Consider the following 144,179-nt stretch of genomic DNA (forward strand, 5'->3'; position numbering starts at 1 on the left):
GTCCTTTCCCCATTGTGTAGTTTTGGTACCCTTGTGTACAATCAGTTGACCATATTTGCATAGGTTTATTTCTGGGCTCTTGATTTCCGTTCCATTTGCTTGTATGTCTGTTTTTATGCCAGTACCAAAGTGTTCTGATTACTATGGCTTAATAATGTATTTTGAAATCAAATCAGAAAGTGTGAAGCCTTAAGCTTGGCTCATCTTGCTTAAGATGCCTTTGGCTATCCAGGTTCTTTTGTGTTTCCATACAAATTTTAGGATTCTTTCTCCATTTCTGTAAAAAAAAAAAAATGTCATAGGGGTTTTGATAGGGATTGCACTGAATCTGTAGATTGTTCTGGATAGTAAGAACATTTTAACAATATTAAATCTACCAATCCATGAACATGAAATGTGTTTCCATTTATTTGTGTCTTTTTAATTTTTTTCCATCAATGCTTTGTAGTTTTCAGTATACAAGTCTTTTACTTCCTTAGTTAACACCTAAATATTTTATTAGTTTTGATGGTATTTTACATGAGATTGTTTTCTTAATTTTCTTAACTGTTTTTTTTCAGAAAGTTTCTTTGTAGAATAAGGAAATGCAACTGAGATTTAAATGTTGATTTTGTATCCTGCAATTACTAAATTCATTTTTTAGTTCTAACAGTCTTTTTGTGGAGTCTAGTACTTTTCACATATAAGACTGTCATCTGCAAAAGAGATAATTTTACTTCTTCCTTTCCAGATTTATGGGTTTTTTTTTCCTGCCTAATTATGTAGAATTGCCATGGCAAGAGTGGGCATCCTTGCCTTGATATGATTTCAGTCTTCTTAAATTTTCTGAAACTTGCTTTGTGATTTAACATGTGATCTGCTGATGAATGTTTCACGTGTGCTTGAAAAGAATGCATATTTTGCTGCTATTGCATGCAACGTTCTGTAAATGTCAGGTAGGTTAAATATTTCTCTGTGGTTACCGTGGGCTTACATAAAACATCATATAATGTTAAGTCTATTTTAAGCTGACAACAACTTAACTTCAACTGCATGCAAAACCTTTACACTTTGCTTTCCCTCCCCCACTTTATGTTATTGTTTTCACAATTTACATCTATTCAAATTGGGTATTTTTAGCACGTTTTAGTTACTTTTCATACTTTTTGACACTAGAATGAAAAGTGATTTACCCACTACCCTTACAGTACCACAGTATTCTGTATTTGTTTATATATTTACTTTTACCAACAAGTATTATACTTTCATGTGCTTTCATGTAGCTGTTTAGCATTCTTTACTTTCAACCTGAAGAACTCCCTTTAGCATTTTTTGTAAGGCAGGTCTGGTAGTAATGCACTTACTCAGGTTTTGTTTGTCTTAGAAAGTCTTTATGTCTCCTTTACTTTTGAAAAACAGCTTTGACAGTTATAGTGTTCTTGGTTGGCATGTTTTTTTGTTTTGTTTCATTTTGGTTTTTTCCAGCACTTTAAATGTATCATCCCCCTCACTTCTTACCTGCAAAGTATCTGCTAAGAAATCTGCTGATAGTCTAATGGAGGTTCCCTTGTATTTGATGAGTCACCTTTCTCCTGCTGCTTTCAAAATTCTCTCTTTTTCCTTAAATTTTGACAGTCTGGTTCTAGTGTTTCCTGCTACAGACTTTATACGTAGATTCATCATATTCAGAATTTTGGTCTTTATGGTCAGACCTTCCCCAGATTTGGGAAGTTTTCAGCCATTATATCTTTAAGTAAGTTTTCGGCCCCTTTGTTTCTGTCTTTTCTTTCTGACACTCTCACAATGTTTATATTTATTCTCTTGGTTTGTCCCATAAGTCCCTTAGGCTTTCTTTATTCTTTCTCATTCTTTTTTTGTTTTGTTCCTCTGACAGAATACTTTCAAATGGCTTCTTTTTAAGTTCACAGATTCTTTCTTCTGCTTGCTCAAATCTGCTGCTGAATCCCTCTAATTTTTTAGTTCACTTATTGTGTTCTTCAGTTCCAGGATTTGTTTGGTTCTTTCGATCTCTTTGTTGATATTCTCAGCTTTTTTTCATGTATCGTGTTCTTGATTTCATTTAGTTGTCTGTGTTCTCCTGTAACTCACTGAGCACCTTTAAGGCAATTATCATGAGTTATTTGTCAAACAATTTATAGACAGTCATTTCCTCAGGGTCAGTTATCGGAGATCTACTTTATTCTTTGGATTGTATTTTCATGATTTCATGATTTTCATGATCCTTTATTTTCCTTGTAGCTTTGCAATGACGTGTGTGCCTTTGAAGAAAAAGCATCTTCTCCCACTCTTTACAGGCTGCCTTTGATTAGGAAAGACCTTCAGCAGTGAGCCTGGTTAAGGGATCTGGGCCTTTGTTCCTACCAGCTCAACACACCCAGGCTTTTTTGTTGCTGTTTTTGTTTTTAGTTTGCTGTTACTGTTTTTCTCCAGTAGCTCATAACCTCTTGCTCCCTCTGGTGACTATGTCAGTTCTGTCATCGCCCCACATGAGACGAGATAGAAACCAGCCCCCCTGTGGTGCACAGGAAGACCACAGACATTGGGGGCATGCTTTACTCTTCCTCGCCCCCCATTAGGAAGCAACCTCAGTTATGCACCTTCTTCCATATCCCAAAGCCATGCTGGCGACCACTGTCCCGCTCACCTGGAGGATGCTGGATTCCTCAGCCCTCTATGTGAGACAGAGCAAACACCAGCACCGCAGGGAGTCCACTGCACTGCCGGGGGCGTTGCACTCACACTCCACTCCTCCCTCTCTCCTGCAGGAAAGGCCTCAGTTCTGCACGTCTTCCAAGCCTCACAGAGCAGCGTAGGCCACAGGAATGTGCTCATCCCTCAGCAGCCCCAGGCATCCAGACTATTCCAATTCTTTCAGCACTCAGTGTAAGTCGAGGCAGAAAGCCACCCCTTCAGAGATCCCACTGAAAGGCCAGGGACAGAGGATACTGGCTCACACTCTTCCTCCGGCACCAGGGAGGGGACATGATCTCTCAGTGCTGTGCTGTGCCGGCTTGGGGGAGGGGCTGATGCAGTGAAAGTGAAATTGCTCTCCTCACCCATTTCAGTGTGGCTGATCTCAATTTGGTGCCTGCCTGAGGTACTGAAAATTCCTAACTGGGTTCTGGTCCTCTCATAAAGGGATTGTGCTACTAAAATCATTATCAAGTCTGTGTTTTCATGGGGGAGTGAGGGCTAGGACTTCTTATCCCAGCATCTTGCTGCTGTCCCTCTCTTTACTGATCTATTTATAATAAGAATCTATTTATGTATTGCTTGGGGACTTAGTTTTAAAAATAAGAACATGTCTTACTGATTTTCTAAAGATAATGTAAATCTCTCCTTCACTTGCTGGATTCAAATATATATTTTATATAAGTATTTTTTTTCATGTATGTGATGCATTTGGTACATCTTAATATCCTGAGACTAGGTTAAATATAATCAATCTATCCATGAAGGATAATTTATTTCTACTTTCAGAGAAGACTTCCTTTGAATACTGAACATTCTATTAATTAAATGAATTAATTCTCTGAGGTCTGGAGTAAAGCCAGAGATAGAAAGAGATGATTATATTAATCTTATGTTTGGAACGATTCAAAAGACAAACCATGAATACAAAGTGTATAATCTTTATGCGTCTCAAACTACTCTTAATAGAGAAAAGCAAGGACATAGATAGATAATTCAAAAAGATTAGATGTTTTCCAGGAAAAAAAGTCATGGACTTAAAATAACTTTTGATGAATATACTGGCATATTTGATGAATTGATTCTTTGTCAAATTTCAGAACTACTGAAGTCAATGTCACATGCATGAAAGGGTTGAGCTGACACCTGGCTTCACATTCCTGTCCATCCATCTCCTCTAATCCACCTGAATCACTGCCTCCACCAGAAGTTCAGTCATGTTTTAGGCTGAAATCACTCCATCTTTTAATCTCCAATCCATTTATCTCATGTTATATCCCAAACTCCTGTCCTTCTATCTTGAATCATGATTGCTGTCTTGAGGGCATCCCCTTGACTTCTCTATTTGTCTTCATCCCTTCATCTTCTGCTGGATACATTTTAGTTCCTAATCATTTTAGAATCATTGGGTCATAGCCTCAATTTATCTTTTGCCAAAACTTTGGAAACGCAGCTTGAACCAGCTCTGGACAAGTCTGACACTTCATCTTATCAGTGCTCGCATTTTGGTTGCTGAGTCAAGGGGAGAAAATGACTCAAAAGGGCAGAATGGTTAACCCTTAAATCTCAGTTACTAGTGTTCACTGGTCTCAATGCTCAGCCTTGAAATTTACTGTTTCTTAAATCAACCCAATAGCCACATCCTGAAGCAACTATTTCAAACATTCTTGACTTATCTTGCAACTTTGAGTAGCTCACATTCCACGCTTCTACCTCTGTCTTGTATGTTACAGAGATGATAGAAACCATCAAACCAAACTACTTCAATTTTTAAAAAACACAAGTTAGAGTCCCTACACTTGCATTCATCCCTTTCTCTATCCCTCCATTTTACATACAAGAGCCCTCTTTCTTAATGAGCATCCCTGGTACTTGTGCCCGTTATGCTCTGGAAACAACTCTCTCTCACCTTCTCAAGAAACTTACTCCAAACCTTGACTCTCGTCTTGTCTTCTGGATCTTCACTCTCAACATTCAAATATTCTAGATTTTCTTTTCTCACAGAATTATGTTCCCCCTTCCAGAAGTCCCACTGTTGCTCTGAGCTATCAGTCTCCCTCCTGGTACCTTCCTTTCTCTCTCTACTCCTTAGCACCAAACATATTTTTTAAAAAAAGAGTTAGCTGCCCTTGTCTTGATTTAGTTACCTCTAAACCTAGTCATTCATCTAAATCTACTTCGATAGGAACTCTGCTCCCAACAGTCTAATTGGAGATTCTTCGTCTTTTAAGGTCATCAAGAACTCTATGCCACTACTGGATATGTTGCCCTTATCCTACCTGATCACCCAGCAGGATTTGACACAGCTTTTTACTCCCTTTTTCTATAACTTATTCTTCTCTGGGTTTCATTAATACAGGCAAACCTCGGAGATACTGAGGGTTTGGTTCCAGACCACCACAATAAAGTAAATATCTCAATAAAGCAAGGCATATGAATTTTGTTTTCCCAGTGCATATAAAGGTTATATTTACTCTATACTTTAGTCTATTTAGTGTGCAATAGCATTGTGTCTAAAAAAATCAGCAAACATATCTTAATTGAAGGCACTTTATTGCTAAAAAATGCTAAGCACCATCTGAGCCTTCAGAGAGCTGTAATCTTTTGGCTGGTGGAGGGCCTTGCCTCAGTGTTGGTGGCTGCTGACTGATCAGGGTGGTGGTTGCTGAAGGTTGGGATGGCTGTGGAAATTTCTCAAAATAAGACCACAATAAATTTTGCCACATCCATGGACTCTTCCTTTCACTAATGATTTCTCTGTAACATGCAATGTTGTTTGAAACATTTTACCCAGAGTAGAGCTTCTTGCAAAATTGAAGTCAATTCTCTCAAACCTTGTGGCTGCTTTATCAAGCAAGCTTATAGTAATAGTCTAAATCCTCTGTTGCCATTTCAACAATCTTTACAGCATCTTCACCAAGAGTAGATTCCATCTCAAGGAACCACTCTCTTGGTTCATCCATAAGAAGCAACTCCTCTGCCATGAACTTTTTACTATGAGGTTGAAGCAATTTGGTCACACCTTCAGGCTCCACTTCTAATTCTAGTTCTCTTGCTATTTCCACCACATCCGCAATGACTTCCTCAGCTGAAGTCTTGAACCCAACCCCTCCAAAAGTCATCCCTGAGGATTAGGGATGGCTATTTCTAAACTCCTGTTAATGTTGGTATTTTGACCTCTTCCCATTAACCACAAATGTTCTTAATGGCACCTAAAATGGTGAATCCTTTCCAGAAAATTTTCAACTGATTTTGCCCAGAACCATTAAAGGAATCACTGCCTATCTATGACAGCTGCAGCCTTACAAACTGTATTTCTAAATAATAAGACTTGACAGTGGTAATTATCTTTCACCTGTGGGCTTCAGAGTGGATGCTGGGTGAGCATGAAAACAATAATCTCGTTGTCCATCTCCATCAGAGCTCTTGGGTGACCAGGTGCATTGTCAATAAATAGTAATATAGTGAAATAAATACTTTTTTCTCTGAGCAGTAGGTGTCAACAGTGGGCTTAAAATATTCAATAAACCATGTTGTAAACAGAAGTGGCGTCATGTAGCAATTTTCCACTTCTGTTTTTTCATTTATAAAATGAAAAAGAGCACAGGCTGTCAATTTAGCATAATTCTGAAGGGCCCTAGAATTTTCGGAATGGTAAATGAGCATTGGTTTCAACCTAAAGTCTCCAGCTGCATTAGCTCGTAACAAGAGAGTCAGCCTGTCCTTTGAAGCTTTGAAGCCAGGCATTGACTTCTCCTCTCTAACTATGAAAGTCCTGGATGGCACCTTCTTCCAACAGAAGGCTGTTTCATCTATATTGAAACACTGTTGTTCAGCATAGCCACCTTCATTAATTATCTTAGCTAGACCTTCTGGGTAACCTGCTGCAGCTGTAAATCAGCATTTGATGCTTTCCTTGCACTTTTTTTTTGGCTGCACTGGGTCTTTGTTGCTGCATGTAGGCTTTCTGCAGTTGCGGTGAGCAGGGGCTACTCTTTGTTGTGGTGCGCGGGCTTCTCATTGCGGTGGCTTCTCTTGTTGCAGAGCACGGGCTGTAGGTGCACGGGCTCAGTAGTTGTGGCTCACGGGCTCTAGAGCTCACGTTCAGTAACTGTGGCACACATGGGCTTATTTGCTTCGTGGCATGTGGTTCTTCCCAGACAAGGGATCGAACCCGTGTCCCCTGCATTGGCAGGCAGATTCTTAACCACTGCACCACCAGGGAAGTCCGTTCCTTGCACTTTTATGTCATGGAGACAGCTTCTTTCCTTACACCTCATGAACCAACCTCTGCTAGCTTCAAACCTTTTTTCTGCAGCTTCCTCACCTATCTCAGCCTTCATAGAATTGAATTGAGTTAGGGCCTTGCTTTGGATCAGGCTTTGGCTTAAGGAAATGTTGTGGCTGGTTTGATCTTCTATCTAGACAGTTAAAACTTTCTCCATATCAGCAATAAGGCTACCTTGCTTTCTTATCATTCAAGTATTCACTGGACTAGCACTTTTCATTTCTTTCAAGAAGTTTTCCTTTGCGTTCACATATTGGCTAACTGGCACAAGAGGCTGAGCTTTCAGTCTGTCTTGGCTTTTGACATGCGCTCCTCACTAAGCTTAATCATTTCTAGTTTTTGATTTAAGAGAGAAATGTGCGACTCTTCCTTTCACTTGAATGCTTAGAGGCCACTGTAGGTTTATTACTTGGCTTAATTTCCATACTGGTGCGTCTCAGGGAATCAGGAGGCCCAAGAAGAGAGAGAGAGAGGGGAACACCTGGTCTGCAGAGCAGTCACAACACACACACCACTCTTCAATTAAGTTCCCCGTCTGACAAGGGCACTGTTCATGGCGCTCCCGAACAATTACAATTCTAACATCACTGATCACAGATCACTATAGCAAATATAACAATAATTATAGTTTGAAATATTACGACAGTTACCAAGTATGACACAGAGACAGGAAGTGAGCAAATGCTGTTGGAAAAAATGGTGCCAATAGACTTGTTAGACACAGGGTCGCCACAAACCTTCTGTTTGTAAAACACACAGTATCTGTGAAGCACAGCAAGGCATGTCTGTATTCTCTCTCTCTCTTTTTTTTTTTTTTTTTTAACCATTTAAACTTTTTATTTTATATTGAAGTAAAGCCGATTAACAACGTTGTGACAGTTCCAGGTGCACAGCAAAGCGACTCAGCCATACATAAACATATATTCATTCCCCCCAAACTCCCCTCCCATCCAGGCTGCCACATAACATTGAGCAGAGCTCCCTGTGCTGTACAGTAGACGCTGGAGAGGGTGTGCAGAGAAGGGAACCCTCCTCCACTGTTGGTGGGAATGTAAACTGGTGCAGCCACTATGAAGAACAGTATGGAGGTTACTTTAAAAACTAAACATAGAGCTACCATATGACCCTGCAATCCCACTCATGGGCATATATCTGGAGAAAAACGTGGTCTGAAAGGATACATGCACCCCAATATTCATTACAGCACTATTTCCAATAGCCAAGACATTAAAGCAACTTAAATGTCCATCGACAGAGGAATGGATAAAGAAGATGTGGTAAATATATACAATGGGATATTACTCAGCCATAAAAAAAGAATGAGATAATGCCATTTGCAGCAACATGGATGGACCTAGAGATTGTCATACTGAGTGTATTCTCTTTTATCCTCTTTTTCTCCTTCTTATCTGGTCATCCCACCACTGTATTATTTGCAGTACAATTCTAGATAACCAATTCCAGATTACTATTCATGGCCTTTCAAGGACTTTTTCTCAGTCCTGTCATTTCTTTTCCCGCCTCATTTTCATACAAGGCTCTCATCCACGAGGTAGATAGATAGCTAGGCAGATAGACGTACACATATATATTCCTCCTTAATTCATGTGTCCTCTCCTCTGAGTTTCAAACCCATATATCTAAGTTTTTCTCTAACAGTCCCCCTTAGAAGCTGCACATTCTGAAACTCAACTTATAAATTTATCTACTCAGATTCCCCCAATGTCCTTTACCTCAGCAAATGGCATCAACATTTAGTATAACGCTATAGTCAGAGAAGCAGGGCTATATCTCTCTAAGCCTGGTTCCAGAGAGACCCCCATATTTTGGATCCCTTTCTTTAAATTTTTCGAAGTCTCTCACCAGTGCCTGGGACTGTCTCTGGTCAGCGGTGTCATTTGGGCAGGATGCCCCAAGCCTGAACCTTGTCCCGGTGGACCTCATCACACATGGATCCTGGTGGTTTAAAGTTCCTACGTCAAATTCTTCAAAGTGCTCCGTTGGTGCCAAGTTCTGGTTCCCATTTCTCCTTTTTGAGATGCTCTCCAATCTTTCCACCTCCCACACTTGACCAGACCAAAGAGATCATGTTCTAAGAATGCAGTGACGCCAGAACACAGAGTTCAAGAGAAGATACGTTTGGAACACATGTTATTTCTTGTTTATGCTACCAAATTCTTTATGGTAAGTTTAAAAGGTCAGATAGCTACTTATTGTTTACACTGTCTTATTCTGGGTAAAACTTCCGTGTGTGGCCCTTACCAAAGAAGAACAGTAAGAACCTTTGAGAGAGTCCCTGGAAGTGGTTATTCATAGGCAGCAGGAAGAATGACGCAGTGTAGTGAGTAGTAATGTGATTAGCGTTAAATAAATGGTATGAGAGAACCACAGAGAAGCTGTTCTGTGGAGTTTCAGGTTCCAGAAGCCATGAGAAGTAACAACATGTAATAACGGTGTTGCTGCCTTTTCTCTATAATAGGGGAATAAAATGAGCCAGGTGTGGCACATTTGGCAACAAAGAAGGCAAAGGAAGGAAGTCCTAGCCACAGCAATCAGAGAAGAAAAAGAAATGACTCATGGCAAGGAACCACTGGAGATGACTGTGGACAGCAGAGAGTCTTCCTGTGCAGACTGGACGGGAAACAAAGGCAGAGGTACCTCTTCTCTGCACATCACTCTCAACCCATTGTGCACACGGGCCTGTGAATTTAGTATTCAATTTTTACATCACATTGTTTACATAAACAGGGTACCCATAAAATTCACTTTCCTGGGGTTTGCCATCCTTCACTTAGCTTTAAAGTCAGAAGTACATGGATTATTCTTGGTATTGCTCTTTCTCACACTCCCCACCTCATTTCAGTATATTCACCATTATCTATTTTCTAAATAGTTCTCAAATTCAGGCACTCTCTCCTAAGTTTCCATTACCTTTATCCCAGGCTATAATATTAACCAACTACCTGTTCATCCTCTGACACTGTTTGCCCATAGTCTATACTGTAGAGAGTAAAGTTGACCTCCTCACGGCACTGCTGAAAATCTTTTCATTGTTTCAATTGTCTTGAAGAAAAAAGCCAACATTTTTAACGAGGTCAACTAGGACCTGTGTGACCTGGTCCTGGCCACCTCTCTGGCTTCACATCGTATAACTGCCTACCGTCGCTGCCCTTGTTTTCCTTTCTTCATCTAAATAATATCAAATAGAACCTGGTATATGCTGCATGCTGTACTAAATACTGGAAATATGGGAGTGAATAAAAATAGACCCTGTTCTTACCATTATGGAGACTGGGATACAGTGAGGAAAAGAGTTTTAATCATAATCAACATACAAAGTAAAACTGTAGCTGTGATAAGTTTTGCAAATGAGAAATACTTTGAGATAATACTGTGTAAAAATTTTTGTAATAGATGACAAAAATAAATGGATATTAATTATTAGATGAAAGGGAGGGAAGAGCTTTGTTTGAGCATGCCCTGCTTTTCCTTGAATCCTGGTTTGCACAAGCTACTCCCAATATGTGGAGTGGTCTTTCCTCTTTTTGACCTGAGCATCTTCTATACTAAGTTTAAATATAATTTCAGGGCAAAGTTTAAATATAATTTCCAAACCAAGCACGTTGCCTATGATTTGCTCACATGGTACCTCCCTGAGCTTCTCCTTTTTACAGACCACTCCTTAATATTTATCCAATGTCATCCTTAACGAGCAGATCATTACCTGATGGTTACATGATTCACAAGAATATATAATGTCTGTCGTATTCACAGCTGTACTTCTGATGTGCAACACAGAGCAGGATACTTAAGTATTAAAAACTTATCTTGAATAAATGAGTAAGAAGTCCAGCAACTTTCTCATATGCTCTTGGCCTGAAATAATTTATTCTATTGAAAGTGGTGCTTGATAAGATCAAACAGAAAATGTCAAAGAGGCCGTGATTTCTGGGCTGTGTTCTAGAAATCAAATCCGTAGTTCCTGAGGTTTCTCAGCAGAGGCCAATTTTTCAATCAACTGTGCCAGGGGTTGTTGGTAAGAGATTCCTAAATTGGAGGACCTGAATAAATAAAATGATCTCTAAATTTCCTTTCAATGTTTATTACTAGTGTATATATCAAATTAATGTTTTCACTAATTTTTGTGATTAAGCAAAATTGAAGTGAGTCAACCCAATTTATACATTTTAGGTTTCGCTTACTTACTTTGGGACAATTAGAGAAAACATATGTTCTAAGATATGCAGTAACAGATTAAGAAAATAATTAGTTTCATCTTTAACAATATATTTCACATGTTTTTTAAAATATCAAAATCAATATTATTTTCAACTGTAAATTATAATATTATCATGTATATTTACATAAGATTTTAAAATGACTCAGCTTTACACACAAAAGGTAGTGGGTTTGAATGACAGACATTATTGGTCAGGAGCCATGGAAACATGAAATTTTATTTTCTCTGAAAATGTTGATATTTGGTGCTTAGGGCAGCTTTGGAAAAACATCAGCATAGTCTTTTCCTAATAATACCTTAATGTTAATATAAGGAATACATTTTATTTCTTTTCTCTAGTCCATACCAGCATTTTGTAGCATTTATAAAACTGAGCTATAACAGTATATGTTATACAATATATGTGTGTATGTATGTGTGTATACATATGAAATGCATTTTAACAAACAAGGACAATATAATTTCTTCATTCCCCTCACATATTTAACTATGGACAATAATTTTATACTGCAGGTTCTAAACTAGATAACTTGGCATATTGAGAAGTTAAAAAAGTTAAGAAAACTGCTGTAAGAACAGAACTATTGAGCCTGTCAGTAATAATACTACACTAGGTTCAAATCTTTAATGATAAACCACTGTTTAAGCTCAGTGTGGGAAATATAGAATAGAAATAGAAAGCATATTTGAAAATGATCTTTTATATACACACATAGATTTTATGTCAAAATGTGATGTGTGTTCTAAATGAGACACTACATCTTCTAAACAAATTTTTATAGTGTAATTTTCAGAATTTATGATATTTTGGAAAACATATATAGACATTGATCTTTGCTATCAAACATCCACCATGTTTACATTTATTTTTCTTTATACAAAAATGGTCGCAGTTATTTGAAAATAAAAATGTAAGCCCAAACTGCATGGGAGTCTAGCTCACATAGCTAGCTTAGGAGCTATAAGGGATAATGCTCACAATTGATTTTTAGATGTGTTCTTGTGGATTTTACTGAAATTGGGGCATATGCAGAGGCTTTTGGAGTACTTAAAAATATCCCTACGTGAGAGAGAGAGACCTTCAAGATGGCAGAGGAGTAAGACGTGGAGATCACCTTCCTCCCCACAAATACATCAGAAATACATCTACATGTGGAACAACTCCTACAGAACACCTACTAAACGCTGGCAGAAGACCTCAGACCTCCCAAAAGGCAAGAAACTCCCCCAAGTACCTGGGTAGGGCAAAAGAAAAAAGAAACAACAGAGAGAAAAGAACAGGGATGGGACCTGCACCAGTGGGAGGGAGCTGTGAAGGAGGAAAGGTTTCCACACACTAGGAAGCCCCTTCGCGGGCAGAGACTGCAGGTGGCAGAGGGGGCAGCATCGGAGCCGCGGAGGAGAGCGCAGCCACAGGGGTGCGGAGGTCAAAGCAGAGAGATTCCCGCACGGAGGATCGGTGCCGACCAGCACTCACCAGCCCGAGAGGCTTGTCTGCTCACCCGCCGGGGTGGGCGGGGCTGGGAGCTGAGGCTCGGGCTTCGGTCGGATCGCAGGGAGAGGACTGGGGTTGGTGGCGTGAACACAGCCTGAAGGGGCTAGTGCGCCACAGCTAGCCGGGAGGGAGTCTGGGAAAAAGTCTGGAGCTGCCAAAGAGGCAAGAGACCATTGTTTCGTGGTGCGCAGGGAGAGGGGATTCAGAGCACCACCTAAACGAGCTCCAGAGATGGGCGCGAGCCACGGCGATCAGCGCGGGCCCCAGAGACAGGCATGAGATGCTAGGGGTGCTGCTGCCACCACCAAGAAGCCTGTGTGCGAGCACAGGTCACTCTCCACACCGCCCCTCCCGGGAGCCGGTGCAGCCCGCCACGGCCAGGGTCCCGTGATCCAGGGACAACTTCCCCGGGAGAACGCACGGCACACCTCAGGCTGGTGCAACATCATGCCGGCCTCTGCCGCTGCAGGCTCACCCGACATCCGCACCCCTCCCTCCCCCCGGCCTGAGTGAGCCAGAGCCCCCGAAGCAGCTGCTCCTTTAACCCCATCCTGTCTGAGCGAAGAACAGACACCCTCAGACGACCTAAATGCAGAGATGGGTCCAGATCCAAAGATGAACCCTGGGAGCTGTGCAAACAAAGATGAAAAAGGGAAATTTCACCCAGCAGCCTCAGGAGCAGCGGATTAAATCTCCACAGTCATCTTGATGTACCTGCATCTGTGAAAAACCTGAATAGACAATGAATCATCCCAAAATTGAGGCGGTGGAACAACGATATATATATTGTTTTCCTTTTCTCTGTTTGTGAGTGTGTATGTGTATGCTTCTTTGTGTGATTCTGTCTGTATAGCTTTGCTTTTACCATTTGTCCTAGGGTTCTCTCTGTCCATTTTTTGCTTTTTCGTGGTATAGTTTTTAGTGCTTGTTATCATTGGTGGATTTGTTTTTTTGGTTTGGTTGCTGTCTTCTTTCTTTCTTTCTTTTTTTTTAAATTACTTTATATTTTTTGTTATTTTTATAATTATTTTTTATTTTAATAAATTTATTTTATTTTTTCTTTCTTTTTTCTCCCTTTTCTTCTGAGCCATGTGGCTGACAGGGTCTTGGTGCTCTGGGCGGGTGTAAGGCCTGTGCCTCTGGGGTGGGAGAGCCGAGTTCAGGACATGGTCCACCAGAGACCTCCGGGCTCCATGTAATATCAAATGGCGAAAGCTCTCCCAGAGATCTCCATCTCAATGCTAAGACCCAGCACCACTCAATGACCAGCAACCTACAGTGCTGAACACCCTTTGCCAAACAACTAGCAAAACAGGAACACAACCCCACCCGTTAGCAGAGAGGCTGCCTAAAATCATAATAAGGCCACAGAAACCCCAAAACACACCATCAGACGTGGTCCTGCCGACCATAAAGACAAGATCCAGCCTCATCCACCAGAACACAGGCACTAGTCCCCTCCACCAGGAAGCCTACACAACCCACTGGACCAACCTTAGCCAGTGGGAGCAGACACCAAAAACAACGGGAACTATGAACCTGCAGCCTGCAAAAAGGAGACCCCAAACACAGTAAGTTAAGCAAAATGAGAAGACAGTGAAACACACAGCAGATGAAGGAGCAAGGTAAAAACCCACCAGACCTAACAAATGAAGAGGAAATAGGCAGTATACCTGAAAAATAATTCAGAATAATGATAGTAAAGATGATCTAAAATCTTGGAAATAGAATGGAGAAAATACAAGAAACATTTAACAAGGACCTAGAAGAACTAAACAGCAAACAAACAGTGATGAACAACACAATACATGAAATTTAAAATTCTCTAGAAGGGATCAATTGCAGAATAACTGAGGCAGAAGAACGGATAAGTGACCTGGAAGATAAAATAGTCGAAATAACTACTGCAGAGCAGAATAAAGAAAAAAGAATGAAAACAATTGAGGACAGTCTCAGAGACCTGTGGGACAACATTAAACATACCAACATTTGAATTAGAGGGTTCCCAGAAGAAGAAGAGAAAAAGAAAGGGACTAAGAAAATATTTGAAGAGATTATAGTTGAAAATTTCCTTAATATGGGAAAGGAAATAGTTAATCAAGTCCAGGAGGCACAGAGAGTCCCATACAGGATAAATTCAAGGACAAACACGTCAAGACACATATTAATCAAACTATCAAAAATTAAATACAAAGAAAAAATATTAAAAATAGGAAGGGAAAAACAACAAAGAACATACAAGGTAATCCCCATAAGGTTAACAGCTGATCTTTCAGCAGAAACTCTGCAAGCCAGAAGGGAGTGGCAGGACATATTTAAAGTGATGAAAGGGAAAAACCTACAACCAAGATTACTCTACCCAGCAAGGATCTCATTCAGTTTTGACAGAGAAATTAAAACCTTTACAGACAAGCAAAAGTTAAGACAATTCAGCACCACCAAACCAGCTTTATAACAAATGTTAAAGGAACTTCTCTAGGCAGGAAACACAAGAGTAGGAAAAGATCTACAATAATAAACCCCAAACAATTAAGAAAATGCCAATAGGAACATACATATCGATAATTGCCTTAAATGTAAATGGATTAAATGCTCCAACCAAAAGACATAGACTGGCTGAATGGATACAAAAACAAGACCCATATATATGCTGTCTACAAGAGACCCACTTCAGACCTAGGGACACATACAGACTGAAAGTGAGGGGATGGAAAAAGATATTCCATGCAAATGGAAAGCAAAAGAAAGCTGGAGTAGCATTTCTCATATCAGACAAAATAGACTTTGAAACAAAGACTATTAAAAGAGACAAAGAAGGACACTACATAATCATCAAGGGATCAATCCAAGAAGAAGATATAACAATTGTAAATATTTATGCATCCAACATAGGAGCACCTCAATACATAAGGCAAATACTAACAGCCATAAAAGGGGAAACCGACAGTAACACAATCATAGTAGGGGACTTTAACACTCCACTTTCACCAACGGACAGATCATCGAAAATGAAAATAAATAAGGAAACACAAACTTTAAATGCTATAGTAAACAAGATGGACTTAATTGATATTTATAGGACATTTCATCCAAAAAAAACAGAATACACTTTCTTCTCAAGTGCGCATGGAACATTCTCCAGAATAGATCCTATCTTGGGTCACAAATGAAGCCTTGGTAAATTTAAGAAAATTGAAATCATATCAAGTATCTTTTCCTACCACAATGTTATGAGACTAAATATCAATTACAGGAAAAAATCTGTAAATAAATACAAACGCATGGAGGCTAAACAATACACTATTTAATAACCAAGAGATCATTGAAGAAATCAAAGAGGAAATCAAAAAATACCTAGAAACAAATGACAATGTAAACACGACGACCCAAAACCTATGGGATGCAGCAAAAGCAGTTCTAAGAGGCAAGATTATAGCCATACAATCTTACCTCCAGAAACAACTCAAATAAACAACCTAACCTTACACCTAAAGCAATTAGAGAAAGTACAAAAAAAACCCATAGTTAGCAGAAGGAAAGAAATCATAAATATAAGATCAGAAATAAATGAAAAAGAAATGAAGGAAAGAATAGCAAAGACCAATAAAACTAAAAGCTGGTTCTTTGAGAAGATAAACAAAATTGATAAACCATTAGCCAGACTCTTCACGAAAAAAAGGGAGAAGACTCAAATCAATAGAATTAGAAACGAAAAAGGAGAAGTAAAAACTGACACTGCAGAAATACAAAGGAACATGAGAGATTACTACAAGCAACTATATGCCAATAAAATGGACAACCTGGAAGAAATGGACAAATTCTTAGAAATGCACAACCTTCCGGGACTGAACCAGGAAGAAATAGAAAATATGAACAGACCAATCACAAGCACTGAAATTGAAATTGTGATTAAAAATCTTCCAACAAACAAAAGCCCAGGACCAGATGGCTTCACAGGCGAATTCTATCAAACGTCTAGAGAAGAGCTAACACCTATCCTTCTCAAACTCCTTCAAAATATAGCGGAAGGAGGAACACTCCCAAACTCATTCTATGAGGCCACCCTCACCCTGATCCCAAAACCAGACAAAGATGTCACAAAGAAATAAAACTATAGGCCAATATCACTAATGAACACAGATGCAAAAATCCTCAACAAAATACTAGCAAACAGAATCCGACAGCACATTAAAAGGATCATACACCATGATCAAGTGGGGTTTATCCCAGCAATGCAAGGATTCTGCAATATACGCAAATCAATCGATGTGATAAACCATATTAACAAATTGAAGGAGAAAAACCATATGATGATCTCAGTAGATGCAGAGAAAGCTTTCAACAAAATTCAGCACCCATTTATGATGAAAACCCTCCAGAAAGTAGGCATAAAGGGAACCTACCTCAACATAATAAAGGCCATATATGACAAACCCACAGCAAACATTCTTTCTTTAGAAAGAAAAACAGAGCTGAAGGAATCAGGCTCCTGGTCTTCAGACTATACCACAAAGCTACAATAATCAAGACAGTATGGAACTGGCACAAAAACAGAAATATAGATCAATGGAACAGGATAGAAAGCCCAGAGATAAACCATGCACATATGGTCATGTTATTTTTGATAAAGGAGGCAAGAATATACAATGGAGAAAAGACAGCCTCTTCAATAAGTGGTGCTGGGAAAACTGGACAGCTACATGTAAAAGAATGAAATTAGAATGCTCCTTAACAACGTACACAAAAATAAACTCAAAATGGATTGAAGACCTAAATGTAAGGCCAGACGCTATAAAACTCTTGGTGGAAAACATAGGCAGAACACTCTTTGACACACATCACAGCAAGATCCTTTTTGACTCACCTCCTAGAGAAATGGAAATAAAAACAAAAATAAACAAATGGGACCTAATGAAACTTAAAGCTTTTGCACAGCAAAGGAAACCATAAACAAGACCAACAGGCAACACTCAGAATGTGAGAAAATATTTGCAAATGAAGCAACTGACAAGGGATTAGTCTCCAAAATTTAGAAGCAGCCCATGCAGCTCAATATGAAAAAAACAAACAACCCAGTCCAAAAATGGGCAGAAGACCTAAATAGACATTTCTCCAAAAAGATATACAGATTGCCAACAAACACATGAAAGGATGCTCAACATCACTAATCATTAGAGAAATGCAAATCAAAACTACAATGAGGTGTCACCTCACACCGGTCAGAATGGCCATCATAAAAAAATCTACAAACAATAAATGCTGCAGAGGGTGTGAAGAAAAGGGAACCCTCTTGCACTGTTTGTGGGAATGTAAAGTGATACAGCCACTATGGAGAACAGTATGTAGGTTCCTTAAAAAACTAAAAATAATACTAACATACGACCCAGGAACCCCACTACTGGGCATATACCCTGAGAAAAACATAATTCAAAAAGACTCATGTACCACAATGTTCATTGCAGCTCTATTTACAATAGCCAGGACATGGAAGCAACCTAAGTGTCCATGGACAGATGAATGGATAAAGAAGATGTGGCACAGATATACAATGGAGTATTACTCAGCCATAAAAAGAAAGAAAATTGAGTTATTTGTAGTGAGGTGGATGGACCTAGAGACTGTCATACAGAGTTAAGTAAGAAAGAGAAAAACAAATACCGTATGCTAACACATACACATGGAATCTAATAAAAAAAAAATGGTTCTGAAGAACCTAGGGGCAGGAGAGGGATAGACGCAGATATAGAGAATGGACGTGAGGACACAGGAAGGGTTAAGGGTAAGCTGGGACGATGTGAGAGAGTGGCATGGACATATATACACTACCAAATGTAAAATAGATAGCTAGTGGGAAGCAGCCGCATAGCACAGGGAGATCAGCTCGGTGCTTTGTGACCACCCAGATGCGTGGGATAGGGAGGGTGGGAGGGAGATGCAAGAGGGAGGGGATATGGGAATATATGTATACGTATAGCTGATTCACTTTGTTATACAGCAGCAACTAACACAACAATGTAAAGCAATTATAATCCAATAAAGATGTTAAAAAAATATCCCTATGTGCATATTTGGACAGTCTGGAGGAAGTAATTTCTTCTATAGAAGGATACCAAAAATCAACCAATCTATTCTTTGTTTGTATGCATGTATGTATGTATCTATCTATCCATCCATCCTAAATATTTATGCTCACCTTGGGGAGGACAATACAATGCTAGCCACTTGCTTGGAGGGGAGGTGAAGCTGAGAATGTGCTGTGCAGTGACAGAATACCCACTTCCCTAAAATAAATCAAATGATTCAAATTGATTTATAGCCTTTGACAGCATCTTAGTTACCACTCCAGACCCAATGGCCTTTCCTATTATCTGTCTTCTAGAAGCAGAACAGATAACGCAACACTGAGCTCTCCATCCACTAAATTAATCCAGGATTTAATTGTGAAAGGGAGGAATAGGGACGACCCTATAGAAACATCACCAGGAAAAAATACACATCTGTGGTGAGTCTGCTGTCATGTGGAGGACAGGATGTCTTACCTTTTACTATAATAATTCTTCGCTGAAGTGTAAGAACGATTGTCTAAAAGGAAAAACTCATGGCATATTGAGCCAGCTCGAGAGACTTTACATTTCACTTCAATATCCGCATGTTAACACGGGAACAGGGTAATGTTTTCTATTCTTTCTGCCGATTCTTCTACAAGATTCATGGTGGTTCCTCACAGCTGCCCCCACCTCAGCCCATCCTTACTTGCAGGGACCTTCACGTTCCTTGATGGCTCCTGCTTTTGTTCCTGGTTCCGAGCACAGCGGCTCCTATTAGCAGCTTCTCTATGAAACACAGGATCATGAAAGGGCATCGAGCTTGGGATCATTTACCCACAATGTGATTTTTCCATTCAACATGTTTATTGAGAGCCTGTAATATGGAAGCAATATCATGTTTTAGCTAAAGTGATGAAAAAATAGTAGTCTATACCCATACCTTTATGGAGTTCTTAACTCAAGTGAAAGGATAGAGAGAAATAATAAAGAAACACATACAAATAGGGTTTTCCTGATATGGTACATGAGCGCGAGAGACAAAGAGAGGGAGACAGAGAGACAGAGAGAGATAGAGACAGAGAGAGATATATCAAGAATGGTCTTAGCATTTAGTCTGCACTAATGTGTAACTTGTGGTATCATTTACTACATGGAGAATTCTAGGAAAGAAGTGGGGTCGGAGTGTAGGGAATTAATCAATTTAGGTGCCTGTTTTTATCCAGTGGGGGCAATTAATGTGCAGGAATTGTGGGGAGAAACTCCTGGAGGGAAGACAGGTATCTAAGAATGATCTGCAGATAAATGATGTAAAAGCCATAGTACATGATGAAGGTACTTAAAAAGTAACGCAGTTATCAAGCAAGGGTCTGAGGAATGAAACTGAGTCACTCAGGACAGCAATGTTGGGAATAAGAGGCCGAGGGTCCTGCACTCCCAGCTTCCTATTTGCACAGACATCTGACCCGTGTCCTGCTTCAGTCCCTCCTCTGTAAAAGGGTGAGAGTCAGTTTCATACAGATATTCTAGAGGCTGATCACAAACGACCAAGTGCCCTGTGTGCTTCACGTGGATGGTCCTTCGCTGCACAGTGGACACCAAATCGATTCCTGGTAGCATTTTCTGCACTTGGTTGCAGCAGCTTTCAGTGATGTCCTCAATAATTACTTTTAAATTTCCCCTAATTAGCCTCATGTCTCTTGATACTACAAGCATTCTTAGGTCATTAATTCAGTAAGTGCCCCTTCTTTGTCTTAAGATGGGAGCTCGCTAGATTGACCCCCATTGAGCTCTCCAAGACCAGCTGCTGGGTGAGCCACTCTTTGAAGGGTCTTGTCCTAGGACTGCATCAGGGAAGGAGAAAAATCTCTAACACTGCACCAGGTTACCTATTAGAATCCTCTCACATCCTCACTCATGCTCCTGTGATCTGCTTTATGGTGAATTTCCAAATCCATTTAAGATAGCATCCCTTTAACCTTAGCAATATTCAAATTAGGCAAAACCATCCATTTATCTGTGAAAGCTTTTATTTCCCAAAAGTAGAGTAATGCCTATGCAAATTAAGTCCCAAAGAAGGCCCTAGACTTTCCTTATTTAGACAACTTAGGTTTGCAAACTAAATATAAGTGTTTACCTTGAATGATGTGTCCTACTTTACTGATATTTTAATTGTAACACAGTATTTGAGACATAAAAGACATAATGAATAATAAGAGAAAGCATGCCATGTATTCATCAAGTAAATTTTAAAATAACATGTTGCCAACACAGTTAAACCCCCTTTTGGTATGTTTCCTCCTAAGATCAAGAAAAAGCTAGGATGTACATTTTCTCCATTTATAATTAATGGTGCCCTGGAGTTCCTAAATAGGGCAGTAAGGCATGGAAAGAAATAAAATATGTAAAAATTGGGAAAAAAGAGGTAATTGTGTCTATAATTATATGCACAGACAATTCTAATAAATTTACACAAACGCCACCAAAAGTTGGAAGCAAATCCAACAAGGACATGATACAAACTCATTATACAAAGTCATTCCTCAAAAAAATTGGAAGATGAAATTAAAAAAGAAAAATGTGTATAGTGGCATCAAAAAATAAAATACTTAAAGATAAATTTAAAAAAAACATATCCACCATATCTATGTATTTAAAAAAGACTTTGTTGAGAGAAATTAAAGAAGACCTAAAAACTGGAGAGAGATCAGCTGCGTTCATGGATTAGAAGACTCAATATAGTTAAGATGTCAGTTTTCCCCTCTTGATCTACAGATTCAATGCAAGCTGAATTAAAATCCCAACAGAAGGTTTTTGGAGAAATAAACAAGCTGATTTAAAAATATCTATAATTACTCAAGGGAACTGGAAGAGCATAAACAACTTTGAAAAAGAAAGAAGTTGGAGGAATTGCATTATTTCAAGATATGCTATAAATGAACAGTAATAAATATAGTTTGGAATTGATAAAAGGATAGACATATAGACATACATAACAGAACAGAGTCCAGAAATAAACCCACACATGTATGGATATTTGACTTTTAAAAGTGTGCCAAGATAATTTAATAGTCCATGATAATATTTCAACAAATAGTACTAGAACATCTGTATATCATATAAAAAATGAACCTCTCCCCTTCTCTGAAGCCATTTATTGATACAAGATTGTCATGAAGTGGACCATGGACTCAACATAGAGACAAAATTTTTAAATTTCTAGAAGAAATCATAGGAGAAAGTCTTTGAAATATGAGCTAGCAAAATTTTCTCAGATAGGCTAGGCAATTATATCATATAACAAACTATACAATTAAAATTATTTTGGGGGGATTTATCACAGTTATAAACTTCTCTTTAAAAAAACATTATTAGAAAACCTGACCAAGGAGGTGAAAGGCTTACATGCTGAGAACTATAAAACATTGCTAAAGGAAATGGAAGATGATTTAAAGAAATGGAAAATGTCCCATGCTCTTGGATTGGAAGAATTAATATTGTTAAAATGGCCATAGTACCCAAAGCAATCTACAGATTTAATGTGATCCCTGTCAAAGTACTCATGACATTTTTCACAGAGCTAGAACATTTATATGGAAGCATAAAAGACCCAGAACTGCAAAAGCAATCCTGAGGAAAAAGAACAAAGCGGGAGGCATAACCCTCCCAGACTTCAGACAATCCTACAAAGCTACAGTAATCAAAACACATGGTATTGGCACAAAAACAGACATATGGATCAAGGGAACAGAATAGAGAGCCCAGAAATAAACCCACAAAAAGAGGCAAGAATTACAGTGGAGAAAAGACAGTCTCTCCAGCATGTGGTGTTGGGAAAGTTGGACAGTTGCATGTGTATCAATGAAGTTAGAACACACCCTCACAGCATACACAAAAATAACCTCAAAATGGCTTAAAGACTTAAATATAAGACACGACACCATAAAACTCCTAGAAGAGAACATAGGCAAAACATTCTCTGAGATAAATCCTACCAATGTTTTCTTAGGTCAGTTTACCAAGGCAATAGAAATAGAGCAAAAACAAACAAATGGAACCAATTCAAACTTACAAGCTTTTTTTTTTTTTTCACAGCAAAGGAAACCATAAACAAAATGAAAAGACAACCTATGGACTGGGAGAAAATATTTGCAAATGATGTGACTGACAAGGGCTTAATATCCAAAATATACAAACAGCTCATACAACTCAGTAACAAAAAGTTAAACTACTCAATTAAAAAATGGGCAGAAGACCTAAATAGACATTTCTCCAAACAAGACACACAGATGGACAATAGGCACATGAAAAGATGTTCAACATCGCTAATTATTAGAGAAATGCAAATCAAAACTACAGTGAGGCATCACCTCACATGGGTCAGAATGGCCATCATCAAAAAGTCTACAAATAATAAGTGCTGGAGAGGGTGTGAAGAAAAGGGAACCCTCTTTACACTGTTGGTGGGAATGTTAATTGGTGCAGCCACTATGGAGAAAAGTATGGAGGTTCCTTAAAAAACTAAAAATAGAGTTACCATATGATCCAGCAATCCCACTCCTGGGCATATTTCCAGACAAAACTCTAATTCAAAAAGATACATGCACTCCTATGTTCATAGCAGCACTATTTATGATAGCCAAGACATGGAAACAACGTAAATTTCCACTGCCAGATGAATGGATAAAGAAGATGTGATATATATATATATATATATATTTATATACACATACACACACACACACACACACACACACACACACACATACACGATGGAATACTACTCAGCCAAAAAAAAAAAAAGAACAAATAATGGCATCATTTGCAGCTACATGGATGGCCCTAGAGATTATCGAAGGAAGTCTGAAAGAGAAAGACAAATATCGTACGATATCACTTACATGTGGAAACTACAGTATGACACAAATGAACTTATCTACAAAACAGAAACAGATTCACAGACACAGAGAACACACCTGTGGTTGCCAAGGGGGAGGGGGGAGGGAGTGGGTTGTATTGGGAGTTTGTGGTTAGCAGATGCAAACTATTATGTATAGAACGGATAAACAGAAAGGTCCTACTGTATAGCACAGGGAACAATGTACAATATTCTGTGATAAACCATAATGAAAAAGAATATTTAAAAGAATGTATATATATGTATAACCAAATCACCTTGCTGCACAGTGGAAATTAACACATTTTAAGTCAACTATATTTCAATTAAAAAATTAAAAAATAAAAGACATTATTAGAAAAATTAGAAGGCAATCCAGAGATTAGAAAAAATATTCACCATTCATATGTCTAAGAACTTGTATCAAAAAAATACCAAAGAACCCTTACAATTCAATACTAACAAGGAAAAGAAAAATATTTAAAAAGACACTTTACAAAAAAGGTGTACAAATGGCCAATAAGCATATGCAAACTCTATATCATCAGGGAAATGCAAGCAAAAATGCGGTACTACTATATACCCATTACAATGGCTAAAATTAAAAAGACTGGCAATAACTAGTATTGGCAAAACTGTAAGGTAGCTGGAACTTTCATGTACTTTTATCAGGAGTGTATTATTGTATAAACAATTTGACAGTTTCTTATAAAGTTAAACATAAATTGAGCATATAACCCAGCAATCCTACTGCTAGGTATCTACCCAAGGAAACATCATAACATACACGTATACAGAGACTTGTAAATGATACTCCTTTGCAACTTTATTGATGAAACTAGTAAAAATGACAATAGCTCAAACGTCCAACCTCAGATGAATGAATAAACAAATTTTCGTACAGCTGTATACCGGAAAACCACTCAGCAATGTAAGAAGTGTGATGCACACAATAACAAGAATTAATATCAAAATTAATATGCTGAGTGAAAATAGCTAGATTAAAAACAAGAGTATACAATCTATAGTTCCTTTATATGAAATTCCAGAAAAGGCAAAATAAATCTACATTTATGGAAAGTAAATAAGTGGTTGTCTAAGACTGATGGTGAGGGAGGTAACAGAGAGCTTTTGTGGGGGGGTGATGGAATTGTTTCATAGTTGACTGTGGTGATGGAAACATTTCTAGAAACTCACTGGTCCATACAACTAAACTGGATATATTTTATTGTATGTAAATTACACTGCCATAAAGCTGATTAAAAACAAAGACAAAAAATAGAGAGCTAAAAATATATGTCATTTGAAGAATTATTTGCTTTATTTTAAAAAAGAACATGATCTCACGGTGATGTATTTCAAGGATCAGTTGTTGTGGTTCTAGTACCAAATATCCAATTAACTTGGGTTGTGACCTGTGCAAAATCACTTAACTGCTCTGTTTCTGATTTCTTCCTTTCAATAATAGAAAATCACTTTGGTCTTAAAAATAGACTGATACTTTTGTAGCAACTGAAGTCACAATGTGCATTGTAATGTTACCTTATTCGCCACTGCACCCCAAATATATCTGGGAAATAGACTTAATACAATGCTTTACCCCATATGGATTTAAGGGACCAAGAACGTATGTATAATGAAAGTGTAAATTAGCACAAGGGGCTTAAAAGAGAGATTTTGTCCTCCTCACGCTTTTCTTTTTTTCCTTTAAACTATGTTTCCAATTATGATGCCCTCTTGATAGTGTTTCTTCCGCAGATAAAACGATTTAGTTAAAACATACACATACAACACCCTTAAATGCATTGCTCTGCATACTTCAATTGGGTAAATTCAATATGCACAATTTCCTTGTCATGGAAGTTACAGTAAGCCAAGAACCTTGGATAATTCATTGGCATTTGGAAGACAAGGTAGAAACTAGACATATAGTTTTAATCTTCTCCCCTGAAAAGGTAGCAAGTTCCTAAGTTTTCTATATTATGAAAATACCCAGATTCAATCAACTCAATGTATGGCATTTTAAAACTTTAATATCTGAAGTTCCATTTAGAGGTAGTCACTGCGTCTTCCGATTAATCACGTGAAATCACGTTTCGTGCATCCCCCCCCCCCCCCACCTCCCTGGCTGCTCTCACATATACAGTCCCTCCCCTTCCCATCTGGACCGTCATGATCCCTCCCTCACTTCACATCACACACCTGTGTCCCTCCTTACACATCACTTCCCAGGCAGTAGCAAGAGAGATCATTTTAACAAGCAAACCAGATCATGATAAAATATGGATTTTAATGGCTTGGCAGAATGCTTAGACTATAATCCAAACCTATTATTTTATTTGATTTATTTTTTTGTATTTTTATCTTTTTAAGTTTTCTTAATAGATCTTTATTGGAGTATAATTGCTTCACAATACTGTGTTAGTTTCTGCTGTACAACAAAGTGAATCAGCTATACGTATACATACATCCCCATATCCCCCCCCTCTTGTGTCTCCCTCCCACCCTCCCTATCCCACCCCTCTAGGTGATCACAAAGCACCGAGCTGATCTCCCTGTGCTATGCAGCTGCTTCCCACTAGCTATCTATTTTACATTTGGTAGTGTATATATGTCCATGCTACTCTCACTTTGCCCCAGACTCCCCTTCCCCCTCCCCTTGTCCTCATGTCCATTCTCTACATCTGCACCTTTATTCCTGTCTTGCCCCTAGGTTCTTCAGAACCACTTTTTTTTTTTTTTTGGTTCCATATATATGCGTTAGCATTTGGTATTTGTTTTTCTCTTTCTGACTTACTTCACTCTGTATGACAGACTCTAGGTCCATCCACTTCACTGCAAATAACTCAATTGCATTTCTTTTTATGGCTGAGAAATATTCCATTGTATATATGTGCCACATCTTCTTTATCCATTCCTCTGTCAATGGACACTTAGATTGCTTCCATGTCCTGGCTATTGTAAATTGTGCTGCAGCGAACATTGTGGTACATGTATCTTTTTGAATTATGTTTTTCTCAGGGTATATGCCCAGTAGTGGGATTGCTGGGTTATATGGTAGTTCTATTTTTAGTTTTTTAAGGAACCTCCATACCACGCACATACTGTCAACTAATTTACGACAAAAGAGGCAAGAACATACAGTGGAGAAAAGACAGCCTCTTTAATAAGTGGTGCTGGGAAAACTGGACAGCTACATGTAAAAGAATGAAATCAGAACACTCCCTAACACCATACACAAAAACAAACTCCAAATGGATTAAAGACCTAAATGAAAGACCAGACACTATAAAACTCTTAGAGGAAAACATAGGAAAAACACTCTTTGACATAAACCACAGCAAGATCTTTTTTGACCCACATCCTAGAGTAATGAAAATAAAAACAAAAATAAACAAATGGGACCTAATTAAACTTAAAAACTTTTGCACAGCAAAGGAAACCATAAACAAGACAAAAAGACAACCCTCAGAATGGGAGAAAATACTTGCAAATGAAACAATGAAGGATTAATCTCCAAAATATACAAACAGTTCATGGAGCTCAATATCAAAAAAAAAAAAAATCCAATTAAAAAATGGGCAGAAGACCTAAATAGACATTTCACCAAAGAAGACATACAGTGGCCAAGAGGCACATGAAAAGCCGCTCAACATCACTAATTATTAGAGAAATGCAAATCAAAACCACAATGAGGTATCACCTCACACTGGTCAGGATGGCCATTATCAAAAAATCTAGAAACAATAAATGCTTGAAAGGGTGTGGTGAAAAGGGAACCCTCCTGCACTGTTGGTGGGAATGTAAATTGATACAGCCACTATGGAGAACAAACCTATTATTTTAGAGTGAACGATCTGCTCCCCGCGTGCGTTTTGGAATTTATCCGGGACTTGCGTCCTCCTGGTTTACTGTCCAAACCGCATTTGCCTGTTGCAGTCTCAGAACCTGTGCACGTACTATCCTACCTGGAAAACTCCCCAAATATTATCTGCTCATTTGTTTATTATCATTCAGCTCCCAGCTTACGGGTCTGCTCCACCCAAGATACACTTTTATCTTTCGTATGCAATTTACCACCCAAAATTACATTTTTCACTTATTTATTGTCTGTGGCATGTAAACTTTATCAGAACAAAGTCTATGTCACCTTCATTCCTGCTGCCTCCTTGGCTGAATTCCTCTTTTTTTTTTTACTTCTTTTTCCTCATCTTTACAAAATATATTTTTTTAATTATATAGTTTTATTATTGTCTAAATAAGTTTACATGCTTTTTTTGAATTTGACTAATATAAATGTAAACAACAATTTTTAGAGTATTTACAATTATTTAGGGAGATGTAATATAAATTTGCAAGATAATTCAGAAAGTTTAAACTTCATATAAAACTGAAAAGTTCCATATAGAGCACATACAAAACTTTCATTGTGATTCAACGCATTAGATACCCAATTCAGAACTTGATTCTGCATTTTTAACATAGTATTTTTGGCACAATTTGAAACATTTAGATGACCAGCTTCATAATTCTTGATGGAGGTATCATCTGAATTTAAATTTTCGTTAGCCATCAGCATGATCTTACTGTGTAGAACGTCTCACCAAGAACAAACAGCTGCTGGCCCAAAATGGAAACTAAAAAATTAAAATTATGAGATAATTCAACCATATATTCCACTTGTTTAATTTAATTCAATTTGCTCTTATAGCACATTCTAGTTTGTTGCTTCAAGAAGAGAAAACCAAGTAGATGCATTTTATATTACAATTTCAATCACAGTATATGTTATAACTAAAAATGTAAAAATGTAATTTTGTTTAAGAACTTAGTGCCAAGGGGATTCAATAAATACTGCCTCAGTAAAATGTTTAATTAAATAAAAATTTAAAATTACTATATCGTTTACTTAATTGCAGGGAGATTCACTAGGCATACTGAAATCCACAGGTAATCCATGGGCTAATCTATACAAATATTTTTTGAACTATGTTGTCACTTGTCATCAAGCCGTTTAAGATTTATAGCAGTAAATTCTGGCCCTGCATTTTGGATAATTCCAGGAATGTGGAAAATAAAAATGAGGAAAAAATATCAGAGGCTTTTCAATGTTCACCCTCTACTAAAATATATAAAATACTTTATATCACTTTATTTTCATAAATATTTCTCAGAAAATTGTATTCATGGAATATGTTCAAGTAGTTAGCAGAATTCCTGGGACTGTGTGAAACGGAGAAATATTCTTTCAGCATAGTATATTTTGTTATTATAAAAAGTGAACTATAAAATGTACTAAATAAACTAAATGGTAATTTATAGGCTGTATGCGAATACTGAGCGTTCTCAGTGGTGTCATGTGCTTGAAATGTCCACTCACTTCGCTCACAGCTGTCTCTGGAGGAGGCTCCATGTACTGATGGTCTGTGCCCAGCCTTGGGGTCCCTTGGCCTCCCAGCTACCTCAGAACTGCACTCAATGTGCAGAATTCTCCGCTCCCCCAGACCCACTAAGCCCTTTCCTAATGCACATCACTCATTCTCCCAAGACCCACCAACCATTGGTGGCAGGTAGGAAAAGCTGCCCCATTAAATTATTTATCACATTTTGTTGCCACCACCCCTGCCCCCATCCTCTTGTGCAGTGTCTGTTCCCCAGGAATGCACAGAACACAAGGCCAAATCTAGCTGTTCATTCTCCACTCAGCTAGAAGCTGATCAACGGGACAATTCTTGAAGATTTTTCTAGAATAAATAAAAGGTGATTTATTTTGCGACTGCTAAGTCATTTTCTTCCTTTCAACAACAAATACTTCAGTTACTTCAACTTTTTTAAAGCTATTATTTTTTTCTTCTAAGATAATTAGAGATTCACAGGCAGGTGTAAGAAACAATGCAGAGACCCTGTGCCCACATTATCTAGCTTCTACCAATGGAAACACCTTGCAAAACTATAAAACAATATCAACATCAGGATTGATTTTGATACATTCAAGATACAGACCATTTCCATCACCACAAGAATGCTTCTTGGTCCCTTTTTCTTGGCCACATCTACTTCCACCATGCTTTCAACCCTTCTTAACCCCTGGTACCTACTAATTTCTACTTCATTACTATAATTTTGTCATTATAGTAAGTTTTATAGAATATATATATATTATACTCTGTATATAAGTATATTCTAAGTATTACCATATTCTATAGTAAGAAAGAGAGACTGTGAATGCTGAAGAACATCAATATTTGAGAGAGAACTAGAGAAGGATCCAGTAATACTCAGCTATCTCTCCACCTCTTGCCCCAGTCCTCAGAGAAGACTATTTTCAAACAACTCTAAAAGCCTTACTTCCCCTAACAATCCTCAGATTTCTTCTCGAAGACGTCTCAAACAGGACAAGCCCGTATATTTTCTTTTACGGATATTATTGCGCTCACAGTTAATGTGACGTAGAACAGTCACTTAAAATTTAAACTCATGATCTTCTATGCTATCACAAACTCTCTTTTAATACCATTTATCACTTAAATCATTTTACTTCAGGGTTTATCCCTAACAGATTATCAATTCCTTTATATTAGTAAACATATTTTAGATGCTTTATGTTTCCTCAGAACCTAGTTAAGTGCTCTGTATGCAAACATATTGATACGTATTTTAGTGCACGATTTAGAAAATAATAAGTAATTTTGGTAACTCCATATATTAATCAATTTTGTTTGGTAATAATTTATCAGGGTACAGCTCACTCAGACTAGCACAGCAATATATTTACTTAAACACATAGATCTTCTCTAACACACGTTTTAAATTCATAGACTACTTTTTTTTTTAACATCTTTATTGGAGTATAATTGCTTTACAATGGTGTGTTAGTTTCTGCTGTATAACAAAGTGAATCAGCTATACGTATACATCTATCCCCATATCTCCTCCCTCTTGCGTCTCCCTCCCATCCTCCCTATCCCACCCCTCTAGGTGGTCACAAAGCACCGAGCTGATCTCCCTGTGCTATGGGGCTGCATAGACTACTTTTAAAAGCAATTTTAGTTTTACAGAAAAATTGAGCAGAAAGTACAGAGTCCCATATACCCAACTCCCTCCAGACACGTGGTTTATTATCAACATCTTGCATTGGTGTGGTTCATTTGTTTCAATTGATAAATGAATAATGACACATTATGATTAACTAAAGTCCATAGTTTGTATACTTTAAGTCTTTGTGTTATACATTCTTGACTTTTGATGAATGTATAATATAATATATTCACCATTACAGTATCATTTAAAATAGTTTTACTGCCCTAAAAATTCTTCCTCCCCCTGAATCCTTAGCAACCAATCATCTTTTTACTGACTCTATAATCTGGCCTTTTCCAGAATGTCATGTAACTGGAATCATACAGTTTCAGACTGGCTTCTTGCACTTAGCAATGTGCCTTTAAGCTTCCTGCATGTCCTCTAGTGGCCTGTTACCTCATTAGGTTTTGTTGCTGATTACTTTTCCATTGTATAAATGGACCACAGTTTGTTGATCCGTTCACCTATTGAAGGACACCTTGGTTTCTTCCAGGTTTATACAATCATGAAGCTGCTATAAACACTCCTAGGCAGATGTTTGTGTGGGTTCCAACTTTTTTAGCTATTTGGGTAAATCTTAAGGAACATGATCACTGGACTGTATGGTAAAGTGATGTTTACCTTTATAAGAACCGCAAAACTCTCTTCCAAGGTGACTGTGCCACTTGGCACTCCCACCACTAACGAATGACAGTTCCTCTTGCTCCACATCCCTGTTAGCAGTTGATGTTTTCAGTGTTTTGGACTTTCACCATTCTAATAGGTGGGTAGTGGTATCTCACTGTGTTTTAATTAGCAATTCTTTAATGACTTATGATGTTGAGCATATTTTATATGTTTATTTGCCATCTGTATATCGTGTTGATTAGATGTCCAGGTCCTGTGTTCGTTTTTAAAGTTTGTTTCTTAATTTGAATTTTGGATATAATATTATCACATATGGTTTTGCAAATACTGCCTTCCACCTGCAGCTTATAATTTGATATTGTTCATAGTGTCTTTCACAGAACCGTTTTTCACTTTTAATGAAGTACACTTGTCTTTTTCTTTCATGGATTATTCTTTTTTGATTGTGTCTTAAGACATCACCAAACCCAAGGTCACCGGAGATTTTCTCCCATGTTATCTTGTAAGGAGTTTTACAGTTTTACATTTTATATTTAAGTCTATGATCAATGGGATGAAAAATTTATGTGTGAACTTGACCAGTCCAGACTGTGCCCAGATATTTGATCAACATCATTCTGGGTGCTTCTTTGAGGGTGTTTTTGAATGAGATTAACATTTAAATTATTAGACCAAGTAAAGAAATTTGTGGGAGGGTCTCATTCAATCCACCCGGCTCATCTGGGGACTTCTAGCCTCCAGAACTGGAGACGTATGAGATGAGCCTCCTCTACAGAATATGGACATGCAAAGGGAGATGAGAGACTACACAGGATTTGGGTTTGGTGAAATGAGGAAGAAAGGGAAGAGCCTGTGTTGGGTGGCAACATTTGCCTTCTTTATCCTATGTGCCAACTTTACAAATTAGTCCTTTGTAGAGTAAAAGTACAGCAGTTTCTTTTTGCTTTTATTGTCCTGTAGAGCCTCGTAGTGGTGCAGTGGTGAAACCACTGATAATGAGATGAGCTTTTATTCTCTCAAACAAGGATTCCAGCCATGATGGGAATGAGTGGTGAACTGTATATAGGATTGACAGATTTGTTTCACTTATTAATAAGAATGGATTCAAAGTAACCTAAATTATACCATCACTGTTTTCTTTTTAACTGTGGAAGCATGGTTAGTAGACTGTATCCATAGTCCAATCCAATCTTACTTACGATGAACGTCTGCTACGTCAATCATTGCCGAAAACACACATAGCTGTAGAATTTGTGAATTGTTTATGAGATAATCTGCTATAATTCCATCACTTAGTTTTATAAAAAATATGGTTGCTCCTATGAAAAGATGCTCTAAAAGTCTGACAGACTCCGTCCTGTACGAGGTAGAAGACAGAGGAGCACAGCTCGAGAGGAAGAGCCGTGGCTGCAGTCAGGGGCTGGCACTGAACTCAGCTCCTCCGTGAAACTTCTCAGTTTTCTCATTGCTCTGTTTTCTTAATTCTGATTCACATTTTACTAAGTCCAGGGAATTTTATAAACTTCTAGAAAAACACTGTGTCATCTTGAATTTGAGTTGCTATAAAACTTTAATCATTCTGACCCTTTTATTTCTCCTCTCAAAAAATAAAGCAAAACAAAACAAACAAAAAAAATGGTGCAATGAAATGACACTTTACTTAGCATACATTTATATCTCATTTAATTTTACAGCAATTTTTTAAACCCTCTAAAGTTTATAGAGCAATTAAGCTATGTTCTCAGTCACGAAAAACACACGCACACATAAAAGGGTAATAAGCCAAGTAGTAATTTCCAGATACCAGGCTCGTTTTTATTACTGCTTATTCAAGTTCAATGAGTATTTGTTATGTAAAATAAGTACTTCCTGATGCAAATGAATGTTTACTTTTGTTTCTCAAAGACATGTTAATATTTTTGTTGTAACAGAGAATCAAAATGTAGCCTTATCAGATCAATTAAAAATTAATTGCAAATTTAAATGATCCTTTTCTATTGCTTCTTATTTGAATTGCTGCACAGAACACTGAATTAGATTGAATAAAATACACGGATATTAACAGGATCTTTTAATGATAATGCAGCCTTACCTAAGGAACCTAATCAAATATTAAACCTGTGGAAATTGATTTTGTTTTGATAAGTACTTGAGAACTTCTTCAGAGATTACTAAGTGGGGAGAAGTACTTGAAAATTGTTCCACTCTACCAGTTAAACATAAAAGTATACACTTTATAAAAATAAGTATAGACATTTATATGAAATCTACACAAACATTTTCAGTGACTTTTATTAAAAACTCAGCAAAACAGCATAAATTAGAAATAAAAATATATTTGCTTTTGTTTGTAGAAATAGATAAACCAAGGTTAAAATTACAACCTACATAAAAATTGAAATCTCCTTGAAAGTCAATGAGAGTTATATCATTATGAATATTCCTTGGAAACATATTTTCAAAATGTGTGTGCTGTAATTTTATACACAAAGTATGATGCGCAGGGTATAAAGATTTTTGATGATCAAAAGCCAATACTGTAGCTACTTATAATCACGTTGATGCAACTACAGATAACGCATGATAAGGGTTAAGTGTACCCTCTCTTAAACAACTTGCACTGGAAAAAATACCTAAATAAGTTTTCTTGGGGGCTTCCTTGGTGGTGCAGTGGTTAAGAATCCGCCTGCCAATGCAGGGGACATGGGTTTGAGCCCTGGTCCGGGAAGATCCCACATGCCGCGAAGCAACTAAGCCCGTGCACCACAACTACTGAGCCTGCGCTCTAGAGCCCACGAGCCACAACTATTGAAGCCCGTATGCCACAACTACTGAAGCCCGCGTGCCACAACTACTGAAGCCTGTGCGCCTAGAGCCCGTGTTCCGCAACAAGAGAAGCCACCACAATGAGAAGCCCGTGCACCTCAACAAAGAGTAGCCCCCGCTTGCTGCAGCTAGAGAAAGTCCGTGCACAGCAACGAAGACCCAATGCAGCCAAAAATAAATAAATAAAATAAATAAATTTTTAAAAAAAGTTATCTTCAAAGATATTTGTCTATTTTCCTGGCAGACAGAAGGAAGAATTATTGTGCAATACTCTAGTGAAATATCTAATCTTATTTTAAAAGACATTTCTAATATTATTATTGTAATTAAATAAAACATCAAAAATTTTATAAGTATCAAATTTACAAATAAAATATATTTTTCTGTGAAAACCTCACTTGCAACTACCAGCCACACTCTCAGAGCTATCTATACCTGAAAATTTCCATTTATGTTCCCATGGGTTATTGACTCTATAATTATAAATAATATATTATATATATCCTTTGGCTCATCAACTTAATTGAATATTTTTTTCTCTGCTATAGAACATTGATGAATATTTCAGTGTTTTCAGTTCTGAAATACTATGAATAATGCTGTTATGAACATTTTTCTATAACACTTTATGTAGACACATGTTTTCATTTCTTTGGATGAATGCCTAGGAGTGAAATCACCATGTGAGCATACATCTTTGGGTTTCATAATTGGTATTGCATCATATATTTCTTTCTGCTGCTTAATTTTTGTTCGTTGGGCACAAAGTCTGTAAGACATATGTTGCTGTGTGTACTTCTGGTCTAATGCTTGGAATTCTTCCATCGTCCTCCATGATGTATATCCACCAGATATTATCTAGACACTCCACATGATGAAAATTTTCTCCATCTCTTACAACCCTATCTTTTGTCCAGACCTACAAGCTTGTAACTAGTTCATTTTTATATTCTGTAGTGTCCCATTTGTACTAAAAGAAGATGTAAGTGTTTTCACTCTGTTCTAAGATTTATGTCTACTTTAAGGAAAGAGAATAGGCCTTCTATTAAAAACAATCTGTGCATTCAACTGTCCCAAATGACTGATCAGCTAGCGCTATGTGAAAATGTAAGTTATCCATTCATTCTTGAGAAAAAACATATTGTAGAAAAAGTAGAACCTCAAGTAATATTGTAAGGTAACTTATGGGACAATCGGAAACATAGGAAAGAGCTTTTTATATCCTGTCACATTAAAATTTGTTGATCTATTTTGCACTTTGAGTAGTTTTATTACTCGTGCATAATTGTGTAACGTCATGGATTGGTTACCAAAAAAATGTCAGTTCACTGCAAATGTAAAGTTTCCGAATCCTGATACGTTTCATCACATGATGTTGTTGGGAGACGTCTGCTACAGACCTTGCATGTGTCTACATGGTGCTGAGTGTGCAGAGATGTCAAGTCTGTGACCTCCAGTTCGCTCAGGTGACCACTTCTTAAGACGGTTTGTGGAGGTGAGGGCTGTATTACACAGCATCGCATGCTATTTGGAGGATTATCACAGTGGGTTCCTTCAGCGCAGGATCCTCTCCTATGGTGGACTCAATGCACATGTGGGCTCCCCCTTCATCATCCTGTGGGATTCGGAGCCCAAGGAACAAGTGGGATTATACTGACATTCCTACTACTTTCCTTCTGTGAGTAAAGAGTCTGTTGTGGCTGAACCAGTAGTCTAACATCTTCTGTCAACATCCATGGAGTGTGTAGGCTAACTTACTAGTTAATATGGTTACTCTGGTAGGAGATCTGCTTCTAGCTCTCCTTTGCATTGTCAAACTGACTAACCTAGGGTAAATTCCCCAGAATTCCGGCAATGAGGATAGTACGCTGGCCCACAAGATCTCTGGCAGGGGCAGGAGTAGGGTACTGCAGGCTGATGGGGAAACCCCTGAGAATCAGGAGCAGATGTGTAGACCAAACTCTGTAATCAGTTGGACAATAAATGGTCCTCCATCGCTTTGCCCATTACTGAGGAGGAGCTGGGGACATGGCTGTAAGATGAATATCAGGATGTCGGCTCAAAGACATCTACCCTGGCTTGGATTACTAAAACAGAAAATATTCCAGATTATTTTCTATAAATTTTCTCAATTATTGTGCACCTTAACCTGGGATCAGTGGACTCAGAGGTAATTTATGGATGAACTTCATGGGCTGTGAACCCCTGAAATTACATATAAAATTTCTTCACGTTCCTTTTTTAATGTAATAAAATACATTAATTTTACGAGATTAGTGAAAGGATCCATCACCCCAAGAAGATTCGATACACCAGTTGACTCTTTATATGAAATCCAAAATAATTTGTAGCACTTTTATGGATATACTTCAAATTTGCTTAACCTCGTTGAAGATTGTTGGCTTTACATGTAAAACATAGAGATGCGCGCGCACACACACACACACACACACACACACTCTTCCTCTATCTACTTCAATTTTATTCTCATAAATCAATAATGTGGTAACACAGTTCCTGTTCTTAGTCTAGTTATTTTAGTGAGTGGTGGACACCAAAAAGATTAGTTTGTTTATATCTGATTTTGCTATGAGTGCACCGACATCACTAAAAGATTATTGCTTTCAATTTTTTTTTTTAAGTAGACTTCTAAATGATCAGTAACTTAAAAATGGGTGAATCTAGGGCTTCCCTGGTGGCGCAGTGGTTGAGAATCTGCCTGCCAATGCAGGGGACACGGGTTCGAGCCCTGGTCTGGGAAGATCCCACATGCCGCGGAGCAACTGGGCCCGTGAGCCACAACTACTGAGCCTGCGCGTCTGGAGCCTGTGCTCCGCAACAAGAGAGGCCGCGACAGTGAGAGGCCCGTGCACCGCGATGAGGAGTGGCCCCCGCTCGCCGCAACTAGAGGAAACCCTCACACAGAAACGAAGACCCAACACAGCACCCCCCAAAAAATTAAATAAATAATAATTAAAAAAAAAAAAAGGGTGAATCTAGAGTGAGGGTCCCATGGTCCATGAGAGCGTCTATGAGAGCTTGGGGAAACCCCTCTAGGACATTGACATGTTTGTTTCCGAAACAATTTGAAAACCTTTGCATAATGACCATACAAAAGCAAGATGAAGTAATTGTAAAACTTGCAAGCAGGAAAGAAACGCTGTCATGTTGAAGAATCCGAGACCCTACAATCCTTGCAGTAGCCATTATTTCCTCTCTCTGTATATTCATCCTTCTAAATCTCTCATTTTTACTAAATTTATTATCTAATATTCCATGTTTTTGTCCTAATGTCACCTGATTAAGGCCCACTGCTACTAACCCAACACTGGGCTTCATTTTGATGAATAATGGGTAGTCAAATAATTGGGTGTATCTCTAGCCTGTAAAAGGGACTCAAACAATGAATATAAAAAGGGCTAAAAATCAAAACTACAATGAGGTATCACCTCACACCAGTCAGAATGGCCATCACCAAAAAGTCTACAAATAATAAATGTTGGAGAGGGTGTGGAGAAAAGGGAACCCTCCTATAGTCTCCGTGGGAATGTAAATTGGTGCAGCCACTATAGAGAACAGTACAGAGGTTCCTCAAAAAGCTAAAAATAGAGCTACCATATGATCCTGCAGTCCCACTCCTGGGCATATATTTGGAGAAAACCACAATTCGAAAATATACACGCACCCCAATGTTCATTGTAGCACTGTTTACAATAGCCAAGACGTGGAAATAACCTAATTGTCCATGGACAGATGAATGGATAAAGAAGATCTGGTATATATATACAATAGCATATTACTCGGCCATAAAAAAGAATGAAATAATGCCATTTGCAGCTACATGGATGGACCTAGAGAGTATCATACTAAGTGAAGTAAGTCAGAAAGAGGAGGACAAATATCATATGATATCACTCATATGTGGAATCTAAAATATGACACAAATGAACGTATCTATGAAACAGAAACAGACTCAGACATAGAGAACAGACTTATGGTTGCCAAGGGGGAGGGGGAGTGGGGGAAGAATGGAGTGGGAGTTTGGGATTAGCAGATGCAAACTATTATACGGAAAAACAATGAGGTCCTACCGTATGGCACAGGGAACTATATTCAATATCCTTTTATAAACCAGAATGGAAAAGAATATGAAAAAGAATGTATATATATATATGTATAACTGAATCACTTTTCTGTATAGCAGAAATTAACACAGCATTGTAAATCAACTATACTTCAATAAAAAATTTAAAATAAAGTAAAAGGGCTGAGAACAATGGAATATTATTCAGCCTTTAAAAAGAAGGAAATCTTGGCATTAGCCATAACATGGATGAACTTGGAAGACATTATGCTAAGTGAAATAAGCCAGATACAGACAGACAAATATTGTATGATTTCAACTATATGTGGGATCTAAAAATGATGAATTCATAGTAACAGAGAAAAGAATGGTGCTTAGCAGGGGCTTTGAAGTGGGGAAAAAGGGAGGTATTGATCAGAGTGTACAAACTTTCAGTTATAAGTTCTGGAGACCAAATGTCCATCATGGTGACTATAGGTAATAATAAAGTATTATATACCTGAAATTTGCTAAGAGAGTAAGTCTCAAGTGTTCTTACACACACACAGATTATTATGTGAGGTGACGGGATGGATATGTTAATTAACTTGATTGTGGTGATCATTTCACAATGTATACGTATATCAATTCATCATGTCATACACTTAAATTATACAATTTTTACTTGTCAATCATCCCTCAAGAACACTGAAAAATTAAATACTAGCTTTTTCTCTTATAAAAAATTAAAATTATAAGGGCCGAGAGAAATTATACTCCATGGTAAAGAGTAGGAAGAGGAAGTACGTGTTCAGCTTCAAGTATGTTTACATTAATCTACATAAACATAAGCTTAAACGGAAAATCATTTGAAATGTCTATGTAGATTTTTTCAGATAAAAATACTGCATACTTTTTCCTATGCTTCAAATGAAACTTCTCTGTGTTTGTGGATATCTGAATATTGTGAGGAAAACATTCCAAGGACATTTTCATTGAGATTGCCAAGTGTCAATTTCGGTTACTTCCCCTGCAGTTTAAGGCTGAGCTCTGCAGAGGGTGTTGGGATTCAGTCTGACTGTGTCTGTGGATCCAGGAGGCTGACCATCCACTCTCCAGATGTACTGCGCTAATGCAACTGAACAAAGAATTAGCCCTTGTGCAAGGCCGAGGCCTAGCCAGTAGCTTTTAAGTAAGACATGAGCAGCCCTGTGGAATTTTGCAAAGAGAACAATTAAGTGCCTCTGCCCTCTGTGCCGTCATGACAGCCTCTCACCCAAGGCACGCTTGCTATTTTGAGAAGCAGGAATTTCCCCTGGGGGAATTGTAACCTCCCACCAAGCCTGTGAGAGAGGGCTTTCATTTTAATCCATGTGTTCTATAATTTCCGTGCTGAAGTATTTTGGTTTTGTTTTGATTTTACTTTCTCAAGTGCGATTTTAAACATTTTAGAGTAATTCAAAAAATGCTGGTTGCCATGTTCTACCACCAGAACCTCTATCATTATTATCCTTCAAACCGGTGGACTCTGGTTTTTTCTATATCTTAAGGAAATTTCCCCCAACATATGAATAAAATATCTAACATATTACTATTAAAGACCAAAACTGCCTTTGCATGCATAATACATTTATCCATCAAAATAAGCTGGCATGGGTATTCATCTAACGGAATATGTTATTTTGGCCCAAATCAAAAGAGTTCAATGTTAAATTCGAGTTGTGCACGTTGAAAAATGTCGTGTTCTTCGCAGCTTCTCCAGACCCACCCACTAACATACCTCTACAGATGTCACGTGTTCAAATTTCACAATGATGTACAAAACTAAGATTTAGGAAAAAAAACACTAGTACCAAAATTGCGAGGAACTTTCATTAATTTAAAGTGGATGAACTAGAATTAGGAAGGACAATCTGGAAGCTGCCATGCCCTGGCCATTCCTGGAACATGATAAGCCCGGCTTCCTGAAAGTGAGAAGGAAGGTCCAGGTGAATCAGTAAGAGACTCAGGGCAAGGCAGGATGCCACCCTCCACCCACTGCCCCTGTCCTATCCCAATTGGTGATTTAAAAAATGTTTCTCTAACCATTTTGAAAATTAAACTCTTGTTCATCACTTGACAAATGGTTGCCTTCTAAGCGCTAGACACTATGGGGATAAATTATGTTCAGGAGGAAAAGCCTTTTTGCAATGCATTTGGGAGCATGTAGCAACTACATATAACCTGACCAGGGTAGTATTGAAATAATACAAGTCCTGCTTGCAATGCAGGATATGGATTAGAGATTTTCATGTACATCTACGCTGAGTAAAAGAAAGAACAATGGTTAAAATGATCCTATTTCAGGACTATGGATTAAACTAGATGATAGACTGTTTTTTTCACTGGACTTGGCTAGGAGCTGGGAATTTCTACCGGTATTTGAGATGAAAACCTGAGAGGTAATTATATCAGCCTCTAAGCTGAGAGGTGGGAAAACTGAGTTGGTAAGAACTGACATGATACATCTACCCTCAACCGAGAATGAATATAGGAAAATAAAACCATGCACATTTACAAATAAATTTAGCAAAATACTAAGATTTCAAAGGAAAGTAGATTTTTAAAAGGGTATGTATTTGTAAATTAAAACATAATAAACGTCATCATACTGCTAAATCTAATTATTCTGGTTACTATAATTTCATTTGATTTAAAAATCCTTCGTCATAGTTATCTGCATTTATTTGTGTTTTTGACACTTTATAAATAAGTTAATCTTAGTTGAATTCTAGCTCCCTTACGTCTTAGCTGTGTGATCTTAAAAGCATTTATTTTATTTAATAGACATTTAATGAAGCTAGCTATATGTCCGGCTTTAGCTATATTTAGAAATATTAATTTAACCTTCAGAACAACCATTTGAAGTATTTTTCTCTTTACCTATGAAGGAACTGAGGCACAGAGATTTGGAGACCTTGCCCAAGGGCACACAGCTGGTGCACAGTTGAGCCTGGCTCCAAATCTCAGGCTCTTGGCCTCAGTGCTGCCCTGCCTCTGACATCAGTTATCCTGACCTGCCTCACAGAGGCCACGTGGGGACTGAGAGACAAAAGGTCACAACTTTTTAGGAATAAATCTTGTAAACTATAAGGCTGCGGTAGATATTAGCTTTAATAATGAGCATATGTAAAAATAATAGTGAATATAATGAAGTCAGTGTAATATTACACAAGTCATAGGGTAAAATTTATAAAAGCACATCTCCAGCAAAAATCATTGAATGAGATATACTACAATATGAGTCTTAGGATTTTAGGGGATATATGTGGATAGGCATGTGTATATGTGTGTAATTTGTTTTCCTTCTAGATCTGTAACAAGTTTAACAGTGAGATCTGGATTATTAAATAAATGTGGCAGTGAACAATGCACTTAACACCCAACCTCTGTATATATTTTTCGGTGAACAGATAATTGAGGTGCCATCCTAGGAATTTAGAATATGTAAAACTCAAAGGAGTTGAAACTCCTGCTCTGTTCTCTGTTTGATTTATTGATAATAAATCAGACCTGAGGATCTTTGTTGAACAGTGCAAGAAATAGAAAAAATAGGTTGATGGGTGGATGAGTGGATACATGGAAAGCTGGATGGATGGATGGGTACACTGACTTGCCCTATACATTATGAAGTTCTGTGCCATGTCCTAAGGTACCTCTAAATAAACTGAAAGACTTGCAGAAACCAATTGTTTTGCTAAAAATTGTATTTCTAAAAATATAAACTTCTTTCTTAAGAGTAATGCTAGAAGGAGGGGGTTTTAATTTGGAAAGAGAAGTTTCCTGAAGGGTCTGATAACTTTTTAAAAATATTTAGGAATATTTGTGGACTGTTCATATAACAGAATGATTCTCAGAATGCCTTCCCTCCCACACACCAAAATCAATCAGATGTAAACCCCGAGCAGTGAGATTCTACTTATTATTGAGAAGATATTTCAGTTCCGCATCATGAGGGATTTTGGCATTTACTGAATGAATGACTTCTGGTGAGGAATATGGCAGAGGAGATTTAAAAACACCTGCCTGACCGATACTTGTACCAAATTCAGTCTGTGAATATTTTGTTGAGAATTTTTGCATCTATATTTGTGAGGGATATTGAATCCCTCTTTTCTAGTAGTGTCCTTATCTGACTTTGGTATTAGGGCAATGCTGGCCTTGTAAAAGTTTGGAGTGTTTCCTTCTCTTTGATTTTCTGGAAGAATCTGAGAAAGATTGGTGTTAATTCTTCTTTAAATATTTGGTAAAATTCACCAGTGAGGTCATCTGGTTCTAGGCTTTTCTTTTTTGGGAGATTTTTGATTACAGATTCAATCTCCTTTCTAGTCATTGGTCTATTCATATTTTTTTATTTCTTTCTGATTCAGTCTTGGTAAATTGTATGTTTCTAATAATTTTCCATTTCTTCTAGGTTGTCCAGTTTGTTGGTATAAAGTTGTTCATGGTAGCCTCTTATGATCCCTTGTATTTCTGTGGTATCAGTTATATCTCCTTCTTCACTTATAACTTTGTTGATTTGAGTTCTTTCTCTTTATTCCTTGGCTTGGCTAGCTAACAATTTGTCCATGTTTTCTTATCTTTTCACAGAAACAACGCTTAGTTTGGTTAACATTTTCTATTGCTTTTCTGTTCTCTATTTCATTTATTTCTGCTCTAATTTTTATTATTTCCTTCCTTCTACTAACTTTGAGCTCATCTTGTTCTTCTTTCTCTAGTTCCTTAAGGCATAGAGGTTGCTTATTTAGGATCTTTTTTGCTTCTTTTTGTAGGTATCCATTGCTGTGCTGTCCCTCTAAAAACTGCTTTTGTTGCATCCCATAAATTCTGGTTTTCACTTTCATTTGCCTCAATAAACTTCTTAAATTTCTCCTTTAATTTCTTCTTTGATCCATTGGTTGTTCAGGAGAATGTTGTTTAATTTTCATGTATTTGTGAGTTTTCCAGTGTTCCTCTTGCTATTGACTTCTAGTTTCCTATCATTGTTGTCAGATAAGATACTTGGTATAATTTCAGTCTTTCTGTTTTCTAAGACTTGTTTTGTGCTCTGATATATGCTCTATCCTAGAAAATGTTTTATGGGCATTTGAGAAGAAGGTGTGTTCTGCTGTTGTTGGATAGAATATTCTGTATACGTCTGTTAGGTTCATGAGGTTTACAGTGTTCAAAGCTGCTGCTTCCTTATAGATTCTCTACCTGGATGGTTTACCCATTGTTGAGAGTGAGGCCTTAAAGTCTCCAACTATTATTGTAATACAGTTTATTTGTCCTTTTTAGCTCTGTTACCTTTTGCTTTATATATTTATGTGCTCTAATGTTGGTCAAATCAATATTTACAATTGTTATATCTTCTTGATGGATAGACCCCTTTACCATTATATAATGACATTCTTTATCTCTTTTTACCATTTTTAGTTTAAAGTATATTTTGTTTTTTATTTTGTTTGTTATGAGCATAGTTACCCCTGCTTTTTTTTTTTCATTACCATTTGCTTGAAATGTCTTTTTCCATCCCTTCACTCTCGGTGTATATGTATGTTCAAGGCAGAATGAGTTCATAATTGTAGTCCCCAAGTAGTGACCCTAATCGGTGGCTTTGCTCACCTGCAGAACGTTGGTGGCACACTTTGACGACGGAACTCGCTGGGGTGCAGATCTGCCAAGACCCCTGTGCTGGTTGCTGCAAGCCCCTCCCCCTCTTCCATCAGTCAGATTCCCAGTGGTTGAGCCCCACAGATTCCCCTGCAGTCCCCATGGAGTGAGGCCAGAGTAGGGGCTCCCTCAAAGAGAAACACAGTGCTGGGGGGCTGGTTGTTCCCCCTGGGCTCTCTTTTCCCACTGGAGGAACCAGAGGCTCAGGGGAGACCTGTCCGCCTTGTGCTGCCCTGGCCTGGGGGCGGGGCAATGCGGTCAGTGTATAGCCACTCATCTTACCTTTGTAACACAGTCTGTCTTGATTTCTGTGGTGCAGGGGGTGCTTCAGCCTCACACCTGTGTTCTAGGTTCTCTCAGTGCTGTCTTGTCAGGCATAGTTGTTAGTTGTTCTTTTAGTCAGGGGGAAGGAAGTCAGGAACAATTTATATCACCATCTTGGTGACATCATTCCCACTGTTTTCTTAAAGCAAACAGCTATTGGTTTCCTGGATGCCATACAAAGAATCCTGTTTAGCTGCAGTAAACTGTTCAAGCAGGAACCTATTGATTCTCTATGACTGTGCTTGGACAAATATGTCTTAACTAATTGATTTAATAAAAGCTGATGCATTCTATGTAGCAGGTAGTGTTCTAGGTGTTAGATGCACCACTGTACAATATATATGCCTTTATTCCAGTTTCATAAGATATGTGGAATTGAACATAGCTATTTCATGTACTTACACCTATTCTTTCCATAAGATCAATAAAAACTCTGTTACAAGCTGTACTCCCAGGTGGAAAGAGAATGAGCCAGCAACTGACATCTTATATTGGATAGTCACTAACAAGCTCAAGACAGCTAATATTTTTCCTTTCTGAAAGAATTATACTACTAATATTAAAAAAAGGTCAGGGTCCCAGAGTAAACTGAAAAGAACTGAAATTAAGAGTTCCTTTTCATTGTAATATAATAATCTAAATGCCACTGTGCATACCCAGAGGTTATTTTTAACACTTTTTCTTTCTGGGGTAAAGACATAGAGCTCTAACATTTTTTTTTTTCCTTTGAAAGTAAGGACAATGCATTTTGATGAAGTAAAATCTACTTCATATCTTGTGTATTTCAATAACAATGCATTCCATGAATAGGGAGAGGCATTAGACATAAGCAAAAACATTAAACCCTAGAAGCTCTAAAATGGCCAGAATATCTCTTTTCAAGGTGAATTAATGCAGCATAATACTGAGGAAAGCAATATGGCTAAGTTACCCTGAGCTGGAAAAAGCATATTGATTATTTCTTCCCTATATTAACATCCCTCTCTGCAAGATGCCAGAATTTCATTACCTTCTAGTTTCTATTACTACAGACAAAAGGGCAGCTGGTGGATTTTGAGGTTTGTGTCTATGTGTGGGATTTCCATGTGGCTGGGTTCCTGTTTTCACCTAGTTTCTCATGGATAAAACTGCATGTAAGCGATCATGAAATTCATATTAATGCTCAAATTGTTTCCTAAGATATCAGTTGTGCTGTAACAAATTGTATATAAAACAAGCTTGATAGAATAACTGACCATATATGATATTGTTTTGTAGATACTTTTGATACATAAATGGTATTCTACGTGTGCAAGAAGAAAAAAGACAAAAAATATCAATGTGGGGCTTCCCTGGTGGCGCAGTGGTTGAGAATCTGCCTGCCAATGCAGGGGACACGGGTTCGAGCCCTGGTCCGGGAAGATCCCACATGCCGCAGAGCAGCTGGGCCCGTGAGCCACAATTATTGAGCCTGCGCGTCTGGAGCCTGTGCTCCACAACAAGAGAGGCCGCGATAGTGAGAGGCCTGCGCACCGCGATGAAGAGTGGCCTCCGCTTGCCACAACTAGAGAAAGCCCTCGCACAGAAACGAAGACCCAACACAGCCATAAATAAATTAATCTAAAAAAAAAAAAATCAATGCCCCAAATGAATGACTATATTAATAACTCTCTCTTCAAAACTCCAGAACATCATTACCATCTAGATTCTATTATTACAGACAAAAGGGTTTTGTTTCTCTCATAAAAGATATATTTATCTCTTAACAGACAGCTAGACAGATAGATAGATAGATAGACTATAAGCATAAGCATATTGTTAATAGGCAAATATTCATATGGATGTGATCATCCTAGAAAAATAGTACGGAGGGAAGAGAGTAGATTGAAAACCCAATGAATGAAATATATGAAAAAAAATATGTATATACACAGACACACACACACACAGAACAATAAATTAGTCCCACAGATTGTTTTAATCCAACCTCTTGCCTCTTGGCCTATACACACCCTTTGACACGTACCACAGTGAGGTTCCTCTCCTCCTATCCCCTATCCATCACTTGGGTAAGGATTTGCTAGAGGATCCTGGGGAACCTTCTCATATCCCCCAACCAAGCCCACAAGTGGCCTTTGTCCATCTCTTCCCAAAAGCTTGTGTCAAACAGCAGCCCATCCTTGTTTCCAAATCTGTCAAGAACTATATGGGTGTGAGATTGTACTTTGTTCACAACCTGTTCCATGAGGCTGCTGGCTGAACACTCAAGGTTCCTGGGTCAGAGAGAAGGGACTTTATTACCCGTGACATAGATGCAGCAGGAGCTTCATGTTCACGTTGGTTCCCCTTGTCCTCAAGTCCCAGGAGGATGAGACATAAGACATCCCAGGGGTTGCTGCACGCAGTGAGGGGGCATCACAGTGAGGAGCCCCACGCTCAGGACGCCCTGCTCTTCTGTAAGGGGGCGGCACAGAGAACTGCCCACTGCTTGGAGGCATTGTAGTTATTACACTGGATGACAGATCTGACCTCCGCTCAGCAAAAGACACTATGCCTACCTTCCAAGCCTGTTTACTATGCACACATCCTTGAAACGGCAGTATGGAATAAAGACATTACTTTCCCAACAAACTTTTAAAATTTAATTTAATTTAATTTTTAAAAATTCTGTCAAACTGCCACAATACCTCCTGCGTCATTATGATCTTAAGGGTCTCATCTTTGTTGCACCTGTCAGTTATATTTTTTTTTTCAACACCTTTATTGGAGTATAATTGCTTTACAATGGTGTGTTAGTTTCTGCTTTATAACAAAGTGAATCAGTTATACATATACATATGCCCCCATATCTCTTCCCTCTTGCGTCTCCCTCCCACCCTCCCTATCCCTCCCCTCTAGGTGGTCACAAAGCACCGAGCTGATCTCCCTGTGCTATGCGGCTGCTTCCCACTAGCTATCTGTTTTACGTTTGGTAGTATATATATGTCCATGCCACTCTCTCACTTTGTCCCAGCGTACCCTTCCCCCTCCCCGTATCCTCAAGTCCATTCTCTAGTAGGTCTGTGTCTTTATTCCCGTCTTGCCCCTAGGTTCTTCATGACTTTTTTTTTTTTTTTTTTTTAGATTCCATATATATGTGTTAGCATACAGTATTTGTTTTACTCTTTCTGACTTACTTCACTCTGTATGACAGACTCTAGGTTCATCCACCTCACTACAAATAATTCAATTTCCTTTCTTTTTATGGCTGAGTAATATTCCATTGTTTATATGTGCCACATCTTCTTTATCCATTCATCTGTCGATGGACACTTAGGTTGCTTCCATGCCCTGGCTATTGTAAATAGAGCTGCAATGAACATTGTGGTACGTGACTCTTTTTGAATGATGGTTTTCTCAGGGTATATGCCCAGTAGTGGGATTGCTGGGTTGTATGGTAGTTCTATTTTTAGTTTTTTAAGGAACCTCCATACTATTCCAGTTATACTTTTAAAATATAAATCAGATCATGGGATTGTATTTTGAGAACAGAAATCTTGTTTCTTTAGTATCCCAGGCCCACAGATGGAGAGGAATTGGGCTCCAGAACGGATTACTTCCAGACCCTCATCCCCCACTGATTTAGATGATTTAGGTGGTGAGATTTCAGCCTTTTGGACCGGTGATTTTAAATGATATTTTGGACTTTGAATTGATTTTATAATGGGATGAGACCTCTGGGGACCTTGGAATAGAGTCAATGTACTTTGTGTTCAGAAGGTTCATGAATCTCTGGGCCTCCCAAAGATGTCCACACTCTAAACTCTGGAATCTGTGAGTACATTACTTTATATGGCAAAAGGATTCTGCATATATAATTAAGGGCACAGAGGTTATATAGGGACATCAGCCTGGACTGTATGAGTAGACCAAAGCTTATCAGGTGAGTTCTTAAATGCACAGCATTTTCTGCAGTTAGAGAAGAAGATATGCACCATGAGTGGAGGTCAGAGAGATGTGAAGTGTGAGAAGGTTGTGAAGAGGCATTGCTGGTTTGAAGATGGAGGGGGCAATGTGGTGAGGAATGCAGGACAGTCAGCAAGGAAACCAAGCTAGATCTGAGGCCTAGAGCTGCAAGGGTGCGAATTCTGCCAATGGAATGAATGGGCTTAGAAGTGGATTCTCCCCCAGAACCTCTGTGTAAGAACCCATGCCAGCCAACACCTTGATTTTGGCCTTGTAAGACCCAGAATGGAAGAATCAGCAGATCTCACCCGAACTCTGACCTACAAAACTGTAAGATACTAAATACGTGTTGTTTAAAGCCACCGAGTTTGTGTTTATTTCATATGGCACCAATACTAAACATATACACTTCCAGCTTTGAATTGGAAAAGGGAATACAGCTTTAAATTGGCCAGATAGCCAAGGAGGAAAGAGGGGGGGATAAATTGGGAGATTGGGATTGATATATACACACTACTACATATAAAATAGATAACTAATAAGGACCTAATGTATAGCACAGGGAACTCTACTCAATACTCTGTAATGATCTATATGGGAAAAGAATCTAAAAAAGAGTGGATATCTGTATATGTATAACTGATCTGTATATGTATAACTGACTCACTTTGCTGTACATCTGAAACTAACATTGTAAATCAACTATACACCAATAAAAATTAATTTAAAAAAAATTGGCCAGATGTGTTTAAAGTCAACAGAAGATTATGGAATCTGCTGAACAATTCATGAAGAACTGGAAAACAGAGAGTTTGATCTATGACAATTGAGAGCAATTGAAATTTAGAGAAATTGTAAAGAAACCTCCATAATTACACCTCAATACATGGAGACTCTTTAACAAATTGATAGTTTATGACAGGGAAAAAACTGAAAACATAGAAATGCCCACTGTGAACATGAATATATATAATGGAGAATATTCACAAAATATTTACTATAGCAGTTAAAAACATATGAGTTACTCTACAAATCAATATTAATGATTCTTAAAAATATAAGTTTACAAAAAGAAGAAAATTTCAGAGGTAGTAAGTGAAATATGATGTAACTTAGCCTTGCACACCAAGGCAAAGCCTTTACATTTTAGAAGAGAAACAGAAATTTGTTAAAGTTTTTTGAGCACAGGATGGCATGATCTGACTTATGTTTTAAAAGTGTCCTATCAGTGCTGAGAATTCACGGTAGGACAACAAGGGAGAGTAATTAGTAAACTACACAGTGATCCAGGCGAGGGATGAGAGTGGTTTGTTCCAGGCTGGTAGCAGTGGAGGTGAAGAGATATGCTTACATTCTGAGTAGACAGACAGTCAGGGTGGAGCTGACACCATCTGTTCCTGCCTGGAGGGTGAGAATGGGAGAATGAGCAGAATCTGTGAAGCTCCGACATGATCTGAACAAAGGAAACACTGAACTGTCGTCAGGTGTGACTGGGAACACCACAGGAGCAGTAGGTGGGAAAATCCATTACCTCAAACTCCCTGAGGTTCTGTATCTTTGATCCACCCCTGATGGAACCTTGACAGGTAGCAGTCATCAGGGTATAGATGATATTTAAAGCAAAGGTTGAATGAGATCAGCGAGGGTGGAAGTATATGTAGAGAAGAGTCCAAGTACGGAGCCCAGGACAGGCATTCTAACACTTGTTACTAACTGAGGTGAGAAGAAAATGGCAAAGAAAGCTGAGAAGTAGGAGCCGGTATGGGAAGAGTAAAGCCAGGACACAGGGGTGCATGGAGAGTCAAGTCCAGAAGGTGTTTCCAGAAGAATAGACTGATCGAGGCTGTCAAATATTTCAGAGAGGTCAAGGAAGATTGAATTTAGCAAATTGGATTCCGGTGATGAGCTCATCCCGGTGCGTTGGCTCTGACACAGCCTCATTTTGAATATGTTAATGAGATAAAATAGAAAATAAATTGAGACAAGTATAAGAAAATTATTTTAAATGGATTGGTTGTTAAGGATGAGCTGGAGGGGAATAATGAGTAAAGGGATTTAAAAAATAAATGAAATATGTGAATTATGGTAAAAACAATCCGGAAGAGAGGAAGAAACTGGTAAGATAGGAGAGAATTCCGAACTCTGGAAGCAGCGCAACTGAGGCCATGGATATGGATGGGACCTAGTTCATGGGGAGAGGGAGGCTGCCGTTGGCAGAATTCTCACCCTTGCAGCTCTAAGCCTTAGATCTAGCTTGGTTTCCTTGCTGACTGTCCTGCATTCAATGACAGACAGAAAGACAAGGCAGACAGGCTCAGATGGAAGCAGGTGGGTCTATCTAAGCACTGCTCAGAGTATTTCAAAGTTCTCTTCTCTTTTCTCAACAAAACAAGAAAATAGATCATCAGATGAGAGTGAGGGAGGGCGATGGGGTGTTGGGTGCTCCAGTAAGAACAAGACATGAAAAGGCACCTAGGGAAGTGGGGAAGGAAAGGAACTAAGGGCACAATGTAGGGCCACTGGGCAGTACTAAAAGCCCAGTTAAGGTAAGTGATCATGAAGTTGATATGAGGACACTCTGTTTCATGGGTTTTTTTCTTCCACTACATTCAGCAATTCAGGTTAGTTATAGAGTAGATAGAAAGCTGGATCTCCCCAAGGTGGGGTGTTTGTCAGCTAATCTTTAAAAGGGTGAGGGAAGCAAGGGAGTTGGGTGTATAAGCAAAGGGATGATGCAAATGGACTGTGGAAACTAAACTGCAGGAAAAAAGAAAATGAGGGCATGCACAAAAAAAGAGACAAAGGGATTCTGTAGGATTGGTTTTACTGTAGGATCTAAAAGATGGAAGCAAGTTGGAGTTGTACTCAGAAGATACAAGTGGAAGACAGAGCAGGCTGCTTGAAACTTAAGTTGGGGGTAGTTTTGGGAATGACACGATGCTAAGGTGAATGGGAAAGCGGGGTAAAGAGTTAGCAAGTTAGGGAGAAGGAAAAGAGAGTGAAGGAAAGGAGGTCGGGAAGAAGCTCAAAGGCTAGGATTGAGGAAGGATTATCAAAATTTCATTGTTGCTCTGACAAAATGCTCTGGGGTCATTTACAACTTGACTTTAAATGATACGGATTCTTACCTCCAAGACTGATATTTTCAGCTCACAGGGACGATTCTTTCGAATTATATTATCCTAGATATTAAGGTGACCTCCAAAAGTCACTTTAAGAAGAACTTTCCTCCAACATCACAAGGAGAGATCTGGCTTGCCTTTTTAACAAAAATTCCTGAGCAGGTGACCCAATATTATGCAGTTATAATAAACATATTTCACACTCTTTTTATTCTTTCAGCCATAATTTACTCCCTAAATCGTATGTACTTTTAGTCACTATAATCTGTAAAGGAGATAAAATATTTTTTTGCATCTTAAGAAGTGATTTTTCTCTGTTCAATGATACTGAAGCCTGATAAGACTGTGCCAAAAATAAAACTAAAGACCAATTTCACTCATGAATGTCTTTGCGATAAAATTAAATAAATTAGGAAACAGAATACAATAGCACATTTAAAAACAATGCATCATACCCAGTGGAATTTATTTAAGAAGTGCCAGAATGCTTCAATATTAGGACATATTTCAACATAATTTATTATATTAATTGTTTCATTTTAATGAAATTTATTATTAATTCTATAGATGCTGAAAAAGCAATTGGCATAATTCAGTACACACTCATAGCAAAAACACTCAAAAATATGGATAATGGATAATTTCATCATGTGATTAACTTGTGGGTGTGTATCAATATAAGACCTAAAATTTTACTGAGTAAGGTATTCCTGCTAAAAATAGTAAACTACAATGTTCTCTGCTACAACCGTTCATTATTTAAGACTGTTTGGAAAATATTAGCTATTGAGTCTGAGATTTCATTTTACAAGCTTACAAGGCTGTAAAGTACAAGTTTATAAATTAGCTTGTTACTTCATATACGCTGCAAAAGACACAACTTCTGCATCAGAGACACAGGATTTTATTTCTGTAGCACCACAAGCTGCATAATATCATGTTTGCACCCATGCCCTTGCCCGGGCTGTGGGGGGAGGTGTGTAGGTGGCCCATATAGATGCTGCACACATCCTGGGTATACTTAGGGCACCTACTGCTTTCTAGTGAATGAGAAGGAAACCTACTCTGCGTCCTAGAGAAAGACAGTATTACCTCAAATGTCAAAGTTTCTTGCTGCAATAACCCTGAGGCAAAGCCCAGTAAGGAGCAGTCAGGGCTCAGAGCTTGTGATGTAACCAGGAAGATGTGTAGGAGCTCACGAGAGAGAACCTTGGACCAGCATTTCCCAACATTAGTCCATAGAATTAGATACGAGAAAGCAATGACTTGTGTAGGAGTTTGAGAGGTGAAAATAGCACAATCTATTTATAAATGATATAATTTGTGTAAAAATACACAAGGTCAAGAAAAAGAGAAAAAAAAAAAAAGACCCTGCTGAAATAGAGAAGGTATTTAACAGAAACATACAAATGTAATACTCAAACATTAAAGGCCTCCAGACATGGACAGTGTAACTAGTTATAAGATGTATTGGAGGGGAAACCTCATTTATAAGATCGCAAGCCTTCAGGTAATGGGATATTTCTAAAATGTACATGAAGAAATAATTAAAACTCTCAAAAGACACAAAAGTGAACTTAAAAAAAAATGGAAAGACCATGTTCGGCTCTATGAAGGCTCAACAATATAAAGATGGCAACACTCTGTAAGTTAACTTACAAATCTAACAGTATTTCAGTAAGAACACCAGCAAGTGTTTCCTAGCGCTATAGACCACTTGACTCTAAAGGGACACACTAGGGAGGCCAGGTCCTAAAATATTAAATCATTTGAGAGTCTTTATCACTAAAACACAGTGAGGCATTGGTTCATGAATATATACTTAGACTAATACAACAACATAGAAAATAAAGAAGATCCAAGTGTATATTAAACTATCAGTTATGATAAAAGCAACATCGCAAGTCAGTAGAAAAAAGTGAACTTGTAATAAATTGTACTGGGGAAAACTGGACATCCATTTTCAAATAAAAATAAAATCATATTCATTTCATATATATATATATATACATATATATATATGTATATATATATATGCACACACACATATATTCTTTTTCAGATTCTCTTCCCTTATAGATTATTACAAAATATTGAGTACAGTTCCCTGTGCTTCACAGTAGGTCCGTCTTGGTTACCTACTTTATATACAGTAGTGTGTATCTGTTAATCCCAAACAAGGAGACCGAATATTAAAAGTTAGGTTAAAATTCAATATAATACTAAACATTCCTAGTGAAACATTAGTAGACAATTTTCTTTCACACATGCCGGGATGTATCTTTGTCATATGTATATGAACACTACATTTCCATTTTCCTTTTTACCTTTAACATTTTGGTTTTAGTGTCTCATAAGACAAACTGAGGTTAGTAAGATTAATAAATATATACACGAGGTTCACCAAACTTGTGGCCCAAATGTAATACATGTGCTGGAGTGAGCTACAGTGACTTATATAACATCATCTACTGGGACAGCAGATACCTTGTTACATGTTGTGTTGTCATGACCCATAATTGTATGTGTTCCACTAAGTATTGGATAATGTGTGACTGATGCAGAAATTACTTAAAAAATAATAAAATAGAGGCTGGCGGGGGCAGATATTTTTCACCTTTTTCTATCTAGCTTTTCTCTATTGAATTGCCTCCTCTTAAAGTATATATATATTTAAGAAATAAATTTAAATTTACAGAAAAAAGTGCAAGTAAATTAAAAATAACTTTTTTTTAAAAAACATCTTTATTGGAGTATAACTGCTTTACAATGGTGTGTCAGTTTCTGTTTTATAACAAAGTGAATCAGTTATACATATACATATGTCCCCATATCTCTTCCCTCTTGCGTCTCCCTCCCTCCCACCCTCCCTATCCCACCCCTCTAGGTGGTCACAAAGCACCCAGCTGATCTCCCTGTGCTATGCGGCTGCTTCCCACTAGCTATCTGTTTTACGTTTGGTAGTGTATATATGTCCATGCCACTCTCTCACTTTGTCCCAGCTCACCCTTCCCCCTCCCCGTATCCTCAAGTCCATTCTCTAGTAGGTCTGTGTCTTTATTCCCGTCTTGTCCCTAGGTTCTTCGTGACCATATATTTTTTTTAAGATTCCATATATATGTGTTAGCATATGGTATTTGTTTTTCTTTCTGACTTACTTCACTCTGTATGACAGACTCTAGGTCCATCCACCTCACTACAAATAACTCAATTTCGTTTCTTTTTATAGCTGAGTAATATTCCATTGTATATATGTGCCACATCTTCTTTATCCATTCACCTGTCGATGGACATTTAGGTTGCTTCCATGTCCTGGCTATTGTAAATAGAGCTGCAATGAAAACCATAATTCAAAAAGAGTCATGTACCAAAAATAACTTTTTTAAAGCATTTCAGAGTCTGTCGCTGACTTGCTGCTCCATTATCCTCAGATACTTTAGTGTGTATGTCCTATAAATGAAGTCTTCTAAATAACCACAATGCAACCATCAAAATCAGGAAACTAAACATTGATAAATTACTACCATCTAATTCTCAGCCCCTCTGAAATTTCATCAAATGTCCCAATAATGTCCTCTAATAACAAAAAAGTCCAGTTCACAATCATGTGTTAGTTTGTTAGTCATGTTGCTTTAGGTACTTTCCTTCTGGAACAGTTTCTTATTCTTTGTTTGACCTTTGTGACCTTGATGTTTTAGAAATTACAGGCCAGTTATTTTGCAGAATATGTATCATTTGGATGTGTTATACTTCCTCATAAATAGATTCAAGTTGTTCATCATCATCATAAATATCATAGAAGTGCTATTCTTTTCTCTCCATCTTACCAGGTGATACGTGATTTTGATTTGTCCTATTATTGGCAATGGTAACTTTGATCACTTGATTAAGGTGATGTTCACCAGAATTTTCATTTGTGAATTTACTTTTTGAAACAGTGCCAGTATTTGTTCCTCACAAAACTTTCAGTTTATTTATTTATTAACCATGAGTATGGATTCATTGATTTCCATCCTATTCAGAAATTAAAATATATTATTCTTATCCTTTATTTTGAAATGCAAATTATCCCAGATTTCTCCAATTCTTTCAAACTGACTCCTATTTCCTTTTGACATTTCCCCATGGTGCTGTGAGCACATTTTTGCTTTCTGGTTCAACATGTTGTTTGAGGTTTATCTTGCCTTTATGAGGAAAGCATTTTTCTTGTAGATAACTTAGAGTTTTTGTTTTGTTTTGTTTTGTTTTTTGATCTTCTCTGATGATCTCTGTATTTTAATTGGTGTGTTTAGACCATTAATGTTCAAAGTAATTATTGAAGTAGTGGATTAGTATCTACCAGTTTTGTTACTGTTTTCTACCTGTTGCACCTGTTCCTCAGTTTTATTTTTGTCTTCTACTTTTCTCTCCTTTGTGTTTTTAATTGAACATTTTATATGATTCTATTTTCTCTCCCCTTTCTTAATGTATCAGTTATACTTCTTTTAAACCTTTTTTCAGCAGTTTCCTAGAGGTTTCAATATTCTTTTACAACTTATTGTCCAGTTTCAAATAACACTACACTACTTTACAGGAGTGCAAGTACCTTATAATAGAATTATTCTAATTCCTCCCTTCTGTCCGTTGTATCATTACTGTCTTTCATTTTACTTATACATAAACATGCCTAAGCTTAAAAATATACATAAGCCTACGTAGTCAAATACATTTTTTCTATTACTATTTTGAGCAAACTGTTATCTGTTACATCAATTAAGAATAAAAAAAATAATAGTTTTATGTTACCATTTTTCCCTTTTCTAATGCTCTTCCTTTATGGACATCTGAATTTCTGACCTATGTTATTTTCATTCTCTCTAAAGTACTTCTTTTAACATTTCTTGCAAGCTGGGTCTACTGTCAGGATTTTATTTGTATATTTGATTTTCTGTAGTTTAAAAATAATATGCTTAGGTACAGTTCTTTTCACATTTATCTGCTTTGTGTTCTCTAAGCCTCCTGGATCTGTGGTTTGGTGTCTGACATTAATTTGAGAAATTCTCAGGCATTTACAGTTTCAAATATTTATCTGGTAAAATGGAAAATTATAAAGCTCCTAAAGATAACACAGAAGAAACCCTAGATGACCTTAGATATTGTGATGCCTTATTAGAGACAATACAAAAGACAATCCATGAGAGAAATAACTGGTAAACTAGACTTCAGTAAAATTAAAACAAAAAAATCTTCTGCTCTGTGAAATATAATGTCAAGAGAACGAGAAGACAAGTCACAGACTGGGAGAAAATATTTGCAAAAGTCACAATTGATAAAGGACCGTAATCCAAAATATACAACAAACTCTTAAAATTCAAAAATAAGAAAATAAACAACTGATTAAAAAGTGGGCCAAAGACATTAACAGACACCTTGCCAAAAAATATATATGAAGATGGCAAATAAGCAATGAAAAGGTGACATACATCCTATGTCATTAGGGAAATGCAAATTAAAACAACAGTGAGGTACCACTATACTCCTATTAGAATGGCCAGAATCCACAACACTGACAACATCAAATCCTGGAGAGGATGTGGAGAAGAAGGAACTCTCACTCAGTGCTCGTAGGAAAGTGAGATAGTGCAGCCACTTTGGAAAACAGTTTGGTGATTTCTTACAAAACTAAACATTCTCTTCCTACACAATCCAGTAATCATGCTCTTGATATTCACTCAAAGAAGTTGGAAATGTATGTTCATACAAACCTGCACATGGATGTTTACAGCAGATTTATTCATAATTTCCAAAATTTGGAAGCAACTAAAATATCCTTTAATAGATCAATGTATATCTTAAGAACAACAACAAAAAGATCTTAAAAATAGATGAATAAACTGTGGTTCATCCATCTAATGCAACATTATTCAGTACTAAAAGAAAATGAGCTGCCAATCTATGAAAAGACATAGAGGACCCTTAAATGCATGTTACTAAGTGAAAAAAGCCAACCTGAAAAGGTAGACACTGTATGATTAACTGAGCATGAAGTAATTTAGAAAGGGAACTAGTATAAATTAACCTCTAGTAATTTGTTGGTAGGGTTTCAGGGGAAGGGGAGCGCTGTATATTCTTATGATTAGATCTGGATTTCTCAGTGTCCTTGTGCCTCTCAACTTGAACTTCCATAGCACTGATCATCACAGTCCCCTTGTGTGAGAGAGGGTGGCTCGTGTGGGTTGAAGTTGGGTATTCCCCTTCTCTTCAAGTGGAAGGGTACAGGGTGATGCAGTTGGGTATTTTCCATCTTCCAAGTCAGTTAGGCTCTGATAAAACTCCAGCAGGTTAGGCTCTGCTGAACTAGTTTCATCTGAGGGCAGACCTTATTAAGAGCAGAGTACTCCAGAGTATTTCATAATGGTTCCTTTCCCCCGCCCGTGATGGGAGCATGAGGGGATCTTTATCTGATATTTCCTATTGGAACCTGGCAAACTCCAGGAGGTAAAACTCACAGAAGTGTGGTCCCAGCCCTCCAAATACTGGGTCCCACTGGAGTTTGATCTCTCAGACTTGCCCACATGGAGCCTCCAGCAATCTGTCAATTATAATCCAAGTTTCCCTACAAGGTTTGAGTTACTGAATTTCTGCCCCCTTAAGTTGTGATTTTCTGTATTTGCTTGTCAATCTCTTCCATTTTGGGGGGCAGCAGCTTGCCTTGTGACCTCACTCACCTTGGAGAACTAAGGAGGGTTTTTGATTTCTCAGTTTGTTTATTGCTCTGCTTGTCAGGATAAGTGGTGACTTCCAGTTTCGTATAGAAGCACCCAAACCATGATGTTTTCTTGCGAAAAGACAAAAACTTCAGTGATGGACTCTTCTACCCTTCCATCCACTTTTTTCTTATTTTCCTTCTTCTTCTCCTTATCTTTCTTCTTCTCTTTCTTCTCAAAATCCTTTTGCTCCTCCCTCAGAAATTCTAAATATATATATATTTAGAATTATATATATATATATATATATATATATATATATAATATATATATAATCTCAAAAAATGTTTTCCTTGGGCTAAGAAGAAGGAAGAGACATCTTCATAATTGCAAAAGGCTTTAGAAAGGACCTAGAACAGAGGCAGATTAACCTATAGGCTCATTTCCACAAGATAACAATCATTTCAGAAATAAGATTAAATAGTTCCTGAATAACTGAGCTATTGGAGAACATGTGGAAGATATGCAGAAGCCCAAAACAAAAGCAGAAAGGTGTTTAAATATAACTTAAATTAGCTCACATAGAAATTTTGTTTGGAACTCTTCTTCTAGGAAAGGTAGGAATTGTCCTGGATAATCCTGAAGTTCTCTTCCCACTTTGGAATCCTGTAATTATGTGATCACAAACACAATGGAATTTTCATTACTTCTTAGTGATAAAGACAGTAAATTCAGTTCTGAAGCAGAAAATCAATGTCATTATTACAAGTAAGATGGCTATAATTAAAAAGAAATTATCATCTTTCTTTCCCTTTGTAAAAAAATTATAGATTGGGTGATGAAAAAATAAAAGATTAACTTTTAAGAAGTCTTGATACTGATCTACACTGCTAATTTCAAATTAGTTTTTGAATAATTTTGAATGAGTACATTTGAAAGTAGGCATTTTAAAAGAAAATACTCTTGTCATAATTAATTATAAAGTTAAACATTATTCCATTTTCCATCATACTGAGGTGATTAAAATCATAGGGCAAAGGCATTAAGTGTAGATTTGCTTTGATTATTTTGGATTTGAAAATTACTAATTGAAAACTCAAAGGGAATATTGAAACTTTATTTCTCATTTGAATCTAATTTTATGTTTGTCTTTTATATTCAAATAGCGCTTGATGTTTTAGCTAAGCAATTGTATGTGGGAAATAAATGCTTGAAGCCGAGATGGAGAAAGCAAGGAAAAAAATTTTAATTCATTTATTTAGTTAGTTATTAAATAATCTATTTCCTAGAGCAGTTTTAGGTTCACAGCAAAATTAAGAGGAAGCTACAGAAACAAATTTTCTGTACACGTCTCCCCTATACATGCATAACATCCTCAACATCCCCCACCAGAGTGGTACCTTTATTACAATTAATGAACCTACATTGAAATATCATTATCACCAAAGCCCAGAGTTTACATTACAGTTCATTCTTGGTGGGTACATTCTATGGGTTTGGTTAAATGTATAATGACAGGTATACATCCTTATAGTATCATACAGAGTAGATTTACTGTCCTAAAGATCCTCTGTTCTCCCCCTAATCGTATCTCCCCAACCCTCCAAATGCTGACAACCACTAATCTTTTTACTGTTTCCATAGTTTTGCCTTTTCCAAAATGTTATATAGTAGGAATCATACAAATTATAACATACAACAGTGATAATTATATTAACCATGTTGAGCATTAGATCCCTTGTACTTATTTTATAATTGAAAGTTTGTACTTCTGGACCATCTTCATCCATTTCCCCCTACTCTCATCCCTGCCTCTGGTAAACACAAATCTCACTGCTTTTTCTATAAGTTTGTTTGTTTAAGTATAAATGACCTATAACACTATACTAGTTCTTGGTGCATAACATAGCTTCAGTACTTCAATATATCAATATTACAAAATGATCACCACGTTAAGTCTAGTTACCATTTGTCATCATACAAAGATATTACATACTTATTGACTATACTTCTGATGTTGTATAATTCATCCCCATGACAACACCATTAATTGAAGACGCTGTCTTTTCCTCATTTTATATTCTGGTATTAATTGTCCTAGAATAATTGACCATATAAGTGTGGGCTTATTTCTGGGTTCTTCATTCTGTTCCATTCATTTAATTGCTGGTTTTGTGCCATTATCATACTCTTGATTACTTTGGCTTTGTAATATACTTTGAAATCGACTAGTGTGGTACCTCCAACTTTGTTCTTTGTCAAGGTTGTTTTGGCTATTCTTGGTCTTGTGTGTTTCCATACTATTTTAAAATTACTTCCTCTAGCTCTGTGAAAAATGAAATTAGTATTTTGATAGGGATTACACTGACTTTGTAGATTGCCTCAGCTAGTATGGTCATTTTAACAATGTTAATTCTTCCAGTACCTGAGCATGGCATATCTTTCTGTTTGTTTGTTTCATCCTTCAATTTATTTCATCAATATCTTACAGTTTTTTGAGTACAGGTCTTTCACCTCCTTAGTTAGTTTTTTATATATTTTATTATTTTTGATGCAACTGTAAATTGAATTGTTTTCTTAATATCTCTTTCTGATAGTTTGTTATTGGTGTATAGGAAGACAACAAATTTCTGCATATTAATTTGGTGTTGGCAACTTCACTGAATACCTTTATTAATTTTAATAATTTTTTGGTGTTGTCTTCAAGATTATATAGATATATATATACACACACACATATATATAAAATAATGTCATCCTCAAACAGTGACATATTTACTCCTTCCTTTCCAATTTGAGTTCCTTTTATTTCTCTTTCTTGTCTGATTGCTGTGGTTAGGACTTCACTACTATGTTAAATAAAAGTGGAGAGCGTGGGTATCCCTTTGTTGCTACTGAACTTACGGGAAATCCTTTCGGCTTTTCAACATTGAGTATGATGTTGGCTGTAGTTTTGTCATATATGGCCTTTATCATGTTGAGGTATGTTATAATAAATGGATGTTGAATTTTTCCAAAAGCTTTTTTTAACATCTATCGAGATGATCATATGATTTTTAATCTTCATTTTTTTGATGCAGTGTATCACATTGACTGATGTGTGGGTATTGAATCTTGCATTCTTGCATCCCTAGGATAAGTCCCTCTTGATCATGGTGTATGATCCTCTTAATGTGTTGTTGGATTTGGTTTGCTAATATTTTGTTCAGGATGTTTGCATATATGTTCATCTGGCTAAAAGAAAACGAGCCTGAAATTTTCTTTGTTTGTAGTATCTTTGTCTAGTTTTGATATTAGAGTGATGCTGGCAGTTTTTTTTTTTTTTCAATGTTGAGTTTTAAGAGATTCTTCTATATTTTGGATAGCAGTTTTTATCAGATGTGTCTTTTGTAAACATTTTCTCCCATTTTGTGGTTTGTCTTCTAATTCTCTTGACACTGTCTTTCACAAAGCAGAAGTTTTTAATTTTAATGAAGTCCAGTGTATCAATTATTTCTTTCATGGATCATGCCTTTAGTGCTGTATGAAAAATTCATCACTCTATCCAAGGTCTTCTAGGATTTCTCCTATGTTATCATCCAAGTATTATATAATTTGAGAGTTTTGGGTCTCACATTTTGGTCTTTGATCCATTTTGAGTTAGTTTTTGTAAAGGATATAAGGTCTGTGTGTGGATTCCTTTTTTTTTTTCTATGTGGATGTCCAGCTATTCCAGAACCATTTGTTGGAAAGACTCTTTTTGTTCCATTGTGTTGCCCTTGCTCCTTTGTCAAAAATAAATTGACTATATTTATGTGAGTCTGTTTCTAGACCTCATATTCTGCTCCATTAATCATTAGTCTATTCTTTCACCCATACCATACTGTCTTGATTATCGTAGCTTTATAGTAAGTCTTAAAATTGGGTACTGTCACTCCTCTGACTTTGTCCTTTTTAATATCGTGTTTATAATTCTGAGTCTTCTGCCTGATAATTGGTTTTTAAAAAGTATTTTCTTACATAAATTCCTGATTTACTGCTTGTTATTTTGTAATTAATATCAAAATTCTTTGAGAGTTTATAATAGTTTTATCAATTAACATAGTCAATATAAATTCATGCAGATATAGGTAAGATTGTTATTTTGTCAAAGTTTTAAAATATATGCGAAAATGAAGGTTTCTTACTTTTCCTGTTACTCTTTTAATCATTAATTTTGACTTGTCTCATCTGTGTAATGTACAAGATGTAGACAATCTCATATATAAGGTAAATAATCCCTTCGTGATAGTTTCCTCCAAATTTCAATTTAGTGTGTATGCAGATTTTATAGTGAGATTGAACGTCCAGTGCATTTCTTTAAAATAAAGACTATTTCTGCTACATTTACTAGAAAAGAAAATATATTTATGTGAATTATTGAGGAGGATAATAACTAAGCCTTTGTTTGTCATAATACAATTTTATTACAATTAAGAGCTAAGAAAAGCCACCATATCCTACTTCTTCCTGCCCACTTCCCATGCCCTTTGAAGAGGATATTATGGGCTGGAATTTTATAGTGTATTTTCTAATATTAGACGTTAGCATACAAAACACAATGAAGAAATAACTGGACTTTACTTGAGCAGCTGGGATGACTTGAGATGATTGATAATTTTTAATACTGTGTCACTCTGGAGTCTTGAGACTACGTGGCTGAAAATTATAAACCATGGGGCAGTGTGCATCTAGACTTTTTTTTTTTTTTTTGGCCATGCCACATGGCTTGCAGGATCTTAGTTCCCTGACCAGGGATTGAACCTGGACCCCAGCAGTGAAAGCGCCAAGTCCTGACCACTGGACCACCAGGGAATTCCCTAGACTCTTAACTTTATACTTTCTTGTACCATTCTGTTAAGGAGTTTTCGTTTATTTCAAATCTGGACAACTCAAAAGAGCAATGTGCATGCATCACATTTATCTCTCTGAATAGATGATTAGACTTGGACTTGTATTCTCAAAACAATCCTGGTCTGAACACCCTCAGGTCCCTATTGTTCAGCATGGAGTGGACCTCAATGAAATTAATGCACTGTTTACCACAATAATTTTTATTGCAGAGGTTCAGAGATTTAAAATTTTTGCTTCCATAGATGAATCTTATTTTTCACAAATTTAAAATTTTAAATGCTTTTGTGAATATCTCTGATTCCTTTTTCACCTTTCTTAAAATAAAAAGGCCATTCCTAATTTGAAACAAATTAATGCAATGGACAGACTGGAATGATGTGTCAACAGTTTACATTTGTAAACCTCCTGAAGCTTTATTTCAGTAATCTTTTAAAAATTCCAAATTCTTTTGGACTTTCATGAAGATATTGTATATTGATTACTGGTGATTTCAAATGATTTTTTTTTCCCTTAGAGGGTTTTATAATTCGATTTTATTTCTGCTAGAATAAATTTATTTATAAATATAGTATGAAACATAAAATCAATTTCATCATTATAATTCTTGAAATTAATTATTGCTGTTTTAAACTTGGCAAACAACCCTTTACAAAAACCTTTAGAATCCTTCAAATGACACTCCATGTCCTTGGATGTTCAAATACAGAGCCTGAGCGAACTTTGTTGGGTCTGAAATTGTGTGTAGATTTTATGCGGTTGTCTCTTTTGTGCTCTTCCTACCTCATTGATGTTGTTTGCTTTTCTAATGTGGAAAACATCTTTATTGGACATGCTTCTTTGGTTTCTGAGTCAGACAATGATGTGGTCTTATATCCTAGGGTATTTCCCAGAACTAACTAAAATATTAAATGTGTTTCAGTTAAAAGTAAGCATTTGATGTGTTCCTAAGAGTCTATTCTAATATCACATGTACTAAAACTAAAGTAATTTATCATCACCCATTACATTTCCTAAAACCCATATATTTTCTCTGTGTTCAATGAAGTAATTTTACCTAATACATAGGTGAACCCATTTAATTTTAATAACTGTATATTTATTTGAATAGTTATATAATAATTTTATGTGTCCTTGAAACTAATCATTAAATTGATCCTAATGTTTAGGACAAATTGAAAAAGAAACAGTGTTTTGATTTAAGAATGCTTTAAATGAAAACATTAAGTAAACTAGTGGTACCCATTCAAATTGTATATTAAAAAAGTTTTTGAAAGTAATAGGCAAATGCCTGAAACTTGAATACCACTGAATAAAATAGAGAGGAACCTGGAAAATAAGACTAATATTCTGATGCATGCAATACTGGCCTCACCAGGTTACTGATAAGCTTTCAAACATTTGGTCTTAGATGAAGCTGACTTAAAGATAAAAGTTAATGATTGTATTCTATAATTTAGAAAATCAAATCCACCTGGACAGGCTTTTATACATAGACATATAAATTATGCATATATGTAAATTATCTCAGTGCATGTATGTCAAGAAGTAGTGTTGGGATGAAGAATTTTACACATATTAAAATTGTTCTACTTTCATAATTTTAATAAAATCCCACTTTCTTCACCAGATGAAGATGTTATTTTAGAAGACCTGGATTTAGCAATGACTCATACAATGTATGAAGGACACATTTTATTTTTCCATCTTTCCAATGCAGTTATCAAAAGTCATAAAGAAAATGAGCTTACTCAGATTGAACAAGAGCATTTCCTAACATACACACTATTAAAACCTAGTTTCCCGTATTTTTATTTTGCTAGTACAATTAATTAGAAGAGAACTATAGTACACTGAAATAGATTTCATTATTTGCAGTAAAGCTACATAAACATATATGATCAAACATACTTGCAAATGACTTCGTTGGTAGAGACAAAATGTAACCAAGCAGTCACTCAAAAATATACAGAACACAAGACAGATATGAAGTTGAAAGTTGTAAATAAACTAAACCCTTGCAGCTACACAGTGAATCCTTCGAAGGACACAGAACCCTATTCAGGTGGGCGATATGTCTCAGCCGAGAAAGCATTGCTTAGCATCACATCTGCTTCTCCCAATTAGAGGAGCACATCCTCATACAATTCCAGTGTGAGAAAGTAAATGCCATTTTGACCAGAGAGACAAGTGGTTGTGGACTCTGCTCTGGGAGACAAATTGCAGTAGAATTTCAGAGTGTTTTGAGAAGATGACAATTAATGAACTCACATCGCTTTACATGTATGAGCAGTGCCTACAAAGGATGTCCCAGGGTCTTGTGAATTTGTGTTGGTGATTACTATGGACATGGATTAACTTGGACACTGGTGCCTTTTCCTTCCACTTTTGTGAACCAGCATAAGTAAACAAGTGTTCACAAACGTACCACCTCATCTATTCTATTTGTGATAATCAATTCATAGGAGGAACACTGGATAAAAAGATCAAAGCAAAGCTCAATCTCTGGAGAGCTTCATTATAATTTCAACCACCTGTGATTCATCCTCAAATATCTACCATAAATGTTCCCCTTGTTGCTTGAAGCTGCAAAGTCAAGTCCAGCTTTCCCAGTGGATGCAGAAGGTAGTTAGGGAAGTGATGGGGGTAGGGGATGGGGGGGGGTCATTCAACACATAGTATACATGATCCTGGTAGTAATTATGGACTTTTCTTCCCTACTTCTTTTGTTCTGTTTGTCTCCTATGTTATAAAAGACTGTTCAGTGGTCAAACTTTACAAATCATTAGCCATATTCTGAAAGGCTTTGAATGATTTCATACGAGGAAACCGCAATGGTTACTGCAGCCATAAAATTTTTGTGTCTTTGATGGGGAAGAAAAAGGATTTTGAGCAGCTCTGCCCATTCCAGGACTTTCTGTTTATCAAGGAAATAACAATAGCTTCCCAAACATTGTAGGAGTGCAGTAGATAGTCTTTTCCTGTTACTGATAAATTTATCTTTCCTTTGAAAGCCTACAATCTTCCATTTTCATTAGCTCTGCCACTAACTACATACATAAATTTGGAATTTTTTAATGATCAGTTTATTCATCCTCAAAATAGGGAAGAAATTTGTAGACATTGTAAAAATCAAATGGATAGGCAATGTAAAACACAGAGCTCAGAGCTTGGTAGATGGTAAATGCCCAATAAATGTTAGACGTTATCAGAAATAACAGTGATACTTATTATAAAAGACTAGATTAGATACAGATTAGATTAATAGAACATACGGAACTCCCCAAATCTTTCAGTGTGGTTTCTCAAAGCTGTCTCTAAGAAATCTGACAGCTGGCATTCAAAGAGAAATCACTTTTGCTTGTCCTAGATTTGGAAGCCTAATATTCACAGGTCAGGTACTTAAACCTCATACTAAGGAAACTAGATAAATGAGCCGGAATATTCTAACTCTAATTCCAAACTTCCCAGAGAAGGAGTTTCTAAGCCCAGACTTGGTCAGGGGTTTACCTCTGTTCTAATCAACTGTGTTTGAGGATGGAGTGATGCTTTAGAGTCATGACATTTGGAAGCTAGCTATGTAACCTACAAGATCCTGGTAAGCCTAACATCTGCATTGTCATGGTTAAGGATTTCAAGTCAGCAGTTTCCAAATACTGATACATAAGTACACATGATTTATAAAGACACAGACACATTCTACTGATGCAGACAAACTAAGGGATTATCAGAACTTGGGCAATATGTTATGCAGCATGAGATAACTGAAGATAGCCAGCATTCCTGATTCATATTAATAACTGTTCTCGATTTTAATCTTATCTCCTTCATACTATCATTTTTTCATTTTTAATTTGCATTTCAACCATAATTCTTGGGCAAAGTTGGTCACTGAACATGTAATACATGAAAATTTTAAAATTAAAAATTACATGGATGGACCTAGAGATTGTCATACTAAGTGAAGTAAAGACAAAGACAAATATCATATGATACCAGTTATATGTGGAATCTAAAAAGCATGATACAAATGAACTTATTTACAAAACAAAAATAGACTCACAGACATAGAAAACAAACTTATGGTTACTAAAGTGGAAGGGATGGGGAGGGATAAATTAGGCGTTTGGGATAAACCTGTACACACTACTATATATAAAACAGATAAACAACAAGGACCTACTGTATAGCACAGGGAACTATATTCAATATGTTATAATAACCTACAATGGAAGAGAATATAAAAAAAGAATATATGTATATACAAATATATATACGTATTCATGTATAACTGAATCACTTTGCTGTACAGCAGAAACTCACACACCATTGTAAATCAACTATATGTCAATAAAAATCTTAAAAAATAGGCAGGACAGAGATAAGGTTTGTTGAAGGCCAAATAAGTTCTTTAGTAACAAACTAAATTTGCTGGGATAACATTGGGCAGAGATTTTCAAAAACTGTTCAGGTTTTATCAAAATATGTCTTTCCACTGCCACTGTCACACTCAAGAGTTACTGTCTTCTAGGGGAGTTTGTCCTGAAGTTGACATTGGCTGTCCTGTTGAAACAAACGTACCATCACTCTTGCTGATGGGGGCACATTACATGCTTCAAATGTGTCGGGGTTTAAAAAAAAAAAAAAAAAAAACACAAGAATTTGTGAACTTTGGAGCTAGGAATGCTAGGGACCACCACAGTTTATTCTTGCTGCTGTGATATACTTTTTAAACTTAACTGAAAAAAGAATTAGTAACCATGGTTGTTCATGCATACAAAGATATATGCACACAACTAAGGTAGCTCTTGATTAGAAAAAACATATGCACACACAAAACAGGAAATCAGTCATTTTAAGGAGGATTTTATAAGATCATAACTTTACCTGATTTTATAATGGCTCCAAAAGGGGATAAATTATGGATTACTACCATCTGTAAAAAGAAATATTGGGCAAGAAGAATAAAGTCCACTCATATGAATGTTGGGGAATATTCATGAATTTCAATGACTGATTATCCTAGTAATCAATGTATCTCATGGTAAAATAAAAATATTTAAAGCTATAACAAGCACTGTGCTAAAAGGCATTACTTGTCTTTGCTCCTTACTGGAAGAGATCCAGCAATTAAATACATAGATTAAACAGGTTTGACATATAAGAGTATTAAGCTAAGTGATACTAAATGGCAGAAAGGAGTGAGAAGTGGCCAGAAAATAAAATTGGGTAAAGTCCCATTTCCTGAGGAAAGCAAAATCCAGGTGTGCAGACACCCAGAGTGATAAGCTTTTATATTCATTTGAGAAGGAAATTCAGGATATTTATTTTTCTACTTCACTCCTTACATAGTTCATGCCAATGTTGGACCAGAGTGCCTCAGTAGCATATTTAGTATTTAGTCCTGCCTTAAGCACCTAGAAATAACAATTGCATAGGAAAGCTAGTTTTCCTAACACTTGTATTTCTTACCTGCTAATGTCATAAAGAGAAAGCTCCATTTGAGACAGATGAAAGGTAAAACCCTCAGTCCCTTTCCTCATTAGAGAAACAAATTATCTTTAGTAGATAACATCCAGGCAGGGAGTCTGCACTATTTGAGTTTTGTTATTCTTTCTTTGAGTGTTTTTAAGTGATGTATTCAAAGGAAATAACTGCCTCAATTTGCCATCTATATTATAAATTATAGTTCTGTTGTTGGAAAAATATTTTATGTTTCCTTTCAGGAATGTAATATTTTCTACAATTCACCATTAATAAATGTTTTTCAATATCCTATTCTGAAATGTTCATGTAAAACTGTTCAAAATTAAAATAGGTTCTCTGGTAAAGGAGTTTATAATATTCAATGGCATTGCATTATTAATCACACTATTTTAGTATTCCAGTAGGAAGATTTCAGAATATAAATAATAGAACAAATAGCCATTAACTTTGCTTTATTCCTGAACAACATTTAATATCAGGATCCTTCAAAATTAATAGTGAATTAATGAATGATTTATAAAATGATCCTTAAGAAGAAGCAAATAAAAAATTGTGTGACAGGTACTGGCCTGATATAGTTCAATCTATAAGCTTATATCTTACACACACAAATACACACATGCATACAGAGACAGAGTCAGACCGAGAGAGAAATGAGCATCTCCAGTACAATAATGAAGGACGAACAAAAGGGGAAAATTTGGTAAGGATCCTACTACACACAAAAAAATGTGAGCACTTATTTGTCAAAAATCACAGAATTGTCAATAAAAGAAATAATAGAGAGTCTGTTTTGAATTTTAGGTTTGGTAAATTGTTTCAAAATGTATGACTTAACAAATGAATTCAATGTGATCTGGATTTATGCACTGTAATAAATTAAGAAAATTGGTTAAAGGGATATAAACAATTCATAATTATAAATGAAGCACATAAGATAGGATGAGGACATTTCAGGGAATCACAAGTAATCTCTCTTGGGTCTCTCTCTCTCTTTTTAACATGTATTTTAGTTTCGCATGAGTTTTAAACAAGTAAATGTCTCAAACAGAAGCAACAACGTTTTCTTCACTCCCTAAGTGCTGATAGAAATCATGACTTCTCAGAAGGGAAACTAAATTTTCTGCCTCAGCTCAGCTCAATTGGGAATTGAGAATAACATTGTCCGTCATTGCTTATTACCACTGGCCCTGCCTTTCTAGATTGTTGGCTCATGGAAAATGGGGAGCCAGTCCACAGCAGCGGCAAATGAAGTAAATGTGTCAAGTGATAAGCTTTGTTCTCATTTTCTATTTTGTAACTTCTAATTCCAGCATGGAAGGGGACATTGTAAGATACGTTTTACAGAGGGAAATCCTTGGTTTACTTTAAGGTTATTCAGTGGGTAAAAAAAAAATAAGTGCTTTGCTTTGCAAAAGCAGAAATAGAGAAATGGCTTCAGGGTTTATAAGGTTTTAGAGTTTATGCTGATTCTATGTACTGCCGACTGTTGATAAAATTGATGTGGGTTTCATGGGTAGAATTTATATTACCTTTTACATTAGTGCTAGTAAAATACAAAGGCTCAAAGAGTTCTGTGGTTTTTGCTGAAGTTCATTGCCATTAACTACTCATGACAGAAGGACCAGCAGTTCTTCCTCATGCTAATAATTTCGAATCATTTTAATAACTTTAGATGTTCAAAGAGGAGATATACTTTTAAAGTGAGACACTAGGAGTCATTAAATAATGGGTATTGATGGTTTACATAATGGAAGTTGCCCTCAGCACAGAAAATGGTCCTCTAGCCCCAGGCCTCTCTGTGGATGGATTTAGCACAAGACTAACTTTCTGACTTACTCCATGTGACCCATGTCTACTTCATTTCTCTCCACAGAGAAAAAAATAATGCATCATCTAATTGGTGGGTGATGTTCGCTTGTCCCCATTTTTTTTTTACTGGGGAGGAAAAAAAACCTGTAAAATCTTTAGTCACTGGGGCTTCATTTCTTTCTCTCCACTTGCTCTCTGGACACTCTAAGGAAGACAAAGTTAATTCACGTGTCTGTTGACAAGAACCACATCTTTCCTTAGGCAGGCTGCACCAACCTCAGCACGGGGGGCTTAGGACAGCACGTCAGCGCCATTGGCTACAGATTTACATCTGCATTCTCCAGCTGGCGTCAGTGAATATATCTGATATTTTGAGCCTGAGTTATTCTTCTGTATCTTAATCATCAATTGGTCCCAATTTTTCAAAAGAAATTAATGAATGTTATTTATGAGACCCCGATATCCCAAAGTATAAACGAGAGTTCTCAAAATTCACATTGTTGTTTTTGGTTGTAAAAGGGGAAAAAAAGGTATGACTGTAGGAGTCTTCATATATTCAGCAATTTTGTTGGTCAGAAAATTCCTCATGGGCTCTTCCAATGTTAAACTATTTACTATGCAAAATATAATAAAACGTGTCATGTGACTACCATCCTAGTATTTTAAGAATAATACAAGTTTAATTAATTCCATGGTATGGAAGACCGGAATTAATTATGTAAAGAGTGGGTGTGCACACACCAAGCACTGAACAAGATAGTCTGTATAGTTAAGGAAGGAAATGAACCTCCACTTACTTTTATCTTAAAGGTAAAGTGATTACAATTTATTAATATATGAATTCACCCTGTTAGTCTCAGTTATTCCATTTGTCAGATGTCCTTGATTTGCATATGCAAGGAAGGGTGAAAGATTCAAAAATTGGGGGGATTGCAGAGATGTCTTCTGTGAAATAAAACTCGTATTTTATGGCAAGACAAGAAAAATTTCAACATAAAATTTTTTTCTCTGCCCTTTGGCCTCCTCTCTCCCCCACTATGCATTGTGTATCTACCTTATGTATCGACCAAACCTCCCCAATGGCAGAAATACCTGCTCAACCATAAAGAGCGTCATTCTCCCAACATCAACAAGACGACTCCTTAAAAGATAACTCTCCTTGATCTTGTAATGGGTCACGATGACCCACCACTCTGTGCTCATAGATCTGGATTGTGTAAACTGTCAACATTACATAATTTAACGGATAGCCCTCTGTCTCAAGAAACTTATGTAACTGTGCCTTGATTCTAATGAGCGGAACAGTTCTCAGAGCTTTCTGAGAGGCTGTCCCCAGTTATAATCCTCAATTTGGTTTGAATAAAATATTCCATTTCTTTCTTAGATCAACTGATTAATTTTTCATCAAACCTTTTATCCCTTATTCGTTTTTGGCCTATGCTTATGTATTATTTTTAAAGCATACTTACATAGGTGGTTTTGACTGTTATAGGCTGTATTTTAAAATTAAACAAATACACAAAAGGAGACAAGTGCAAGGAAAGTATGGGTTGACGAGAATACTAATAACAGAGTAAAACCTAAGAACAAAGATAAATAATAGACCTAGCGCTTTTCCTATGTCTGGAATTTGAATCTGGAGGATTTTGTTACATTTAGCAAAATGAAACCTCCAACACAGACTTAGGTATCTTTAAGTGAGGTGCTGCAAGTAATAAAACAAAAGCAAATGAAATGGACGTAATGAAGGATTGGACTGGGGACCACAAGGATGTGAACACTGGGAAAGAAAAGCGGTGACCTTTGTGATTCTGTAACAGGGCATTTGGTCCAAGTGTCCGGCTCTGTGCTTCGGAGCAGAGCTGACTAAGAACACCGAGTTAGTTAGTGAAAATGGGAAGGGAACAACCTGGAGTTGGGCAGGTACTGGTGTGTCGTGTTTGGCTTTCAGTGTAGGTCTGATAGGAGGCCTGGAAGTAATCCTGATGGAGAGAGGGCGCAAGCAGAGGGAGGCGAAAGTGCTCTGCTGAGCCAGGCACCTCTTCTGTCCTCAATTTCAGCCGACTGAGGGTCAACTGAAAGGCTGAAAAAAATGCTCCTGAACTCCAGCTGAAATGTTACCTACCTGGTGTCTGTGCAAGGACAGCCTTAGCAGGATCAGAGGCTCCTGTAAAAGGCCTTTGTGAGAACCTCCCCTATAGATTCGCCAGCTGGTCAGAGGCCAGCGTCCCACCTGCAGCTGAAATGATTGTGTTTTCATCAGCTAAGCCTCTTGTTTAAATTACTTTTTAAAGCTCCGGCAATTAAGCTAAAGGCTTTGGAATTTTGCAGAGCAGAGAAACCGTTAGATAAGATAGGAGCCTTTAAAGATATGTCTAAGATATTTGGTTGCAGTTGTTCATACAAGCAACCAACTGGAAGCAAAAGAATGGGACGTCCACCACGATTTCAAGGAGATCGCACTGCAGAGAAAGACCTGACCTGCCTGGCAACAACTGTAACCTCTGCACAGAAGACTCTCCAGATGTGCAAACTCACGTCGACAAAAGTTGCCCTGTGGGAGTCACCTCCACCATCCACGGACACTTCACACAGTAACTGTGGAAGTGACTGGAATAGACAAGGCAATGTCGCCAAAAATCAGCACCAGGAATGCACTCTTCTCATGTGGAGGGGGTCTTCACGATTCCACCCAGTGGGATTAAAGAATTATTTTGGACCAGTGACTGTTGTGTATTTCCTATTCTCTCTCTACCTGAATTAGAGCGTTTCTTGTCCTTAATTGCTATTATTCTATACTTTGTCCTTCTTTTAAGGTTGTCATGTTTAGGGAAAGAAATTTGTGTTTATATTATTTGTCTCTAGGCCAGTTGTCCCCAGCCTTTTTGGCGCCAGGGACAGGTTCCGTGGAAGACAATTTTTCCACGGACGGGGCAGTGGGATGGTGCAGGTGGTATTGTGAGCGGTGGGGAGCGGCCGTTGAAGCTTCGCTCTTGTGCCCGTCGCTCACCTCCTGCTGTGCGGCCCCGGGGGCCCCAGGGTGGGGGGAACCCCTGCTCGAGTCCACCAAGAACTACATCCAGTCCCAATGGAGAGAAAATTCCAACCCAGAAAACCTGGAGTTCGAGAGTCATGCAGTTAAGTCATTGGGTCTTTGGATTGTCTGCCTGGGGAAGGCAAACGTTGTTCTCTGCATTAGAGGAATTGTGCGCAGGTGGGGTACCTATGGTAATCCAGAGACCCTGGAAGGTTATGGCGTCACAGAAGTGGGGCACTTAAGATAAGTACTTGCAGACGGCCAGTCCTTTTAACTTGGCTTATACCAAGGGGACAATGTACAATAAAGCTTGAACAAAGAGTAAATGTAATTTCAAAGCAAACTGACTTTAACAAAGCAAGGGGACTGTACCTGTAGTCTCTTATGAATTGCCCTGAGTGAATACATTTACATCCCAATGACAGGTGAGCTCCTGTCTCATCAAAAATGTCCCAAACGTGTCTGAGATTAGCCTCTTGTATGTTTAACATTTGACGTTATATACCATCACTATATTTTCCTTAATTATAACATGGCATTATGCCACAATTACAGCACCACCATTTTTAGCCAAAGTGGATGAGCAAAGAATTGTAATCTGCATTTCAAGGTCTAGGTCTTTCAGGACCTCAGCAGCACACAGGCCTCGAGGTAAACTAATTTCAGAATTTTAAAAACAATTCACCATAGGTGCTTTTAGGTGGGGTTTGACTGAAGAAGGCTTGGCATGGCATACGGAGTGGGTCAAACATGTACTGTAGCAGATGTTAGCTGCCTACCTGATATTTATGTTCCATTTCTTTCCTTCTGACACCCATATTTTGTTCAGGGCATGATTTCTTCTCTGTTTTACATCTAGGAGAATTATGCTACAGTTTTTAATATTTAAGGTTAAGGTTACTGGCACTTCCTGGAAGAGTTTGTTGTCACAGGCTGAATTGTGTCCCCCCCTCAAAATTCATATGTTGATGCCATAACCCCAGTACCTCAGAGTGTCATGTCTTTGGAGACAGGGTCTTTGAAGAGGTCATCAAGGTACAATGAGGCCATGTGGTGGGCCCTAATCCAGTATGACTGATATCTTTTTTTAAAAAAATATTTTATTTATTTCTTTACTTATTTGGCTGTGCCAGGTCTTAGTTGCAGCATGTGGGATTAATTCCCTGACCAGGGATCGAACCTGGGCCCCCTGCATTGGGAATGTGGAGTCATAACCACTGGACCACCAGGGAAGTCCCATGACTGATATCCTTATAGAAAGAGATCAGGATACACACACACACACAGATAAAACCATGTGAAGATAAAGGGAAAAGACAGCCATCTACAAGCCAAAGAGAGCGTCCTCAGAAGAAATTAACACTCCTGACACCGTGATCTTGGACTTTCATCCTCCAGAGCTGTGAGGAAATACATTTCTGTTGTTTAAGGCACCCAGTCTGTGGCAGTGTTTTGGCAGCCCTACAATATTAATCTATGCGGCCTTGTTAACAGTGCCGCCCCGTATTCCTCATCATTCCACTGTTCTTCATCCTGCATGAAACGTGGACAGAAGGACAGAGGGAGATCCCTCTTTTTCTCCCAGGACGGCAGAGAGGAAATGTGAAGTTGAGCCTTTGGTGACACTGACGAGTTAAACCCTAGGACTACGTAGATGTTACTGCACACTGGAGTTAGGGTGCCTGAGTAGGAATCCTTGTCTCTCACTTACTAAACTTGACCCGAGTCAATTTACTTAACCTCTTCCTGTATCTCTGTCTCCTCAGGTACAAAATACAGACAATCATACAGTAGATCCTTGAACAATGCAGGGGTTAGGATGTTGACCCTCCACACGGTGGAAAATCAGTGCATGCAGCCGGTCCTCCATAAGTATCCACAGTCCCTCCATACCCAAGGTTCCTCCACATCCATGGGTCTACATCTGTGTAGTCATACAGTCACGTAGTACTGACATGTAGCACTGTAGTACGTAATTATTTAAAAAAAAATCAATCTGTAAGTGGATCCATGCAGTTCAAACCTGTGTTGTTCAAGGGTCAACTGTATACACCTTATAAGTTTGCAATGAAGATTAAATAAGGCAATATGTGTGGGGTAAGAGTGTTTGGGATAATGCCTTATAAAGGGTAAGTGCTATAAAGGTGTTATTCCTATTGCTCTTATCTTTATGTTTCTCTCTGTAATTGACTCCTTATTCCAATTGTCTTATGCAATCCCTGAATACTAAACACTTTCAACACAATCAAATCTAATCAGGAGCAAAGACAATACAATGGAGCAAAGATAAGCTTTTCAACAAATGGTGCTGGAGCAACTGGATATCCACATGCAAAAAAAAAAAAAAAAAAATGAACCTAGACACAGACCTCAGACCCTTCACAAAAACTCACTCAAAATGGATCACAGACCTAAGTGTAAAATGCAAAAGTATAAAACTCCTAGAAGATGACATAGGAGAAAACCTAGATGACCTTGAGTATGACAATGACCTTTTAGATATAACACCAAAGGCATGATTCATGAGAGAAAAAATTGATAAGCTGGACTTTATTAAAATTTTAAAAAATCTGCTCTGTGAAAGACAATGCCAAGAAAATGAGACGACAAGCCACACACTGGGGGAAAATGTTTTCAAAAGAGACATCTGATAAAGGACCACTATCCAAAAGATATGAAGAACTCTTAAACTTGACAATAAGAAAACAACCTGATTAAGGGCCAAAGACCTTAACAGACAGCTCACTCAATAATATACACATATGACAAGGAAGCATAGGAAAAGGTGTTCCACATCCTGTGTCATCAGGGAAATGCAAGCTAAAACAACAATGAGATACCACTAGACATCTATTAGAATGGCCCAAATCCACAGCACTGACAACACCAAGCACTGGTGAAGATGTGGAGCACCAGGAACCTTCATTCATTGCTGGTGGGAAAGCAAAATGGTGCAACCACTTGGAAGACAGTTTGGCAGTTTCTTACAAAACCAAACACATGCTTACTATACAACCCAGCTCTTTGGTATTTACACAGAGCAGTTGTAAATTATGTCCACACAAAAACCTGCACACAGATGTTTACAGCAGCTTCATTCATAATTGCCATAACTTGGCAGCAACCAATATGTCCTTTAGTAGATGAATAGAAAAATAAACTGTGTACATCCAGACAACGGAGTATTATTCAGTGCTAAAAAGAAATGAGCTTTTCAAACCATGAAAAGACACAGAAGGAACTCAAATGCATATTACTAAGTTAAAGAAGCCAATCTGAAAAGTTTAATTCCAACTATATGACATTACGGAAAAGACAAAACTATAGAGACGGTAAAAAGATCAGTGGTCGTCAGGGAGTGTGGAGGGAGAGATGAACAGGGATAGCACAGGGCATTTTTAGGGCAGTGAAAACACTCTGCATGATAGTGGTGGCTACGTGTCATTACACACTTATCCAAACCCGTATAATGTACACACCACGTGTGAAACCTAATGTAAACTAGGGAATTTGGGTGATTATGGCGTGTCAAAGTATGGAGAGCTTCATCAACTGGAACAAATGTGCCACTCTGCTGGCGGATGCATACGGAGGAAGCCATGCATTGCGGATGAAGAGGGCACACGGAAAAATCTGTATACCTTCCCCTATGTTTTCCTGTGGACTTAAAACTGCTCGAAAAATGTAAAGTCTTAAAAACAAAATAAAACAAAAAATTCTTGAGGTAACCAGCGTTTCAACCGAGGTTCGGGGAGGAGTATGCCTAAAATTGCCATCATCTCTCAATATCATTATAGAATTTTTAATAAGATTTTTGTGATTCAACTGTGTTGGGACACTAGTTATTTGTTCTTATTTTTTATTTTCACTTTTTAATTCAAAGGAAAATTTAGGTTCAGGGAAAAATAAAGAGACTTCCCTAGTGTTCTATGTATCCTTCCATTTTTGTTCTTGGACCATTTTCTGCACCAGAAAATGCACCTGTCTCTTCTGCACCAGGAAAATAGTTTCTATGGCCTCAACTGCTGGACTCTTGTTTTCTAGCCTCTGCTTGGGCAATGGGCAGCCCCAGCAGGAGGTGAGAGGGTAGGAGGATAAAGAGCTCAGAGTACTTTTTCCCCTTCATCCTTCTGATTGGCGTGAACTGGCAGAGGATGTCAGAGGTGGTTTTCTTTCCTGTGGTCACAGGGGTGCCCTCCTGCATGACCCACATCTCAGTAGCCCTGGAACACTGCTTCCTCCTCTTACCACTGCAGACCTCGGGGTGATAACAGCCTCCCACTCCGGGTGTGTCATCATCCTTTATCGCTTCCTTAACCATGACCACCCTGTTCACTCTTAATCATCATTCATGAAATGTCTTCCTTTACCCCTTAAACTCTGGCATCTGTTCACTGCCGACCTGGCTGATGCAGGCAGCATGAGACCGCTGAGCTTCTGGGGGCAGAGAAGACCCACAGATGGTCCGTGTGGAGAAGGAAGGAAAATGCGAAAGTGCTCAATATAATCCTAACCATTCCAGATTTTGCTTCATGAACACAATTTTGTAAATGAAAGTGTAATGACTAATTCTAAGATCACAACATTTTACATTGCATTTGACTTTTTTCTATACATAGTATGATATGGAAACTACGTTTTAAAAGGAATACCTTAAACATTTCAACACTATGCCACATATTCCCCAAAGCACTTTGTTTTTTTTTCAAATTGAACATTTTTATATTGTACATTGCAGCTGAAGGCCATGTTGAAGTGAAAGTGTTAAAAAGTTTTCTAAATGAAATTATTTTTGAGCTTCAGTTGCCATAACAACTTCCTTTACTTTTCAAATAATGTTGAATTAAATATGAAACAGCATATGCTTCATATAGGCACTGAAATCATGAGCAGTAACATTCAGAATAAAACATTAAAGAAAAAAATAACTTACAGAGAAACTTATGGTTTGAAGGACAAATTTTAACTTACAGAGAAATTTATGGTTTGAAGGACAAATTTTAACTCTAATAATTAACTAGAAATGTAACCCAATTCACATGTTTTCTTTCATAAATCATGCTCCTTCTCTTCAACATAAGAAGTCATTTTGCTTTCTTAACCCATTACGGAATGTTCTTTTAAAAACAAGTACAGCAGGTAATGGTTTCTTTATACATATATATTATACAGAAAACTTTTTACTGCTGCAAAAGTACATGGGTTATAAATTGTCTAAAAGGAAGTAGCAAAATTTACACACCAATTTAAAAATAAAAAAGTACGACATACAAGTATGTGTATTCTTTAAAGTATACATTTTGCCCTAGGTATAAATATACATTATACATTTTGCAAATTATAATGTGAATTTAAATTTTTTGGCTAATCTATAGTATTACAATAATTGCTTACAGTGATTTTTTTTTTTTTTTTGCTTGAAATAGGCTAGATTATTTAGTTTGAAAATACCTAGTCTACACTGAGGTTAAACTGAGAGTGCTAACAGAAAAATAACTAGTTTCAAGTCATTTGTTAGGGAGGAAAAATATCAGTAAATAGAAGAAGTTACTCAAATTTGAATGTCCCTAAATGTTATAATATCACACTGGTGTCTTTCAACTTATTAATCAGTAATATATGCCTAACAGAAAAAGAACAAAATACTTTACATACTTTTAACACGATATATGTATACTTACTTTAAAATATTTTAACACTATAGTATATAACATATGATACATAAGCACAATGCTACCACCATTAGATGCAAGTAAATCATATGAAATAAAATATGTGTTAAGTTTATAAATAATATTTTGTATTATATCCATATTCCAATGAGCATTCATCAATAATTTCAATATTTCTCTCTCTTAAGGTCATATGTGAGTAGATTTATTTTTAAGATTTTATTTTTTTAGATCAGTTTTAGGTTCATAGCAAACTGCTGTGAACTTTTATATCCTTTTCTTTCACCAATTTTTTAAAGTTTTTTCTTTCAGGGTCCCTGATAATTCAAGCAACCTATTAACCATAGCCTATTAATCACTGTAAATTCATAAATTTATATCTTAGGAAATTTCTCTTCCCATGAAACTATATATAGTATATACATATATATATATATTATGTGCGTGCACATGTGTATGTGTGTATATATATATATAAAATTACCAGATATATTCTCTGAAGTTACATCCAGCGAAAGAATTTCCCATAACCGCTGCTACACTTCATGGGGTTGTAATGGCATCTTCAAGCTGATGCAAGCACACTGCACAGATCATTTTGTGAACCAGCCCTGAGCTTTCTGTAATTTTGTTAACAGACCACAGAAAACTCCATATGTGGCTACAGATGTGAGATAGGGGAGAGACATCCAAGAAGTGAGAGCAGGTACCGTGGGTTCACGTGGTCCCCTTGTGCCTCTGGACCCACTCAGGTCTAGTCCTGGTCTACATGTCCAATTAACATCACCCTGTCCCTACACATGGTCAATTCTATGATTCCCTGGATCTGAGAACAATGTGTTCATGACAGGTGTTGAGTTTGCATGGACCCTTGATATGCCATGGTGGGCATTTGGCTAATAAAAGGTTCCAATAGCAACCATGATCTGCTTTCCAAAGGAAGAATGCTTTCAGCAAAGGAAGGCATGAAATTACGCTATAACTGTAGGTATCTAAATTGTGCTTTGAATCTGGGAGCTAGCCAGAGGCTCCATGAAACATCCTTATCTGTCACAGACACTCTATGTACCTTTGCGTCCATGGCTATTACAGTAACTAGGCAACTTACCTATATTTGTACCTGCTGCAGAGCCTACCCTTAACTCCAGTTCCGACTGAAATTTGGAACTTAACAGGCTACCAGATAGGTTTGAGCAGCACACCAAACATGATATATGTTGACACCAAATCCAAAGACATCTCCTAAGCTTTGCCTCTACTTTTTGGTGGAGAGTGCACAATGCATTAATTTGTCCCATTTTAGAGGAAATACGCCAATAAGCTCTATTCCCCTGAACCTGAGGAACTTCACCAATGTGGTAAGTCCCTGAACTTTCATGGGGTTCTTCCCCCACTGCTGGCACATGGGTTTCTCCTCAAGGAATGTAGGACACTTACTATTTTGTACTCATTCATTAGCATTATGTCTTGACACAGACTAGTGTTTCATAAAATGTCTTTAAAATAATTAACCAGAGTGATATCTTCTGAGGAAGAAGAAAATCAGTCTCAGGAATTAGATTTTTAACAGAACAAGAGAGCTGATACAATCTTAATGTAGGTTAGTGTTGGTGTAATGCTGCACTTCTCACGTGAAGAGAAATTACTTTTGATTATCTTTTTGATGGAGATGAAACAGAAAATAGCCAGGGCAACAGTTGAATGCCCTGTGCTTAGTGATTTGCTCCAGTTAAGAACCAAGAAACAAAACCCACAGCCAACAACGACCCCAGGGGTAAAAAACTGAAACCATTTCCACTAAGATCAGGAACAAGACAAGGTTGCCCACTCTCACCACTATTATTCAACATAGTTTTGGAAGTTTTAGCCACAGCAATCAGAGAAGAAAAAGAAATAAAAGGAATCCAAGTTGGAAAAGAAGAAGTAAAGCTGTCACTGTTTGCAGATGACATGCTACTATACAGAGAGAGTCCTAAAGATGCTACCAGAAAACTACTAGAGCTAATCAATGAATTTGGTAAAGTAGCAGGATACAAAATTAATGCACAGAAATCTCTTGCATTCCTATACACTAATGATGAAAAATCTGAAAGTGAAATTAAGAAAACACTCTCATTTACCATTGCAACAAAAAGAATAAAATATCTAGGAATAAACCTACCTAAGGAGACAAAAGACCTGTATGAAGAAAATTATAAGACACTGATGAAAGAAATTAAAGATGATACCAATAGATGGAGAGATATACCATGTTCTTGGATTGGAAGAATCAACATTGTGAAAATGACTCTACTACCCAAAGCAATCTACAGATTCAATGCAATCCCTATCAAACTACCACTGGCATTTTTCACAGAACTAGAACAAAAAATTTCACAATTTGCATGGAAACACAAAAGACCCCGAATAGCCAAAGCATTCTTGAGAAAGAAAAACAGAGCTGGAGGAATTGGGCTCCCTGACTTCAGACTATACTACAAAGCTACAGTAATCAAGATAGTATGGTACTGGCACAAAAACAGAAACAGAGGTCAATGGAACAGGATAGAAAGGCCAGAGATAAACCCACGCACATATGGTCACCTTATCTTTGATAAAGGTGGCAAGAATATACAGTGGAGAAAAGACAGCCTCTTCAATAAGTGGTGCTGGGAAAACAGGACAGGTACATGTAAAAGTATGAAATTAGAACACTCCCTGACACCATGCACAAAAATAAACTCAAAATGGATTAAAGACCTAAATGTAAGGCCAGACACTATCAAACTCTTAGAGGAAAACATAGGCAGAACACTCTATGGCATACATCACAGCAAGATCCTTTTTGACCCACCTCCTAGAGAAATGGAAATAAAAACAAAAATAAACAAATGGGACCTAATGAAACTTAAAAGATTTTGCACAGCAAAGGAAACCATAAACAAGACCAAAAGACAACCCTCAGAATGGGAGAAAATATTTGCAAATGAAGCAACTGAGAAGGGATTAATCTCCAAAATTTACAAGCAGCTCATGCAGCTCAATATCAAAAAAACAAACAACCCAATCCAAAAATGGGCAGAAGACCTAAATAGACATTTCTCCAAAGAAGATATACAGATTGCCAACAAACACATGAAAGAATGCTCAACATCATTAATCATTAGAGAAATGCAAATCAAAACTACAATGAGATATCATCTCACACCTGTCAGAATGGCCATCATCAAAAAATCTAGAAACAATAAATGCTGGAGAGGGTGTGGAGAAAAGGGAACCCTCTTGCACTGTTGGCGGGAATGTATATTGATACAGCCACTATGGAGAACAGTATGGAGGTTCCTTAAAAAACTAAAAATAGAACTACCATACGACCCAGCAATCCCACTACTGGGCATATATCCTGAGAAAACCATAATTCAAAAAGAGTCATGTACCAAAATGTTCATTGCAGCTCTATTTACAACAGCCAGGACATGGAAGCAACCTAAGTGTCCATCAACAGATGAATGGATAAAGAAGATGTGGCACATATATACAATGGAATATTACTCAGCCATAAAAAGAAACGAAATTGAATTATTTGTAGTGAGGTGGATGGACCTAGAGTCTGTCATACAGAGTGAAGTAAGTCACAAAGAGAAAAAAATACTGTATGCTAACACATATATATGGAATCTAAGAAAAAAAAAAAAAAAAGGTCAAGAAGAACCTAGGGGCAAGATGGGAATAAAGACACAGACCTACTAGAGAATGGATTTGAGGATATGGGGAGGGGGAAGGGTAAGCTGTGACAAAGTGAGAGAGTGGCCTGGACATATATACACTACCAAACGTAAAATAGATAGCTAGTGGGAAGCAGCCGCATAGCACAGGAAGATCAGCTGGGTGCTTTGTGACCACCTAGAGGGGTGGGATAGGGAGGGTCGGAGGGAGGGAGACGCAAGAGGGAAGAGATATGGGAACATAAGTATATGTATAACTGATCCACTTTGTTATAAACAGAAACTAACACACCATTGTAAAGCAATTATACTCCAATAAAGATGTTAAAAAAAATAAAATAAAATAAAATAAAAATTAAAAAAAAAAAGAACCAAGAAACAAACACCTCAATTAGCATCACCATCTAATAAAACTCAAGATAATCCATAGTTTGGTGTTGAGGAGTAAGACCAATCAAACAGGTGAGTTAAATGGGGATTTCATACGCATTAACACGCCTGTGTTTGTAAAATCCTTGACAGAGGCAATAATGTTTGTAGTTCTTCAGAGGTTCACTATTGATTTAAGTTCCCTCTCTTGGCAAGTAGATTGGAATGGTTTCATGGATATCTGCTAACTCTGGCTGTAATAATACACTTCACTCCTTATCACACAATCACTGTGGCATTATGCTAGCAACTCCATAAACTCTCACTCTATTTTCTGGGCCTCAGGGAATGGCCACTAAATTTGTACACAGACTAGAATCCCTATGATACGGGCTCAGGCCAAGGCTCTGTATATAACATGATCCCTATAAGCACCAACTGTGACCTCAGTGGAGGTTTTCAGCCCCAGGGACTTGCGGAATTCATTGAAATGATCAAATAACCCTGGGACGATTTGGGTATTTTCTTTTCCCTAGTCCTCTGGGGTGAGCTGTGAAGACTATTCATAGAGCATTCTCATTGTTATTGGCTGAGAATCCACACTAGGTTAACTCAAGTCGAGTTTCTGCTAAAAGACCTAGATTTTTTCCATTTACATAGACCAAACAGCCCTATAGAAAGCTGCCCAGCTCTTTGCTTCACAGGGAGCCTGTCATCAGTTAGCCAGGATCAGAGCATTCCAGAGCAATCTGGTTACATCTGTCTTGCCTTGCCTATCACACTACTTGTGTTAGATTTATTTCCATTGGGATCTCATCCCCACTGAAATCAGGAAAGCCAGTTCCTCTAAGGCTTCACCCCACCATCACCACAGGATTGCAGAAAATAGTCACTAAGTCAATTTTTCAAGAATGTGTATGCTTCCCTCACTAATATGTTCCATTATTTTCCTTATGAATATTTTTATAAAACCTATAGCATGCAAATAGATGAATGCACAAGTCATAAATGAATATTTTATTGAATTATCAATCGATGAGCACATCGGTGTGACAAGCTGGATCAATAAATACACCCATCTTGTGCCCCCTCCCAATTTCTAACCCCTCCCTGCTTCTTTTTTTTTTTTATTGAAGTATACTTGATTTACAATATTTAGTTTCAGATGTATAGCACAGTAATTCAGTATTTTTATAGATTATACTCCATTAAAAGTTATTACAAGATAATGGCTATAATTCTCAGTGATGTACAATATATCCTTGTTTCTTATATATTTTATACATAGTACTTTGTACCTCTTAATCACCTACCCCTATTTTGCTCCTCCCCTCTTCCCTCTCCCTGCTGGCAATCACTGGTTTTCTATATCTGTTGAGTCTGTTTCTGTTTTGCTATTGACCATCAACAGACAAATGGATAAAGAAGATGTTGTGATGTTGTGTGTATGTATGTATGTGTGCGTGTGTGAGAGAGGGAGAGATGGAATATTACTCAGCCATAAAAAATAATGAATTTCTGCCATTTGCAGCAATGTGAGTGGACCCAGATGATACCATGCTAAGCAAAACGTCAGACAATGAAAGACAAATACTGTACGATATGGCTTACGTGTGGAATCTAAAAAATAATGCTTCTTAATGTCTTGGTAAATAGAGTGTCCTCTGGGTCTCTCCAGTAACGACTGTAAATGTTGTCTGAGCAGTTTGCAAATAACAGAGCTATTCACTATGCCCACCTCCCCCGGCTTTCATATACGTTCTCAAAGTGTGCTATGCAAGTTGGAGAATTTTTATTCATTAATTACAGGTCACAGTTGAGTTCAGGCTTTAATTAACCATCATTATTGTCATTCCTAGGTTCCCAGGCTAATGTTAAACTTCAGATTCTGAGAGAAAGAATACATGTGCCTAAATTCTGCTTGATCCAATCCTCATGATTTTCTTTCTGGTTAAATTCTCTTAAAAATCCAAAAGTTCAAAAGTATACATGCACCCCAATGTTCACTGAAGCACTGTTTACAATAGCCAAGACATGGAAGCCACTTAAATGTCCATCGACAGATGAATGGATAAAGAAGATGTGGTACATATATACAATGGGATATTACTCAGCCATAAAAAAAGAATGAAATAATGCCATCTGCAGCAACATGGAGGGACCTAGAGATTGTCATACTAAGTGAAGTAAGTCAGACAGAGAAAGAGAAATATCGTATGATATCCCTTATGTGGGGAATCTAAAAAAAAATGATACAAGTGAACTTATTTACAAAACAGAAACAGACTCACAGACTTAGAGAATTAATTTATGGTTACCAGGAGGGGAGGGGAGGGGAGAGGGATAGACTGGGATTGGCATTTTTACACTGCTATATGTAAAATATAGGACACATACATATTTAAAACAAGGACCTACTGTATAGCATAGGGAACTCTGCTCAATATTCTATAATAAGCTAAATGGGAAAAGAATTTGAAAAAGAATAGAAAAAAATAAAATAAGTGAATGCTAAAAAAAAAAAATCCATCCATATATGTTCCCCGTAAACTCTGTGCTACAGATTGGCAAAATACAGCCATTACTTTGATGGGAATGCCATCTCCTCCCAGGACAAGCCTTTCACTTCTCAGTGTGAGTGGTGTTTGTATCTAACTTTAATCCTGGGCTTGGAGAGAGGGCCAGCCGATGATGGCATGCCCGGGGGTGCATCGCCCTGGATGGCACCAGTCCCAGGGGAAGGCGGGGCTAGTTCTCACACAAGAGAGTCCATGGCAGTTGCTGCTACTTCTGTCGAGGAAGCTTCTGGGGGACGTGAAGGTTCAAATTTTTCAGTCTCTTTTCCCTCTATTCGAATGTGTCCCGCTTATTCCCAAGAGTATGCATCTTGGCATAAGAAGCCCATTCAGGTGGTACATTCAATTGATGTTCTAGTTGTAAACCTCTTGAAACAGGCACTGGGCTAGATCTAAGAAGGAAGCATATTTCTTTAAAACCACAACTGAAGATTATCGATTCTCCATCTGTCCATGTTGGCATTCAAATCTTTTGATCATTAGTTGTGTAATTTTGAAAATTATATCTAGGGCACTGGGAATCAGCCAGCCTACAACACAACGACTGTAACAGCCAAGTTCCACAAGTCACTTGATATCCTGACACTCTGACCTCAACTTGCCCTCTGACCCATGCCACCTCTGAGCACTTGTGATGCTACTGAAAGCTACAGATTACCAGTGGCTCAATCAGCCCCGACTAGGAGGGTATATGTGCATTCACCAGATATGTGAATGTCCCAGTATCAGAATGTCAGTTTGAGGGTATGTTTCTTGGGGTCACTTCCTGTACCAGCTACTATATCTTTCAGGATTTCAGCTTAAAAGGGCACATTTTAAGAAGTAAATACAACAAAGTTTAATGAAAGGACTATTCGTAGAGGTGTAAGCAGAGTTAAGGGAAAGAACAAATGGTGGTGAAACACCCAGGATTTAGCAACAGTGGAATCATTAGATCTGTTTCTTTTATTTTAACCTTTGTATTCTATTGCTTCTGCTTGGAGTCAAGAATGTTGCCTATAGCCTGAAATATACAGGAGAGCCCATTCTCAAGGCTCTGATCTTTAAAGGTGTAACACTTTTCCATTCATACAGAGCTAACAAACTGCAGCACAGAGAATAACATGTGTCTTCTTGGAGTTTTACAGAACATCTTGACCTGACCTACAAGGACAAAGGTTTCCTGCACCAAGAAGTCTGCAACAGCCAACTACAGCCCCTCCCTCATTTTGCCTTTAAAAATGCTTTGCTGAAACCCTTCCGGGGAGTTCGGGTGTTGGGGGGGCACAAGTTACCTGTCTCCTTGCGTGGCCCTGCAATGAACCTTTCTCTGCTCCGAACTCTGGCGTTTCAGTATTGTTTGGCCTCATTGTGCATCTGGCACAGGAACTTGTGTTTGGTAACATCCACAGTTAAGAAATGAAACTTTCTCTGATCTCAAAAGAGTCCTTTCTGTTGGCAAAACTTCATGCACTCTCTCCTCCCCTCCCCTTTCCCCTGGGTCGCCGCCTCCTTCTCCTCCTCCCCCCCTGCCCTTCTCCTTCTCCTTCCTAGTATTAGAGATGGTGTTTATAGATCAAAAGATGAATAAAGTGTACTAAAACTGTGTGTGGAGGTGGTGATAAGCGCAATGTTATCCTGACTCATCAACATTCTTTAGAGTACATTTGCTTATTTTGGCAACTTTTAAAAACTAAAAACAGGGGTTCCCTGGTGGCGCAGTGGTTGAGAGTCTGCCTGCCAATGCAGGGAACACGGGTTCGAGCCCTGGTCTGGGAAGATCCCACATGCCGCAGAGCAACTGGGCCCGTGAGCCACAACTACTGAGCCTGTGCGCCTGGAGCCTGTGCTCCGCAACAAGAGAGGCCGCGACAGTGAGAGGCCCGTGCACCGCGATGAAGCGTGGCCTTGCTCGCCGCAACTAGAGAAAGCCCTCGCACAGAAACGAAGACCCAGCACAGCCAAAAATAAATAAAAAAATAAAATTAAAAAAAAAACCCAAAAAACTAAAAAGTTATCTTGAAAAAAAAATAGCTATGGCAAGAGTAGAAAATGACTGAGGTGTGTAAGCAACAGTGTGTATCCAGCAAAGCAAATCTGTACAGTGCCAGCGAGCTCAAGCCCGCAGGCAAGGAACACCAGGTGCATCCTACTAGAGTGTTCAACGTATCCGGTCATTTTACAATTTTATATCTGGAAGCCTTGTGCTGTTTTACACAACTGCAGAACAAGGAACCAAATGGCGCGGTTTATAACCCTCAGAGGCGGCAGAGCTGTGCGTTGTTGAAAGGCGTGTCATGTTTCTGACGATTCAGCCAGTCCCCACACCCAGGAACGTACTGGGGGGCAAACGTCCACGTGTCCTGCAGGCCACCGGTGGGCCAGGCCGAGGTGGGTCCTGGGGACGACAGCAGCTGCGTGAGCACCTATCCAGGCCAACGTCTGCGCCGCTCTGTGCGGGGTTGGCAAACTGCAGTTCCAACTGAGAAGCCAGACGAATTCTGCTTGTAAATATTTGCAATCTGTCACTTAGATAATTGCTACATCTACATTTGGGTGCGTTTAGGCTTCTAACAAACATAGACACGCCCGCTTGCTACCTGCCACAGTGGAGGGAGAGAAGTTTATTCAAAGCCAATACTCGATGTAACAAAACAGTCGTTACATTAACCGGCGTAACTTATTTGAAAGGATAAAGTCATGTGTACGTAACATAATTTCTTGTGTCTTTGAACATGATGAATTATTGGTTTGGTGGTTTTATTTCTTATGGTGGATTTTCCTGGTTTTCTGGGAAATTCTGGACTTAAAAATGAGGTGGGAAATGCCCCCCCCCTTTATTTTCTGGAAGGATTTGAGTAAAACTGGAATTCTTTAGTTCTTAAACATTTCCTAGCATCTACCAGTCAAGCCATCTGAGCCTCTCATTATCTTTATTGTTAGATTTAGAACTACAAATATAATTTTTAAATAAGGAGATTGATACATTTTCTTTATTTCTTCTTTAGTCAGCTTAGTAGTTTGTGTTACTTAAGAGGGTCTTTTTTTTCTATTTCATCTAATTAATTCAATTTATGGGCAAAAACTGGGTTTGTAATATTCCTTTATTATCTTTTATTATCCTTTTAAGAGTTTTTAAAATATACAATTATGTTCACTCTTTTATTCCTGATATTGGTAAATTGGGTCTTTTCTCTGTCTCTCTCTGTGTCTCTCTTACCTCTCTCTCTCTCTCTGTGTCTCTCTTACCTCTCTCTCACTATAAATATAAACATATAGGCTAATTTAATCATGTAATTTTCCATCTTAAAGAGCTAATTAATTTTCTCTAAGAAATATTTCATAGTTTAAGTAAAACATAATTTTATTTGAGTTGGCCAAAAGGTTCGTTCGTTTTTTTGCGTAAGATGGCTCTAGTAGCACTTAGTTGTCTTTAACAATTTTGTTAGATTGTATGTGACAGCTGTCATATCAGCATGCACTTAAGAAAAAAAAAACTTTTCAAAATTTGTGTAGCCATTTTAATATCGAAGATGGAAGAAAAAAGCAACATTTTCAGCATATTATGCTTTATTATTTCTAGAAAGATAAAAACGCAACTGAAACGCAAAAAAAAAAGATTGTGCCGTGTATGGAGAAGGTGCTGTGACTGATCGAACGTGTCAAAAGTGGTTTGCGAAGTTTCATGCTGGAGTTTTCTCGCTGGACGATGCTCCACGGTCGGGTAGACCAGTTGAAGTTGATACGATCAAATCGAGACATTAATTGAGAACAATCAACGTTACACCATGCCAGAGATAGCCGACATACTCAAAATATCCAAATCAAGCACTGAAAATCATTTGCACCAGCTTGGTTATGTGAATCGCTTTGATGTTTGGGTTCCACGTAAGTTAAGCAAAAAAAAAACCTACTTGACTGTACTGCCGCATGCGATTCTCTACTTAAACGTAATGAAAACGTTCCGTTTTTAAAACAAATTGTGACGAGTGATGAAAAGTGGATACTGTACAATAATGTGGAATAGAAGAGATCGTGGGGCAAGGAAAATGAACTTCCACCAACCACACCAAAGGCCGGTCTTCATCCAAAGAAGGCGATGTTGTGTATATGGTGGGATTGGAAGGGAGTCCTCTATTATGAGATCCTTGCAGAAAACCAAACGGTTAATTCCAACAAGTACTGCTCCCAATTAGACCAACTAAAAGCAGCATTCGATGAAAAGCGTCCAGAATTAGTCAAAAGAAAACGCATCCATCAGGATAACGCAAGACTGCATGTTTCTCTGATGACCAGGAAAAAACTGGTACAGCTTGGCTGGGAAGTTCTGATTCATTCGCCATATTCACCAGACATTGCACCTTCAGATTTCCATTTATTTCGGCCTTTACAAAATTCTTTTAATGGAAAAAATTTCCATTCCCTGGAAGACTGTAAAGGGCACCTGGAAGAGTTTTTTGCTCAAAAAGATAAAAAATTTTGGGAAGATGGAATTATGAAGTTGCCTGAAAAATGTCAGAAGGTAGTAGAACAAAAGGGTCAATATGTTGTTCAATAAAGTTCTTGGTGAAAATGAAAAATGTGTCATTTATTTTTACTTAAAAACCAAAGGCACTTTTTGGCCAACCTAATATATACGGTTTATCAGGTTAAATGGTTAAACTACAGTTTATTTGGCTTTTCTATACTATACTTCTCTAACTATCAGTAAATATAAAGAAATAATCATTTAACTAAGAAAGTATGCATAGTGGCATTATTTTATCTGAAAAGAATTCTGTGTTTGACTTCTATTTTTAATTCTACTTCTGGGGTCATTAAAATAATAACGATCTTGGAAATTTTCTTCCTTAAATTTCTAGCTGATACCACCCTTTGAGCTTTCAAGAACTTTCATTAAGCATTGTGTATACTGTCACTCTATCTCTAAAATAGGGACAGGGAACCAACCTAAATGTCCATCAACAGATGAATGGATAAAGAAGATGTGGGGCATATATACAATGGAATATTACTCAGCCATAAAAAGAAACGAAATTGAGTTATTTGTAGTGAGGTGGATGGACCTAGAGTCTGTCATACAGAGTGAAGTTAAGTCAGAGAGAGAAAAACAAATACCATATGCTAACATATATATGGAATCAAAAAAAGAACATGGTACTGATGAATCTAGGGGCAAGACAGGAATAAAGACGTAGACATATAGAATGGACTTGATGACATGGAGGGGGTGGGAAGTGTAAGCTGGGACAAAGTGAGAGAGTGGCATGGACATATATACCCTACCAAATGTAAAAGAGATAGCTAGTGGGAAGCAGCTGCATAGCACAGGGAGATCAGCTCGGGGCTTTGTGACCACCTAGAGGGGTGGGATAGGGAGGGTGGGATAGGGAGGCTCAAGAGGGAGAAGATACGGGGATAGATGTATATGTATAGCTGATTCACTTTCTTGTACAACAGAAACTAACACAGTATTGTGAAGCAAGTATACTCCAATAAAGATCTATTAAAAACAAATAGGTCAAGAATTAAACTTCATAAGCTCTGGTTTTCAAAGTTGTAACAGAATACAGGACTCATATTGACAGTGTTGCCATAGATTAGTTGTGGCACTAGGAGGTTACTTGTCAGATAAAATAATGAATATGCCAACAACTGAGTTGAAACTAAGTATTACAGAGAAATGGTGGCAGTGTATGTTGCCGCCACATAATATAAGGTAAGTACTTTAAATATACTAAATAGAAGATACAGGTCAGGGTGCAACCAGGGCAAGTATGAGAAGACCTTGCTTGAACTAGAGAAAAAGGAGGACATGTCACCACAATGTCACTTACACAAAGGATCCCAATTTTATCTCACTAGTTCAGAGTCTTTTTAATAACTACAACTTAAAAACTAGAAAGAAATAATAAAGGTAACTTCTTCCCTCCAGCAAAAATTGGTGCTTTAACTTTTTAGCATTCTATTCTTTCTGTTACTGAGAATTTTTTCCTCTCACAGAAGTTTAGTACAAGTATATGGTGTCTAAATAATGTTAAAGAGCTTCACATCTCTTTGTAAGGTATTCCATTTTTTTTTTTTTTTTTAGGTATTCCATTTTAAATAGCGATGTAGGTGGCCTGAGTTATTTAGCAATTTTCTAATCTCTTCTAAATGAAATAGATTGGATTTATAGCTGACTAAGCCTCCAGAGACTTTCCTGGTGCATAGGGCCTTCCCTGAAGACTGTTTTGAATTGCCTTTCTTTTTTTTCATCTTGAAAAAACATTCTTTCAGGAGGCTGTCTGGGGGCCCTGTGATCCTGATTCTCTCTGTCATAAATCAGTTTTTTAGCAGCGCTAGTGAGAAAACTTTGAGCATATGATGCTCCCCAATGTGTAGAATACCTCCTCAGCAAACAATATTAATGGAGAAATATCCTCCCCGCTGTCACAGCCACACTGCTTAATGAGATGAGCCCCCCGTCTCTGGAGAGCTGGCAGCATTCTGTCAAGCACTGTCTTCGGATTACCTGAGTTATCTACTGCCAGAAATGAAGCAGAGTGATTTCATCAGGAACATTACTTCTCAGTTAGAGAAATCTACTGCATCACATGTTGTTTTTGCTCTGTGCTACTTGATTTATACATAATTCTAACCCAATAGACACCACATTTGTGCTTAAGCGGTGTTAGCTTATCTTTATAAGAAATCCACTTCCATGAAGCTTAGAGGTTCCAGGCAATATGAGTTTTCCATGGAACAAATTTTTACTGTCCATGTTACAAATTAAGCGATGCATTTTTCTCTTAAATTAAATTTTCTAATCGAGGATGTGAAATGTGCACTCAATAGTCAGCCAGGGATGAATATGCAACCTGCTTTTTTTTCAGTCACAGCAACATTTTCCTTTGACAAAACCAAAAAAACAAAACAAAACAAAAAAAACTCATTCTTTCTTGCCTGAAGCATTTTTTTTTTATTTTGGTTTACTGATATATATATATTTTCTAACATCTTTATTGGGTATAATTGCTTTACAACGGTGTGTTAGTTTCTGCTGTATAACAAAGTGAATCAGCTATACATATACATATATCCCCATATCCCCTCCCTCTTGCGTCTCCCTCTCACCCTCCCTATCCCACCCCTCTAGGTGGTCACAAAGCACTGAGCTGATCTCCCTGTGCTATGTGGCTGCTTCCCACTAGCTATCTATTTTACATTTGGTAGTGTGTATATGTCCATGCCACTCTCTCACTTCGTCCCAGCTTACCCTTCCCCGTCCCCAGGTCCTCAAGTCCATTCTCTACGTCTGTGTCTTTATGCCTGTCTTGCCCCTAGGTTCATCAGAACCTTTTTTTTTTAGATTCCATATATATGTGTTAGCATATGGTATTTGTTTTTCTCTTTCTGACTTACTTCACTCTGTATGACAGTCTCTAGGTCCATCCACCTCACTACAAATAACTCAATTTCATTCTTTTTGATGGCTGAGTAATATTCCACTGTATATTTGTGCCACATCTTTGTCTGAAGCAACTTTCGAATAATCAGGAAACTTCGGACTAGTCTTTTATGTGTTTATTTTCCAGTCTGATTTAAATTATATTCAGTCATTATCTGGTTCAGAACCACTTTCTCGGGCTTCCTCCTCTCTCAATGTCCTTTAGCCTCCTCTTATTCCAGGTCCCATATTTAACTGCACCTGCCTGCTGGCCATTCTCCACATGGCAAAGCAGGTAAGGGTGGGGGTGATGTTTGTATGAGTGAGACCCTGGTGGTGGAGGTGGTCCCAGGTCATTTCCTGTGCACGAGACAAGCCCTGTGTGGATGCTGATATCAGTGGCAGGTAAACCTTGGCAACTGTCTCTTCAGAGGACATTAGGCATCCGGTGCTCAGCTAGGCTCCCCAGCAGCCCCCTGGTACCAGATATCATACGAATACATGACGACTCCAAGTCCTGCACCCCAGAAGAGGACAAATACGCAACTGCGTTATAATCCCTAGGGTCACTAGGCAAGCGTCTGGAATTCTGGCAAGTTGGCCTTTGCTCAGCTACTGTTTGTAGGCCATATATCTATATATATATAACTATAGCAGACCTAGGAATCCTTGTTTCACCAATCTAATCTCAAGAGAAACTGGGTGAATCGCTTAACTCCTCTTTCTATAACACCCTTATGTATATATATATATTTATATATATATAAATACATACAAAATATATAGTATTATTTTTATGTTATATATTAGATATAATCACATATAAATTATTATTACTATATTTTTCTGGAAAATATATGGAATATTTCAGAATATTATGAAGGTCTAACACCATGGAACTGTATTAAATTACAGGATAGTCTAATTTAAAAAAAATTATTTTATTTTATTTTTATTTATTTATTTATATTTGGTTGAGTTGGGTTTTTGTTGCTGCTCTGTGCGGGCTTCCTCTAGTTGCGTCAAGCGGGGGCTGCTCTTCGTTGCGGTGCATGGGCTCTAGGCGCATGGGCCTCAGTAGTTGTGGCACACGGGCTCAGTAGTTGTGGCTCACAGGCTCAGTAGTTGTGGCTCACGGGCTCTAGAGTGCAGGCTCAGTAGTTGTGGCTCACATGCTTAGTTGCCCCACGGCATGTGGGATCTTCCCGGACCAGGGATCAAACCCATGTCCCCTGCATTGGCAGGCAGATTCTTAACCACTGTGCCACCAGGGAAGTCCCAGGATATTCTAATTTTGATGTTAATCTCTAGTATACTCAAGAAATATCTTAGTAACTCTTATTTGGGAAGGCACAGGAATTGTTTTTTCAGCAGAATGGAATGCTAAAAACAACTTGATATAAATAAAACCTATTTTAGTGCATTACTGTGCTCAAAAGAAAAAAAATATATACAATTACCTACCCAACCCCTCCCTGCCCCAAGAAAGTAGATGGAAATATGAGTCTGGAGATACTGGCTGGGAGAAGTAAGTAAACTTGGAGACCCTAGTGTTCTGGGGGTAGAAGCCTTTATCAGCACTGCATTTGTTCAAGAGCCTTGGGCTGGAAACAAGGTGGAGGAACCCACTGAGCCTCCCATGTGAATCCAAGGATGCTTGGTGGGTGTCAAGGTCTCACTGTTAAATCCTCTGACTCCCAGTGGGAGACCTCAATTCTCTCTCATTGAAAGTTAGCCTCACACAGTCCCCAGGATAAAAGCAAGGAGATATGAACCCATCACTAAAAATTACCAAATATACAAGGGGACAAGTAATTATGATTAGAATCACAGAAAAAAGCCCCACAAACATCTATTTAGAACCCTAGGACCTTTAGATTCTGAAATATAGAAAATACATTTAAAGTAAGTGTACACAAATGGTAACAGAGCAAAAAGATGGGAATCACTTAAATGATCATGCAATGAGGGACTATTGAGATGTTTAGGACAACGTGAATAAGAGCCTAACTTTGTTTTATAAGTTAAAAATATACATAGTAAGGTAAACATTTAATTAATGGTTAAAATAGCATATAAAGTACAGCTGAAGAGAGAATTACTGACCCGGAGGACAGATTGAAAACCCACCCCATAGTTAGATGTGTGGCCCCCTAGTATTAAAGCAGCCAGGTTCAGTTTGTCACTTTAGGATATTAGACCTTATACCCTGTAGGTTCACTGCTGTACAACAGTAAACATATTATGTGGTAAGAATCGAGGCTGTCTTTTTAGAAATAAATCATTTTTAAATAAATGTGAAAGCAGGTACACTATTAATTTGTAACACACACATGTCCATACTATTCAATAAAACACAGCCAAGGCTTTCAGAAGTCCCTCCCCCTCACTCCTTGAGACAATGAAGGACAGTTCCTTGCTGGGAAGATAAGAGAAGCAGCTTTCTAATGGGGACCCTCCAGTTATGTCACGATTCTAATTTTCTTATCCTTTTATGTCAGTTAAACAACATTCACAGATATCATTGGAATTGTGTTACTATCACCGCAACAACATTACAGAGTGACTATGAGATCAACCTATGAGATTAAGAGCTATAGAAGACATATAACAATTTGATGTTATACATATTCAACCACATTTCAAGATGAGACTAGCCCAATGGAGATGAGAGCATATTTGAAGACGTAAGGGCTGGAAAGGTTCCACCCCGCACACCACCACCCCCCACCCCGTAACTGCCCTACACTCAAGTTATTCAATCACACGCTAATTTAGGTGAGGTGTGAAAGGATTGTGCGTGTAACTAGGGTTCCAATACAGTTGACCTTAAAATAAGGAAATGATCCTGAGTAAACGTAACCTAGTTAGTTAAGCCCATAATCCAGACTGGATTCCTCCTGGCAAAGGAGATTTGAAAGTGAGAGGAATAGGATGAGAGGAAGATTCTGCATCACTGGTTTGATGATGGCGGAGGCTCTATAGCAAGGAATATGGGACACCTCTAGGAGCTGAAGCAGCCCCCAGGTGACAATCAGCAAGGAAACGAGGACATCAGTCCTACAACATCGGGGAATTGACTTCTGTCAACCACCTGAACAAGTCTGGAAGCAAATTCTTTCCCAGAGCCTTCAGATGGGAACTCAGCCTGGGCAACACTTGACTTCAGCTGAGTGAGAACTTGAGCAGACAACCGAGAACCGCCTGGACTCCTGACCTACAGAAATGGTGAGATAATAAATCTGTGTTGTTTTAAGCTAAGTTTTCTGGGTTTGTGGTGATTTGCTATGCGTCAATAGAAAATAATACATTGTATTAGTTTACATTATAAGGTAACTATAAACTATCAAATATAACGAAACCGCCTTAGAAACTGGCAGAGAGCAAAAACACACCTATAGGTAACACTGATGTCAGACTTTTTATCAGCAATAAACGGAAACCTGAAGGATGTGAATAACAGCTTCAAATTGCCGACAGGAAATAATCTGCAACCTAGAATTGCATACATGACACAACTCTCTTACAAGAATGAAAGCAACAAACATCTGCAGTTAAACTTGAATCAAAGAGCATTTTTAACCAACAGACTTCTACTTATGCAATTTTTAAGAAAACATGGAAGAAGCTAAATGGTCCCAGCAGTATGATCTGAAACATGAAAAGAAAATGTTGGATCAAAAAATTGATAAACATAAAGATAAATCTAAATAAACATTATGAATATAATAACTTTCATAAAAACAATGTCTAATTTACAGGATTAAAAAAGGAACAGAACTAAACTGAACTGGCCATGTTTCCCTGGGGAAGAGTTTTTAGCAATGGGAAAGCTCATCTTAGAGGCAGAGATGAGTGAGATGTTTAATGTTTATTGAATATCTGATATGTACCAGCCACTGCACATACCTTTTACAAGTTTTATTCAATACTCAAAGCAGCCCTATGCATAGGTACTATTATCCCCATTTAAAATAGAAGAAAGCAAGGCATGGAAAGTGAACCTATTTGCCGAGTTTTCCCAGCAAGTGAGTGGCAGAGCTGGAGTTCAAAACGGCAGGGAGATCACAGCATCTGTGCTTTGACCTCGAAACACTGTCACATCTCAGACATTTTTAAATGTAACTCAAAACATTATATAAGGACTTTTCTTAGTTCCTATAAAAAGAGAAAAAAAAAACACTCTTATTGGAAGTGTCGACAGAAGAAAAAAATCAACTATAAGTAAACCAGTCATTTAATTTTTCACTCATTTAGATTTTTAAACATTTACTTATACTAGACCAGACCAACTATCTAATGAGTGTCACCATGATATTGTAAAGGGCACTGCCATGGTCAAATGGGAGAGCATTTCAGCTCTATTCTTCTATATTTGAGTGACTCTGGGTCTTTCTGAGTCTCTGATTTTTTTAAATGCTATAAAGTGGATGGATAAACCCCACAACTCCACCTATTAGCCACAGAATACAATAACAAAATGAGAAAATAATATTAAAAAACAAGGATTAAAACCATGTATGAACCCCGTGGGTAAGATAATCATGTAAACTTCTTGAAGAGGATCATTCTCTTTTACAGATCCAGAAAAAGCAAGAGGCATTTTTATTTTTTGGTTTTGCACCATTATATGAAACCCCAAGGAAAATGGAAGCATCAAATTCATTATGATGCTCTAATTAAGAAAGGATTTGCCAGACATCTAATACAATGAAAGAAATATTAGTAGTTTGCATTTATGTTTTATATCTGTCTCTCTTCTTTAGAAGTACTGGCCCACTTTATCATTTTAAAACATTTATTTTAAGCAATGCTAAATACAATGTCTTCACTCCAGAAGTAAACTTCTAAGTGCTCAAAATTTGGGGGCATGGAACACCTAACTATACCTCATTACCCCTTAGAGGTGGAATCTGGGACAAAAGGATTTCTTCAGAGCAAATACGTTTTCTCTAAAGGGAAAGAGATTATTTTAAAAGTACATGCATTTCTCATTTTCTATTCAGAGTGATGCCAGAGTTTACTTTTGAAATATGCAAAGTATTTATTTTTATTTATTTTTTTGGTTTTCTCTGACAGCACAGCACCACAGAGGGCAGTGGGATGCAGTCAATAAGAGAGGAACTATCTGTAGTGACTTTGGAAGCAATCATAAAACAGAATACAAGTTGATCTCTTCTTATTATTACGGTGAGTCAGTTCTTAAGGACAATTTCAGTGACCAGGTGCTTGTCCCTGCCCAGACAGGCCACCTTCACTAATCCCGCCCTCCACCCTGCTTGCACTGTGCACTGTTAAACCCCATCACCGTACAACGTACTTGGATTTGGAAATCCTCTGTTCTCTCAGTATTATGTCAACAAAACTGGAGCGGATTAAAATGTGTACTAACGTACAGGGGATTTAGAAGTAAAATTATGATGCAATTGTCTACACTGTGAATAAATAAAAACACACTTTATTTAGAAATAAAAATTCTAGGCCTAAAAAGAAAATATTAGTAAATGTCTTATTGAATAAAAGTCTACCAGTGATGACGGCTTCTTATATTAAGTGTGCTGTAAAACGGCTAAATATTCAAAAAACTTGACATCTGTATTATTTATTTGCTGTTCTATTTTTATATGTTTGGGGTGAATACTTCATTTCCAAAATGCAAATATATGCATTGCCATTTTACCATGTTGCAAATGGCTGTTTATATTTTCTAGCTACTTGGAATATGTTCAAGAACCTTTATTATCCTACACTTTCATAATATTTTGAAAGCTGCAATAAAACACTGAAAGCCTAGGGCACCCAGGGCCTGTCTGAGAAGGGATTCCAAGATGAAGAATTTGCGTGGATATGTAAATTAATTACCATACACAATGTAATTAAAAGGCACCACTTATCATTTGAAGAGCAGTTGGCAGAAAATATGCATGTGCCCTTTAAACAGTGACTCTCAACTAGAAAAGGGAATTCTAGAGGCTAATGTTGAATTTGGCATTTCTAAATACCTGACAGGCTCTTTGGTGGTTAACTTAATAACAGAAACAGAATTTATAACTCATTGTAATCTGTTGTTGGTTTAGAATGACATATGTCTTATTAAATTTTGTGCACAAAGACCATTTTTATAGTAGTTAGATTAAAAAAAAATATTCAACTGTACCTAGACAAGGATTGATGTGGGCATACAGTGTTTTCAATAAGAACCAGAGAAAATTCTTTATTTTAAGGTCACAGTAGTGACATTAAGCTATTTTAGTAAAAAGGACAAATTATAAAAGACAGCTATTTATTTTTCATTTATCACCTCACTGCTCTAATTTCTAATTCAATATGTTGCTTTCTCCCGTAAATTCTCCCTATCTTGTTAATCTACATTTATTTATTTAAATATTTTTCCAGTTTGCTTTTTTTGTGCTTTATTCATATATTGAGCTCCTTATAACTTCTCCTGGGATGTTGGTGGATCAGAAAAGAAACATACGATGACTGGATCTTAAGTTTAATTACACTCCTTTTATCACAGAAATGGAGTATAAATAAACAAATAGCAGGAAAGGATGCTTAACATCTCTAGTAGTCAGGAGGAAATTTTATTTTTAATATTTTTAAAAAGTGTGAACAATTTTAAATTTAGATAATCACAGTTTTAATTCCTAAGATCTGTCATTTATTCTTTTTTCAAGCAGCCTATTCTGTTTTGTTTTCCTGTGGTTTTCAACAGATATTATTTTTTTAAAGTTTCAGATTCACAGCAAAATTGAGAGGAAGGTACAGAGATTTCCCCATATAATCAGCATCCCCCACCAGAGCGGTACATTTTTTGCAATTCAGGAACCTGCAGTGACCCACCATATTCACCCAAAGTTCATAGCTTTCCCCACCACTCACTCTTGATGATGTACCTTCTATGGGTTTGGTCAAATGTATATAAGGACATGTGTCCACCATTATAGTAGCACACAGAGTACTTTCACTGCCCTAAAGTCCTCTGTGTTCTGTCTATTCATCACATCTTTCCCTCCCCACGCAACTGCTGGCAACCAATGATCTTTTTACTGTCTCAATAGTTTTGCCTTTTCCAAAATGTCATATAGTTGGAATTATATACTTTTCAGACTGGCTTCTCTCACTTAGTAACATGCTTTTAAGGTTCCTCCATGTCTTTTCCTGACTTGACAGTGCAATTCTTTTTGGTGCTGAAAAATATCCCATTGTCTGGATGGACCAAATTTAATTTATCCATTCACTCTCTGAGGGACATCTTGATTGCATCCAAGATTTGGCAATTATGAATAAAGCTGCTGTTAACATTCCTGTGCAAGTTTCTACCTGGACATGTTTTCAACTCCTTTGGGTAAATACCAATGTGCACAGTTGCTGGATTGTGTGGTAAGCATATGTTTGGTTTTCTAAGAAACCACCAAACTGTCTTGCAAAGTGGCTGTACCATTCTGCGTTCCCACCATCAGTGAGTGAGAGCTCCTGTCGCTCGTTCCTCCTCCTCACTGGCCTTTGGTGTTGTCAGTGTTGTGGATTCTGGCCATTCTAACAGGAAGGTGGGTTGTGGCATCTCATTGTTGTTTTAATTTGCATTTCTTGATGACATATGATGTGGAACATCTTTTCAGATGTTTATTTGCCATCTGTATATCTTCTTTGGTGAGGTGTCTGTTAAGGTCATATGTTTGGCATGTGTTTTAATCAGGTTGTTTTCTTATCGCTGAATTTTAAGTGTTCTTTGTTTATTCTGTATAACAGTCCTTTAACAGATGCGTCTTTCACAAATATTTTCTCCCAGTGTGTGGCTTGTCTTCTCATTCTCTTGACAGTGTCTCCCGCAGAACAAACATTTTTAATTTTTATATAAGTCCATCTTGTCAATTATTCACTTCATGGACTGTGTCTTTAGTATTACATCCAAAAATTTCTTGCCATCCCCAGGATCATGTAGATTTTCTCCTATGTTAATTCTAGGAGTTTTTGTATTTTGGCATTTTACATTTAGGTCTATGATCAATTTTGAGTTAATTTTTGTTAATTTTCTATACATACATAGGTGTGTGTGTGTGTGTATACACATGCATGTGAATGTCCAGTTGTTCCAGCACCATTTGTTGAAAGACCATCTTTGCTGCATTATATTGCCTTTGCTCTTTTGTCTACCATCAGTTAACTATATTCACTCTGGGCTCTCTATTCTGTTCCATTGATCTGCTTGTCTATTCCTTCACCAATATTACACTTCTTCACTCCTGTAGCATTATACTAATAGTAAGTATTAAAGTCAGGGAGTGTCAGTCCTTTAATTTTATTCTTCCCCTTCGATATTGTGTCGGCTATTCTGGGTTTTTTGCCTCTTCATTTCAACTTTATAATGTTTGTTGCAGAGCGTTTAATTTGGGGGGTGGTAATGTAAACGTAATGTGTCTTTAATTTCAAATTCCACTTGTTCACTGCTGGTAAATAGGAAAGCAACTGACTTTTGTATATTAACCTTGTATCTGTCTAACTTGCTATAATTGCTTATTAGTTACAGTAGTTTCTTGTTGTTGATTTTTTACATAGATGATTTGTCATCAGAAAACAATGACAGTTTTATTTCTTTCTTCCCAATCTGTATACCTTTTATTTTCTTTTCTTATTGCATTAGTTAGGACTTTCAGTATGATGTTGAAGAGGCCTAGGGAAGGGGGTCATCCTTGCCTTGTTCCTGATCTTATTAAGAAAGCTTTCAGTTTCTCACCAGTAAATATGATGCTAGCTGTGTATTTTCTGGGGTTATTCTTTATGAATTTGAGGATGTTTCCCTCTATCCTTATTTGCTGATTTCATTACTTCTTAATCAAAGAAAAAAGTATGGCTACCCTCAAAATCACTTTTATACTATAAAATTATTGAAACAAGTGTTACAAATAAAGAGAAACCTCAAAAATAAATAAGTAGTATTCCATTCTTATAATACACATCATGTTCTTCCTTTTTATTTTTAACAATTTTATTGTACAGTGGGTATCAGAGGTATGTAGTTTGTTGCATACAATGTATTTAGTTTTTCCATTTTAGTTTCCCAGCAGAATTCACAGTCTCTTCTTAGTTTTATGCTTGTAATGATAATCATTATTCTTTGGTACGTCCATTTTTTGCCTTTCATAACAAAGTTTTGTATCATTTTATGTGTCTGCAATTTTGAGAATGGTTATCATATAATTATCATTTTATTATTCACATTGTACAACAAGTCAAAACTTGTTTAGATTCCTCATAAAGGACAAAATGTAAATAAAAGTACATTAGACATTTAATTAAATATTCAAGTTTTGAATTAAAATTTGTATTTCTGTTTCAAACTTTTATTTTTATATTAAGGCTTGAAAATAACATTACCAAGTAATCACTTCTACACACTATCCACATGTTAAATTGATTATTGCAGAAATATTATTTTTTAAAAAATCACAGGCCATGATTATGATAAAGCTCCTGCTTAATCAATGAGTCCCATTATAGACAACAAATGATATATTTTCACAGTTTAACATGATACATAGCTTTCAAATGGTATCCTACACATGTAGCCTGTGAGGTGCAATATGATCTCAAGGGATCATACTCCCTTGTTAAGTCATTCTCACTTAATTTTGTAATTGGCTAAAATTAGAGACAGCTTACTCTTTAAAACCTGCAATAGTCAGACATCTGCAAAACGTAAAATTTTATTTTAAAGTCTTGACAAGTATAAATGCATGTTTCGGGCTTCCCTGGTGCAGTGGTTGAGAATCTGCCTGCCAGTGCAGGGGACACGGGTTCGATCCCTGGTCTGGGAAGATCCCACATGCCGCAGAGCAACTAAGCTCGTGTGCCACAACTACTGAGCCTGAGCTCTAGAGCCCGCGAGCCACAACTACCAAGCCCGCGTGCCACAACTACTGAAGCCCGCGTGCCTAGAGCCCGTGCTCCGCAACAAGAGGAGCCACCGCGATGAGAAGCCTGTGCACCACAACGAAGACCCAATGCAGCCAAAAATAAATAAATAAATATAATTTTTAAAAATTAAAAAAAATAAAATTCCAATAAAATAATAGCGAGTCACTAAACGTTATGAACGTATGATGAACTAATCTAACATAAGAAGGATCACATGAGCAATTTCAATTCAATTGGACTACGGTAGCTGTATATAAGAGTGGTGACTAATGCACCAGGCCACGGAAGAAGTGGTCCAGAATGTTCCTAAAGCATGATGCAGCTCAGAAAGCAGAAACCCAGAGTTTAAACCTCAAGGATGCCAGATAGGAATAAAAAACGTGGAGGTAGATTCAAAAAGATTGACTGAAATGTTTCATAGGAGGGATTTTCTTCCCTGTCTCTCAGATTCACACTGCATGGCATCCCAGCATTAACCCCCCGGCAGGATAACTTAGAATTTGTCCTTGGAGAACATGATGCTTCCAAGCAAAAGTGATGTGAGTGGTGGCATCTGGCCTTCCCTCTGAACTCTTACCTCTAGTCTTACCCATTAATGCAAAGATGAAAAAAACAGTCACAGGTGCATTCTTAGAGCTACCAACCGGCTTTTTATTTCCTCATTCTTATGTCAGAATAGAGAGTAAAACATCACTTAACATCTGATTTAAGTTATCACCCTGTGTTAGTAGATGCAAACTACTACATAGAGAATGGATAATCAACAAGGTCCTACTGTGTAGCACAGGGAACTATATTTAATATCCTGTGATAAACCATAGTGGAATAGAATATAAAAAAGAATGTATACATGTATATAACTGAGTCACTTTTCTGTACAGCAGAAATTAATACAACATTGTAAATCAACTATACTTCAATAAAAATAAATTTTAAAAAAGTTATCACCATGAAAAATTACCCCAGGACACAGATAATAAAAGTGACAAAAAAAGAATGGAAAGCAAAAACAAAAACAAAAAAAAATTCTAATGCGTGCTCAGAAAAATGTAAGAGACATTGCATCCATATAAACAACAAAGGACAAGTCAAGGAATAAAACAAAGATGCAAAAAATATAGATAAATTTCCAAAATAAAATTTAAGAATTGTTCAGAGACTTTGGAAAACATAATAAAGGGAAGTTCTCCAAAAGTTAAATAAAAGTCAGAGAAACAAGAAAATATGAAAGATAAGAGATAGGCAGTATCAATGTATGAGACCACATTTCTGAATAAAATGCGCTCTAGAAAGGTAAAAAGTCAGGAAATTATGTAGCCTTTTACCACCGAAAAGCAATAAATTTCTCAAGAACTGCAGTACAGACGGGTCCACTAAAGCACCTGGTAAATGAATAACAAATAAACCCACCAGAGTATATGATTCCCAAATTTAAAAGTGCTAACCATAAAGGAAAGAAGTTAAAGAACTCAGAGAAGAAAAATAAAGTAACTCAGAAAGTTTAACAGTGGAATAAAGAGATTCAAGGGTATATAAATCATATACCTCCCACAGTTAACTTTTTAGAAATTATCCAAACATGTTTTCTTACAAAACATGGGAGAACCCCTCTCCTCAAAGAAGAAAAAAAAAAAAAAAAGAAATAGAGAAGGAAAATATGGATATGGGACCTGGAAAGGAATCTGACCTCATAAGTAACTTCCTCAGGAAGCATAGCTATTCAGGAAGCCCTGGAGGTCTGGCTCCAGTTGTTGTGTACCAGGTCCTGTGCTACGAGCTCTTCAGATATCCACTCACTGACCTTCACAATAACACAGGAGAGAGGGAGGTATGATCATCACCCAATTGGCAGTCGAGGAAACCAAGGCCTAGGGAGCTCAGCGGCCTTCCAAAGGTCACTCAGCGAATATGGGCAGAGCTGGGATTGGAACCCAGGCTGACGGGATCCAGAGCTTGGGCCCCTTGCTCTCTCTCACACGTATTTCTAAGTTTGGCAGAATTTGGACTGAGACAAGCTTTCACTGACTTGGGATCATTTGGAAAAGAAAGTCTTTTTCTTTTCTGTCAAACCTCAAAGCAGTTGCTGAGGGTGTTGCATTTTGTAGGACACACAGCAGGAAGACAGTATCATTTCTGGTCAACTGGACATGACCGGTGCTGTTATTCAGGTGAAATAGACCAACGTCATCATTTCTTCAAAAGAAAGTACACAAGTGAACGAGAGAAGGAAAGACTATGGTACAAAAGGACAGAGAGGGCTTCCCTGGTGGCACAGTGGTTGAGAATCTGCTTGCCAATGCAGGGGACACGGGTTCGAGCCCTGGTCTGGGAGGATCCCACATGCCGCGGAGCAATTGGGCCCATGAGCCACAGCTACTGAGCCTGCACGTCTGGAGCCTGTGCTCCGCAACAAGAGAGGCCAAGATAGTGAGAGGCCCGCGCACCGCGATGAACAGTGGTCCCCGCTCGCCGCAACTAGAGAAAGCCCTCGCACAGAAACGAAGACCCAACACAGCCAAAAATAATAAATAAATTAATTAATTAATTAAATTAAAAAAAATATTATTAAAAAAAAAAAAAAAAGGACAGAGAGATAGAGTGGGGAAGATTGGGAGATACACGATCAAAGGTACTTCAAGGGTGCCCACTCTGGAGATACCCAGAGCAGAACATCCCCAAGCTGGGCAGCGGTGAAGGACATACTCTAGGGCAGAACCAGGGGTCCTGTCCTCTCCAGCCACATGGTTGGAGAGACACAGGAAGTGCCTTACTGTGCTTCTTGAAGTTTCCAATACTGTGTGTTTTTTAAAGTTTCCAGTGGTAGTTGAGTCATTTTATGTATAGCAAGGTGAGTTAGGGTATGTAACAGACAGGAAGGAAGGGGGCAGGGCACAGCCATTAAGAACAGGACATGACAGGGACCTCCCTGGTGGTCCAGTGGTTAAGAATCCTCCTTCCAATGCAGGGGACACGGCTTTGATCCCTGGTCAGGGAACTAAGATCCCACATGCCGCGGGACAACTAAGCCTGCGTGCTGTAGAGCCCGCATGCCACAACTACAGAGAAGCCTGTGTGCCACAATGAAGAGCCCGCATGCCGCAACAAAGATCCCGTGTGCCGCAACTAAGACATGACACAGCCAAATAAGTAAATAAATTAATTAAATAATTTTAAAAAAAGAACAGGACACGACATAAACTGGTTAGAACCAACGAGGCCCAAGATGGCAGAAGACTTGACTTCCAGTGGACCTTAAGCCTCATTCTACGCTTATTGTAACACACTAGCTAAAGGGCACACCCACAGGTGCCATGATTGTTGTGAGGCTGGCTATAAAAGGCCAAAAGTGAGCAGTGGTCCAATTGCTGGAAATCTCTGTTCCTTCCCCAAAAGAGTTGGCATATTTCTCCCACGCATTAGCCTATAAAATTACCCAGCCCCTAAAAAGTAACCACACCACACCTCGGGGCACTCTCACCTTCCAAGATGAACCACACTCTGTCCGTGGAGTGTGTGTCTCTTTCAATAAACCTGCTTTCACTTTGCTATGGCTTGATCTTGTGTTCTTTCCTGCGAGAAGCCAAGGACCCTTACTTAGCGGCCCGTCCCAGGGACTCACTCGAGACCTGGGGCATGACCGTCCTCTTGCTCCCTATTTTTCCTGCAACAAAACCACCATCAAGAAAACTGATTGACAAGTAGGATTTCGATAACGGTGGAGGTACAGTATTCTGCTCTCTCTCTCTCTCTTTATACCTCTCTCTCACTGTTTCTGAGGAAACCTGAAGATCTAGATGAAATACATGTTTTAAAATCCATCAGGAAGCAACACAGAGCCAACAAGACAGTGATGAATTACGGAGCAAGATCCAAAACGTGTGCTTTGTGGTCATCAACAATGTGGTACAATATTAGTGCGTAGCTGAATAACTTAGATGGGGTTAGAGACTACAAGTTTATTTTCTATCTAAGGTCAACAATCTCCACTTTTGACCCTTCTGAGGTTTTTATTTTCCCCATTTCATTTAGCAGGTCCCTAAGCTATTTATTTCCAGTCACTCGCTGTAACTTTAAAAGCTGTTTCTTAAACTAAGAGAAGCTCAATTAATAAGAAAATTATTTAAGCGCACTCAAAGAGGTTTTAGTTTTCTTTCTTTAAATATATGCACTTTAATAAGTTGACCTCCTTAGATGTGCATATTAGGCAATCACGAATCATAGGAGTTTATTCCTAGAATGAAAAAGAAAACAGTCCCCAGGTCCTCCATCCCATTTTCAGAGAGTCACCTTCAACATTATTTTGGGAAATACACCCAGCCCCTGCTCCCCAACCTCCTGGGGGGCCCTTATAATCTTGGGTCACAGTTCATTGGTTCATGTGTGGATACTCATCAAGTCAAGCCAGAGTCTTGCCCAGATTGGCTCCTAGTAAAATTCCAACTCAGCAGAATATAAACACCTGCTCTCCTCACTGCCTTATTCTGGTTTATGGCTTGGAAACAAATAAATCTGGTTGACTGCATGTAAGGAGAATGAGGCAAATGCTCAGAAAGAAGTAGAATATGGAAAAGGAGAGAGAATTCTGATAGTAATCGACTCCTTGATTCCAATTTTTCCAGATTCTTAACTATTCCCTTGGTCTTCGATCATTCGCGATATTTTGTTACGTTATTAATATAATTGCCTTCTTCTTAACCTAAATTTATTTGGCTTATTTTTGTGCAGTCATAAAAGAGAGTCATATATGTCAAAGTTTTAGACAAGACAGTACTATCCCACTATAACCTGGGCCTTAACCAAAGCAGCAATTAATGTTATATATATATATATTTTATATAACAAAAATTTTTCAGGAATGGACATTTTCCCCTAAGCCTCAGAAGTACAATATGGCATATCATTTTAATTAGCTCAAAAGAGGAAATTAACAGACCTCTATAATTATTAATATTGGAAATATTTTTTCATTTAATATTTTTGCATATCACATGTCTCTATGTTAACTTGTATTCTGTTTCTCTAGTCATTGTTTGCTTTATTATACTTAAAGAAATGAGCAAAATATATACATTCAATAAAGTAATTTAAAGTAGCTAGTCCTGAGATTTCAGTCCCTGAATATTGGCTCCAAGTGTTCCAAATTACAAAATTGATTCACCAAACCTTAGATAAAATGTCAAAGGTACATGAACAATTATCTATGACATTTCATTTGTACTTAAGTCTATAAATTGTTCATGATGAAGTCTTGAGAAAGATGCTTAAATGTCAAATACTAGGCTTCTGGGTTCTATATTAATTCTTCTTTTCTGATTCATACTTTTTCACATTTGTTATCTTCTACCATTTAACATTACTTAAGTACATTTGACTCTTTATATTTTTAATTCAGGTTTGGGGATACAGTAAGAAAAAAGAATAATGCATACAGTGAAAATTGCCCAAAATTGTTAAGATGAATACATTATTTGATCATAATTTGATTCATTCAATCAAACTGTCAAAGAAAATGTAAAACAATCAACTAAGTTAAAAAATATATAATGAAAAAATTATATTGATAGCCCTAATTCAATTGGAATATGACTTTTTTACTCGTTCCCCTAGTTTTAAGCATTCATTATGGAAGTCTGGCATTTCATATCTTTATCTGGATATCAGATAAAGTTTGGTAAAATTAATTGCTACTCAAACATTAAATATCTTTGACAATCACCATCTAATGTGTGTCTCAGACAAACCGGCATGCCTTGCTAAATTGTGGACAATGAAAATTCATTATTTTATTAAGGTACTGCTGTTAAAAATTTCCTAAGTTAAAGAATGGAGATGCATGTAATGTTCTAAAATGGAAAAGCTCAATTTTATATTTTTACACCTTGCTAAATTTATTATAAGTATTTAATTCAAAATCAATCAGAATCCTATTTTGGAGAATATTAAATAAAATGATTTGTAAGTTTATATAGGAACATAAAATATGAGGAATATAATATATATTAAAGGGATATTTCCATTCAGTGGTGAATATTGTATTTTACGTTAATGATGTCTGCATAATACGCTTTTCACTAGGAAAAAATAAAGCTTATTTTATCACCTATACAAAATGACTTCCAAATAATGTTCTAAATTTAAAAATATGAGAAGGATCCTTAGAATTGAGGAGGAATTTTTTTTTTTTTTTTTTTAAGAAATTCACGTTCTTTTATTTATTTATTTATGACTGTGTTGAGTCTTCGTTTCTGTGCGAGGGCTTTCTCTAGTTGCGGCAAGTGGGGACCACTCTTCATCGCGGTGCGCGGGCCTCTCACCATCGCGGCCTCTCTTGTGGCGGAGCACAGGCTCCAGACGCGCAGGCTCAGTAATTGTGGCTCACAGGCCTAGTTGCTCCACGGCATGTGGGATCTTCCCGGACCAGGGCTCGAACCCGTGTCCCCTGCATTGGCAGGCAGATTCTCAACCACTGCGCCACCAGGGAAGCCCGAGGAGGAATTTTTAAGCAAGACAGGAAAACCAGAAGTTATAAAGGAAAAGAATGACAAATAGACTGCATAAATATTAGAAATTTTAGCATGGTAAAGTTCATGCTAAGCAAAGTCAAAAGACGAATGAAAGGCTACAGGAGAGTATTGCTTCATAGGATAAAGGCAAGAAAAGTATAACGTCACCCCTACACAGAGAAATCCTCAAATTAATCAGAAAACGTCCAGCAAATAAAAGATAAAGAAAAACCTGAAATTTGTTACTGCCATGGCAGAATCTTTAAACTTCAATTTAAAAATGCATATCTAAAATGTGCAATATTTTTAAATGCAGGTATAAAATGTATTTGGGCATACATATTTCTTAGTATATTTTGTAATTTTCTTAAAGATTTCAGATTTCGCTCTTTTCAGTTTCTTCCTTTATTTCCCCCTCTACGTCTCGTTTTTTTTTTTTCTTATCATTCTCTTCAGTTCTGCTTCAGCATTGGCAATTCCTTTGTTTAAGCAGCAGAGCAGAATATTATTAACTGACCTATGCTGACTCCTTTACATGTTTATAAAAAACAAACTATGTTTTTTTATTACATTAAATATATAATCAACAGGAACTGAGATGATTTATATTAGATGCCAGAATGAGTCTGCATTACAATGGTTCACACAACAGCAAATTATTATTATTTTTGAGTATCAAATTATTGGAACTAAAGTACTAAAGTATCTGCTAGGGCTTTGAATTTGTGGGAGCCTCTGTTTTTACCCTACTTGACACTGATGTACACAGCCATGTCAGGATCACCCTTCTGCCAGTAAGAACTCAGTCAAATGAAGGGGAAGTTTTGACTGTCCCTTATCTCTGTTTCCTTAATTTCTTCTTCTAGGGCTAACTTCTTCTGAGTTAGGGATGGGGTAACATGAGCTTGCTTCAGCTTGACTAACACACACACACACACACACGTCTACACACATCTATACATACATACACACACACGTTGTACTCAGAATGAGGTCATGCTTCTTGCTAATTTGTTCTAAATTCCATTTAGGAACATGATGTTTAATATATTTTCAAGTCTTTAAATAGGTATTATTGACACGTGTCTTCTCTTGAATATCTTTGGGAGCTTTTAGTTGGATATAGAAATTTTTAAAACATGTAGCAGGTTCTCTAAATTTCGAATTTAGGTAGCTTTATAGAATTCCTTGGGAATTTAAAAAATATATGTAAAAGTATTGAAAAATATTTTTATGGCACCTTACTATAGGAACTGTGCAGAAGATGCATTGGTAATTCTTGTAAATTTCTCAAATTTCTTTAGAAATGGTATAATCAATTCTATTTTGGGGAGATACATTTCTAAGAGAATTTTCCAAAAGTATCATCAATCATGTTAGCAACTTCAAATGTATACCTTCAACTTGGCTTAAGATTCTTTAACATTTTAATTCCTTATACAGCTTATAACCCATGGCTATATTCTTATTATTTCCACTTAAAAACATTGATCTTCAGGTATTTCTGAGGCACCTGTAAAATGTTACATAGGATTGCAATGCTATTGATATCAGAGACCTAAAAAAAAGAAAAAGAAAAGAAAAATGGAAAAGAAATATTGAAGGATTGGATAAAACCTATGTTAAATTATTTTGTTTTAAAAAGACTTTAATGGAGTTTCTAGATTTAGTCAAATGGGTATACATTTTTGAGTAGTAAACTCATCCCTTTTAACCTCCAAACACACACACACACACACACACACACACACACACACACACTCTTCTTTGCTATAAGATTGTTTTAAATCATTGGTGTAGATTCATGTGTGATTTTTTTCTCTTTCCATATTTCATGATCTGCTCCCAGAAAGCTGAATGACATAGTCTCGGATATATCTGTTTCTGTAATTTTATTATTCAGAAAACAAAAATATTCATTACTTTTCTCTAGTGAGAAAGAAAAAGGAGGACTTCCCTGGTGGCACAGTGGTTAAAAATCCGCCTACCAATGCACGGGACACGGGTTCGAGCCCTGGTCTGGGACGATCCCACATGCCACGGAGCAACTAAGCCCGTGCGCCAAAACTACTGAGTCTGCGCTCTAGAGCCCGCACGCCACAATTACTGAGCCCACGTGCCATAACTACTAAAGCCCGCGCGCCTAGAGCCCGTGCTCCACAACAAGAGAAGCCACCGCACCACAACGAAGAGCAGCCCCCGCTCGCCACAACTGGAGAAAAGCCCGCGCAGAAACGAAGACCCAACGCAGCCAAAAATAAATAAATTAATTAAAGAGAAAAGAAGGAAAAAGGAGGGATGGGTTCCAGATAGTTGGCACTGAAATGCTGACCCAAAACAGAGCTGTATAGAGACAAAGGAAACCAGAAAAACAGGGTAAATCTGAAATGTTTGGATCAGGCTGATGGGTTTTAAAGGGGCTGGTATAGTAGGCAAGGCTAAGGCTAAAGACAGGCTAAAGAAAGTTTGAAATTATGAAAGTAAAGCAGTTTTGTGAGGTAAAGTATTCCTGGATGTGGCCATGCTCTGCGTTTTAGAAGGTAAGTGGGAGATGACATTCCAGAACAAGGGCTAGCACATTCATTTCTAATCATCATACCTCCTGCAAGTTCTTGTAAGAGATGATAAGGGACACAGGACAAACAGCAAACGTATTCATCATTCTATCATCTGAGAGCAATTCCCTGAGGAGGGAGTATTTCTGGCCATAATGTGGGCATGTTGCAGAAGAATTACTCGTTAAGGTCTTCTTAGCTATTAACCTCTTACGGTGGTTACGCTATTTCAGAGCTAAATCCCTACCCAGTTTAGGGAAAGCCATGCGTCTGCACCATCACATGAGTCAGTCTGGAAGAATTCAATTTCAGATACATTTCTAAGATTCTTTGAGTCTGATCAGCCAAGGGTCAACTTTCTCACTCACTTTCCTTTACCGAAGAGGTAAAGTCGGGCAGCTGTAACTTGCTGGTCCAGAAGGAGACAAATGAACCTTTTGATTTTAAGCTACCAGCACATCATTTTCAATGTAGTTAGAGCAAACTAACAAGGAATGAAATTTTAAATGCTTTCATGCACATCGACTGCCCCAGGCGTCCCTGGGGTCTTCTCCACCGTTAGTTTGAACGCACGAATCTGTTTTAGTTCTCGCCTGGAGATGCTGAAACGCACCTCTGACTGCATTGCACTCTCACACGTTATCAGCAGGGCAGTGTGATGTGAAGACACACAGCTGTACTGTTCAAGTCACACTTAAAAATTACTCTGGCCCATTACATTTTGGGGGTTTCTGAGATGACGACACTCGCTCTAAAACAATAGTTTGATTATTTGTAAACGCATTGAACAGACACCAAAAAAGGAACATTTTATTTTCCTGTACCTAAATATATAGCTCAGAAACGGGGGCGTTTTCCTCTAAAAGTAGGTCAGAAGTAATTTATATGCACTCATGTAAAATGCACAGAAAAACATTTCTCTGAGTAATTTTACAAATAAAAGATAGTTTTAAGATTGATACAGAGTGGATTACAAATCAGTTTTAGCTTTCCTAAGTTTGTTAGCTCTTTACTATAGGCACGAAATATGTATACAAATTTGAGCCAACACATTTAATTCCGGCTGACTTTACAGCTTTTATATTTGAAGGATTATGGGTTACTTAAATTAAGTCTTATGTCTGAGCAAAGCTTTAACATACTGTCAATCATATTTACCTTTAATTTAATATCTCATCAGAGTAATCTTGCAATGGGAACTAAGAAAATAGATGGTATAGCTGAGTTGATGAATTTGCATTATTTTTATCTTGGGTAATCATTAACACCAATGTGAAGCACAAAATACCTTGGGCAGGTATCGTTCATTTTCTTCATGCACCTCTGCCAGTTTACTTCAAGACTCCAAATCTGGGCCGTGAGGGAAGTGGTCGTTTTCCAGCTTGCCCTAATTGTGTTCGTGGGCTTTGACAGGTAGGGCAAGTAGTGCTTTACTGGGAAACAATTGCTTTGGTGTGGGAAAAAAAAAAAAAAAAAAAAGGCATAAAGAGAAAACTAGATGCACCACAGCACCAACAAAAACCAATAACTACAAACCATGAGAAAGAGCAGAGGACACTTTAAATATGATTGTCATGTTCCCCATAAGGTTTTCCTAGGTAGGATAAGGTTGCTGAGGCGGGATGAAGAAATGAGTCCCCTAGCGAGCTTGGGGCCTTGTATTAATATTTTTACACTCTTTATTTTAAAATAAAGTGTAGATTCAGAAAACTACAGAAGTATAGTTTAATTAACTACCAAAAGAAAAACACCTTTTTAATGACCCCTCTCCACCCCAGTCAACCAGGTTAAGAAACAGAACTTTGACAGCAGTTCTTCCCCTGGGGTATCCTAATCATCAGTCCCTCCTTCCGACAGCAGTAACCACCATCCCACCAGTACACTGGTCGCTTGTTTGAGATTCTTTGTACTTTTAACTGCACAGAGGTACATCTCCATAGTTTAGAGTTCATCTTTTATAAAATTTCATATAACTTTTACACTATTTATAGTTTTCTCTTTTTCCCTTTCTTCTCAAGAAAACTGTTTGATTAATTTAGCAGCTTGCTCTGTGCCAAGAAGCACTGCTGTATTTTTAAGAAAAGCTACTCAAAAAAAAAAAAAGAATGTAACTTATTTAAACATGGCAAAATGTTTACACAAACACACATACATACACATATAGTTTGCTGTTCTGTTTTTAATCTGTGCTGTTTTTACTAACTGGTATTTTCCATTGTTTCACTTTAAAAATTGACAACACTTTAAAGTATAGAATAGTTAATTACTGACTAGTAATCTTATCTCATCTAAAATTCATTTTGGCAATATTTTATCATATTAGAATTTCAGCCTTAAATTTAATAAGCCATCATTATTTCCAGTTACTAAAAACCCAGAAATAATGATGGCTTATGAGACACGTTTATTTGTCATAAAAGGAGTTGTAGATAAAGACCACAGATTCCTTTGGCCTTTCTGCCTTTGCTTCCTGTATGTCACATTATGGCCCAAGAAGGCTGCTTGATCTCTGGCAATTACATCTGCAGTCCAGGTAGAGGAAGTTACAAGGGCAGAGGGCATGTCCTCCCCCTTTAGAAAGAATTCACACACACACTTCTATTTACAGCATATTGGCTAGAAATTAATCATATTTCCACACTTGACTGCAAAGCGATCTGGATAACGTAATTTGTATTCAGAGAGACCATATATGCTTACAAAAATTGAGAATTCTACTACAAAGGGCTACTAGAATTCTCTAATGCAGGCTGCTCCTCTGGCTACTGGCAAGCCTTTTCTCTAATATATGGAATCCGTTCCTGAAGGGAACCAACCAAAACCTCTGATTCCATCCAGCTGAAGCTGAGTATGTCTAAGGGACTACAGTCCTGTCCATCAGGTCTACAGAAGCTGTCTGCCACAAAGTGCCAATACACAAAGTACAAGTAAGGATGAGAAATCAGTGAAACACACTATTATCCATTCAGAGAGGAAAGAATGGAAAACACACAGCCTTCATAGGTCAAGAGCGATTATAAAACCCACGGAGACAGGAACACAGAGGGACGCCTCTCCCAGGGATGACGTCCCTGTGTTGTCCGCGCGTAGGGCTCTGATTCTGCTCTCTGGGTGAAGACCTCTTATCTACTCTTACTGCTGGATTTGCATTCGTGGTCCCAAGTTCTCCGTGACCACATACCAGGTGGGCATCGGAAAATAAGCCCCTTCTGGGGGTCCATACCTTTCACAGGCTGCTCCCTTCTTGTGCATTTAGGGGGTCCCAGAAATTGTCTAAAAGCATTGAGAGGCAAAACTGAGAGTTCTCTATCAAATAGAATTCCCTCAAAGCTTAGCAGGCTGCCAATCTACGTATTTTCTGTTGAGTTCCACGTCTGCATGAACACACACGAAGGCCTCATGTGTAATTTTCTGTAAACTTGAGAAGTCTTGTGCTTCACTTACTAGGCTGTTCTCAGTCCATCCTCCTCTCTCAACCTAGTGGTGATTGTTTCGTTGCCATCATAATGGATTTCAGAGGACTCCCTCAATTCAAGTTCAGACATTAACATTATTATAGAGAGACCCCTGGAATTGAATCTGAGGGTGAGCGGTGGGAATGGAGTAATATTTTGACCACCTCAGGCACAGACTATCTCAAATGAACTGTAGTGAGTCATCTTCCTAACTGGATCTAAGCATGAGACAGATACGGGGTTGGCTCATGTAAGATTATAAATCTGCCTGCTGAGGCTTTGGTATAATTATAAATGAATATAATTCCAATGGTGATACTAAATCTATGTTTCTTATCATCTTTTGTGTACATTTTTTTGAGTTATCAGCTCAAAAGCAAAATGAGAAAAATTGTTTTTCATCAATTGCAAAATACAAAGTAAAATAAATATTCTTTCCCCAGTGTCCAAGAAGACACGAGTTTCATCTAGTTTTTGAGGACAACTTAGAAACTAAGAAAGGAAGTTAGCTAGTTATTACATAAACTACAGTTTATCATAGGAAATATTAAAAATATAATATAACACCAACTTCCTGCTGCTTCCAAAAAATTAAGCACAGAACAAGTAAATCTGAAGACATGTTTTCTCCCATTACAAGTTTTAGAAATAGAAGTTATAGAAACAGAGATCTTAGCTGATTAACTGACACATAATTTCCTCTGGAATTATAATCCTAGGAAAATGACCTAAAATTTTATAGGCATTATGTAGACCTTATGTTTCTCACAAGCAGAGACCTGATAATCCTGTCACATAATTAAATGTCTTATGTGTAATAAAGTAACGAAGAACATAGTTTATTAACCATAACTACTTAAAGTGTCTTCTACAAGTACACAGTTCTGTACAAAATGATAAGTTAGTGCCTTAGATTCTTTAAAAGGTTTTAAAAGTTTTTGGAAGCTCTATACTTGCCTCCATCACAATTCTAGATATATGGTACTCATTCACACCCCTTCTAAACTTTATGATGGTTCTATTTGAAAAGAACTTCAGGTTTTGATCTCTTAATTAGTATTTAAACAAACAAACAAAAAATTTTGATTTAGTCTGAAGAAGTAAAAGCCAAGGGGAAAAATGATATCCAATGTTAAATAAACAGAAGTAACTGCACACACACACATACACACACATACACAAACACACACACCCCACAAGTGATTAAGTTCTTCTGTGTAGCTTTGAAGGATTACAATGGCCTGGGATGGCCAAGGTGACTAGATGACAATTCAGAGTATGAATGCAAATGGCAGGTATCTTTGTGTTCAATACAATAAAGGACTCGAACGGCAAACAAATACAAATATTGTTTTTCCATCTTAAAAGTAAAATAAAGTGAAAAAAAGTAAAGCCAATTATATCAACCTTATAATATAGCACTACACTATATTATAATAAAACTTGAATAAATATGTTTCCGTGCTTATAACCATATAGTGCTTTCACATGTGTACACTTTTATAGTCAGTGGTGTGTGCTTTCATAATTACTTTCATAACCTAACATTTAGCAGGTTATTATTATTTTAATACCTGCTATTACAGCTTGGACATGTAGCCAATCGTAGTCAACCATTCTCCCACTATTATTTCAGAACGTTGTTATAATTGGGTGTCTATGTGAAGCTGCTCTACTGAAGAAATCCGGCCTACGGTACCTAGAGCAAGATGGAAGAGGACACTCTCTTATGTGACCGCTGAGAAGGTAGGTAGAGCTACAGGGCAGGTAGGGAGCTCTGCTCCACAGGGCCCTCTCTGTACCTAAGTTCCCATCTTGGGGCTCAACTGTCCACTATGGTTTTGTACTCGCCTGACTGAAGCTGGCTCCATTCCATAAATGTAGAAATGGTGAAGGGCATACCATTTTCATTAAACAAGTAACCCTAAACCTTCTGGTGATGTAATGGGGAGGAACAAATCTGACTCCTTTTTCTTTAACCTCAGTGCTCCGTTGCCCGTGCTTAGTCACGCTGATTCTGCATCTTTTGTAAAAGAATGTTGCCTGTAGCCTGAAATATACAGGAGAGCCTATTTTCAGGGCTCTGACCTTTAAGGGTCCATTCATGTAGAGGTAAAAAGTTGCAGCACAGAGAATAACATCTGTGACCTTGACCTACAAAAACAAAGGATTCTGACACCAAGAAGTTGGCAATAACCAACCACGCCCCTCCCTCACCTGGCCTTTAAAAGTGCTTTGTGAAACCTTTCAAGGAGCTTGAGGTTTTTTGGGCAGAAGCCACCTGTCTCCTTGTGTGGCCCTACAATAAACCTTTCTCTGCTCCAAACTCCGACATTTTGGTTTGTTTGGCCTCACTGTGTGTCAGGCACAGGGACTTGCATTTGGTAACAGTGATATTCCATTTGTAAGATCTCAGTAACAAGGTTACATTTATGTGTCTAGGAGGCTGAGGAATCTTGTCTCTAACTTTTCTGTCATGGACTGAGCTAAAGCTATCATTATAGATGAAGAAATCAACACATGTGAGTAGATATTAATTAGTCCTCTGCCATACTCGGTATCCCTTTCCTCAGATTATCTGTGCACACGCTTCTCCTCTCACATAGAACACATTCCCAGCCTCTCCAACAGCAGTGACACATGGTTTCATGCATCAAGTTGGTACAGCATACACTTCTGTGTCTCTGGTTGATGAACAGTTCTTCACCAGGTCCAGGTTGGGTCCCAATGACCTGGGTTACCATTTAATGAAAAGACATCTGCTCATCATACAGTGGGTAGAATGGTGGCAGAAAAGGAAAACTGCCAATGATAATTTCCACATACTAAAGGGAAGAACAGGAAACACACAGTAGTGAGAGCAGATGAAATCCCTGACCAAACGATGAAGTAAATTCCTTGGTCATACCTGTTCAAATCCCTTGGTTCTTCTCTTTGAATATAACTTTCTTGTTCAGTTTGTCTATTGCCCAAGCTTTGCCCCCTTGTTGGTTTTTTTGTTGTGCAATTATCCTCATGGCCATGTCTGAAATGGGTGACTTTGACATCTGCCCTTTTGCGCCTGCAGGTTTCGAAAACATTTTTTGGTGGTGTGGGTGTGACGTCTAGGTGGGCCAGCCATTTTGGGTTTTTTTGATAATAATTTTTATTTTTGCACTTATTTTCCATAGGAACCTAAATTCACTATGATTCTTTTCTACTCATTTTTTCCAACTTTCTGATTCTCTTTTATTTCATAACCTCTGCCTTCACTTATCTTTATGCCTTCCAGTTTACCAGTGGTAACCTTGAGATCATCTGAAACATCAGGCCTCAGAAAATAACACCCAAATCTGGTCTTTTTAGGTCCATAAGTTCATCCACGCATGATCATGCTCTGATCATCAAAGGTGGCACAGCTCCCCGCTCCCAGGAAGGGGAAAAGAGAAGTGATAATATGCAATTTCTTTTTAGACAAGTAATGTGGAATACATGAACATCATTTCTGCTCATATTCTATTATAGGGAACTTAGCGCTATAGCAAATCTCATTTCAAAAGAAGGCTGGAAATTTTAGTCTATTTGTGTGGCCATGTGCCCATGATAAGGAACGAACAGTTTAGGGGAAAATTAGGCAGCATGTCACAGTTGGCATCTAAGTTACTTCTTCCTTATTTACCATCAATAATGCTATAATAAATGAATTTACACAGTTTACTATAGATTTGAAGAATTGACATTTTTAGAACAAAGCGGAAAAACATTTTAACATTTTAATGTAAATTTTTAAGTTGCATTTTAATGGTTTTTCAATTATCTCTGGCATGGCAATATATCAAGATTTCAGTTTTACTGTAATCTGGAGCAATAAAATGTTTGTAAAAGATAAAAGACGGATCATCATTAGTGACTTAATTTACATACACTAAATCACTACTGAGAGTATACATTTCGCATGCTTGTTTACAGGTTGATTCTGTTATGTTATTAGCATATTTCTTATAGGTTTGTGTGGGATATTCATATAGGATAGTGATTTTACCAGTTATCAATAGATACAATTGCTTGTTTTATGTAATTGGTTATATTTTATTTCTAATTGTCAAATTGCTGAGTCTTCCTTTTTGTTTTTTCTATAACATCTGAATTAAAAGGTCTTCACCTATTTAAACTGTAATAATAAATCAAACTCTGCTACATAATATATTCTGTTTTGACAGGTTTATTGGATGAAGATCTAAATAGAATTTACCTACAAATTGTGGGTCAGTTACTACAATATCATTATTAATTTACTCTATATTTGCTCAGAGAGGCATCATGCCTTCTTTTTTATATTTATTCAGGTAAGAAATGAGATCTCGTCAGGCCTCAAGTTGGATCTTACTCAGCACATGTCGCCCACCCTCAGCTTCTACACAGCAATCTTCCACATGTGTGTAGGTATTTAAAAAAACCCAAAAAACTACTTTAGATACAAAATTAGAAGGCAGAATTATGTATATCACAATGAGTACAATTCCCAGCACTGGTTAGCTTTCAACAAGTCCATCAGTAAGATTCTAAGATTCACCATTAGAATGAAAATAGAAGTTGGGCCAAACTTATTTATATTCCTGTCAGGATTTCTAAAATGAAATTTATGAAAGTAACCTGTATATACTACAGAATGTAAGAAAATAGAAAACCACCATCAGAAAAATAAGTTATGGCAATGCCACCTCATAAAATGTTGCTTCAAAGACAGATTGTTTACTAGCTGTATTATTTTGGGTGTGTTACTTAAGGTCCAGCCGTTGGTTTCCTTATATTTAAAAGTATATCATAAGAGTAAGTTTGTTTTATGCTTCACATAAGGACTAAATAAATTAACATTTGTAAATTATTTGTAAACTTTATCTGGCACATGTGCTAGTTTTAAAAATGCAGGCTTCACAGAAATTGGTTTCTAAATCCTAGTCCTAATGGGTGTGTGATTTTGGAAACCACTTAAACTATCTGCAGTTAATACTCATGGAAATATTATCCCAGCATACCACCTTCATTCAACCATGAATATTCATTCAGGAAATCTATGCCAGGCATTTTTGGCACTAGGCACACAACTTTGAACTAAACCATCTGCCTTCTGGGTACATCTGATGGCGCATTAGAAGGCATTCAGTGCTATGGAAAAAAGTGACAAGGGAATAAGACGCACAAGGAGTTGGGGTGTTGTGTACAACTTTAGATGTAAGGGTCAGAGAAGGTCCCGATGAGAAGGTGTAATTTGAATTGAGGGAGACAGCATTATCTACGTGCTTGGCAGGAAGACAAACAGGTGAGAATACACTGACTCGCCTGGCTGGTTTGAGGAATGGAGAGAAGGGAAGAATGTTGTGAGGGAGGATCACAGGGGAGGAAGGCAGGTGGGGAAGGAGATCCAGGCTGTGAAGGTGCATGGATTCTGGAAACCCCTTGGCTTTAATTCCAATATGGGGGTGGATAGTACTGGCAACTTCTGAGCACAGGATTCGTATAACTCGACACGCTTTTGAAGGATCACTCTGCTGGCTAGAGATAAGACGGTAAGCCAACAAATGTGTCAGCAGAGAGAAGATTTTGCAAGACGTGAACTCGTCCAAGGAATAGTGGTGATTGGATATGGGCAGGTAGGTGCTGTTTCTCTTCCTCTAGCCCTTTGCAAAGATGGAGGCTGCCATAGCACCTCACCGCCACCAACCCAGACATAGTTAAGTGACCCGGGGGCTAGTCATCCAGTGCAGGTCAGAGCATTTTGAGAGTTTTACTGATAAATTGTACCACCGTAGGGAAGAAGAAGAAGAAAGTGATAATGAGGCCTGCATTTTCTTTTCTAGTAGAAACGCTCTTCTCCGGCTCAATGCTGAGCCTATTTTCTCTGACAAAGGACCTTCAGGTTGTTCTATGGTTACACTGAGGGTTCTGAGACCTGAAAACTAGGGGAAACGTAACATTATTCAAGCACTCTCTTCTTTCTGAGTTCCCCAGATTCCAGGAAAATGCAGAATTACTCATCAGAGACTTTTGCCCTTTCAGAGACAGTATCTGTTAAGGTAGGCTTGCTGTTCATTCATAGCCTACATCATCAATTTGGCCAGGGAAGTAGTGACCAGGTGAACTTAATTCCTGCCAGGCTTTGTACACAGCCTTTTGTATTTTGTTAAAGTCATAATATAATTTTAAGGTACCAATATGGATGTCTTCGATTCTTAAGTTTCACGGTATTTCAGTAAGTAATGGGATGACCTCTACTTACTGTACCACGGTACCAGGTGTTCCCAAGGAAAAGCTTTGTAATAAATCAAATGAATATCCTTCAACAAGAGTAGGTGAAATTGCTATGACAGCAAGGGCTTAAAAATTCTAGATCAGATCACTGCTTGGCAAGTACATTAAGGTAGAGATTACTAGATGAGATGAGTGGTTGAAATATGATAATTTCTTTCAGATTCTGTCACACCAAAATCAATAGTGTGCTCATAAGCTGCTTAAAAATGCTTTGTATTCAATATGTGAAATGTGCACATTCATTATTTAGGAAAATAATAAAGGAAACCTGGGAATTCTTAATGACCACTGAGACTCTAATGAGATCTTCTATACCCATATTTCAGCAGGTAAGTACAGGCTTTATAACGACCCTGACTGAAAATGGAATGATGCTAATGAACATTTTTCTTTTAAAAAAGAATCTTCTTTTCTACTGAATGGACTTTGAGGAAGCTGCCATCAGTGACCAAGCCCACAATGAAACCGAAGATACCCCATAAAGATAAGTTTACCTTAAAAATCAGTGACATGTGAATTAAGCAGTAATAATAAAGTGTCGGTTTTAATACTAAAACATGAAAAGTCTCCATTTTTGAGTATGCCCTATTTTAGCCTTTCACTGTGCATTAGTTTACTTTCTTAGTCCCAATGTGATTGCCTCAAAAGGCATTATTTTATTGTTTGTACCTTGCTAAGATATTTTTAAAATGTCGTCAAAGCTTCTGTAAACTTTGGGCCCATATTTAAGCCAAAACTTGTGTGTGTGTGTGTGTTTGTAAATCTATGTGTATATGTGTTTAATTCCCTTCTATGTACTTATTTCCCTTTTTTTAATGGATATAGCTAAAAATAAAGGAATTATATAAAATAGTTTTCTCATATTTTAAGATCAAATCATATTATAACCCTTAAGTTTGTGAAGCAGGAGTATCTACTCTATCAATGATAAGAAATAGTGAACTAGTGATCATGTCTTCTTTTTAAAGATACAGGTGGGGAATCTGAAGAATAAGAAAAGGGAAAAAGGTTCTCCCAAACACATTTCTCACAAATTAAGAGGCTTAAAACATCAATCTTATAAGTTAAATTGCAAACTCCTTAGAGTCAGAGACATTGTTATTTCTGCACATCTGTTAAGTACCACGACTCTTCAGAAAAATAATTTATCCTTAAAAACCAAATGTGTCTTCATAAGATAAACTTTAGTTTTCCTCTTTGTTGATAGGTTGACATAACCTTTCAAGGCAACTCTAGAAAATGTTTTGTTTCAGAATTATTTTGCAAATAATTAGTGAAATGTCAACAAATTAATTCAGGAAGAAAGGTTCATTTCCCGTGAAGGGATAAAAGACTGGATAAAAGAAGAGAATGTTGGAAGATTGAATAGAGAGATAGAGAAATGTTGAACATGAGAAGAAAGATACATAGCTCTGTTTGACCAACATCCTAAATCTTTCCTTCTTTATTTTGCTCTCTCTGAAAAGACAGCTGAGGTATATTAAGTTCAAATCCTTTGAGACACTTTCTATGTGCTTTGGCAAATTCAACCCATTAGTCCTACTGAGATGTGCTGAAAGTCTCATCACCACCTCTATTAATTTAGAACGATTCTGTCTTAGTGTTCCTCCACAATCCACCTCCAGCCACAATCCTGGGTGAACTGCTTTAACCACCTTACTCTCTTTTTTCTAATAATTACCTGTAATGATATCTAGCGCTATAGCCATTTTTCACAGCCGTATCCCAAGCTTCACCTCTAAAATTTCAGAACTAATATTTTATTCTCATGTCCTTCAAAATTCTCCTCCATTTGCTCCCACTAAGTTTGCTGATAATGGTGGTGATAATTATCATCTTCATCACTGTTATTATTTAAATCTCATCTGGACCGGAGCCCTGATCTCGTTCCTGTGCTTTATTTATCAACTGCATTCAGACTCTACTTCTGTAGAGGTTGTGTCCCACACGCCTCTCAGATCCCAAGTACCCTTCACAGGCCCATCCTCCAGATTTGTCGAGTTTACAAACAAGATTATGCTGGGGCTATTATATCAGCTTTGCAGGAAGAGCTGGAATTTCCTGGGAGGGCATGGGATACTCCATTGCCAATGGCTGACTGGAGAAGGGACATGAAAGCCCAGCCGCCTTGCCTCAAGGCATAACAAAAACTGTGATGGACTTAGTGCCCCAGAGTTTCCTGTAGAGCTATGTCAACGGCAGGATTTCACCTAGAATCATATTCTTGCTGGGCGATTATCTCCTCTCTACTTCCTTACCAGTTTCTCCTGAGTGCAGTTAATTAATAAAGCCACTTGCACAGAACACTTATCTCACAGTCTGCATCTAGGGATGTCTTACGTTTAAAAAACTGAATTATCTATACCTTTTAAACTACTAATGATTCCCTTAAAGTAGTTACCACGACCTGATACACTTACACATGCACACACACACTCACACATTTGTTAGCTTTTGTTTGTCTGTTTCCTTGCTGCATGAGCAGTATTTCCCCTAAACCCAACAACTGGGTTTTGCCTCAAGAGTGCCCTATTCTGGCCCTCCTCTGGCAATGTTTTTCTTTACAAGATGAGAAATCCAGGGGGCTAAGGCGATCTGCCCACCCAAAGCTGGCCTCACTTATACATCATATTCCAGATGCTTGACATCTTGAAATTTCCTAATCAAATGGACAGTCACCCAGTGCCAGTTCCAGAGCAGCTGTGGGCTTCTTCCCTGAGTCTCTTCTCCCAAAGGCAGACTAGGCTATGCATCTCCTACCCCCTTCTCTAGTTAGAGGAGGGGCCACCTTGTATCTGCTGGTAGAGGAGGTGGTTATGGATAGAGGTTGGTCACAGGCCTGCGACCCCCGTCTTAGTGAGACGCAGCGGGAGGCGGGGGAAGGAGGGGTGGAGGAGCGCAGAGGATCCCACCTTAACTCTTCTGCACGACCTGCAGCTATAATGAGTAATTCAAAAGACGGGAAAAAAGCCTGTGAGACATGCCTCTAAAGATCTGGCCACTCTCATCTTCTCTCCTTTAGTATCATATTCAGTTAAGCACCAAATGTAGTTTCATTTTCACTGTTTATTATAATCAGTAATTCAAGTTGAGATTATTTTCCCCCAAGAATCCTATTTTCACCATCTGTACCATGGAATGAGTGTGTGTGTGTGTGTGTGTGTATGTGTTTCCAAGATCCACTAGGCTATCACTTACAGATGCTAGGACGAGATTCATGCCTAACATTTCTGTTTAGCAAAGGCCGGTCTCCTCCATCCCCTGCAAATGGCCAATCAGCTTCCAGACAGCAGTAAACAACCATCACTTGAGCTGCTTCCGGCTTCCAAATTTTCTTTTACCCAACAGACATGGCTTGCCCACTGGCATGAGAGAAGTAAGTCAAGTAACAACTGTTGATACACAATTGGGACATACTGAACTTTTGTGGGACTTTACTGAGGCGGCACTGCCATGAGTGTGCATGTGTGTGTGTGTGTGTGTGTGTGTGTGTGTGTGTGTGTGCTCATCCCTCCTTTAGAGCATCCATCCTTCTGAAAATATCCACTGTTGTTAAAAACTCTGAGACTAATTCCATTCCGCCTCAATCTTCCAACGTGGGATTGATAAAAACAACAAAAGAACCCAAACCCACAAACAAACAGATAAAAACTATCAATTTGGTATCCACTTTGCTGCCTGTCTTGAGTAGGGTAAGGTGAGGCTTAGACCCAAGATATACTCTCATGAGATTAGTAGCAGTTGTCATCCACAGTTCCTGCTACAGGGGTAAAATGGGATGACAGCTCACTGATCTCCAAGAGGCACTTGCTTCTCCCCAGCTTCCAGCTCGTGTGATGGAATGGCACTAGGTGTATTCCATTTAGGGTAAGGACGATTTGCTCTGAATTTATGTGTCCCTCTGTCTTCAAAATTATCCCATCTTGAGTCAAGAGAGAATGCTTCTGCAGCCTGGTCCTGGAAATGAACCACAGCTGCCAGGGCAGGAAGTAGAGTACCTGAGAATATTTGGTGATACCTCTCCTAAACATGCAGCATTATTTGCAGCAGCCAAGACATGGAAAGAACCCAGGTTGCATATATATATATATATATAAAATGGAATATTATTCCGCCATAGAAAGAAGGAAACCCTGCCATTTGCATGCCACTTGCAACACCAAGGATGGAACTGGAGGGCATTATGCTAAATGAAATAAGTCAGACAGAGAAAGGCAACTTCATATTATCTCACCTATATGTGTGTGGAATCTTAACAAAAACAAAAACAAAAACTGAACTCATAGATACAGAGAACAGATTGGTGATTCCCAGAGGTAGGGCGGGGGTGGGAGGTGTGTGAAACGGGTGAAGGTGGTCCAAAGGTACAGACTTTCATTTATAAGATAAATAAGTCCTGGGGATGTAATATACAGAATAGTGATTATAGCTAACAATATTGTACTGTATATTTAAAATTTGCTAAGAGATCTTAAAAGTTCTCATCACAAGAAAAACAGCATGTAAATATGTGTAGTGATAAATACTAACTAAAATTACTGTGGTAATCACATATATATGTATATGTATACACACACATATATATATAATTTAAATCCTATATATATGTATATGTGTACATATACATATATATATACAATTTCATAGTTGTATATCTAAAATTAAAACAATGTTACATGTCAGTTATATCTCAATTAAAAAATATTCCTCCAAGACATGGAAGCAACCTAAATGCCCATTGACAGATGAATGGATAAAGAAGATGTGGTATATACACACACACACACACACACACACAATGGAATATTCCCCAGCCATAAAAAAGAATGAAACAATTCCATTTGCAGCAACATGGACGGATCTAGAGATTGTCATACTGAGTGAAGTAAGTCAGATGCAGAAAGACAAATATCATATGATATCACTTATATGTGGAATCTAAAATATGATACAAATGAACTTATTTAAAAAAACAGAAATAGACTCTTAGACATAGGAAACAAACTTATGGTTACCAAAGGGGGAAGGGGTGGGAAGGATAAATTAGGAGCTTGGGATTAAAATATACACACTACTATATATAAAATAGATGAACAACAAGGACCTACTGTTGTAGCCCACCTCTAATATATCTAAAAGCATAGATAAAACATTATCATTGTTTTAATCATGAATAAATTTAAGCCAGGAAGAAGTCAATTGACTTTTTAAAGTTTAAAATCAAGTTAGATCTGCCTGAATATATTTTGTACAGTTTTTCCATTATGGTAGAACAACAGAATGGGTATGATTATAAGAGAGAGAGAGGAAGAAAAAGGCAAATTGAAAAAAAGAAAGACTGCAGAGGTGAAAATATTAACATTTTATTTTTTCATTTTTCTTTTTGCCAAAATATATAAGCTTTTACGGTCTAATAACTAATAGATAATATAGAATGATATTGCTCCCTAAAAAAGCTGATCAGAAATTCTGTTCAAAGTATCACATTTGTACAGGGTATAAGTACATCCATATCTATATCTATATCATTATTATAAATATATGTACATATAGCTTGTGAAAAACGTTTATATTCTGTTAAATATTTAGAGACTATCAGTCTAAAATTTTCTCTAACAGATTAATTTATTAATAGACAATATTTTTTCTCATGCTTTTGGCAGCATTCTGATAAAAACTGCCTAATATATAAAGTGCCACCACCACTTCCATAGAAAAATCCATTTGAATAAAGAAAGAAAAAGTACACTGCTCTTAGTGCACTTAACCAACTCTTTCCAGAAAAGAGATTTGAGATGTTTCTTGATAATATTCAATATGCCCTCCCCCTAAAAAATAAGGATTTCCAGTTTTTATAGCTCTTAAGTAATTAATTCTAAAATGTTTTAATAGCTAATAAAGTTATAAAGGAGCTATAGTAGGATTTTGGAATATTTTGTATCAGTACATAAAGAACTTGAAATAGTGTTAAGGCTTCATATTATTCAAATAATAAAAAGTAAATCATCCATAATTATAAAGGGTTTTATCACAGTAATTAAAATTTACAAAATACTACTGCTGTGCAGTTATGATAATGGTAATAAAAGACAGTTTTCTTCAACAAGGTCACTGTTTGAAATTTCACTACAATAATATAGACATTATTTTAGGGAATTAGTTTCCAAAATTTTTATCAACTGTATAAATATTTTTACTTAGTTTTTTTCTTTGTAGTTCTTTGAAGAAATATACACTCACCTAGAGGAACAAAGGCATGCTATTTCGTTTTTAAGTTGGTAATGTATTTTTTCAGAGTGTGTATATGTACTGGTATACTTAAACTTTAAATATGGATTTATCTGCTTTTTTCCATGTTAAAAAAATTAACAAAGTCCTAACTTGGAAAACTGTGTTTCCCTTATAATATCTGGTTATATAATATCATCAAAATGACAGAAATTATACCATGGCTATAAGGCTTTGATCCAAGCCAACGCATCCATATACCTAACAACCTGCAGACCATTTCCAGATTCTTAGGGAGGTAAGTGTCCTGACTTCTCCCTGTCACCCCTGCCCTTCCTCTGCCTCAGAACTCATCCCTCAGGTGCCCTGCTTCTGGGCTTATTTCCATTGGCACCTCCTGGTCCTGAACATGCAGCTTCTCTGGCTTTCTCTTTGGCTATAATCAGAGCTTAGTTGCAGGGATCCTTTAGTTTTTACAGTGGTTTCCATCCTTCCATCTTATTAACCAGACCAGTCTGAAAAACTCAGGCCTTGGTGAACAGCAGTCTGCCCATGGGCAATTCTACTGGGACAGCCCCCAGCACCTAAGAGAGGGAAGCTCGCAAGCTCAGTTATCCTTTCTCATCCTTCATCACCTCAAAGGACCTCGCTGTGAACTCTGTGGTTTCAAAAACTTACTACTATACACACCATAAGATTATTTTTTACAGGAGATGATACTATCAATTAAAAATATCTCAATACCATATGATCCAGCAATCCCACCCCTGAGCATATATCTGGAGAAAACCATAATTCAAAAAGAGACATGCACCCCAATATTCATAGCAGCACTATTTACAATAGCCAAGACATGGAAACAACCTAATTGTCCATCAACAGAGGAATGGATAAAGAATATGTGGTACATGTATACAATGGAATATTACTCAGCCATAAAAAAGAACAAAAAATGCCATTTGCAGCAACATGGATGGACCTAGAGATGATCATACTGAGTGAAGTAAGTCAGACAGAGAAATGCAAATGTCATATGATATTGCTTACATGTGAAATCTTAAAAAAGGGTACAAATGAACTTATTTACAAAACAGAAGCAGACCACAGACTTAGAAAACAAACTTATGGTTACCAAAGGGGAAAGGTGGGGAGGGGATAAATTAGGAGTTAGGGATTAACAAATAGACATTATTATATAGATAAACAACAGGGACCTACTGTATAGCACAGAGAACTATTGCCAATACCTTGTAATAAACTATAATGGAAAAGAATCTGAAAAAGAATATATATTATATATATATGTAAAACTAAATCACTTTGCTGTACACCAGAAACTAACACAACATTGTAAATTAACTATACTTCAATTTTTAAAAATGAATGTTAATTTTATTTTTAAATAGAAGTAACTTAGTAGCTGAAGGGCAGATTAATGAGAACAGTTCTCAGTGACACATAATCATGATGTTATGCCTGGAAATATTGCATATTTTAGATTAATTACAGTATCACATGTTTATTATATTCACACATTGTTAAAATAAGGTACAGGTAAGAAATGCTATATTGGATCAAACTTCTGTGAAGTGAACCAAAATTGACAGTAACAAGAGTCAATTCCCAGAAAAGCTTAGTGTTAAACTGCCAAATACACACAATTTTCCTTTAAAACTACTTAACAATATTTCCCACATTATTCTAAATTATATCCCAATATGCTCATAACCCCTATCAATTTTTACATATACATAACCCACAAATTTGGTACACATAGTAAAACATGGTTTTGTTATTTCTTCATACTTCCTAAGGGAGAAAAAAAATCTCTTTCAGGTTTCTATTCTCAGTTTATGTTGTAAATAGTGATAGCCAAAAGAAACAAGCAGCTCTTTAACAGTAATATTTTATAACCATGTGTATGTTTTTAATCATACCCCAAATCTCTCAAGACTTCAGATAGATCCAAGGATAGATTTCTAGCATCACAGTGAAATGAAGTTCACATATAAGACACGAAGAGTAATTTTATGTTTTTCTCAGCTTTGCCATTGTTGACTTATTTCCTTTTGAGATGACGAGGCTACCTTTAACCAGATGCTCTTCAGTCTTTTGATCATTTTAGTTTTTCTATTTTATGGTCTCATAAAGTTCAATATATTCCTGGATATCTTTTCTCACCAGTTATATAGTATTGCAAGGTTGTCCATAGGGTATGGTAGATATTTCGCTGATTTGAAAAAGCGTGTAATCTTATAATTTTTACATGTGATTTCATACTTCTAGTAACTAAAGTATGCATGTATAATAAAGTCAATTTTGATGTTGATCTTTGGCTAAAATCATCTGTTTTTGCTTGACAATCTTAGGAGTCCTTTCTAAGGCCCATCATTACAACTAGGGTAGGATGCACTTACCCACGACGAGGCAGTGCAGTGAACTCATCAATGGACTGAATTTTGAGGACAAACTATCTAAACTCATGCTTATTATCTGCTATAATTTGTGCTGATCCTAACTCTTTTTACCTTTCAGTTTCCTATTAGTACAAGAAAGATACTAATAATTAGGAAACTTCTGGTGAATTTTAAGTGGATATATATCTTCTTTAAAAAAATGCCTAGACAAAATTATTATTACCTTCTTTTTTATTTCTTTGTAAGAAGTCCTTAAAGAGAAAATATTGCAATAATCACATAGGTACCTCAGAAGTTCTTTTTATGTAATCTTTCCACTTCCTAGAAGATTATATTTTTGCTCAATAAACCTGTTTTTTTAATATCCATATAGATTAGTTGAACTGGCAATTCACCAACCATCTAGCTTGTCACTGCACATTTTGACAAAGACATTAACTGTTTTACTTCTCATTTGATTTTCAGTATCATAAAGGACTCTCAAAAGAGGGAGGAGATGTGTTCCTCTGGAGAAGTGCAGCAGAATCTCCTGAGTTTGTTTTTTAACTGTTGTTGTTGCTGTTTGTTTATGTTATCTTCATACTATACACCATACTGCCAACCTGCCTCCCTCTGCTGACGTTCTGATACGGGGAAGCTCCACCACTAGCATGCATGAATCATACCTTTAGCGTGAACTCCATTTTATTCCTACTGCCAATCTCACCAGTCATCTTGGGATGAAATTCATAAATTACCCACCAGAGAACTCTGAAAAAATGAAAATGAGGCAGACTGGCTAGGGACCTTGAGGCTTAAAGGACAATTTGGTTGTGAGTTCCCTTGGTTCCTGTCTTGCCACATATGCATCTGGCATGGGTGCTAAAGAAGCCACAGCTTACAAATGCCAATGGATGTGGACAAAAAATTGCCCCCCAAAAGTTTGCTCTTTCTAGCCAAAGGACTAGAAAATTGGCAGCCCAGCAAGGCAGAAAACGTTTAACTACACCTGCCCCAGTCAACACCATGAAAAAGATATGCACCTCCTTCCCCAATACAGGCTACAGCGGGAGGGCCATTGGCAGAGCAAGGCATACCTCTCACCCTGCAGTAAGGAGGGGGCAGTTGTTTCCAAGTTGCCTGCGAGCACAGTTCAGACCTCCTTCTCTGCCTGCAGTAATGAGGTGGTGGTCCCCCCACGCTGTCAGTGGTGGGAGCTAAATGGTGCTAATGTACTAGGGAAGAACAAATCTGACTCCATATTGGATCTGTTTCTTTTACTTTAACCTTTGTATTCTATTGCTTTTGCTGCAAGTTAATCACTAAAGGGATGTCGCCTATAGCTGAAAGTGTACATAATGGCCCAGCTCAGGAAGCCTCCTCCCGTGCCTGAGCCTTAAGCTAAAATGCCCTTGTTTAGATCCCAGGAAATATCCTCACCAGGCCCACCTGTGAATGACTGTAGGAAAGAAGAAACTAACACATCTCTTTCTGGGAGTCCTGAACCACATTATTTGCAACAACTTATTGCCTTTTTTACTTTACCTCCTCAGCCCCCTCCCCTTTTGCACTATAAAAGAAACTAACATCCAAACCCAGGTAAGATGGTTCTTTGGGACACTAGTTCACCATCTTCTCCGTCTGCTGGCTTTCTGAATAAAGTCACTATTCTTTGCCCAGCAACTCATCCCTTGACTTATTGGCCTGTTGTGCGGGGAGCAGTAAGAGCTTGGACTCGTAACATTATGGTATTTACATTCCATTAAAATGATGAAACGGCAATACTAGCAGACAGACACAAATTATATATGTATATTGTAATCCCTAGAACAACAACTGAATAACTATAAAGACTGATACTATATACAACACTATATGCAGATAAAAATAGAAAAATAAAGCACATTCAAGTCACCCTTGAAGACAGAAAAGAAGATTCAGAAGCAAAGGGAAGAAATGGGAAGCAAATTAACAAAAATGTCAGACTTAAGTTGTAAGATATTAATAATTACATTGGTTACAAATAGTCTCAGTACAGTAATAAAAAGACAGAGATTGGCCTAATAACATAAAAACAACGACTCAACTGTATGACAGCTACAACAACCTTACTTCAGGTCAGTTAAAGGTAAAAGGTTAAAAAAAAAAAAAGACTGTGCAAACACCAATAAAAAAAGTGGAAATGGTTATATGAATAATGGTTAATGTATACATAAAGCAAATGAAATTACCAGAGACAAGGAAGGACATTATATATTGATAAAAGACTTAATCCACCAAGAAAACAAAAATCTTAAAAATTATGCACCAAACTATAGTACTTAAAAATACGTGAAGCAAAAACTGACAGACAAAAGGAGAAATAGACTAATCCACAGGCATAGATAGGGATTTCCACACCCTTTATTTAGTAATTACTAAGATCACTAGACAAAAATTTTATTAACCAAAAAATATTAACCAGTGGATTCTCAATGACACCTATAAAACATGCCACTATTTTATAATAGACATCAGGATAATACACATCTTTTTCAAGACTGCATTGGACATTCACCAAAATAGACCATATAATGAGGCAACCAATAAACCTTGGCTAATTCAAAATAATTAAAACCATACCAATATGTTCTCTAACAAGGAGAGACTCAAACTGAAAATAAATAACAAAAAGATAATGGAAAAAGCTTCAAACCTTTGGGTATTAAACAACACACTTATAAATATTCATGTCAAAAAGGAAGTCTCAAGGGTGATAAAATATGTCTATGTTAAACTGAATGCTAATGAAGGTATCAATATCTGTGGGACTAAGTGAAAGCAAGAATTAGAGGGAAATGTATACCACTAAATGCTTATATTAGAAAAGAGGCAAGGTCTCAACTCAATTACCTAAGCTTCCACCTCAATAAACTAAAAAAAGAACAAAATAAATCAAAAGCAAGCAGAAGAAAGAAGATAATAGATATAAGAACAGATATCAATGAAATTAAGAACAGAAAATCAATGGAGAAAATTAATCAGACTGAAAGCTGGTTCTTTGAAAAGAGCAATAAAATTGATACTGATGAAGAAAAATGAGAGAATAAACAAATTACCAATATCAGAATGAAAAAGGGGCTATCACTATAGACCATGCAGACAAAGGGTATAAAACAACTACAAAAAGAAAATTGACAACATAGATGAAATCATTTTTTGAAAATCATAAATTACCACAACTCATTCAAGATGAAAAAATAATTTGAATTGTCTTAAATTCATTAAAATAATTGAGTTAGTAATTAAACCCTTCCATAAAAGAAATCTCTAGTATCGGATGATTTCATTGGTGAATTCCACCAAATAGTTACAGAAAAGTTAGTATCAATTCTACAAAATTTCTTCCAGGACAGAGTAAAAGAGAACCCACTTCTCAACCCATTTTATGAAGCCAGAATTACCCTGATACCAAAATCATAGAAATACAGTACACACAAAAATGAAAACTACTGCCTATGTCCTTCATGATCATAGTTCCAAAAACCTTCAGCAAAATACCAGAAAATCAATCCCAGCATTACATAAAAAAGAAAAATACATCAGGACTAAGTGGACTTTGTTCCCAGAATACAACTTGCTCAATATCCAAAAGTAAATCAATATAATCCACCATAACAACAGTCTACAGAAAAATACTCGATGGTCATAATTAATACAGAAAATGCATTTAGCAAAATTGACACTGATTCATGATAAAAACTGTCAGAAAATTAATTACAAAAACCACAAAATTAATCCAATGAAGGAAGTATAGCATTTTCAACAAATTGTGTTGAAACAGTTAGAATTAAGAAGAAAAACAGAAAATCAAAACAAGCAAAACAAAACCCTGAACAAAACATTAAATCTTATACAAAAATTAAATTAAAAAGATAGACTATAGATCTACATGTAAAATATAAAACTATAAAGTTATAAAGGAACATAGGAGAAAATATTTGTGACTCTATTTTTGGAGTAAGCATTAGTGCATATGTATATATATGTATATGTGTATTATATATATAATATATTAACAAATCTTTCCACTTCCTAAGTATTTTTTAAAGAGACTTATTTCCTCTCTGAAATTTCCCTAATGTTATAATATATCTCAACATATTCATGGCTCTAAATTACTGGTTCTTATATACAAAGAATATTTGGGTTTTGTTTCCACTGATACTCCATATTTGTTATGGCAACATCTCTGTTCTAATCTGTCTGTTCTCTGTATCTTGGGTGGGGCTGGTGTGCTTTGTGTATGCATTTCTGTGTGTGTGTGTGTGTGCACTAGCAAATGTGTATGTTGTGTGTGATGTTGAAAATAGGGAAGAGGAACCAGAAGACTGAGGGTGAATAATCAAAAGCAGAGATCTGTGTGTTTTCTTCTCACTTTTGCAAACATTCATTTCTGGAAAAGAATAGAATTACTGTCTGTTTTATTATTTTAGAAAGTGTGTTTCACTCTTTCTTGTCATAACCTTCCTGATGGGGAAGAAACAGTCTCTTCCAAATTTAGAAATTTCTGTAGTGTAACACTTTGCAAAGACTAGATAAATGTTCCTTACATCTTTGGTCATAGACATTCAAATTTAAACTGAAACTGCAAGGTGTCATAGACAATGTCACCAAATAACACTGCAATATATGTCTGTTAAAAAGATTACTTTCTATTATGTAGAAAAAAGGTTAATATTTGCCCCTGACAGGATTAATACATTAATTAGTCCCATGGCTGGTACATTCTTGCTTCTGCATTTTTTAACAGGGAATAAAAATGAACAAACTATTGATAGGTGGATTGATATAAATATACAACAAATAAAAATATAAATATATAACTATATATATAGTATATGTATAGTTATTTAGTTACATATTTATATATATTACATAAATACATGGAGAGAGAGAAAGAACAAGAAAATAATTGCTGCCACTAAGCTTTTACCTGAATAGCAGAGAGGGAATGATTCTTAGATAGTTATTATACAGAATGACCCTCATGTCAGGTCAGTGCAAATAAGGAAAAGCTTGGCTAGTCTTAACCTAGAAAGCTATAAAATATATCCAACACGTGCCTCTCAAGTGTGCGATAAAAATGCATCCTCACTGCCGTTAGCAATATTGTCCCTGACCTCAGAACATCATTGAAGAGAGACCCACTGAATGCTTTACTTTCCACATAAACTGCTGATCACGATGGTTCAGACATGCCAGATGGCAGCGGGAGTGATGAATGGTGTTGATGTCTCAGGAGAAATGAGCTACTAAAATTATATTATACTCAGCTGGGATTTTAAAACATACAATATAATTAAAATTGTTATTCCAGAGCAAACTGTTACACCTCTTTATTTAATAGAGTGTTTGTTAGCTGAGGAGAGTAGTATGTGCGTTTGTTTTGCAGAAGGTGTGCTTTTCTGTGCCCAGGTATCACTCCAGTGGGAGAGCAGAGCCCAGCGCGAGCACCTGCTGGGCAAACCCTCAAGCCTGCCTGTCACAGAGCCCGGTGTTGGGAGGAAGCAAGAGCATTCCCAGCCTCATTCAACTGTAAGAGAAACGCAAATCACAGATCTTATTCCACTTATGACGAGATTATGTCCCATAAACCCACCGTAAATGGAAAAAATCATAAGTCAAAAATGCACTGATGGGCTTCCCTGGTGGCTCAGTGGTTAAGAATCCGCCTGCCAATTCAGGGGACGCGGGTTCGAGCCCTGGTCCGGGAAGATCCCACATGCCGCGGAGCAACTAAGCCCACAAGCCACAACAACTGAAGCCCACGCACCTAGAGCCCATGCTCCGCAACAAGAGAAGCCACTGCACCGCAACAAAGAGTAGCCCCCGCTCGCCACAACTAGAGAAAGCCTGCGCACCGCAACAAAGACCCAACGCAGCCAAAAATAAACACATAAATAAATTTATTTTTTAAAAAATGCACTGAATGCACCTCACCCACAGAGCATCACAGTTTAGCCCAGGCCACCTTCGACGTGCTCAGAACACTTACATTAGCCTGCAGCTGGGCAAGGTCATCTAACACAAAGCCTATTTCACAATAAAGAGTTGAATATCTCATGTAATTTACTGAATACTGTACTGACAATGAAAAAACAGAGCGGCAGTCTGGAGGCAGAAGGGTTGCAAGTGTATCTGTTGTTTCCCCTGGTGATGGTGCAGTTGACCAGGAGCCCAGTGTCAGGAGACAGGAGCGCATTGCACGTCGCTGGCCCGGAAAAAATCCAAATTCAAAATTTGAAGCACGATTTCTACTGAATGCATATCACTTTCAAACAATTGTAACGTCAAAATATCCTAAATCGAACCATTGTAAGTCAGAGACCATCTACCTAATAAAACCATTTAACAGACCAAAAAACATTCTTTGAGACATGCTGAGACAATTTCTCCCTGAATTAGTATTGTGAGATCATGATGTCCATGTCAATTACGGATCTGGTTATTCTGAGAAAGGATTCTGTCCAACAAGTAGATACTCATTGGTAAGTGAATGAAACAACATACTTCGTCTGTTTACTTTTGTTTAGATGGTGGCATCTATTTGAACACTTACAGTAGTTGGAGTTGGCATTTTGTTTTAGTTCCCCATTCAAGGAATGAGCACAGAATTTCCTTCTTTCTCTAATCCTGTCCTCAACCCACTCTCCTCACCCCCACCGCAAATAAAAGGGAATCCATGTTATACAAACGTAGACGATACAGCTTCTTCCCCTCTTAGATTTATGTGAGTAAAGTCTAGCAAATCAATAGCGGAAGTTTGGAAAACAATTTCTCCTTGGATTTATGAAAAAAGGTAGACTAAGTGCTGACTACATAATTTTCATGGCCCAAAGCAAAAGGAAAATGCAGACCCCTTTTTCAAAGAGCAGATAAAGAAAAAAATGCAGTTGAAGGACATGCAACTTTTTCCTGTCTTTTATGGTCTCTCCCTGACATATACTATTTCTACGTAACAGAAATTCCATAACATAATATTGTCTCCTTTGGGCATGGGGATCCTTGCAGGGCGAGTGCAGACCCTCAAGACATGGTTGGCGGGGACAACCACTGCCCTTTGCCATCCTGAGCTGGGCAGGGCACCTGCCTCCCAGATCGCCCCCCCCAAACACCCCTGTGCTGATTCCCTCCTGGCAGCGCAGGGCTACAGCAGTTGTGGGCAGGGTCAGGGGAAGTGGCCAAGAGGGGCAGATGGCTAGGAGAGGGGTGAGTGCACATCTGAAACCCTTTGCAGGAAGAGGCAGAGAGCCTGAGGCAAAGCTCCGGGTGAGTTCTCTTGTTCCATGGGACCTCACTCACAAAGCAAAACAATAACATTAAGATAAAATTATTAAAATGTTCAAGGTGGCGGTCACTGAGCATGAAACCCCAGGCCCTTCCAGCTTGGGACACCGTATGACTGCCCTGGTCAGCTGTCCACGTAGCCAGCCCTGTGAGTACTTCCTCAAAATAATTAGAGCCATGTGATGGCTTAGGTGAATTAACCAGATTCAAAACATTATACCACAAAATGTAACATCATGGCCCTCAAACTGGCAATTTAGTAACAAGAAATATTTCCGGCTTTAAGATACAATTTTTATATTACATTTTATTTTTATAACCAACAAAATGAAATTTTCAGACTATTTGGAAAAATTACATCCATTCACATAGCAGATGTTAACAGCCTAGACTCTACAAAGCAGACATTTTGGGGGAATGACGATAATAAAAAATAGCATTTAATTTCTACTAAATATCAAAGCTCACAATCAGACCTGTCTCTGTGGTTTGCTTCTGTTTAGGTAATTCCTAAGATTTCCTGAGTATAGGAGGCCAAGAAATGAACACAACACTTGCAAACGTAGCTAACGAATTGTCTAAAAAATGACAAAGGCTTCAGTTTATTCGGTCTTGAAGCCGTTCTGCTCTCTGTTCATTGGGCTGTGACTGCACCCTGATGCACATTCTGAGGTGGGTTACGTCCTGTCTCAAATAAAAATTCCTCCTGACCGCTGACCTTGACCTTCACTGCTCCACTGCCCCACTGCCCAGAGGATATGAACGACGGGAATGAACAATGCAGGTAACCCGAAAGGCAACCCACTCATCTGAAATGCAAGTTACTGAGTCCAAAGAAATGCCCTTTAATCCTTGGAAGGATCACTGTAAATGGTTGAGAAAACATCTAATTACAGAATCCCTTCACTTGCAGACCAGTTTACCTGAAGATGTGGCAAACCCCAGCAAGAGTAGAGTACTCTGATGTTTAATGCCTGTGGTGTCATGTTCCCTGAGGTGTCTTGACGTGGTTATGCATTTAAGTAAGCAGACAGTTAAAAAAAGAAAGCATGTGCTCAGGAAGGTACAGAATTAACTTTAGTAATAAAAGATTGTTCTTGGCAGATTCAAACTCATTTGGTTTGCAGCAATCCCTTTCTTAAAAAAAAAAAAAAAAAAAACTTTCTTAACTAAAGAGTAATGTGAAAAATTTCTTTACTTTGATAGGAAACTTTCGATTCAGAGCTAGAGTTTTAGAGAAGCAACAGATAGAGCACAGCGTGTATTGATTATCTGCCTTGTGGTTTGAATGAAGGGCTCTAGCAGCTGTTTGGGAAACACTGAGGGAATTTGGTATGATCACTCACTTTTTCTGCTTCAGGAAAACATTACCCCTATGAATGAAAAAAAAAAGGGTATTTCATGCTTAGAACTTCAGAGACGATTAAGATCTACGAAGCAGATTTAAAATGGCAAAGGGTAACCAGGGTTAATAAATAAACAAGATAGGAATCTCCAGATAGAAAAAATACATATACACATATATAATTTGAAAAAAATATTAGTCATTTTTATTGCTAGAGTCAGATCTTTGGTTAAGTCACTGAAAAATGTACATATTTATAACTCAGATTTGATGCATTGCACTTGCATTTCTTAGGTATATAAAAAACGTTTATTGTTCTTTAAAAGCAAAATATTTTATTCTTTTTAATCAAAGTATTTAACCCCAGCATGAGAAAATAAGTTTGAATTTCTTTAAATATCTCTATGTAGTTCATCATTTGTCTCCTCATACTTTTTCCCATTTTAGCATTTTAAATGAGAAACAATCTCATGAGATGAAACATGAAAAATAGACTTCCTTGAAATATACTGATAAAAATGTCTTGAACAGAGATCAAGCAAATGATCTGTCCCCTGATATTAGCTTTTCCTATACTATACCTTAATGATACATTTACTAAAATAATGTGAAGTTACTGAGTATCACAATATGTGTCAGATATAGCAAGCGTCTCTCAAACTGACTCTTAGACTTCCTGACCCTGTATAATTTTTGTGGTAACTTTTCTCACATGTCCCCCTGCCTCCTATTCTTAAAGGTACACATGTCAAATTATTTTGACACCATAAGGCACTTTTCCAGGGAGCATGCAATATCAATCTACATTAATATTGCTTGAATAAATATTTAATTAGAAAATGAAAAATGCTATAAAATACCTCATGAACAAGCAGCTATATGTCTGTGTATTTGAGATTTTCATTTATTTCAGGGATTGTTTCTTTATCTTCTTCATTTTATAAACACTTAAGAATGTTAAACGCATCAAAATGCTAAGGATTTTATACTCTTTCACTTCTGTGCTTCCAACTGGAAGAGTATGGGTTGATTTCTACAAATGGTACATGTTTGGTTCAGAGGTACTTATAAGAATAAGAACCTTGTGAGATCCTCTTTTTTCTTCCAAGTTACCATGATGACCTTTTTATCCTCTTGCTGTGAGGACATAGCTCATGGGGCTCTCACATCTTTGCACATCTTCTGAGCAAAGGCATTGACAGCTTTTTTGTGTTTTGATTGTCTTTTCAAGAATATTTGTATAATGTACCTCTTGGAAGATAGAGATAGCTTCTCCCTATCTGGTAGAGGGCAGATTTGTTAGAAAAAATAATAAAGATATGAAAGAATGCTCAACATCATTAATCATTAGAGAAATGCAAATCAAAACTACAATGAGATATCATCTCACACCTGTCAGAATGGCCATCATCAAAAAATCTACAAACAATAAATGCTGGAGAGGGTGTGGAGAAAAGGGAATCCTCTTGCACTGTTGGTGGGAATGTAAATTGATACAGCCACTATGGAGAACAGTATGGAGGTTCCTTAAAAAACTAAAAATAGAACTACCATACGACCCAGCAATTCCACTACTGGGCATATACCCTGAGAAAACCATAATTCAAAAAGAATCATGTACCAAAATGTTTATTGCAGCTCTATTTACAATAGCCAGGACACGGAAGCAACCTAAGTGTCCATCAACAGATGAATGGATAAAGAAGATGTGGCACATATATACAATGGAATGTTACTCAGCCATTAAAAGAAACGAAACTGAGTTATTTGTAGTGAGGTGGATGGACCTAGAGACTGTCATACAGAGTGAAGTAAGTCAGAAAGAGAAAAATAAATACCGTATGCTCTCACATATATATAGAATCTTAAAAAAATGGTCATGAAGAACCTAGGGGCAAGATGGGAATAAACATGCAGACCTACTAGAGAATGGACTTGAGGATATGGGGAGGGGAAGGGTAAGCTGTGATAAAGTGAGAGAGTGGCATGGACATATATACACTACCAAACATAAAATAGATAGCTAGTGGGAAGCAGCCACATAGCACAGGGAGATCAGCTTGGTGCTTTGTGACCACCTAGAGGGGTGGGATAGGGAGGGTGGAGGGAGGGAGATGCAAGAGGGAAGAGATATGGCGATATATGTATATGTATAACTGACTCACTTTGTTATAAAGCAGAAACTGACACACCATTGTAAAGCAATTATACTCCAATAAAGATGTTAAAAAAAAAAAGACAATAAATATAATGTTTCCATCTGAGGCAAAGTTTGGGCAAAGTTTTACCAGCCTCCTGGTCAGTTTGGGGTTTGCTGAGCTCAAGCTTCCTTAGCTGTGACACACAGCGCCTCTATGGACAGTGTTCACCTGGGCCACCCACAGTGACCTATGGAACTTGGGGAGCAAGAACAACTCGGGGGAATAGGAAGCTTGTGCTGCCAGCTGTACCATTAGTGATAGAATCCTTTGTCTCTGACCCAGAAGTCTCTTGTCTTCTATGCACATCTATGAAACTAAGGCAGGCTAACTTTTTAGCTTGCAAGCAGGGTAAAATTTCAGACCCTTGCAATTCTTTGCACCGTTAACATTCTACTAGTCTCTAAGGCAAATTTTAGATCAAAATATAATAAACAATGTGGAGCAACACTTTTGTGTTGTGCAGAAGTGAGAATTAAAAATTTGTAAATTTATGAAGTGAAAAGGGTGCGATTTAAAGATACACTGTTAAAATTACACAGACATCTTGCAAACATCTAATCCAGGCATTTAATTATACAGATAAGGAATTTCAAAACTATAATATGACATGTATCATAAAGCTAATTAATCAAAAAGTTAAAAAAAGAACCAGCAAGTTGCCTAATTTCTGGTCTAATGCTATCTAAAATTACGTCGATAAAAATAAAAGGTCTCTGTTGAGGATGAAAGATGACCACAATGATTTGCTACTCCTCTGAGAGGGGGAGTCTAATTTTCTTTTCCTGAATCTGGGCTGGCCTTTGTGATTTGCTTGACCAACAGAATACAGTGGGAGCGAGTTTATGGAACTTCCAAGGCTGGGTCATAGGAAGTTTTGAATCCTTTGCCTGGGTCTCTTGGAACACTTGCTCAAAGAGCCCTGATCTGCCATCAGAGATGTGCGGCTGCCACTTTAGAAATCATGTAGGGATGCCTGAGACTCACAGAGAGACAGCGGGTCAGCCGAGCCCATTCTGCCAGTAAGTCCTGCCAAGGCACCAAACGTGTGAATGAAGCTGAACCCCATGAAGGGACACCATTCAGTGCCATGGTATTCTGAATATTGCCATGGTATTCTGAATATTGCCATGGTATTCTGAATATCTGCCATGGGAACTGAATATGGGCCCAGCTGAACCATTCCTGACCACAATACTCTGTGATATAATAAAGTCCTGTTGTTTGAAGTCAATGTTTTAGCACAGTTTGTTACAGAATAGTGGGTATCTGGAACAGCCTCTATATTCCTTAAAAATACTGTGCTTAGCAGTACAGTAAGTCCCCTACATAGGAACCTTCAAGTTGTGAACTTTTCAAAGATGCGAACGTGTGTTTGCGTGTCCAATCGTGTAAGTTAGTTCACGTGTCTGGCATACATTGTGACAAGCTTGCATCCTCTACAAATGGTTGTGCTTTTGTGCACTTTGCTGCACAGAACTGTATAGAGTCCAGTAGTACAGTATCTTTATTTCAAGCCCAGGATGTCCAGAAGCAAGCGTAAAAGCAGCGATGATGTAGCTGGTACTACTGTATTTTCAAGGTACGTACTGTAAGATTAAAAATGTTTTCTTTATTTTTTGTTTTTGTTTTTTATGTGTTATTTGTGTGAAAAGTATTATAAACCTATGACAGTACAGTACTATATAGCCGATTGTGTTAGTTGGGTACCTAGGCTGACTTTGTTTGGCTTATGAACAAATTGGACTGAAGAACGAGCTCTAGGAATGGAACTCGTTCGTATGTAGGGGACTTACTGTAAAGCACTTTGGTGTAAATGTTAAAAATACAAAGTAATATTGTTTTTCTTCTTTCCATCCCCCTTTCTCTCTTGGAGAAGAGAATAGGGTTTGTAACAAAATTGCCAACACACCCTTAAATTTCTATGAAGTCCCTGGCAGTTGTTTTTTAAAATTTATAAACAGACTCTTATTAATTAAAATAAACGATGTCTGAAATTTGTCTTCTCATGAAAGGCATGGGTAAGAATAATGAGCAGAATTTTTTCCATTGAGTAATTGTGATTTTTAGGTTAAATGTATTGCCTGTGTTTTAGCAGTCAAATGCCATGCCTTAGCAATTTTGGATGGCGTTGGCCGGGCACAGGCTACATCCACTTGTGGACTTTACAAGATAGTGACTCAAAGTGAGCTTAGGTAATATATCTAGACTGAGGTCCTGTCTTCCTACTGATGAGGTGCAGCTGTATCCGAGAGTGGTAGTAAGCTGTGTGTACCTAGGTAAGCTATGTGACCAGCTGGTGGTCACATAGCCTGAGGGGTTGTAAGTCTGGTTAGGTATAAAGCCTGAGGGGACCTAGCTGAAGGCGTTCCTGAATTGGTTCCTGTATACTCAGCCTCTTCTCTATCAGTTGTGAACATCCTGAGGGTAGAAAGTCTACAAAATCAAAAGATAATGCCTGTGAGACATGTAATGCTCTGCTGTTACTGTGTGTGCTATGTTGTTTCCAGTAAATCGCTACTTAAACTTGGCGCTGAATGAGGTTTTTGTGTCTTGTCTGCTTCATTTCAATCTGAACCAAAGATCACTAATGCTATTGAAACAATATTAGACACAATTATTGCCTAAGTTATTGTACAACCTACGTTAATTTAAGGTCATACTGGTTCTACAATCACAAGGGAAGATAAAATGGTAGGAAAAAAATCAGAAACAGAAAGTTAAAGAAAAATTGGGTATTTAATGCCTCATGATAATACCTTTTCTGTTTACTTTGTTAATGTTGTGGATTTTTTGAATGTTAAGTCAATCTTATTCCTGGGATAATCGCCTTGGTCATAAAGTAGTATCTTTTTATGTATTGCTAGATTTGTTTTGTTAATGTTTAGTTTAGGCTTTTTGCATCTATGTTTATGAAATGTATTGATTTGCAATTAATTTTCTTATAATGTTCGTGCCAGATTTTACTATCTAAATATGCTGAGAACTGTTTCCACTTATTAATGGTATAAAGCAATTAGTGTAAACTT

Source organism: Balaenoptera physalus (assembly GCF_965194825.1).
Source record: "Balaenoptera physalus genome assembly, chromosome: 7".
NCBI classification, from domain to species: domain Eukaryota; kingdom Metazoa; phylum Chordata; class Mammalia; order Artiodactyla; family Balaenopteridae; genus Balaenoptera; species Balaenoptera physalus.